The sequence below is a fragment of the Pararge aegeria genome, chromosome 11 (assembly GCF_905163445.1).
Source record: "Pararge aegeria chromosome 11, ilParAegt1.1, whole genome shotgun sequence".
NCBI lineage: Eukaryota > Metazoa > Arthropoda > Insecta > Lepidoptera > Nymphalidae > Pararge > Pararge aegeria.
The window spans coordinates 12377200-12494136 of record NC_053190.1 but is presented as its reverse complement, the minus strand read 5'-3'; the positions used below and the strand labels follow the sequence as shown (position 1 = coordinate 12494136).

Here is a 116937-nt window from a genome sequence, read left to right as displayed (position 1 = left end):
TGCACCGATGTTTTTTTTATTTTTTTTATTTGACTTTAAAGAAGATCTGATGAATATTGTCGGAGATCAAGGACATAATTCTTCACAGATAACAGCAAGTCGCAAGGCATATGGGACAAAGATCGAATGCATGCGTACCATCCTACTATTATTATAAATGCGAAAGTTTGTAAGAATAGATGTATGGATGGATGGATATATGTATGGATGGATAGGTGGATATATGTTTGTTACGCTTCAACGCCACAACGAATGAACCGATTTGGCTAAAATTTGGTAGGGGTACCTATAATATAGTCTGGAAAAGCAAACAGCTTCTACAAGATAGCATCGCTATTTTTTCCGCATTTGTCTTTCAAAATCTGAGCAACGGAATTTTAGATTGACGTGGTTTTTTGGATAGGCATAATTGTAATATTTTAAAGCATTTGGTTTTGTTGATAGCACTAATCTCAGAAAATGCTGTGTTCTTTTTTCGGATTTGTAGTAACAATTATGGCTATAAATATCCTGTTTGAGAGATTCTGATGCGATGCGTGAACAGTAAACGTTACGCCAAACGACGGAAGTATGTAGTAAGTATATCGGAATCGTCGGAATTGTCAATTTTTTTAAGTCGATTCTTTCGCGGACGAAGTCGCGCAGGTCCGCTAGTCATTTTATAAATTCACTAAATACATAATTATAACGACGTCGTTCTATCGTTGGCACTACAATGTGACATTATTGAAAGTAATGTTTTTTAAGAACCAAGCTTCCGGCAAAGTATCTATATCTATAAATATATCTTAACTATGTGCCCTATCAGTAACGCAACTCGTTGAGCTTTGTCCATAGCTCTGAATCAGCTAATCTCTGTATATAATATATTTATGACATTGAGACTCTGAATCACCCGCTGGCGAACTCTTCTCAAAGATTTTGTCTTCAAGCAATGTAGGATTTTGAATGAAAATATGTCACAATGTTTAGTTCATGCTACCAAACTTGAAATCAGTAGGAAAAAAGAAATAATTTTAAAATAGTTATCTCATAAGAATTTAAAATTTCGGCGACGCCATTTAAAAATATACTAAAATACTACTATACTATACTTAAAAATATATCTGGAGAAAGCGTCAGTTTTTACCCCCGACTCAAAAAACGATAGGGTGTTATAAGTTGTTGCCTGTAATACAGGTTTTTACCTAAATCAGGGACAGTAGATTTTAAATTGCACCATTACATACATTTATTACAAACACAAAAATATAAGATGTGAGAAATAAATATTTTGGTAGTACTAAGTAGAATAAGGGAAATGTAATTTATAAGATTGTTGATAAAGGCTATTATTAAGTTTGACGTGTTTGTGTATGTGTGTCTGTCTGTGGCATCATAGCTCGCGAACCGACGATCCAATTTTGATTTAGTTTTCTTTTTTTTGTTTAAAAGGTGTATTAGTTGGGAATGCTCTTAGCTAAGTTTGATGAAAGTCTATTAAATTTAACCCTTGACTTGATTAGACTAGTAGAATAAAGTACACTATTTAAATTTATCACTATTTAATATCTGATAAATGAAAACAGATGGCGTGACTGTAAAGTTAATAGTCTTGGCTCGAATTTTCGAAGCTCGTGTCATCTATAAACCCCTTATCTCTTTTATACAGCTCGTTAACATTTTTATTACAATAATGACCTATTTTATCTATAGCCTAAAACTCGTGCTGCACGATATTTTGATCGTATATAATATTGCAGTTCTAGTATAAAAGAAAGAAAATGTTATTTTTAAATTGAAGTCACCTGAGGACGGTTACAACAATGGGTTCTAGATTTTTTATTTTAAGCATTTTGATGGCATTTTTCGTTGTCATTGGAAGCTGCAGCTTGTGTAAGTATTTTATGTTATTAAATAATAATTAATTAGATTATACCTACAACTCGATCTATTTTTGGCGAAGCAACGTTGATCTCAGTCGGTTGCTGGTTCGGCCAGCTACAGATTTGGATCATCTTTGCTAAATCAATGGTGGTCTGAATTATTTTTAGTCAAAACACTCCAAACTAACAATCCCACTCATTAGTTTATACCATAATCTTTGTTCTGTACAAAAAATAATAAATATTGACCAAATTTATACAACATATTATTATTATTTAATGGATGTAAAAAGTATTAAATTAAGTGCCTGCAGTGTGCAAATAAATAATTTGAATGAATGAATCTTAATTTAAATTTGATGTTTCAAATAAGAAAACGTAATTAAAACTGAAATATTTTATTTTGCTAGATTTAAGAAATAATGGTATTTTTCTCAATCTTTTTTTCAGTCAGTCCATATCCACTTTATCCTGATAACGATGAACCTACGATTAATGGTACGGATTTAGTAAATTTTACCTTTATTATTTTACAATAAATAATTTACTGGTACATAATACAGTATATATCATGAGAATAATAAAGTTCTTTAGTATACACCAAAAAGAACAACTTATAAAAGAACTTTCGATTTAATTGCGCCCTTATCACTGAACTCTTCCAGACAACCACAAAAAGAAAAATAGGATTTGTTTTATACTACCTCGTTGGTCTAGTTGTTACCATGTGCAACTACAGATCACAAGGGCCTGGGTTCGATTCCCGTGCCTGGCCTAAAGTGTGAGGTTTTACTGTCACAAATTTTCCAATTTCAAAGTAAGCACCGGAGTTAAATGGCGATGTGCATCTCCGTGTTCCGGAGAGCATGTAGCTATCGATCCCGGTTATTATAATCAACATGTGTTATCTTTAAAACCTAAGAGTTAGAAGTTAGCTCTTAATTCTTCTTCCAGATTAATGAAAAAAAAAATGTCCATCAAAAATGCCTTCGATAACTAATAGTAATACAAGTTGTGATAGCCTAGTGGAGAACAATTCAGCTTCCCTTTCGGGGAGCTGAATTGGAAAATATTCAAATATTAACTTAGTACCCATAACACAAGCTACGCTTACTTTGGGACTAGATGGCGGTGTGTGTACTATCGTAGTATAATTATATATTTAATATTTATTTATTTATTTACATTCTGAAAGGAGACCCATGCCCTGTAGTAGGCCAGTAATCGGTTGATAATTAAAATGATGCTGATACGCAACCTTTTTAAAAAAAAATAGTTAAGAGTTCGAGATAAGAGGCTGAAGCCTTGTGCGACATTAAAAAGTTAAGGATGATGATAGTATCTTGTATTATACAGTAAACCCGGTGAACAATGCTGAATCTGAGAGTAATTCATCACCATTTACATCGCAAACTGCCCACTTGCACGATGGAGACGGATATACCGGCTGGTAGTAGGTATGTTTTGTTTTTTTTTATACCTACAGATGGTTTCTTCAATTTATGTCAGGTATAATTTTCCCTAAAAACCTCTTACAGGTATTTGATTTAGAATTGTTAATCTTGTACATTACTATGAGTTTTTTCTTTTATAAAATAGTAACTATGTCGGCGTTTATTTTGAGTTTAGTTATTCCCATGCAAAATTTCACCAAGATTAGTTGACAGGTTGATATGCAAAAGTAGAAAAACAGTTCTTTTTTTAATCCTGCAGGTACATTTGCCGGGATAAATACTATTCTATGTCCACCTCCGGGGTAGCAAGCTACTTTTGTGCTAAATTTCTTCAAGATCGGTTCAACGGCTGAGATGAAATAAACAATATTACGATATGGAATCCACAATTAACTATGAAAAATACGTCGAAATAAAAACAATCCTGAGCACGGCTATTATTTATTAAATTTATTAACTCATTACACATAATATACATCACAGGTCTTAATTTAAAGGTGTAAGCATAAAAATTAGATTATTTTTATTCTTGAGAGGCAAAGGGTTCCTGTGAGGTTTAGAAAAAAACCCCAACAAACGCGTACGAAGTCGCGGGCAACGCAATCATTAATTTGTCTATTCATACAATTTGGTTTAAATAATGTTAATGGAACTTTTATATTACAGAACTTAATAGAAGCTTCAAAATTGATGTCTTCAAGCACAGAATAATTTTCAAGAAATAAAAAAAGAAATAAACGATTTTCATTAACAGTTTATTTTTTATTAATGTTACGTGTATTAAATAAGAAATTAAGATAATTAGTCTAGCAATTTATTATCGGGTCATTTTCCGTTTAAGAATTAACCACGGAACAACAAAGATATGTTCGATACATTAATATCTTTTTAAGAAGAGAATTTTTTCTTATTCAGTTAATGCCAAAATCTTTGCCGATTTAACCCCTATGCCCTTAGATTCATGTGCTAGCAAATGTAGAGTCATTGCGAGTGAATAACCCTTTTGTATACTTCTTCTGTCTGTGTTTTCTTTTATTCTTTTTCTGTATTTTTATTTGTGTGCAAATAAAGAGTATAAATAAAATAAAATAAATAAAAAACACTCCAACGTCAAAGTTTACTTATCAACCTTGAACAAGAGTTCAAACAAACTAACATCATCAAATTCCTCTCCCAACGGGAGGGTTTGCCCATAATCACCAAGCGGGCAGAGTGATTAGTGATCGCAAAAGATCATAGTAATTCTCTGTTATATTCCTTTAGTCGCTACGCGCACGACACACCAGGAAAAGGTGGGCGGGGGGGGGGGGGGGGGGGGGGGGGGCGACCTCTGTATTCTGATCAGGCGTCATAATACGTAAAATAATAATAATAGATATTTATTTGTAGGGCCAACTGGCGCAGTGGGCGGCGTCCCTGCTTTCTGAGTACAAGGCCGTGGGTTCGATTCCCACAACTGGAAAATGCTTGTGTGATGAACATGAATGTTTTTCAGTGTCTGGGTGTCTATCTGTATATTTTAAGTATTTATGTGTATTATATTCATAAAAATATTCTTCAGTCATCTTAGTACTCATAACACAAGTTACGCTTACTTTGGGGCTAGATGGCGATGTGTGTATTGTCGTTGTTCATATATATATATATATATATATATATATATATATATATATCTATATCTTATTCACATATTTTACACAACTCCTTTTAAATATGAATATCAAATCAAACGACTTGATTAGTAGAATACTATACATTATGACAAATTTCAAATAAAACATGGCCGCCACGACAAAATGGCCAAATACGTTTTTTTTGTTTTACAACTCCATCAATCGATCCAAAGATCTGTTTGGTGTGGTGTATTTGTCTGGTGTAATTATAAATTACACCAGACAAATTCTCCTGTTTGTCGCGGAGTATAGCAAATTAAGCTTCATTTTAAGAATATATCATCCGCAAGGTAACGCCTGCTTCTATCCAATATGGGTATCAAATAAAAACGCTTGACTAGTAGAATAATGTACACTATATTTATTATTAATTTTTAATTCATATATTATTATTTATAGAACAATAAACGTAGTAATATATAGAACATAATAAGGTATTTATTATAGATCGCACCTTTTTTCCTAAAAGCGGTAGGAATAGATTACTATATTTGCCATAGCCATCCCAGATTGCAATAAAGGGGTTTTGTAGAGGAATAAAAAGGCTACGAATTATCGCATAGATCCGGTTGGGATTATAAATAGAAAAAATGCATGCAATTCATATGGGATAGAGTTAAAGCGCAAAATGTTCATAAGCTTTAAAAGCTTTGTGCATTATCACAGATAAGTTAGAAAATGCTTACTTCTCAATAGCACACTGTTAATTTTACTTCTAACGACATAACACAGATAGAACTGATTTTTTTCCTTCAATGTCGATCAACTAACTGACATAGACATAAAATTGGTTGTATGAACTTAGTTTAGACATTCTAACAATATCATATTTTGTTTGTTCATATAGGTACTTACCTTTTTGTATAACGTAACTATTTATTTCTTACGAACAAGCGTTAGCAATACCAAAAGAAGTTTCCAGCTATACACTGTTATAGTAATTTATGCTGGTGGGATTTTTAAATACCGAAAAAAAGATTCAATACTGAAAAATAACGCAGGCAACAGGTAGCTTGCTATAATTAACATTATAAGATTGTTTTTTTACCTAGATCTATCATTATCGTTATTTATACTAACTCTATGATATCCTAACGGTTTGGGCTTTTGCTCACTTTCGGGGAGACCGAAAACGATCCCTAGCACGCACCTCTAACGTTTTAGAGTTGTTTACGTTTTTCATTTAAGCAAATAAAATATCATATTCCTTAAACGGTGAATGGAAAACATCGTGAGCAAACCTGATGTTTTCGATGTGAGAGTTCTTAAACGCGTGCGACGTCTACTAATCACTAGGCCAGAATGATGTACCGTGGCCAAAACCCTTCTCATTCAGTGAGGACACCCGTGCCCTGTAGTGGGCCGGCAGGGTGATTACGTATCTCGCGACAGCAATGCGACAGGCGTAATTCTTGCATCACTGCTGTCAAACTTTTCCATACAATAAAAAAATAAAAGTGACGTTTGACAGCAGCTGTCGCAAGATACGTAATCACCCTGCCGTACTAGTTTGACAATGATAGTGACTAGTTATAAAGTGGTTCTAGACGTGCCAAAACTAAGTATTCATTTAATTTTTATGTTTTGTGATTTTCATTTGCAAGGAAACAAACATTGACTATATGTATTATAACAACATGTAACGCGAAAAGCTATCAGCTAAACTGTTACCATGTGCATAGCAATTGTAACTTTTACATAGGTATAGGTGATAGTTTGCTGCACTTTTTCTGCGAGGTTCAGATTTTGTTTTATATTCCTCTACACGTTAGCCCTTGGCTGCAATCTCACCTGGTGGTTAGTGATGATGCAGTGTAAGATAGTAGCAGGCAGACAGCAGGGTGACATAGGGTAGTAACTAGCCAAGGCGAAAGCCTCCCACCAGACCAGAAAATTATCTGAAATTATAAAATAATTTGTCTGTTAAAACCTGTATAACTAGCTTTAAGTTAATCAATTTATAAACTGCTTTGTATTATCGTTGTGAGACCCACTGAGGGTCTCATAAGAGGGCTCAAAGCGAGCGATGGATAGAGCTATGTTAGGAGTAACTCTAGGGGATTAAGTCAGGAATTTTGAGATCCGTAGAAAAACCATAGTTACGGACATAGCTCGACGAGTCGCGGAACTGAAATGACAATGGGCGGTGCACATAGCCTTGAGAATCCATGAACGTGGGTCCCAAGGTGCTGGAATAGCGATCTCGCAACGGTAAACGCAGCATTGGTAGACCCTCGACGAGGACTGGACCCTTTGGAACTCCTTACACCTTTTTATATATACTGCTGGACCTATATCCAGCAGTGGACGTTAATCGGTTGATATGATGATGCTGGTTGTAATTTTGGAAAATTGTAAATGAGTGTTAAATGTATTATTATTATTAAGATTATTTTATTGGATAACTAACAGGTTTTATAATTTTTATTAGTGTTTTTACCTACACTTGGAGAAAATATCAATTTTATAAATTTAAAAAGCATATAAAAAGTTCCGGAACCGACAGGATTTGAACCTGCTACTCTCTGGCAATCGCGGCCTGAGCGCTTTTTCCAATTAAGCTACGCCTCTGCTACAATCAAAATTCAAAATTTAAAATTCATTTGTTTCAGGTAGGCCCAATATAAGCACTTTTGAAACGTCAAGTCTGTCCGTTTGTAGTGACTCTACATCGATGCCGAAATTTGTACATGCCTTTTTACATCAGTCTTATAGCGCCTCTAGCGTCATCTAGTAGGAAACGTTTCCGCATCGATGGTAGGAGAGTCGAAGCTTAATTGGAAAAAGCGCTCAGGCCGCGATTGCCAGACAGTCGCAGGTTCAAATCCTGTCGGTTCCAAAAATTTTATATGCTTTTTAAATTTATAAAAACTAACAGGTTTTTCAATAAAATAATTTTAATTTTAGTTTTATGAAGAGTGCATTTTATTTGAGTATAAAGACGTGGTCACGATCGTTTTAATTACTTAATGTGTATAAATATTGCAAGTAATTATGTCTCAGTAAATATTCCTTCAAAAATCATTCTCTATAATGGCTGCCAAATTGTGTATGGTAGCTATCGTGATTGCGTATTTCATTTTATCGGGAACTTGCACATTCTGTAAGTAATTTAATTAACTACCATACGTGCCGGTACGGTGAAATAAAGGTATCTTATAATAGTTTGGGGATCTTTATATTAAAGTACATATTTGGTAAGAATAGAATAGAATAGAGTAAATTTTATTTCTGTAAATGTGTTAATTTTTTTGGTGTTGTAAGTGGGAATAGTTCCAACAGTTGCCACTTTCTGGCGTGCAATTTTCTTATATATTTAGAGTTTACTTTACATATGACTATTATCTTGCACTAAAATTTTAAACTTTAGACACTAATTAAGAACTGTCACAAAACTATTCCTTAATATTATAATTTAACTAACCAAACTTATTAACCAAATTCTTAACCTATTTTTAAAAATATTTCCATCAAAGTTTTTACCATGAGTTGTAAATGGTTAATTTTTTTTTGTACCAAAGCATAAGTACTTTTCGCAAGTCAGAGGGCGTAAAAATTTTTGTAACAAACCAAACACAAATGTATTCAGATTAAGGGCGACTGGCATTGTGAATTTTTAATCACTAAAATCATCTAGGAAAAATTAACTAGACTATGACTCTTTTTCCGATACAATATATAATTCAATATTTCGATTATTTATTAAAAAATTAGTTTCTTTATTATTTTTCTCTATTAGTTTTTAAAATAGATGACACCTACGAATGCCGTAGGCGAGGAAACCTTCGTCAAGTAGTAAAAGGCCGGCCCTGTGTAAAGTCGTTGTGTTACAGTAAATTTTACAAATGTATTCTAAATTAATTCTTTACTTCGAAAATTAAGGGGATTTCAATAGGGCTACCCCCTGTTGCTATTTTTGAATGATTTTTTTGTACCGGCTTCTGAAATCTGTAACTATTATTATATTATGATTATTTGAGACATACCACGTATTTAAAAAAGTCATGTGTCCAAAATTTTAAACTCTGACGGGATTTTCATAGACCAGTTGGAAAACTTTCCAAGGAGCTAGGCTACTCTTCTCCATGGGAAATACTCAACTACCGCGGTTACTACAAGATTGCTTTAATAATAGTTATGACATTTATTTTAGTACCAATTTGTGGAAGTTCCGTACCCAGAAGACCCTCCGGAAATGGTCAGGGTCCAACAATAAATGGTATGTAACAACATTATAAATGTATAAATTGTCATTTACTAGTAACGAAGCTCTGGTCTCGATTCCCAAAAAAGGCCCAGAATTATAAGATATTGGGTTTTCTTGTTAAAAATTCTCAGTATCAGCCCTGTTGTGGGGTCCGCTCCTGCACTTTGGAGAGCTCTCTGAGCAGTCGGTCTCGATAAATATCTCATCTTATATCCTTATTTATATATTGTATGCTAAAGTATGTTTATTTGTGTTTGTACTTCCAATACTGACCAATGACCCTGACCAATCAAAACCAAACCAAAAGTAGGAGGTCCCGGGTTTGATTCCCAGCAGGGGCAATTTAAGAATTTGTTCTGAATTTATTTAAATTGAATTTTCTCTGGTCAAGTCTGGTGGGAGGTGTTAGCCGTGGGTAGTTACCACTCTACCCACAAAGACGTGCCGCTAAGCGATTTAGTGTTCCGGTGCGATCTCACGTAGACACTGATTAGGGGTATGACTGCCATACTCCCTAACAGGTTAGCCCGCTACCATCTTAGACTGCATCATTACTTACCACAATCATCGTCAAAGTCCGCAAAACGTCATTAGGCGGCATGGTCGGGCTTTGCTTAAAAATCGTCTCCTTTAAGAGAAGAAGGAAGTGTGGGACAAATGATGATGACTATATTCCGATTATTTATTTAAAAAAAAATTAAATGAAATACACTTTACGACTAGATTGTTATCATCATCACCATCATATAAACTTATTATAGGCCCACTATAGAGCACGGGTCTCCTCCAACGATGAGAAAGGATTAATATCGTAGTCCACCACGCTCGTCCAGTGCGGATTAGTGGACTCCAGACACCTTTGAGAACATTATGTACATCTCTCAGGCATGCAGGTTTCCTCACGATGTTTTCCTACACCGATGAAAGTTAGAGGTACGCACCTCTAACTTTCATCGGTGGCTGGGATTCGAACTCGGTCTCCAAAAAGTGAAGTCGAGCTCCTACCCAATGTGCTACCACTGCTTTATATTTTCATACCTATTATTTATTATTTAGCATTAATTATTATTTCTCTTTTACGTATCTCGCAGTTAATCCAGTGAACAACGCTAAGTCGTCGAGCTCATCAAATCCGTCAACAATACAGGATGCAAGACAGGATACAGGGTCACCAGGTTATGGTATACCACCATACCAGGTTTGGTGATACGGGTAATGCCTATAAGAGTTTTAGTTTTCTGTAAAACTGTAACAATTCTAATACGTGGCTAAGTTTGTTGTGGGCTCTTCTTAGACCAGGGCGCGTTTGGAACCCTCCTAGCTTTAGTTTTAAGTGAACGAATGCAGTTATCACCATCACTAACATTAGTGTAACATGTTAAATGTATGAACTCTACTTGAATGAAACATTTTTGAATTTGAGTTTAATATAAATAATAAACAGCATTAGTAAAATTTATTCTAATTGCCAACAATCATTCTAGAAGCTATCATTCTGGAATCTTAAATATTGGAGACAGCTCTGAAAATTACCGGGATCTTTTGCAAACTGCTTACGCTGGCTTTCAGCCAGCACGTTATTCTCCTTACCCCAAAGCTTTTGATATGACCCCCATTACAACAAACATTTTTACATATACTGCTTCATTAGTTGAATCGGAATTCTACTAGTATTATCACTTTTGCTCTTTTGCTACGTTATGCGGTCTCATCAAATCGACTAACTTGTAATTTAAGCTTTTAAGGATAAAAGGATTGCAAATCAAGCAATGAAAGAAGCAATCAACGAATAAAAACGCTAAACTACACATTTATTAATACTGATTAAACAATTATTTATTGATTTTTATTTTTCCAGGTAAACAGCCCTTCAAATAGTCAAAAAAGATTATGAATAAATAAGTTGACATTATTATATTTATTTTTTTCTTGTCGTCCATAAGGACACCTGTAATCCTTAAAAATAAGATATTGCATGTTACAATGTTAACGTACCCACAAAAGTAATTATTATTAGGAAATCGATAACTTTTATCCGTGTATATCGTTTGATATGTTCTCGTATTAAGTGTGTATCGTGCCCACACTCCACAGCTCTCTCAACCTCTTTCATTTATTGCAAATAACAAGAATCACCCTTGACAGAGAGTAAGAAAAAGTATGATATGTTCTCGTATTAAGTGTGTATCGTGCCCACACTCCACAGCTCTCTCAAACTCTTTCCTTTATTGCAAATAACAATCACCCTTGACAGAGAGTAAGAAAGAGTCTTAGATGGTACGCACTTGTAGAGAAGATACCTCTTGTATTAATGGTATCTGAATTCACAGACCTTGGAAGCGTGTTATAGCCATGCGTACAAGAAAAGTAGACGCTGCTCGCTTTAAGTTGGTTTTGGATTATTAACTGCTTAAGGAGGCTGAGAAATATGGTACATAATGATCCTACATGACTTATGTAGAAACACTCGCAGTATATCTGGATGTCATTACCACAATTTTTTTGCGGGCCTTCGTTAACTGGACTGGGAATGGAACATGTTCTATCTTGGCACTCTAGGGCAGGGGTTCCCAGCCTTATTAATCCAGCGGCGGACTAACAAGTCAAGAAATCGGTCATCAAGATTTAGTTAGGCAGATAGGTGCAAACAATAAAACATTGTCATAATGAAAATAATAAAATTCAACAAAGAATTAAGAAGCTCGCTACTTAGCGATAAGGCCGCCTTTTGTTTCTATTCTACTTCTGTCTTTATATTTCTATTTATTTACCTAACTTCAAAGTGGTGTACAAGTAAGAGTTAAATAATAATAATAAATGAAAATTAAGCTTCATTTGCTATACTCCGCGTACAGCAGGAGATACTGGTTAAGTGAACAATTATTCGTTGTGAAGTCAACATCTCCTGAGGTTGCTCCAGTTTCGGAGCGAAACGTGCGTAGAGGATACATTGCCGAGGATCTGTTTGGTGCGGAGTATACGGATTGAAGAAATTATAAATTACTCCATACAGATTCTCCTGCTGTTCGCGGAGTATAGCAAATTAAGCTTCATTTTCATAATATATTATGGATTTCTGCAAAGTAACGCCTGCTTCTATCCAATATTTAATAATAATAAAAATAATAGTACCCCAACAATGGGATGTCTGAGCCTGGTGACCTAGACCCAAGTTGTCAAAGTGCGGGACAGTCCGTGACACCGCTACACGAAGACTATCGATAAATTATAATGTTGATTTTTTGAACTACAGAAGTTGGAACAACACCCAGGTTGAAAAGCCCTGCTCTGGGGTATTCACTGTCTTCTTATGTTATCAGTGGACTTTCCTTATACAAATACACAAAATTATTGTCCTTATTTAGAGCAGAACATTTAATATTATGTTATCTCTGCAACTAATATTAAAGTGTTAATAGTGATTCATATTTTAGTTCCTTAGACATTCGTATTACATCTTCACAACTTGCGGCGCCAAATTCTCATCCCACCCAGATCTGTACTTCTTGACTTCACCCAGACTTATGTTTTGAATATGATTATATATACACAATAATATATTGTGTGTATAATACCAACGATTTCATTGATTAACAAATATAATCTATTTTAATTCCGTCCGCGTCTGTATGTCCATCTGAATGCGATTAACTCAAAATCTACCGCACGGATATTCATTAAGTTTTTACTTATGGAGGGAGTGATCATAGTTTAATTTTTTATTACACTACAATCTCACCTGACGGCAAGTGTTGATGCAGTCTAAGATGGTAGCGGACTAACATGTTAATGTATGGTAGTTATGAACCATACCACTATATCATAGCTTTGTTGGTAGGTTGGTGGCAGAGCAGACCAGAGAAAATACAGAAATGATAAATTCTCAAATTGCTCCTGGCAGGAATCGAACCCCGGACCCTCTAACAAAAAGCCACAGCGCTCTCCCCTGCGCCATCGTCGTCAGGTAAATGGACTATAAGTTATTGATGATACACAAAAATAGTAGGTACGTTACCTACTTAATTTACATTGTAGTTACTCATTATTATATTAACAAAAAAGTCCGTAAGATTCATAACTATTATAAAATTACAACAAACGCTTAATGTTCAATTAATCAATCAAAATAGGGGCCTATAGAAAAATTATAACATATACCCTGCACAACGTAGCCTGCTGATCTATGCTAAATCAATAAAAAAAAAACAGATTAATACAATTTTAGTGGATAGGGATGACGCATATATATTTAATTTCTAACAATGAAATAGCATTTATTTATTAGCAACGTGATGATAGAGGTTATTGCCACGAAAATGTCATAAAATAATACCATACAGTATTAAAACTGAAATTCGTGGACGAAATAAAATTTAAATAATACATAAGTTGTTTTATGGGAATTTTTTTATTTTATTTATTTAATCATGTGTTGTTTATCTATCCAGCAAACTAAATAATGTCCATATAATATGTACGTAATGAGTAAATATTGACGATTAAGTATAAAACAATAGTTTCACAACTAAGAAAACGTAAACTTAAGTAATTTGTTGAAAAAACCAAAAGACCACCAACCGAATAAGGCGTACATTTTTCGATAGGCAGTATTATATTTATAAATAATATATATATATATATATATAATACTGCCTATCGAAAAATTAAAGCATCCATATCATAATATTATAGGCTGAATAGGTCTGTACATCGCGTAGCCTGCTGATCAAGATTGATATAATTTTAGTTGATAGGGCTGACGCATACATATTTAATTTCTATCAACGATATAGCATTTATTTATTAGCAATATTATGACAGAGGTTATTGCCACGAAAATGTCATAAAATGATACAGTATTAAAACTGAAATTCGTGGAATAAATAAAATTTAAATAATATAGCGGTTAATAAAAAGTTATTTTATGAGTATATGTTACATTTATTTTATTTAATCATGTGTTGTTTATCAATCCAGCAAACTAAATAATGTCTATATAATATGTACGTAATGAGTAAATATTGACGATTAAGTATAAACCAATAGTTTCACAACCAAGAAAACTTAAGTAATTTGTTGAAAAATCCAAAAGAAAAAGGCGTACGGTACCTTTTTTTTATACAAGGTTTTAAACCTTGTATAAAAAAGTATAGTTTACTACCTATAGTTTACTATAGGGAAAAGACCAATACCAGTATGTTTTTAGATTACCCACCATAAGCGACCTTCCGAGTGATATTTCGTTGGGTTCACCAATAGGATCAACCTATAGTTCGGATCCTGGTGAATGCATTAAATATCATACATTTTGATAAAATCAATAAATTAATAAACACAAAATAATAAGAAAGGTTTGATTAAATGTATGAATACACTTTTATCGTGGTACCACATAAAAATAGAGAAACAAGAAAAATAAAATGAGAAATATTATTTTTCCCCAAAAATAAATACAATAAAAATTAACGGCTAAGTGTTCCGTATCAGTGCATTATGAAAAGTCTGGCAATAATGACAATACTCTGCAGCATTTTTTGTTTTGCTAATATGTATTAAGTTCGAGTAAAAACACCAGAAAAACACTAATTGTTAAAGACTAGTGAGCAACCCTGCTTTCTGAGCCCAGGGCCGTGGGTTCGATTCCCACAACTGGAAAATGTTTGTGTGATGAGCATGAATGTTTGTCAGTGTCTGGGTGTTTATATGTATATTCTAAGTATTTATGTATATTATTCATAAAAATATTCATCAGTCGTTTTAGTACCCATAACACAAGCTACGCTTACTTTGGGGCTAGATGGCGGTGTGTGTATTGTCGTAGGATATTTATTTATTTATTTATTACTATTAAACATTTCGCGCAGCATGGTTTCGCTCTAAAACACTCCTGAGGCTAACGTGCAACAGCGACATATTGACGATGATGATGACATTGATAGCTCAGTCGTGTTTTAGCAGATTACGTGAATATTTTGTTTTTGAGGTAAGGAACAATTCAAAGAGTGCTCCCGAATAGGTCCTCTATGGACACATATTCTTTAAATACTTTTAATTTTAACTAAATATGGTGACTAAATTGTTTTTGTTTTGTTTTCGTTATTTTTACTACCTAGCTAGTTTGCGCAAAGAGCTGGTTATTTGCGCTATTCAGCGTACAAATGAAGCTTTGTATAAGTTATGTTTAGAGTTATTTATAAATGTTATTGTAATATTTTTCATAAAAGATTAAAAAATATTGTTAGTTATCTACCTAGTTAAATTATTGTATATAGCAATTAATAATATTGTTGCACGAAAAATCAATATCAATTTTAACGAGCTTTAAAAACCAAGTTGCAGTTGGTATAAATATATAGATATTCAACACTACTATTTACAAATTTGTCTAAAGTAACTTACAAGAATGGGCAAAGCAATTAAAGTTCGCATTTTTATTTGTGTGTTATATTTATTTAGCAATTTGTTAACAGGCAAGTGTTGTTATGCTATTTTGTGCTTAACACAATAATTATTCAAATGATATAAAAATTTTAAAATTTAAGATTATTAATATGATATTTCAGTCACACCATATGCGCTGTCGAGTCCACCATGTACGACAGGTAAATTATATATTACTAGCTGTTGCTCGCGACTTTGTCTGCGTTTATTTTGGTTTCCTAAAGTCTCGCAGGAACCCTATATTTTCCCGTTAAAAAATGTTTCCTGTGGCCCGTCTAAACAAACTATAAATTTAATATTTTTTATAAAATTTAAGCAAGATAATTTAAGCGGCCACGCCATGTATAGGTTACAAAAACTACTCTGTAATCCCTGGGCATCTTTTATTAGCAGCTTTTCCGGGATAAAAAATATTCTATGTCTATCTCCAGGAGGCAAGCTACATGAGTCCCGGAAAAGCACATGATTAAAGTTACCACTTTTAAGATTAGTCTTTATTTCCTATGTATGGCATCACAGTTAACCCAATGTTAAACGTTGCAATGAGATATTTTGCATACGAGAATCAACATTCCCCGGGGTTTTCAAAAACCTTTTTATTTTTTTGATGTGGTAGAAAAGCTTTATGGCTACATCCGTCCTTTTGGTCTGGACAGAGGTTATGTGGGAGTCGTTTACCCGAACAAATTACTACCACGGCATGTTCATCTCGTTGGCTTTACTAGACGCTCAAGAAACCCGTTGTATACTTCGGTGATTTTACAGTTATATCTATATCGAAGGATCCATTACTAAACTATTGTGTATTTTTTAGACACCTGTGAAATGACTCCAGTAGTTGGAGTGGTTCCTGAGGCGGTTCCAATAGGTAACTAGCCATAAGTACTTAATCCTACTAGCGGTGATAGTCTAGTGGTTAGGACTTCGATTTCTCTAATGGGGGGACTGAGTTCGATCCCCGGAACGCATCTCTAGTTTTGTCGGAATTATGTAAAGCAATTCAATAAAACCTGAACTCCTGAGAATTCTCATAGAGCCAGGATGGTAGACAACGTTCTAAACCTTTCTTATTCTGAGTGGAGACCCGCACAGATATAGCTCACATCATGCCGTGTGGGGAAGGCAGATCAAAATACAGTGGTCACTACCCTGTACTCTTCCCGCAGGTATCGTACGAGGCGACTAAGGGAGTATATTGATAAATGGGCAGCTGCCTCCGCTGTGCTAATTTTACCATCTTCTGCAACGATCACCAACCCGTCTCCCCAGAGTGTTGATAACGGGCAAAACCTCTGTTTGTAAGAGATCTTTACTGCAGCGGTGGACTGTTATAGATTGCTGAAGATGGCTTACATCTTGCAGAAAAAATACAGTATTCATTCATTGTATTGTATGACATGCATTGCTTTTTCACAGACCCCATCGGCGCTGCAATACAAAATGCAGTTTCCACTATGTGCAGTTTTATGGTTAGTATTATTTTTATCTGTGAAACGTTAAAAGCGAGGCGTTCCACCTAGTTCACTGTGACGTACGAGTTTGCGTCTTGTGTGCAACCAATCACAATGCGCGTCCGTTTGAGCAAGCCTTCTAATTGGTCGCACGCAGGAACCTAACTTTAACCATGTGCGAAGACCAATTGGTAAGATCTTCACTTAACTATGAAGAAACAATAAAACTTTATTTTATATAACACTCGTCTAGCAAATATGTATGTCATAAAATAATACAGTCAGTGGCGTGCTTAGAGGGTATGCACAGGGTATGCAGATGACATAAAATGAAGAAAATCTCCAGTACAAGTTATAAAAGACTTGAGGATAGTCATTGTAAGAGTTATAAAAAGCTACCCTTAAGTATTTATAACTCGTACTGGAGATTTTCTTTACTTTATATCATCTGCATACCCTGTGCATACCCTCTATGCACGCCACTGAATACAGTTAAATACAATAATTTACTATTCATTTTGCAGGGATGTTAAAGCAAGTAAGTGCCTTTTTTCCACACTTACTGATTGATATATTTTTTTTAATAATTTAGCTTAAATTACTAATTATTGGTATTAAAATTAAAACTTTTGTAAAACATCACTAAGTCACATTAAATCAATGACACAAAATATCTTTAGCTCTTACAATTTATTTATTAACAATTTATTTATATTTAATAAAATATTATAAACCATTTACTTTTTTCAGTGTACGCTTGAGAACCGAGCTCCGAAAATTATTTTTCAAAAGAAATAATAAACTGACTATAATAAAAATAAAAATTTTGCATTTTTATTCAACCCTGAAAATAAAAGAAAATATTCTTTGGTGTTTGAAATCTAAAAGTTACATTCGATTTATTAAAGAAAATATTTATACCAGGCCGTGAGATGCCGTAGATTCATATTTAAAAAAAATACTACCAGTCCAGAGATAGGCACCTGGTATTACCCAAGCACTTACCTCGAAGAACAGCCCAGATTATTGTCACTAAAAATTAAAAGTAATAGTAATCGTTAAAACCCGCTAACCTGCATTGGACCAGCGTGGCAGATCTTTGCTACAAACAGAGGAAGCCTGTGCAATGGTGGACAATGATATATAAAATATTATACACGCACAAAAACGTACCAGTACGTTATGTAGAGGTACACAGGAGATAAATCGGGTACAGACAACACTATATTTGGTGTTTCTCATATCTTGTATTATAACACGAAAGAATAACTAAGTAAGTACAAATAACACTAAAACGTATTATAAGCCCCATTAGTGAGCAGACCTATATTATTACTACTGAGCAAGTTATTGTCACTTGGTTTATGTTACCAATTGATTGACGACATTTAGGCGCTGAAATCTGTAGAACGAGTGTCCGCGGCACAAAAATTCGATTTACTAAAACCACTGTAATATTAGTTCCATGGACACTCGTACGTCACATTTGGCGCTACAAATGGGCAAAAATGTAAGCTGTTAATTAGAAACGGGCATAGACGTCAGTGGCAGTTCAGAGAAAAAAAAAACATTGTGTACGTTATACACCAGCCACGAATATGACGTCTAGTCTTGTAGTTTCATTCGAATTTTAAATTGAAATCCGAAGAGTACGGCATAGTACTATTAGTTAATAATGCGTAGAAACAATAATAATCTACGAGTATTAATTAGGACATCGGCTTCACTTTCAGGGCGACCGAGTTTGATCCTAGGCACACCTCTAACTTTTCAAATTAAGCACGTTTAAAGCAATTAAATAAGTACAAGTAGTACCTATTTAATTCCTTAACAATGAATAAAACATTGCGAGAAAACTTGCATGCCTGAAGCATAATATTCTCAAAACAGAATAAAATTTATTTAAAGAAAAATCTTTATACCATGACCTGTGATTCCATAGAATTCATATTAATAGGAAATAGGAAAATATTTATTTTATAACGTTTTAAGTTGGTTTCGTACGAATCTGTTCTCAAAATGGATTATTATGAAGTCTTACAGGTACGGTTAAAGTATTTCTCACTCTTGCCCTATGCCCTATCGTGGAGCTATATTTCGCAGAGGATGCTCAAGAAGTATTGTTTTCATTTTTCCCCTTAGCTATTTACAATCTTCTTCCCAATTCGATAATTACTATCGTAAGGATCTGCAAACTGAAGTCGTTAGTATTCCATGGGCACGTAAAAGCGGTGATAGCCTGGTGATTATTGTTTTGGCCGCCCTTTCGGGAGAATGGAATTAGATCCTCGGCATGCGCCTCTAACTTTTCGGACTTATGTGCGTTTTGAATTTAAGCAATTGATAGTTACTTGCATGCGTTGAACGCTATGGTAAAACATCGTGAAGAAACCGGCATGCCTGAGAGTTCTCCATAATGTTCTCAAAGTGTGAAGTCTACCAATCTGTACTTCGCCAGCGTACGGACTACGGCCTTAGCCCTGCTCAATCTAAGAGGAGACCCATGCCATCTTGTAGGCCGGTAAACGGGTTCAATGATGATGAATTTTAACAAGAAACATGAAATGCGTTAAAATAAAATTATATTTCTGAATCGAGTTAAAGGTTCAATCTACTTTTTACAGGTGTTTTCAAAATTACCATTTTGTATGTGATAAGGAAAAATAAGGCACGACTTCACAGAATAACGTGATGTATTAACACTTTACTGCCAGATTATTCTAATTTAATGTACGAACTCTTGCAGTTATATCATAATTACTCCCGTATACTAATACATTCTGATTTAAACTTAATACGAAATGCAAGCTAATATTATATTTCTTGGAATTATGGCTTTCCTTTTGACAACAAATTACTATGGTAATATTTTTTTTAATTCTCGGTTCAGATTTTTTGTATATAAAAGTAATAAAAAATGGTTAAAAGCGATGTCTTAAAGTGTCGATAATCGATGTCTATTGGAACATGATAGAAAAAGCTTGGTGTGGAAATCTTAAAAATGTTTTAAGCCATATTGATTTTCAACTCTACCGGAAATGGCAAAAAATAATACTATTTCTATGATAGTTTTTTTTTTACATAATTTATATTGAAAATTCTAAAATTAAATAGGCTTTAATTTTTTTTTAAGAATATGGCATAAAATAATGTTTATTTCGATACCTACCTTCTTATTAAGCAAGGTGTCATGCTTAAAAGCTGCTGTATAATTCATAATTACTTTTTGCAGTAAATCCTGCGCCCGTTCTCACCTCAGTAACTGGTAATGTATTTTTATTTAAATATAATATGTGATATATACCGACGTATAAACATTTTTTTAATCATTAGATTAACAATTTTAGTTATTTTTAGTTCATTAGAACTAAAAAATATTTACGGTCAAACTCTCGGATTTTTATTATAAGAGTTCCAAAAAAATATATATTCTAGGTTCCTTTATTTCCTTTCTTTGTTTTAGCGGACCCTACCAATAACGCTTCAGCGAAATCGTCACAAACGACTAACATCATAGTTAATGTGGAAAATCCGCAGGCAGAACCTGTACGTACTTAATATAATATGTAAAAAAAATATTTATATAAATAAAGTAATAATATGATAATGAAGCTAGGCTATTGCCTGCAATATAGGAGTGACTGGCCTCATCAATGATTGATATTCAATATTCACTTATTTAGTTACAGTACGCCTTATTATAACTCAAACTTTTTTTTTTCTTGTATGTTTGTTGTATTGTTTCAAAGTAATCAACCGACAAGAAGCCATCAACAAACTCAGCAGTTGCTCTTTTCCGAAATCGACATTTTATAATATTTAACTAACATTATTTTTTATCTTATTGGAGATGGAAATGGAGCTGGCTGCTGCTAAGCAACCTTGTCTTCAAAAAAATACTGACACGTCTCTAAGAATTCTATGATTCTAAGTTAACGGGAAGTATCCCACAAGATTTGATTCCTTTGGGAGTATCAAAATATGCGGCATGAATGGCCGTGTATTTTGGTAACGTTTATGTACTTAAAACTTTGATTTTTTCACAGCTCCAGGGGCAGCAGACCTGTGTTGTTCATACTAATAGACTGGCAGACATACTGACGGAAAGGTCACTAACCGCCGAAAATTGCTCATCTTTGGACTCGTCCAAATTTTCGGAGAATCCAATACCCACGTAAAATCTACGGCCCGTGACCCGTTGTTGACAAAGATCTTATGTAACTCGCTCGTTGGTCGTAGTTTTTACACTAACGAGGCAGTTATAAGATCAAATATGTCATAGGTTGTTTGTGATAGAAATATTATAGGATAGATACTCGTTTTTAAAAAGTGTGTTCGGTTGCAGGAACGAAAAGTGGAAAGGCATCACAGAAGACGACATCACGGCATCAAAAGACGAGGTGTTATAATTGAATGAAAAAAAAAAGTTAATATTTTTAAATTATAATTTTAAAACTATTATTTTACTACTTTATTTTCGCATTATACGTAAAGTATGACACAAAGATGATTTCAGAATCCAAAAATAGAGCGTTTTAAAGCGTCACTAACCGACTTCAAAAAGGAGTATGTTCTGAATTTGCCTAAATCTTTTTTTTTATTAGAAATAAATTCTAAAAATATTTTGTATTTATTATTTCTCCTGTACTATTTCCATATTTACCAATGCATAAGGTAGACTGTTTTAGTACCTCCTTAATGCTTTCAACCGAAACTAATTCTTCGCAAAATGCCATTCAACCGCGAGACGAAAAAAAATAACCGTATTTTCATATATTATGTGGGATCATCTACCAAATATCCACACATCCATAAACGTTCAGTCATCCGAACATTCGACAATTGATGTCCGCATGTTGATGTTAGCCTTACGCACGTACTCGTAAGTCATAATATATCATAGTTCCAGGTTTGTTTTAAGGAATCCAATAGTGACATTGTAGTTCAACGAACGTGTTTGAAAGCATTTTCAACGGCGATGAAATACACCTTTATTAACTTAAAATCATATTAAACTCTGTGGGTTTTTAACAATTATGACTTCAATTTTTAACTGTATTTAAGCTATAGTGAGTGAATTTATATTAATTCTGTATTAATTGTAACTATCAATAACCAGATAACAGATATTTTTGATTCTTCGGGTGTTCGTTTGAGATGTTCATGTCTTTTTTTGTAAACAAACTTTGTATAATAAAAATATAACAGATCGATCTAGCTATTTCCGAGGTTTTGCGAGAGACGCACGCACGAAGTTCTATATTAAGCTTAGAAAATAGTACTAGAGCTTCTCGTGATAGAGTTCATTCGTTCCTACTACCATCATGTTTAGATATTTCTGCAGCACTGCTGAGTTCCGGTCTGAAGGACATAGTTGCCGGTTTATTATGCCGATTACAGGTGCATGACGCCTAACACCTTCACCTCAAGTTGAATGACACAGGGTAGCACTTTTCAGGACGTGTTCCCTACATGCTGTGCGTAGTGTTGCTTTGTATACCTATATACTGGTTTTCCACTTAGTTTTTTTGTTTATACGGGATAAACTTGCGCTTGACAACTATCATGCCTGATCTAAAGCAATGATGCGGTCTAAGTTGGGGCGCGCTGACCTAGAAGATTCACTCTTGCCTTGAAAGCATTCGAGTTGTATGAATCAGGAAACACCGATGCCCGAAGAGCGTTCCAAACCTTAGCAGTCCGTATCAGAAACGTAGTTGAAAAGCGCTTCGTGCGTGTTGCCTGTGTATCAACCACATAAGGATGCAGCCGTTCAAGGCGTCTCGCCGTTCTGTGGAAGAATGGCGCCGGAAGAACAAGATTACGAAGTTCCTGAGCACTCCTACGCTCTGTCATTTGAATTGTGCTGACTGGTAAAGTATGACAAAACTCTGTATAACTATTCTGACGCTATGCCACAATTATATGTGTGGCGGTCTCCACATTACATTACTAGATGGCGCTACTAAAATCCTGCATCGCGCTAGCGAAGTGTTCACGAAGAATGCCTATATATACAACTTCCAAAAATGAATGTTTGGACCTCGGTCCCCGAGCATGATCACCCGCTCGGAGGAAGATCTTCCTATTGTTACGGTCGAGCGTATCACCATAGCTCCCGTACATATGTATATTTCTTAGTCATCATCATCAACATCGTCACTTCAACCTATTGAGATCCACTGGTGGAAATAGGTCTTGTGTAGGGAGTTCCGAAATTCGCGGTCTTGGGCCGGTTGTTTCCAGCGGCTCCCAGCGACTCATTTGGTGTCGTCGCTCCACCTCGTTGGTGGCCGACCAACGCTGCGTTTACCAGTGCGGGGTCGCCATTGCAGCACCTTGGGACTCCAACGTACATCTCATCATTTTATTATTATTATTATTATCTCTCAAGTTCTCATCGCTCAGGTTCTCCGAGCTATGCCCTGCCCATTGCCAATTCAGCTTCGCGACTCTGATATATCGCTTACTCTTGTTCTTTAACGGATCTACTTATTTCTGATTTCTTAGGAATCAATAATATAATACGGAATTACTTATTTTCATGCTGCTAGTTTTATAACATGCCTACGACATGTGAAATCCTAATCTACCTTTTAGCTTTTATGGCAACGCTAATCTGAACTTTTACAACCTTTTCATGATCTTTTTATTGCACTTTACTGTAATATCAATGTTATTTTCCTACCATCGTAAGACGCAATAGCTTGTGTACAATTTTTTTTCCGGCTTTTATTGTTCTACATATAAATATAAATTTTTATTTCACTATTGCTTAGAGGGAAATAATGATCACTCCTATGTTACTATAATAGTTAGAACTTAACACTATGAAGTTAAGATTTTTACTCACACTATTGATTGTATTTTACTTAACTTCTGGGAGGTGCTCACGTAAGTTAATCTGTTTAAGTATTTGAATTTTTTGCACAGATATGTAGCATAATCATTTTGCGTATTTCTTTAATTTCAGGCTCCTATAATTCCGTTCAAGGTACGTGAACATTAATATTGCCTTAATCGTGGTCGTGGATATAGGCAGGTATAAATTATAACTGTGTTATTAACACAGTTATAATTTATACCTGCCTATACTAAAATAATGGTGATCGTTGGTTGGAGCGTCACTTAAGAATGGCTAAACACACTTGGATTTTTTTAATGGTCGTAATAATCCGGATAAGATCATCAGAGAAAGACAATTGGAAATATTGTAGTAGGTACAACTAGAAATTATGTCAATTCAGACCATAAACCAATTTAAAAACGTCTACTGTGGCAATGCACCAAAGTAGATACCTACATACGAACGTAACTTATTTATAGTTTGTTAATTAAATATTCTCCTGGCCTGTACCTACCTTCGTGTATATGGCTTACTATATGTTTTTTAGGATATTATAATTATAAGTATAGCTTTACGATCAAGAATGTAATAAGTCCCTACTACAAAATCTGGCTGAAAAAGTGTCCGGTTTCTGTTTTTGTCGATGGTTATCTCTTGAGTGTTTAAAAATACTGATTAAACAAGTAATTTGTATGTTCTGTCTTTAAATATTCTGTGACTTTTATTGGCGTTTTCGGCGTGAAGTACGAAAACATTAACTTAGCTAACTATTAGAACTAAAATATTTACCCCACCGTGGGTGACCAAAAACTTTTTGACAGTGGTGTGTATATTGCTAATCAAAGGGTATGCGATTATAAATTAAACAGGCGATTTTATTTTTGCACATTTTTACTAGGCATTGGTATGTTTTGGTAATTAATACAAACGAAAATTCTTAAAAATAAATAGTTTTAATTTTTCAGTTACTGCTGTTAGCACAGCATCTTCTACTCCGAATGGTGCCTTTTCGGGTTCATTTCAAAGTATAAGCACTGGTGCACCCCGAAATCCTACATTCAATATGTTTCCACCATGTTTTCCTGTGAGTCTTAAAATAATTAGTTATTAACATTCATCCTTAACATTCATACTTAAAAACGCTCAACAAATATACAGGTTTATCACCATCATCATAAAAACCCATTACCGCCTACTACAGGGCACGGGTAGGAGACACCCGCCTCACATTAAGAAGGGTTTAGGTCGTAGTCCAGCACTGGACGGCCCAGTGCAGATTGGGGGACTCCACACGCCTTTGAGAACATTATGGAAAACTCTCAGGCATGCAGGTTTCCTCACGATATTTTCCTTCACTGTTGAAGCAAGTGATATTTTAATTGTTTAAAACGAACCTAGTTTAGAAATGTTAGAGCTGCGGGCTGGGATTCAGACCTACTAGGCTATGACCGCTTGAATATAGGTTATCAATTAATTATACATTTTCATTGCATCTATATTTATTTTATTAAGTATCATTCAGATATTTACTGTTTCAAATTACGCTATCTTTTATTTTCTATATTAAAATTTCATTACTATTTTTTTTTATTTTTTGCGGTTGGCCTCATTATTAATCTAGGTTTGTTCCCAGGGTAAAAACTAAGGCTTTGCAAAGTTTCATTAAATCGGTGCAGAAAGAAATATTCATTTATTTTAAACTTGAACAATCCCTATATTTTTTCTTGGATAAAAAATATCCCAGGTGAGTTTCCAAGATGGCACAAATTGTTCTTGGTTTCAAATTTAGTTAAACAAACATCTGAACCGAACATAGATAGCAAATAAATAAATAAACAGACACGCCATGTCATGTGTTGGTATGCATTTCATTATTTATGATATTGTTGATTTCAGTTTTGCAATGAAGACTAATTAACCGTAAGTAATATCCTGTCATGATAAAACTGGGTAGCAGTACCAGTAAGTTATATTAATATAATATAATAAGACACCTCACATCACTGTTCTGTTTCGTCCAGATACAGCGCCAGCACCACAGAGTACTTATTAGGTATAGGTAGTCTTTTACTTGGGCTGTATGCCTACTATGGTTTCCATAAGCTACACTGAACGACATTTTTGAAAAATGTCAACAAACAACCTTAACCTCAAAGCATTCAAGCTTTCACGTAAGGTAGTTATTCGAATTGTGACTAAAATGGTTTCTTTTTTACAATACTTTTGTAATAAATAAAATATGTAAATTAAAAATAATTTTTTACTTTTTATCATAATATAAGATTGCTCCTATGGAATAAACCCCTCCCTGGTCCAATTGTAAGATCACGGATTAACCAGGTCTGTCCAGGGTGGACCTAAAAAATTTTGGTGTAGGAATATTCGGACAACCAATTCTCTATGGTACTAATTCTGACATAGACAAGAATGTAGGGTGTCCGTTCGAAAACACCTAACATTGTCACAACAGAGACCAAATTTTGTTTTTTTTTAATAACTGTCTTTAAGTTTACATTATTAGTATTAATTTAACATTTTCCACTGTAAGGTGTGTAATAAAGAGCGCCTTCGACACCTGACTGTTTATACCATGCAATATATTTAAAAAGTAAATTGCTAAGTTATATATTTTTATTGTAGCTAGCAGTAATAAATGATAGCTCATATATTCTAGGCGCACAAACGAACTTTTCAGACACAGACTGTCTGTAATTATATACCAAGAGTCTTTAACAAATAATAAGGTTAAAAAAATTACAAATAGTAGTTTAATATTATTATTAGTTATACAGATACAGAGACTAATTTTGTTGGTTATAAATCTTTCTGCTTAACTAAATTCACAAGACCTTATCCTTTTTTACGGCAAATATTCTGAGAAGACCTTTAATTTTAGACCTGTCAAATTAGTTTAGTTTGGAGATGTATGTACAACAGAATAGACGCTATTGTTTATTTCGCTTAGCATAAACTTAAAATGTATGATATGAGTCAGTGGTTATAACTTTTAATATTGCTAGCTTGGTGAGTTCACACTTCATTTTAAAATTGCTTATTGTGACATTTGCATTTTGTAAGCTTCCATTTCTCAAACAAAAAAATTTAATCCAGTATATATGCCATTCGCTTATAAGACTGGTACAATGCATATTTAAATTACAGCATCAGTGGGCAGCAATATGACCGTGGCTTTGTTGTCAGATATGCGGGTTCAAATAGAAGCGTTTTTAAACTTATGATACGTATCTTAAAAACAAAACTTGATATTTCCAGTAAGAGTAGTTAAAACAAACACTTTAAATAAAAAAACATTTTTATAGATCTGCTTTATAATGAAAGATATAAAGAAGAGTTAAAAGAAGAAGCGTTATAGTACATAAGTAAGTTATAGTGAGAGTTATATAACTATGCTATCAGGAAAATCACAGCACCCCCGTTCAATAAAAATACACCGAGCTTAGAACAGGTTCTTAAGGTGTACCTACTTTGAGGTGGTCTATATTAAAGTTTGGTCATCTCTATTTAGATTTGCTCAAAAGTAACACAGTTGACTTATTTCGAATATACAAATTTTCATTATGTTTTAGAGCGGTTTTAGGTTTCAAGCATGCACAAAGCAAGTTAATTCTTGGGTGAGTTAAACTGCGATATTTTATCATCATCAATAAGTTCCATTATCAAATTAAAAATCGTACGATGATGTGCCATCTTCTTGAGTTCCGACTAGGTATAGGTTCGTTCACTGTCTCCCAAGTGCTCTTTTTCCGGTAATTTTGCGTAAAAGGATCAACCTTGAAAACTCGTACTTCTCTGTAGGTGACCGAAAAAGGTCATTGGTTTTCGTTGTCATTTGGCACTCTACTTGAGCATTTGAGATGAAGTTTCTCCATGATAGTTTAAAAAATTTCAAACGCTTGCAACCGTCTACCACTTTACTTCTTTAAAATCTTCGTTTCGCATCCATACAATAGAGTAAACCAGACACAGCACTTGATAATACCTCATAGGAAATTGAATTTTAGGGTCACACAAAACTTTGAACATTCTGTAAAGTTCTATAATATAATAAATTTACTAGGACAATACAAACATCGCCATCTTGCCCCATTGGAAGCGTTGCTTGTGTAATGGGTACTAAGATGACTGATGAATATTCTTACGAATAATATACATAAATACATATAAAATACAGATATAAACTAAGACACTAAAATCCATTAATGTTCATCAAACTAACATTTTCCAGTAGTGGGAATCGAACCAACGGAATTGGAATCAGAAAGCAGGCATAATACATACATTTTATACAACAGAGAAAGCCACAGTGCGAATCTACCAGCAGTTTTACTCACTGAAGAATCTATCATATTTAAAATGCCTTCGCATTTGTAAATAACTAGATAAGTTTTAACACGTACATACTTAGATGTTATATTATTACATTTATACTTAGTTTAATATTATTTACTCTAATTATCACGTATTGGTAATAATTTATAGTTATACATTTAATAACAGTGAAATAAATTTTACATTTCTTTTATGATTTACGATAGAATGTAATATATTATTGCTTTTATTTACGATCGTGGTCATGACTAGTAACTTACATCTGCGGCTGCGCATATTCGCTTTTTTTCTATTGATATAATTCCGTTAAAGAAATAAAAAAAGATGTATAACCTATATGACCGAAACTTTTTTTTTTCTTTTTTTACAACTTTTTTTTATAAGTTTTACCTACCTACACCTTCACCTTTGATTTTTGAAATCCAACGGATGTCCCATTATTGCCATGTTCTTATTTTGAAATTACTCTTTAATTGTGATATAATATTAGTTCAGTCTTTAATAATATCATTGAAAAAAATCTAACTTGTATCTTAACTACTTTCTTTGGGGCATCCAACGAAAAAGCAATATATGATGCATGGCGCTACAAAGTAATCATTATGTAAGCATCTCGGAACCTACAATATCACACCTAATTACCTTTTTTTATTGCACGATATATAAGTTCTACTCCCTTCATTTATAATAAGTTTTCAGAAATTATACAATTTTTTTGACTAGTTACTATTCCCCATTATCTATAGAATATTTACTTAAGCTGTCCACAATAAGGCATACAACGCAGTAGCGTTAAAATTTGCGTCCTGGTTGCAACCAATGACAAGACCCTTTCTAATTGTGGCTGCGTTGTGATTGGTCGCATGTCGCAAATTTGTACGCTACCATGCCACCGTGCTACCGTTTGGCTTTGCAATAAGCGATACGACTCTTAAAAAAAAAAAACTACCGTTCTAGCTTATATTGACCACAATTGATGTTCCAGCTAACTAAGGGAACCCAAAAATCCTTGTGAATAAAGACAATTATTTAGTCCCACGCACTTTTCAATATCAACAACATCCATTAATCAAGGGACAAGTGTCATTTTAAATTTCGTATTAGCATGGCAACTCTTCACGTTTTTCCGATTAAATAATCTTCTTCATTCATACCAGCTAAGTTTTCGCCAAGGATTGTATATATAGCCGCGGTTAAAGTGAATGCTACGGATCCAGTCGAGGTAAGCCAGGAGCTTTCGTTGTTCTAATATTCCTTCGCCGTGTAACCTCACGTAGGCTGGCTTTGCGTTGTACACTACACATGATCTGCATCGGGAACTCTTATGTAAACCTAGAATAAAAAATATATAAATTGGTTATCTTGATATATCATGGTCGAAGAGTTTGCTTATGTGCGTTCTCACTCTATATTCATGTTCCAAAAATCATATCGCTATCGCATAACAATAAATACACCTCCTGGTAGTCCCGTGCTTCTAGCTGGCCTATTACCTTGAATCATTTAACAATGAACCTGCTTTGCGCATAATCTGGGTGAAGCAAAAACCTTGATCAAAATTAACTTAGTAGTTTCAGGGATTCCGATGATATCATAAAAGTTATCGGTGTGAACGCTGAAAAGTGTTTGGACTTTCACTTCGCAGGGAATTCATTGTAGTGTGTATAAAAACTTATGTGAAAGAGCCACTTCATACTAAAGTTATAACTAGTATTATAAATTTATTTTGTGCTCAACCAACATACCTGTAAAATATGCAACCACGTGATATCCATCCGCCTCCACCGCAGTTTGACCATAAAACCAGATGTCTTACAATTGTGAGATCGTGCTGTCAGATTAATGATCTATTCATACATATCAGGGTTAGAACTATCTGACCTGTATAACTAAAAATCCGTCAGCGGCCAGTGTTGATAAAAATCAGGAAAATTAGCATCAGTGTTTAAAATTGTGATTCGGCAGTTTAAACAAAGCTGAACAAATGCAAACAGAAGTAATTTAGCGTGCATTCTTCAAAACAATGATTCCCATATGAATAAGAGTGTAAAACCAGTGCGTGCAAGTATATATGCACATGTTTGTCCATTCCTGACGGGGGACTAAACCTGATTTGTTTGAGTAGATCAGTATACAAACTAGAGCTCATACACGTATAGTAAAGCATGCACTTGATTTTATGCTGATCGAAATTCGATACACATTATGATCTTCGATGTTTTTGTATAGTTTAAATACGAAATTCATAAATCGATTAGATGTAGTATAAATATAGGCATTATATTAATGTTAATTTATATTAGGCCTACTTTTCGCGTTATTTTAAAGCATTATAAGTACTGTTTTTTAATTATTAATATGTATGTATATTCTTAGAGCTTTGCGCACCGCTATAAGGATTCATATGTGAGCCAATTCCTAATAATGGTTGCCTGGAAGAAATCACTATAAGTGATAAGGCCGCCTTAGTCACACAAATTTAAATGACTTGTTCCTTTGTTCTCTTTTATTTTTTCTTGTGTGCAATAAAGTATTTTTGATTAAATGATTGATTGAAAGCATTAAACCTCAAATTTAATTATTGTTTGTATTGACTATACCACTGGTTTAAAAGGCAAGTTGAGCCAAAATCTCAGAAATTTTCCATTCCGAATATTAGTAATTAATTTATTGCAGATGAGAGCAGGGCTAATCATTGTTGCCATTTAGTAATGGTGCTGATTTTTTTTACTCAAATCTTTAAATTCAACTAAATTCGCTGGTACAGACCGAATTTAGTCAATCATTTTCATACTGTATCACCTTGAAAAGGGTAGCGCTATTTTTAAACACATAAAAATAAAATTAACTAAACTATATTAATTTAGTTAATTTTATTTTAGTGATTTATTTACAAAAGAATAAGCACTATAATATAGTACTAATCTTGTAAATTTATTGTTTTAAGTTATGTATTTACGGGTCATAATTTAAGGTAAACCTTCGGGATAGTGTGACCTTCGGGAAAAAAGCATTTTTAATTATACTCTTAATACCAGCTAAATATCGATTTTATAGATATATCTTTTTATAGGCATAAACGTCTTGTTTGACCATGGGACAATTTCCGTAATGCCTTTCTCTTAAAATACCCAATATCTATATTCATAACATTATATCCGTCTATTATACTATTATTATTATGTAATACTTAAGACAGCTAAACTAATTGTATAAAAGTTACATCAAGCACCTGCTAAAACAATTGCAGCTTTAATATCCAACAATGTGTCTTTATAAAAATAAAGAGATAGTTAAGGGAAAATTGTTAAGGTCCTATTTAAATGAACTGATACTAAGTATTTTTATTTAAAAAATAAAAACCCAATTTTGCTTTAATCTTCTTCAGGTGATACCCAATGGATATCAGCTATTTGAATATCAAAAGAATTTTGTCTCCAAAATTTCATCTCTTATTTTCCAACGGCAGCATTTTCTCTTTGAAGGTATCCCGAGGTTTAGGTTTTTTATCGAGTCGGTGGCGGTGACGGATTCCTGCATAATGGCCGTATCGAATACAAAGCAGAAGGCATTACCCGAAAAAGAATCTAATTTAAAAATAAATAGCCTCTCTTAGATAGTGAAACGCAATATATTATTATGCTGATACAATCTTCTTATGCCTTGTTTATAAAAATACCCAATATTTTGAGCTTTCATATAAGGTACTTTTTTTTCTTTGTGTTATAAAGCTTCGATTAGACTTCATATTATCTGATTACTAAAGCTGAAACGAACTCAATATAAAATAATAAATTATTTTATTTTAAAAATACGCAATTTTTTCTCCCATGATAAAAAAAAGCTAACAGATATTATTTAAAGGTAGCTTCCTTCCATAATAAATACTAGCAGAAAACTCGCAATATTAAGCATGAATAGTAAAAGAATTATTTGCATCACCTGTTATTACGATAATCAATAGAATTACGATCAAAATCTTAATAATTATTCTTATGTGACATAGGTAAGCAGCCAATGTAACATCACCTACTTTTTTACGTATTAATATTTTTTTGAACAACAAAGAGGTAAATAATCGTTTATTTATATTACTATTCACGAAAATCGTATTTAAACAAAAGTTAAATCAAAATGAAACCGTTGACAGCAATAGTAAAACGTAGCAAATTTTGTACAAAATAAACGCCATTATAAGTATGTAAGGAAATAAAAATGTTAAAATAACTTTATAATAGGTATTTATTATTTACATAATATCATCAGAAACTGTTAACGCAATCGTACAAATAATTTACCTTCCAATACACACTTTTTTAATTAAACTATTAGTTTTATAAATGAATATGAATAAAATGTTATTAATATCTATAAAAATAAGTACTTCATCGCTTGCACACACTTTATCACAGTTTTTACACATTATTTACAAGTTAGAATTTGTACTATAGTACGTATCTGTACATGTATGAAGTTTACTTTTTATACAACAATCATTATTTTTTATGGAAAAGGTACACGTGGAATAATTTAAATTCTATTATTATTAAGTATAAGTGAATATTTTATCTTCTTCCGTAGAACCCTCTGTAGAAATATCTTGGTACTACTGGGCCTGAAATGAAGAGAAATGCTGTTAATGTAAGGGCTAGTTGAAACGTAAGATAACACTTGAGTATAAACACGCTTTAAAGCGCCACGAAACAATTTAGATATAACGTTTATCATTATCATCACCGAGCTTTATCCCACAGAACTAAGAACATACAGAAACCGCGTACAGGACTAATATTAAAGCTTCAAAAACTACTCTACTTTAGTGTCTCTTAAACTGGCGCTTAGTCACTTCACATCATTTAACAGTTGGCAATAATTATTTTTACCTCTAATGTACTTAACGTTTTCCATAAAATAGGCTCATTATCTCGTTCAGTAACGACAAGTATTATTATTTATTTATCTATTTAAACTCATATTTAAGTATTTATGGTATGTTAAAATATGTATTAGTATATTTATTTTTATATTTATCAATAGTATTGTTGTATTTTTGTAGTCAGGTTTATGTATTAGTACGTAGATATTTGTATGTATGTAAGTACTAAATAGTGTACCCCACCGATTCGTTTTTCTTTTTAGTTTTCCTAATCCTAAGGTTGCCTGGCAAAGATCGCTACTTAGCGATAAGGCCGCCTTTTGTATCCTGCTTCATTCTTCATGTGTTTGTTATTTTTTTTTGTCTCGTTTTTTTGAGTGGTGTACAAATAAAGAGTATAAATAAATAAAATGAGAAAAGCTTGTGAGCTAGCACCCGCGAGTGTGAAGTGAACGGGGCGGTTTCCACCGTATTTCGACACAATGCACAGAAAGCATTAATGGCTGAATGAGGGTTCTGCATGTTGTTAATTCTGTTTAATTGAAGTATACTCTCATAACTACGTTTTGCCTAGTTATTCTGGCCTAGATAGTCGATCAAATTGGATGGTTTTTATGCCATCTGATTTTTAATGACATCCACACAGCTAAGCCGATTTTGATGGAACTTTGTATGCGAAGAAAACAAACAGTTCCTGCGAAGTTTATTTTAATCGAAAAATATGCTGGTAACTGGTAAGTATTAAATAATTAGTATTTCTCATTTGCAACAACTTAAGTTTTCTTAACAATTGATTTGTAATTCATCCGTCATAAATTTTGTCTGGTTGGCTAGTTACCACCCTACTGACAGAGACGGACAGCTAAGCGATTCAGCGTTCTGGTACGACGTCGCGTAGAAACCAATTTCGAGTATGGGCTTAACATAACTGTCATACTCCGTAACCCATTATCGCACGACAATTTTAGACTACATCATCACTTATCATTAGGTGACAATGTAGATAAGGCCTAACTTGTGCTGGTATAAAAAAACCCAACTTTTTGTTAACAAATTTAAGTGCAAGAAAATAAAGACATCCTTTAGGGGAAGTCTGGTTAAGTTAACAATAACTAAAAACATCTATCTATAAAGTATTCCTTTTGTCGATAACTTAAGCTATTATGCATAAACATGGATTTCGCATTTCGTAACATAGGTATTATTAAGGTTTTAAAATCCCAAGTTTGTTGGCAATGAGGGTACTTAGTCTAGCTGTAAGAAAATAAAGAATTAGGGTGAGTCGTGTAAAGCTACCGAAAACAATCCACGTCGATCTAGCTTATGTTGCAGATGTAGAAAGTAGTCCTTCTGAGATGTACAGATTCAAATGCCGTTGATAACTTCCAGTTTTCGAAGAGTAAATCCGCTTCGCAATTCCACATTTTAGTATTCATCCTTTCTCCTTCGTTCTTTTTTACCTGGAAATCAGCATTTACACTGCAATATAAAGAAAATGAGGTCACCATATGTCCTTATAAAAAAACCAACTCGATAAGTGAAGTATTTCACTCGTTATCGTGACCACAAGATACGGTATCCGCAGTTTTGTTGTCAAAATTGTGTTTTTTCTCAACATTTGTCTATTTATTTTCACTTATAAAAGCAATAAAGAATTTAAAAAAAGTGACATTTTAAGTTGGAGAGTCACTCGGTGTGCGTGAACTGACAGTAATACCACCTCAATGCTTCGCTTATGAGGCGTGCAATAGGTACATTACTGTTGTCGAAATTGTAACACAATTTCATGAACTAAATAGTCCATAGCATATTATCTTCAACCCTTCCGTTCACGGGTCTATAGCAATCTCATGCTAAGTGACTTCAAATAAATTGGTACAAATCATCTTAGCTCTTTAATCCTGAGTGAAGCTTAACCTTCAGAAGCAGTCAGAAGTGGTTTTGTATTCTCCATCTTCACCTTCTCTTCACTGCATTGACAAACAGTCACAACAACAACATCAACAGTTCCCCGATCTTTTGCTTTACCATCCATATACTCTGGATACGTCTTTTGTCGTCCAGGCTTTGCATAAAGTACACTAACTTATTTCGAATTAAATACGATGATTATTTATTTATATTGGGGTGTATTATTATTACGTACAAACTTACTTAATAATCCAGATTACACCCATAAAATAATAATAATAAATATAAAAAAAATATATACTAATATCACTACTAAGCGATAAGGCCGCCTTTTGTATTCTGCTTAAATTTTTTATGACTTTTTTTATTTACAATTTTTATACTTCATAATATATACTATTACATATTATAAATACTTATGAGTATGAGTTATGAGAGTGAATATATGAGTATGTCAGTTTGTGATTGTATTCAATTTAGACAAGTTGACTCTGAGTAGGTGGTGGTCGAAGCAGTCTACATGAAGGTTTTCTCACCAATTAAGTATGGGAGTTTAAAAACTTATAACCAAGCCACTGCAAAGGCTACATTACATAGTCCATGAAATGAATGATATTTACTCCGTAAGGTCGCAGTTCCTTAAGTACCTCGCGGTTATTGAACCGCAAAAAATTAAAGCGAGGGAAGAACTAAAACACGCACTCAAATAGTTCTTGAGCACAATCTCAAAATAGCTTGTAGAATACCGCAAAACAAGAAACCTTGCGACAATGCTCAAAACTCTGAACATTCGATTATATTGTAGAGTTTCATATAAGAAAACTTGTAAATAAAATAAGCGTGTCACAAAGTGTCCAAACACCAAAATATCAACGCGACTGAGGACGTATCAAAAGTGGCGCGCGGAAGTAGCGTCTCGACGATGCGGCGCCACGTGGCTGGCTGAAGGGTTGCACCGTCACAAATCAACTTATAGGCCAAGAGCTTGTGGAAAATGTACAGATACTTGTAAATTACTCTATTTTAAATTGCACCACTACATATATTTATTACATACACACCAATATAAGTTGTGAGGTACGCATTTGTTTGGACAATTATTATATTTCTTTACGTTACTTTACTTGTACATGTACAACCTACCTATGATAAATAAATAAATCTACACTGCTTATGGAAAACTTACTGCCTCATTAGTCTAGTGGTTAGCATTTGAATGCAGATCACGAGGTCATTGTTTCGATCCCCGTGTCGGGCCAATGAACACTTTATTATCTATAAATTCTTAGAACAAGTTGAAATTGGCGGAGCTTAATCCCGTGCCTCGAAGAGCACGTTTTGCTGTCGGACCTGCGTGTTGAAGGTATATATAGTTGTTCCATTGGACTTATAGTCTAATAGAACGGTAGCTTCAGGCAGGGAGTGAATGATTTGAGAGTGCACCTGCATTTGTGCACACACATGTGCTCCATAATATATCCCGCGTAGATGTAAAAGCTGTAGAGATTAACCACCGTGGCCGAAATCGTTCGGGGACACTATATTTATATATATATATATAAGGCAAAGGTGACTGACTGATCTATCAACGCACAGCTAACCACTTGACGGACCAGGCTTAAATTTTGATACAGATAGTTATTACAATGAAGGCTAAGAAAGTATTTTTGGAAATTATAACCCTAAGAGGGTTAAATGGGGTATGAAAGCTTATATAAAATCCTTCATTTATCAATTTATTTTTTAAGGTTACATGAAACTTTGATTTTAGGTTTTCGATTAAAAATAAAGAAAGACATTTATAGTTAATAGTTACCAAATCAAAAATTGAACTTAACTCCAACACACGTAACACGTACGAGTATTTTAACGAAAAAAGTACTCTAAGTATTCAAGTCTCTATCGTCTGCATATTTATAATAGAGCTTTGAGAAAGAATCATATTTACTTGAAATCTTAATTAATAAGAAAATATTATTATAATGCATTCAGCTCTTATCAAGTACCTCGCCAAACTTTGACGCCAGCTCTGCGTTATCACAAGAACACCACAAAAGGAAACTTTGTGCATTTCCGTTCCGACAAGCGTGAAATTCGACGTGGGACAAGCAATTGTACCCCCTAAATGCGTTTAAACAAACATTGTAAGCGGGTATTGTACAAACGTGAATTAATTAAAACTGAGATTTATGAAATTCTAGTCCGTTACAGGAGTGCTTTGGTATAAAATAGCTTTATCATAACTCATATCCGGAAAAATGGCGTTCTGTGTCTATACTGCGGTGAGAAAAAAACTACAATTCTGTCACGAGCGTGGTAAAGTTATTCATAATAAGAATAGCTGGAACAATATACTGCACTATATTATATGATACATTTTTTAAAATAAAATACTTATATTAAAGTAAAAATGTAATACAGCATCGTAATTTATCATTACTTAAATGAAAAACTGCAATCTAGTGACTTAAAAAAAGGTACTATGGTACTTTCCTGACTCCTTATATAGTATAAAACAAAGCCGCTTTTGCTATATCTGAAAGATAGGCCTACGAAACTGGTTTTAATGCAGTTTTCAGTATACATTCATATGCGTTGCATTTGGGTGTGCAACTATATTGAGTCAGACCCTAAATGTTTCGTTAATTTTATTCACAAATGTGTGACAGTAAAAAATGTGACAATATTTTGTCTTTCTTTCATCCCATCATAAAGAACGAAAATCTTACTTCCGCAAGTTATAGAAGGAGTATGGTATTTAATATTATTTATTTAATAATGGTATTTTATGGGTATATTTATATATGCACCACCTAACTATTTTACCGGTTTTTTATCTTCGCCATAGGTTGCCTGGAAGAAATCGCTATGAGGCCGCAAAATGTGATACGTTGTTTTGTTATAATTTTCTTTTTTTTATGTACTTTTTGTGGTGAGCAATAAAGGTATATTCATTAATTCATTCATTCATTCATTCATTCAGTCATTCATTCAAAGAACTCTATGTACGGGCATCCTAAAGCTTAGCAGGTCTTCATATAATCATGTATTTAGGTTTATATGGAGACCTGCTTTGTAATTCGTGAATTCTAAGCTTAACCACAATGTAAATTTCGCTTGCAACATTAATAAATAATAACCGAATTAAAATAGAACCAATTATAAAAAAGCACTGTTAGGACAAAGTTGTAATTATAGCTTTTCGAACTGGTATCAATTATATTATAGTGATTTAACTATAAAATACCACTTGTTTTCATTACAAAATACTATAACAGGTACTTAGAATATCTACATAATTAATGCGAAATGTATCTTGATATAATGGAAATTTTTCTTTAGATATAGATAGACGACATATGGAATAAAATTTGCGGGTTTCGTTTATAAAAACTCACCATCACTCATTTCAGTGAATGATGATATTTATCGTCATTAACAATAATGCTCCACCGTACTAACAAGATGAAAAGTATAGGTAGCTTGGGCTCTTTTTTAAAATTTTAATAGTATTATTTACCTACACTTGGAGGAAATATCAATTTTAAAATGCATATAAACATTTTCGGAACCAACAGAATTTGAATCAGCAACTCTCTGGCAATCGCGGCCTGATATAAATGCATATATTAATTTCGGCATCGGCAGAAGGAAAGCCGTAGCTTAGTGGTGAAAGCTCTCAGGCCGCAATTGCCAGAGAGTCGCAGGTTCAAATCCTGTCGGTTCCGAAAACTTTTATATGCATTTTGAATTTATAAAATTAGCTTAGGCTTATCATGCTAAAGAAATGAGATTTGTTCTTAAGGTAACGATTCCTATCAGTTAGTTATAATAACTGGGTACTGGACTTAAATACTTTTCGCGGAGTGGAGGAAATGAAAGGTTAACATTCGAACTTCTTGGCTCAGTCAGTACGGTCCTGGCCCTACTTAGGTGAAAGTTGCTTAGCCAGCGTAATAAAGTTTAGTCTAGTGGCCGTGACTACTAACCACCCTACAATCAAATAACTAGGTACAATCGATCAGGAATATGGGTTTAGCCACAGAATTAAGAACATACAGAAACCGTGTACACGACTAATATTGAAGCATCAAAAACCACTCTACTTTAGAGTGGTTTCTCGAACAAACGGTTAGTCATTTCATACCATTTAGCAGTTGAAAGTAATTATTTTACCGCTTGTATCCTAAACGTTTACAATAAAACGGAAAAATTACAAAAAGTTTGTGAGCTAGGTGTAAAGTGAGACGTGGGCAGGCGTTTTCAGTGTTTTTGGACACAATGTACTGCTTACAATAATGGCTGTTTGAGGATTCTGTAACTTCTTAATTTTGTGGATTTAACATTACTGCCATATCATCGGGTTAGCTACCATCAAAGACTGGTGAAATTCTACCAGGTGAAGTTGCAGTCAAGAGCAAACTTCTAGGGGGTAAAAATGAACTTTATTTCCTCTGGATAAGTATCTAGGCTGCACCGTCGAGCAAAAATAATAATATGCAAGAATTCGTTTAAAATTTTCAATTGGTCCCAAAATACATTATTCATTAGTCTAAAAGGTTAGGTACGTACTTTAAAGTCATAAGTACTGAGATATTTGCCGTCGACCTTAGACCACGGTGGGATTAAAATAAATTTGCCATTTGTTTCGCCAACACTGGCCTTACGGCTAAAGTGGTAATCCTCGTAAAACTGGAAAATTTTAATAAATAGCTGCTTGGTACACGAAATAATCTTTTAGTATTTTCCATCAAATCATTTGGAACTGCCTCCAATTGCATAAAGCTGGCATGTAGTTTTTCAGTAACAAAAATTTTCTGTACCAACCCCGGCGTTCTTAAATTAGCACTATAAGGGGGCGGCCCCTTGCCTTGCCTGAAAGTACGTTAGCCGTCAAGCGTCACGATTATTACCATCATCATCATCATTCCCCATTACTGCCCACTGGAGGGTACAGATCTCTTCTCAGAATGAGAATAATTGTTTGGCATCAAAGAGAACTCTCAGGCATGTAGGTTTTCTCACGACAATTTCCTTCATTCACCATTAAAGTATATTATATTATGTTTAATGTCTTTAAACACACATAACTCCGAAAAGTTAGAAAAATGCCCCAGAAACGTTACGGTCCCTCCGTAAGGAAGGCTGATATCTCATCCATTTAATTAACACCAAATGTGTAAATATTTTCGAGATAATTATTGTAAGATTTTATGATTCAGCGTACTTTGAATGCCACGCTGCAGGCCTCCATATTTTATAGAAGAGAGGAATTTACAGGTTTGACCCAACGCTACTCCAATGCGAGTTGGCGAGCTACAACGATTTTTTAAGTGAAAACTTCTTTTGGGTTGAGCGCTTTTTGGGTGTTCAAAAATAATGGAACTCGTGTCATCGTCACCGCACGCTTTCTATGAGCGAATTGTATACTATGTACATTCCTAGATAGATTTTAGTTTTTTACTTCTATCGGCAGTTCCCAAAGACATAATTTATAATTATATTAATGATTAATAATTCATAATTAAATTCATGTTAGTCAATTATTTCAATAATCGGGACCGAAGGACTATTACTGAGACTTTCTTCGCAGAAGCACCCCCATATCTAACGACCAGTTGTGTAACCCGAGAGTAAAACTTAAAATTCATTTATTTGAAGTACCTAGGCCACTTTTGAAACGTCAAGCATGTCTGTTTGCAGTGACAACCACCGGTTCGGAAAGCAGATTCTAACAAGAAGAACCGGCAAGAAATTCAGTAATTGCCCTTTTCCAACATCAACATGTACAATCATTTTTCTATCTTGCGGGAGATGAGAACGGAGCTACCTCATCATCAATCAGAAATTCATAAATTGTATAGTTACTATACAATTTATGAATTTCTGATATCTCCATGTAATAAATGTGTTAAAACACATTGTTTTAATGTATGCATTGGTAGGTTTGGTTACCATAGGAATCATGTTATAAAAGCGGAATAAAATCCGGGATCTGATGATCTGTAGTCAAACGTGTTCACCAATAGACCAAAGAGGCAGTAACTACTGTGTTTTAGTGAATTGTATTGTTCCGAAGTGTCACAATATTTATAAGATTCATGAACCAATTAAATCGATAAGAATGTAAAGTAATTGCTTTTGTAATACGTAACGGCCTTACATGCAATTTATAAGTGTTTGATTGACCTAAGATTACATACTTTTACGTTTTTAAATTAGGCCTACGCTGCGATCTTTTTATTTTAATCAACCGATGTCAAAATATATAATCGATTTTATTTCTGTGAGGGTTTATAATATAAGCACAAACAGCAAAAGATTTCTCAAAGGAAAAACTAATAATAATCGGTTTGTACATAATAGTACTAGATAGCTTAATTGTTCGAACTTATAATTTTTGGGCCAAGCAATAATCGCACCTGATTTCAAGTGGAAAACTATCGTAGTACTTCACAGGGTGTTCAAGGAACACGTCTCAACCTGAGGCGTCGGTGTTGAGCCTCATTTGCCTGTACCAGCAACCACGCCCTCCAGATCGGACACGCAGCATTGCAACATTGCTGCTTAGCAGCAGCATAAGAATTATGGTAGTACTTTCCCAGATGAGCAGATAGTACTTTCACAAAGAGCTCTGCTCCTAGCTAATGATTACCTGTTAGCCATTGATTAGCCCATGGGTTAACTTGTAGTGGAAAAGATAGAATTATGTTGCGTTGTTTAAAATTTCGTTATTCATAAATGTATGTACAATATATTTTTTATGGTCGAAAACACACGCTTTCACCGATACGAATTAATTTAAAAGGCACACATGGGACCCTGCGTTTTGAAGGCAAACATATAAATATGCATTGGACAAATATCAAAAAGGTCCGACCAAAAATGGCCGAGGCGGGATTTTGGGTATTTCAATTAATTTTATAAGTCCAAACTCTTTTATTAAATCATAGAATGTGTGCGTCAATGATTCTACGCTTGCAATGCGTTAGCGACGATCGCGACTTGACCTCAACTGTGTGTTTCTTTGTCAACTGCATTTAAAGGGTTAGGGAGAAGAAACATGATAGCCTTTGCCTTTTCACTTACCTAACCGAACTTCACCAGGCAATTCATCTAACCTAACTTCTCTATGATTCTTGCCACAAGTTGTCGTATTTTATCGGCTTATTTAGTAGTCGTATAGATTTCAGATTATTAAAAAAACTGAATTTATATTTTTTTTTTCATTTGTTAAGTGTCAGTATACGAATTCCACAAACATTTCGCACCGCCACCGTCGAATAATTTATGAATTGGTGATTATTTTTTTTTAGTCTAGGCATCTCCTTAATCATTAGGCTTCCAATTTAAGCGGTACCTAGGTTTAGTTAAAACGGCCATTCATCAGAGAGTTTAGAAATGTTGTATTCAGATGTTTTAAAATTCGACTATGACCTGTATTTTAAAGTTCCATCTTTTTTCAACACCACTCGTTTCGGTAGGCTGTTTTCCATAGACGTGAAAATAACCGGATGGTGCACTAAACTCAAACTGCGAAAAATACCGACTTCTTTATTCTTCAGCTTTTTTTAGTAGGCAGTTTTGGTCCTAGACTCAGACCTGTAAAGCTGAGTAGTAAAAAAACTTACTATGCCTTTCTCATTGATTACCGTCTACAACCCAGGTATAATTGTTAGCTGTAAAGTTTTATTTTACGAAGTTGCAAATTGAAGATAATGATCGTGGTGGATTTTGACTCGATAACAGCGTCGCGGGTTAAAAGATGCAAATCCTTTATTCTATGTTGCTGATCTGTTCTGTGAATTGTGATAAACGTTTAGAGGCATTTAAATTATCTGTCATATTGTGCCACACGATAGCAGCGAGGCTGTGCTTAACATCACTTTAATCATTTTTTACACCGCTAAAATTATTGCTGTATTTTTGAATAAATAAGCATATATAATTCTAAATAAAACATGTAAGATTATATTGCACATTTTTACCCTGTTTATTTAGTAAACTTCCGCTCAATATTGGTTTTGACCAAATAAGATTGCACATTTAAATGTGGACCACCAATTCTGCCTCTTGTCTCATTAATTGGTTCTAATAATTACATTTTATTATTTTCATCTGACAACTGTTCATCCTTGAATCAGTAGCCAACTTCTTGGTCGAAAACATGAATGTATTAAATATAAATGCACCAATACTTTTTTGTCGCCTATCAGAATAGGGCCTAACGTTGTGATATGTCAATTTCATAATTAAAATGCGTTTGACCGTGTTACGAAGGGTCTGAAGAGATTAAGAGGGCCCAAATTGAATGTTTGGGCGTACGAGTTAACACTGGCTTGTATGAAGATGAACACAATTAAAAAGAGCTGACATTAATTATTGATACCCAATCCTCAGTTTTAATTAAATACGTTTCTAATGAATATAATGTTTTTTGGCTTAAGATAAAACCTCTGTCGACATGCTTATGTTAATAATTAAATAAGTCAGAAATTTTTGGACTAAATACGAATTCCAAAGTTAATACATTTGAACGACACATTCCCTTACTTTGGAGAGCACGTTAAGCTGTCAGTCCCGATTATAAATAAATCACTCACACCGCATTGGAGAATCGTAGAGGGGCTAAGCTCTATGAAAGGCGAGGCCTGTGCGGAGCAGTGGGACATTATTAAACAAAGACTTGATGCTTATGAACCATAAATTATTACATTGCACGTCATCAGGCGAAAAATATACAAAAAGCAGTTCGATGCGCAGTCAATATTGCTATGCCCCAGAAACTCAATCCAAGATATCAAAACAGCTGACTATGAAAAAAGTTACAGGTAATAAACATAAAAGGAAACAAGTTTAATAATGCGTTGATCCGGCATTGCGAAGGTCAGACTATCGTTTGTTCGATGCCGGAACGCTACTGTCAGTAGATTAGGCTATAATTTGACCGCAACCCAGTGATTCATGAGGAAATTATCACTACCACATAGCTTTATAGTGAATTCCAACCAGATTCCGTAGTTCCCACCTTGTTCCGGCCTAAATTTATAACATAATCAATAGCAATTGCATCACGTAAGCCTTCAATTTGTGGAAATTATCGCTACCTAATAGAATTTATGCAAATTCCAACCAAATTCTGTCGTTCCAGCTTCAGTCGCGTGTAATTTTATATATTAAGATAAATGTCATTAACTATCTCTGTAACTCAGGTAGTTAGTCTTAGGTCCTTTATAAAAATCTTCATCTAATTTTATAACAAAAAACAGTCAAAGACCCTCTTTTTTGTACTTTTTATGTAAATCTAATGAAATAATTTTGTTTATTTATCGCCATGATCATTTATCAAATTAGATAGAACGCAAGAATCCCAGGAATTATGGAGATTTTTTTTCAAAATACAAAACTCTTATAACAACACAGCATATAACATACTCGTATATACAGGTATGTTTTTTAAACATATTATTCATAAGTCACTTTTTTATATTCACAAGTTTCAAAGAACATTAATAACTTTGAAAATAATTAGGTTGACAGTGCTTTGTGAACGCTATAGTGTAAACATTTACCAATAAAAATTCATGCGTTTTGGTGCAATCTTAAAAAGAGGATATCTAATGAAACAGGTACCATTTCTTATATTTTATTGTAAGTAATAAATAATATATTTACAATTATTTGATTTACAGCTGTACAACAAACAATAAAACTTAAATACTATTTAACATTAAAAATCGTGAGCAAAAGTTCCCATTACAAACCGTATATTTTCCATTATGTTCAAAACCGATAAAATTTTTTTTTTAATTATTTTTATTTACACAAAACAAACGAAACAGAGATAAGTTCTGATTAAGAGAAATAAAGTGCAAATTAACAAACCATGCATTTAACTAGTTAAGCGTTCATACCTTATATTATATAAAATTTACTAGAAAAATAAATTAAAGGAAACATGCTATTCAATAACCAGTCCCCGGTGAGGGTCAAGTTAAAAATGCTATTACCAACAAACTGGGTAGGGATTAAAACGACCTCTATGAGACAATTAGAAAACCAAAGAGCGACATTAGATCAACAAAACCAAACGATCAACAAAGTTATCAAAATAACCATACACGTGAGACGTATCTAAATGCGATGTTATATGTACGAGATAATAGTAGTAGTTAAAATATACATAAGAGGATTAAGGATACGTTAGAACAAGGATAAGAAAAATGAAACAATAGTAGGGAAGAATATACAAGTGACTTCTACCAGATGTGCATAATTAGAATTTTTACAGAGAGAGATGAATTGAATGTATTCAATCTTCTATTTTAGTTATTATTTGTAAATAATAACTAAAATAGAAGTTGGTTCTATCTTCAAAAAATCACAATATAGAAGAAGAAGAATGTGATCCCAGAAATCACCAAGAGTAAACGCTCTCGTATAGCTAGTAGTTCGCACTACAGCTCTTAAAATATTTTAACACAGCGTGGTAATTCTAGAAGAAAATAAAAGTTATGTGAGAGTAGAAGATAAATATTTCTAGTTGTCTCATGTGGTTGTTTTATTAGTTCTAACTACAATTTGCTAAGTCATTAGATTGTATTATCGCCCGTAATTACCTTGCGAGCGTGGAGGCTGGAAGCCGTATCCTGAGCCGCCAATGAGAACACCGCTAGACTGGTCAGAGCCTGCTGATGGCGAAGGGGGGAACAAAACTGGTCCTGGAACAAACAGATATAATTGAGTATTGGATAGTAAAGCATAAAAATGCTCAGCGTCACTCAGCAGGCGATGGAGAGAGCTATGCAGAAATAAGGAGATCTGTACATGATATGTGTTACCGGCATAGCTTAATGAGTCGCGAAGCTGTAGTAGCAAAGCTCGGAAAACTAGTGGACGGTAACAGATAAAATCAAATAAGTCGCAAGGAGCCCCTGGATGCAAGTGGCACAAGGCCGTAGAATTCGGAACTCCTTAAAAAACCTATGTCCTCCAGCACAGCTAGCATGGGTAGGACACAATTATCTGCCCAGGGAAAGGATAAAAATGTATCGTCTTCCACAGATTTATCAACTCTAACAGCACCAGCGCATAAGTGTAAATAATATCTAAATAATATAATAGATTTGTGTAATAATAAACGGGGGTAAACGTCTCCTAATTTTTGTCTCCTGCCCTGCAGTGGACATAATAATGATAAAATTCTGTTTTTGTAAATGTTTCTTTTCTCAAGTCGTTAAACTGCTTTAATCCGCGATTAATGGTTAAAGCCCGCGAAACTGTTTTCTTGCAAGTTCCAATTCCATGGTGCTAAATTTGGATAATACACAAAAAATCATCATGGTGGGTTTTGGCTTTAAATACCCACAATTCAACAAGACCTGTGCCAAGGCAATTGAAGCGCTGAGAACCACGACGATACAAAAGTCTCAATTTGAGAACGAAGTTTAACTAAGTTTTATACGCCATTTTAACCTTTATTATATTAATAGCATTCTACAAATCATTTGTACGTACGTAGTGGGCAAGGTTTAGCTACCTCGGTAGACCCAGAGATTTGAAATTTAGATAACGTATTATTTAAAGGGTGTTTGGGGGAACCTAGAAAGGAGCTTTCAAAGATACATCACTAAGCGAGTAATAATATTAAGTCATTAAAGTTTTAATATATTCTACACTTACACTATTGAAGATTGAAGCCTTGAAATTAGGTTTAGGTTTTTTTATAATACTACCCTCGGTTATTGTTTATCAACCGACACAGGTAGTGTTGATATATTAGCTATTTTCGTCGTCAGTTTCTTCGAAACTTTATTTTGGGTAGTGCCAGGTACTTTTATACTGTTGGTTCAATTGTTACATTTTTTATTTATTATACATGAATAGAGGTTGACTCAGCAATGCAACTAGACTATCAGAGGGCTCGAAATAGTTTATTTTACAACGAATAACTTCAAGTTAAGCGAATAAAGGTAACAAGATATTGTAAAGCTATTTTAAACAGTTTAAGGAATAAAAACAAACTTATATTAGACTTTTGTTTGAATAACACATAACATACATAAACTGGCTAAGCAAAGACATTTCCCCTACCTAACCTACAAATAGAAGCATTGATCGAGAACTTACAGAAAAATCCTATAGTAGAGTAAAGGACTTAAACGATATAAAAGCCTGGGTGTGCAATGTTCCAACTTCATAGCTTTAATTTACTGTTGCTGTTGTTGTGGGCCGTATTAGACCAGGAGGCGTTTGGAACCCTCGTAGCTTTAGGTTTATGTTCGCAAACGAAGTTATCATCATCCCATTACAATTATGTAAGCATATATTTATAAAGTGCCTGTCATAGGCCTACATTAATATAGATATTTTGAATTTGAATTTAATACCGTGACTCGACAAAGATATTATATACTTCAATTAACACATTTCAAATCAACAGATGTTTCCAATCCAACAAAACTTATGTTTGTATAAATTACTTGACGGTTCTTTTTAATTAATCCGTTACAACTCTCTACATTGATAACGTGATTACCGATTAATTAGCTCGTAAACATAAGTTACATGAAAATGTGCCAAAAACTTTCTCGTTACATAAAGTTTTCGAAACCGGATGACAAAGTTTGCATATGCGCGGTACATCTCTGATTATGTCATTAAGATTATAACTAGGCCTTTTGTACTCTACGTGTTCTGATGGCCTACTAAAGCTTAACAAATACTTGCTTGAATTTTCATTTAAACATGATGTATCTTCTGTAACATCTCTCAAATAATTCTAATATTTTAATGTTTTTACAGCGTCATCATCAGCCTTTATTATTAACTAGTTGAACGCTTACTTCGTCCGCGTTCATTTCGGTTTATCTTAATTTATTTTTTTATAATAAGGTGGACCGTTTGGTTTCGATGTCCTTTCAACGAACTGTTTACCGAAAATCAAGTTGATTGTTTGTTTCATTAGGGCGAAAGGATAGACAAACAAACAAATAAACAAATACACTTTCGCATTTCTCATCTGTATATTGTAAGTATTTATGTGTATCATTTATAAAAATATTCATCAGTCATCTTAGTACCCATAACACAAGCTATGCTTATTTTGGAACTAGATGGTGATGTGTGGTATTGTCGTTGTATATATTTTAATAGTAAGGAAGTTAAGATTTATGTTTTTACGGCACAGCTTTTTCTCTCACTACAAAAGGTGGATACGCTTATTAGGTCTTGAGGTAAGACCAAAACAAAGTGGCAAGCCACTGTGACGTTAAATTTTACGACGTGCTAGTGGTCGTTCATTTCACACCAATTTAACATCAAATCTTGTGATTATGTACAAGTATGGCGCTTTGAGCGTCAACCCAAACACCAGCTTGTCTTGTATTGGTGAGAGTTAGTTTTATGCTGTCTAAATGAAGGGTTTTACAAGCTCTAAACTCTCATTAAAAGTGAACATCATAGATCATAAAAATGCATCATCATGAAAACTAAGCTCTTACCTACTGGGAAAAATCGAAATGGCCATATCGTAGAGTTCATCTACAATTAAAAATATAATCGACAAAAACTTCTTATGATGTCATTATTTAGACGTGTTTACATAATTTATTGTTAACACTTTTTATCGACTGTAAAAAGTGCTTCACAGTGTTGGTCCGTGATTGACTCTATTACTTCTACAAAACGATCGCAGCCAAATTGATTAAGTTTTTCTTAAATGAAGACGGTTTTTTCCTCTTTACTTGTCTTACAAATGCATTAGGTTTTCTACCTACATGTAAAAGTCACTGGTCAATGGCATTTCAAAGATGGTTCAAGTTTTATTTTTTCTAAAACTGTAAAATACTAAAATTTTTGAATGTTTTCAAAATTTTTCTAAAACTTTAGAATGTTTTTAAAATGCCTAGCCAAAGAAACACTAATTAAAAGTTGCGGTATCTTCTTAAACAAGTTATTGTTAAAAGCAGTATTTTTTTTAGTACAGTTTATATGCCAGAACTTTTTTAACCAAGCTTATTATTGTAAAACAATATTGAAATAACAATGTAAAGCCATAATATAGATATGGGAATAATAGAATAACGACAATACAGACACATGTTCCAATCACGTTATGACATTGTAATCCGTGAGACATCCGGAAGATTTTCTACACTTCGAAAACATTGAACTGTATCTTATGTATCTCTATTATGATGATTACGATGTTAAAACCTTTATCAATACTTTTGACAACAAAATATTTATTATCTTTTTATTACTTACAACTTACAACCGTAACAGTTAGATACATTTTCCAATCATTTTATTTATTGATTCTCATTTATTATATTATTCCCTTTGAGTCACAGCTCAGTAAACTTGGTAAAATATAGGAGATCAAACCTCCATCTGGTTCGACCACTTTTTATAAGATCCGTTTCAGTTTCCTAAAACCGTTTACTGTTTCTAGTATCTCGACCAGACGGTTTGAGAGTGATTTTTTTTTTGACCCAAGAAAATTTTGTGTATTTATTTGGATTTATTTATCTTAATGAGTGATGTATGTTACCTAACCTAAAATTATTTTTTAAATATTTTTAAATATAAATAATATTTAGACAGTAAGAGCTAGTCAAGACTAGAGTCACCGCCTGTCAAATTCTCAGTGAAACCGCAGTTCACACGAAAGCCTAACTTTTTAATAAAAGTAGCTCAATTACTCCTTATAATATAAGCTCGCTACCTGCCTATAAAAAACCTCGCAAAGTAGGTCCCGTATTAGACATATAATACGACAAAAATAAAATCAAAATGTTCTAAGTAGGTACCAAACTTATATTTGAATACGCTAGTTATATATTTTTTCAATACAAATGGATACTTCAATTTTATTCATTTGTATAAATGCAAAAGGATATTTAACAACTTGATCTATGTATAATTTATGAAGCAGTTCGCATAGCAACTAGTGTAATTATAATCCTATTAATAAACAACTTTGTTTCCTTTTACTTCTCGAGGCTCATGTGACTAGCTATTGAATTAAATTTTATTGTATACATTACGTAATGTTCATTAAAACGTTTAAATATACTACTGACCACTTGTTTAATACACCTTTTGTTTAATAATAAAAGAATATAAAGACAACGATATTTAATTCTGTATGAAAAATAACATATTCATAATATTATTAACTAACAATTAACATAATGTATATGACAAATTTAGATACTTGACCATGAATGTAAGAAAGGTCATTGCTCTACTTAACTTCCTAAGTCTTAAGTCATATGTTTTGTGTAGCATATATAATATTACGTACCTACGTAGTACTAAAATATCGATCTAGTAATTTACGCTTTAATATAACCGCGTATTAGTCATTGTTATAATCTGGTAATGACCGCTTTATTCGTCTCGGTTTCGTTACATTTCCAGTTATCCTGTTCGAAAGTACCCGTAATGTGACTAAGACCATTGTTCTCGCCGACACTGTTTAGAAAGGCTATCAATAAAAAGACACCCTTGTGCTTATTTCGTCAGGTAGTTTATTTGCAAGGTCAATTTCCCCGTGCAAGTAGAAGTAGACTGGAGTGTTTAATTGGCGTTAATATTGCACAGATTTTTTTTAGAACTTATAAATTCCCAAATTGCCGCTCTCGGAATCAAACCCGTGACCTCCAAACCCGGGATTTCCAACTCAACAGCAACAACTCAAAATACATCGCTTGACTTTATGCCGTTGATCATCTATTAGATTATCTTGTTCGAAAACACGTCACTGGAGTAAACATAAGATTGTAATATTACATAGGTAGTTACGCAAAATAATTATTTTCAAAAAAAAGATTCCAAAAATCACTACAAAGTAGGTAAAATCAAAATACCGATTTCAGGATAAATGTATGTTCACAAAATAAGAATTATCTATTCACAGATGGGGTCTAAAGGTGCTGGAATGGCGACCCCGCACCGGTAAACGCAGTGTAGGTGGGCCCCCAACGAGATGGACAGATGGCATCAGGCGAGTAGCTGGGAGCCGCTGGAGGCAAGCGGCCCAGGACCGTGTATTGTGGAACTCCCTACAAAAGACCTTTGTCCAGCAGTGGACGTCGATTGGTTGAAATGATGATGATTCACAGAACTCAAACTTTTTCCGTCAAATAAAAATAAACAGACATCTATAGAAAAATCGGTCGCTTCTCTATAAGACGATGACGACGACGCAATAGAATGAACTTTTAGAATGAAATGCTTAGGTAATGTCAATGTTTTTGTTTCACATATAGTTACTACAAAATATTAAAACCTTGAAGCCATGCTATAATATTACCTACAATATAATGATAATTAAACGCACGCAAATTGTAACAGTTATCTTGAAAATATTTTGTAATAATTAATTGTTTTAGACTGGATGTTGCTTAACTTAACAAGCTGCAGTGTGTTACTTTACAATCTTCACCATCTCAAGAGGTAATTTGATACACCAGACATGCTAAGAGAAAACATACTGTATGCGCAATCGAACAACTAACATGCCAACTTAGGAAAATGGAAAACTTTAATACACCGCTTTAATACAAGTAAACGTTTTTTATAAGATAGTTATATTTAATTTTCTATGTCTTTTCACAGTATCTGATATTTTGTTTCGTCAATTAAGTTTTAAGTAACCGATTAACTTCGATATCAAAATATATTTGACTTGCTACCATTCCTTCAACGACTTATATATCGACTATCAATCAAAATGGATAACGACTAACACGTGTCCCCTGTTTTATGTTTCCAGAAAAAAAAATCTAAGGCGTTATTAGGGTAATTAGGGTAAAAAGGTATACAGAAAAAGATAGGCAGCGTTTGAGAAGATTCGCGCATTTTTCTGCTAGAAATCCAGTCAGCTAGTGATGGCTTTTGGCTCCGAAACTTGTTTGCTAGCTACGGGTCTTAGTTTACTGTCCATGCACAAATATACCTCTAAAATAAATAAACAACACTATGAAGTAAATGTTCTTTGAATTTCCAAAAGTTCACGCTCACGCGACGTTTCATTTCCTCGTCACGGCCACAACAATTAACTCTGATTGAGGGATGCAGGCCGTGTGCAAAACACTCGTGCAGCGTCCTCGACGGTTTTTGCTCGGCCGAGCATGATTCTGTCATTAAACAGGACCGGACCCTTCTAACAATAACTGACTTTGTACACGGACCGTTGCATTAATTTTTGGAGTGACATTCTGCAAATGCCAGAGTCAAAGCTTACAAAATGTCAAGAATCAGATGTCTCATTAAATATGGAGTGGATCTTCACAACCGCTGGTCTTATCAGGCATAAGAATATTACGGTTTATTTTCGAATGTTACGATTTTAATCTAAATGTTAGCGCTAGAAGTTTCTACAATGAAAACTTTAATTGTACTTGTTCGAGATTTTGAATAGATGTTTTTGAGTAATTCAATTTACATAATTAACAATTTATATTTATTTATGAATAATAAATACTATGGGAATATATTTGCAGTCCATATTACGCATAAATATAATTGCTTGGACTACATAATATAGTAGACGTATTGTAATACTGAAACTTGGTGTTATAAAAGCCGACGAAAAAGATCAAAATATGGCTCCTAATTAGAAACTTTAAAAAGTAATAAAGTATGATATATTAATTGTAAGTGTTAATCCTATCAAAGATAATAATCAATTTCATTATAGTTTTGTTATCGAAGCATTTTAATTAAAACGGACTGTTAATGTGGTAAGTTAGGAAATATTTTGTAGTAACGAAATGTTTCAACAAAGAGTTAGTAGCATAGCTCGATTCTTTAGAATTGTAGTTTGACCCATTTCCTATGCTACTTTATTGGAGCAATTTACAGTTGTTAGCGAAAAGTGCATGATATATAAAACGACGTACGAGCGATAAAAAACTGCACATGATTTAATCGAATTCCTGTAACGATTGGTTCACGGTTTTATATCAAACAGCAGTTTGAAAATATATAGTATACAAATTTAACATATTGATGCATTCATTACATATGTCCATATATATATATATTCATTTATTTACTTGTATTTATATATATATATATATATATATATATATATATATATATATATATACATTTATACATATTTCAATTTTTTGTGTAACAAAGAGAAAATAATAAAATAAATAAAGACGCAATTTTGTAATTAATTAGTCACAAAAGGGAACCAAATACGATCACTTGTAATGAATTTCTTGGATCAAAATTGTTGAGGGAAATAACTTATCACAAGTGCGTTATAAGAGTTTAGTTTGCAGTAGTTGGGGCCTTGAAAAAGTTGGTCATAGCGGCAAAAATTGCAATACTAAAATAAATGCATATTGGTTTTCGTTTTTTGCCATACAGGATAGGTGCAATGTCCTTCTGCGATTTGATATTGAACTTGACAAACCAACTTAATTATAACTTAAGTAAATACTTTAAATATATTAAAGGTTCAAATAAATAAATATAAAAGTTGCATTGGCTACTATTGGCGTTGCGTTGCATATAAAATGGAAAAAAATATGCGTGATAAAAATATTGCTGCTACATTTTGTAATAATATAATCTATCTTCTTTATATATATATAATGAAAATGGTCTTCCTTTGAGGCTCAATCACGCCTAAACCACTGATCGTATCGACATGAAACTACCACCGTTCGATGCGAAATTTTTCCTAGATGGTTTATGGCTATCTATTTTTTGAATTCCAACATTTCTTCATTTTTTTATTGCTGTTTTACTTTTATGAACATTTATCCCGCTAATAAAAACAAAAGATAAGCATTTTCTCTTGATTCTTTTGTTTTCATGGATTTCAACAGAGTGTATTAAACGGATTATGGTTTTTTACATTTAGCTAAGAATCTACTCACGGTAGTGGAGAACGGCTGGACCAATTGGGCTTTTTTTTTATCTTCAGAATTGTCAGGAGAAAGTTTTGTATGTAAGAAAATTTTAAAAAAGCCCGATAAAAAGTTAAAAATTTCGATGATAATCGAAGAATTCCCATCTATATAGTCACTCACCACGAAATCTCGGGAACCATAAGACTTAGAAACGTGAAACTTGGTAGGAATATTACTTTTGCTATGTAGAGGTCAGCTATGAATAGATTTTAAGAAATTCATTCCCCAAAGGGGATTGCGGGGGCGTTAACAATGAACAATTCCCGTTTTTAAACTATAGCTCCTATAGACTTCAAATTTGGTAGGAATCTTCTGTAAGAGGTGTAGAAATAGGCTATGAACGAATTTTACGATAGCTCACCCCACAGGGGGTTGCGGGGGTGGGTATTAACAATTAATATTTTTAATTTTCCAGCTAAAGCTTCTACAAGCTCCAAATTTTGTAGGAATTTTCTATAAGTGATGTAAAAATGATTTATGAACAAATTTTACGATATCCCACCCCAAAGAAGATTGCGGGGGCGTTAACAATGAAAATTTTCAATTTCCAAGCGATAGCTCCTATAGACTCCAAATTTAGTGAGAGTATTCTATATGTAATATAAAAATGATCTTCGAGCGGATATTATTATGAATCACCTCCAATAAGGTTCGCGGGGGTGGGTGTTAACAATAAAAAATTTCAATTTCGAAATATAGCTTCTAAAAATTCTAAATATGGTAGGAATCTTTTATTATTCACATAAAGAACATCTCAAAATGGATTTCAATAAAGTCTACTTCCGACAGGAATTGCGGGGGTGGGTGTTAAAATCTAAAATTTTTATTTCTAACCTGTAACTTCTACAGACTCCAAATTTGGTGGGGATCTTCGTGTATGTAGGGATATTCGTGTATTTCCTTACAACAATCGTCTTTTTGGCAGCGAAGAAAAAGTCATTGAGAGGTTTCAAAAACTTAACTTTACATGTAGCTATCCAATCAACAGACTAAGAATTTTACATTCATTTTACTTTTGCAGACTACATAACCGACGAATTATTTTATTGCGGGATCGCGGAAATGTAACCGATTAAAATGAATGCATTTTCCAAGCACATGAGATGTGGAAAAGAAATTTAGTTACTTATTCCAATAGAATTCATAAAAAACATGCTCAATTAATTTTCTATAAAAATTTGATGTCACGGAGAAAATTTTAGTTAACAGAAAATTCGTCGCACTTGAACCTAGACAGATTTCAACTTCACATATGAGACTTGCAATGACTTTAACTTAAACTTTATTATTATTATTAATTTTTGGAAGAAAGGCACGGAAATGTTATAATGATTGCACATTGAAAGTTACAATGAAAATTAGTGAGAAAAATCACCTGGATGAAAGATACAGGCTAAATCGATGGAATTTGGAATTTGAGTAAGTCTAAACAATATCGATGCTTACAGTTCTATCCGCGGGGCCTATTTATGTTCATACAAAAATAAAAAAAAGGAGAATAATAAAAATATGAAAAAAATAAATAAAAATGAAACATAAAATGTAATTTATTTCCTTTTTCAATTCGCCCAGCGAAGCAGGCGGGAAACGGCTAGTTAAAGTATATATAATTTATGCAATTTAGAATAAATTGGATAACAGGTACTGCCTCGTGGGTTTAAAGACCACGAAGTACTGAATTCGATTTTCGGATAGAGCCATAGAATGTTTAAGTATTGAACTTTTTTGTCAACAAATTACCCCAAACCTCAAGTTAGGAAATAGGTGTCGTGTAACCCCCTTACTTTGAATAACCATTGAGACTTCGATAATGATAGAATTGCGCTTTTATTGTTGTTATTGTTTTAGTGAGGAAGTAAGAAATGTGTGTTGGATTTTTAATAAAAATCCATACTACCATACAAATAATATAAACGCGAAATTGTGTCTGATTGTTTATTTGATTGTTAGAAATGTATGTTCGGCTTAACTGTCTCGAAGAAATTATGTCTTGATGAAATTTGGCACATGATGTGGGTATAAGATACGTTTTATCCCGCAAAAATAGTTTACAGTAATTTAGGAAGCCGGGTTGAACGCAGACTATTATATTTTTTTTTATGATTGTGTGTAGCTGATTAACCCTAATGATTTTAACAACGCAGGTTTGTTAACCCTAGGGCTCGAAGAAGCGAAAGGATCGTAGGCCTGAGGGCGCCTCATGTGAGTCCGAACCTCGGCTCAGGCGACGATTGGAGTGAAAGGGTTACGGACGGTGATTAGTCCGCACGCTTCCGAGAACGTGGTCCGGATGACGTTAGAAGTCGGGACCCCGTCTTTGCCGGCGAAGACGCTGTGCAGAGGTTGATTACGTGTTCTGAGGAGCATTGTCAGTAGTAATCTGATCGTCAGGGTCGTAAAGGATATGTTTAGGCCTCCTTTTGTTGAGAGTGACGCTAAGGTTGGGTGAGTAAAAAGAAGCCGCAACTATGAGAGGGTTGGGATGTCGGATAGAAAACGCGGACTAAGACGCAGGCAACAGCTAGCATAATATAGTAAGTTGCTCGCACAAAGCATAAATTCCTAATACCGAAACAGTACGGACAACCGCAGACCGATGTCGAAAGTATTTGCCTGCAATGTTTGCTGTCGTAATGACGAGAACACATGTCGTTACCAACAATTAGTGGAGTGCTTTTGTTTTTACTGCCCGTGGTTGCTTACAACGAAACATGAGTGGCTACCACACCCCGGGACATTTCCTAATATACAACGTTTAGAATGGACCATCTACAAGTTAGCCCTTAACTGCAATCTCTAACCTAACCTGTTTGGGGAATAGCAGCCATATTAAACCCATAACCATAGCCATATAACTTTATTTAATTGAAATAGTAGCCGTCTTCTTTTCCATAATTACTAAAAGTTAGCTATTATTATTGCTGACATGTTCACAACAATTAATCGACCGATTGCATTTATTATCTAATTTATGATAAGGTTAAACTTTACGCAATTATCCAATTAGAATAATCATAGATAATCATAAAACTTTATTGTTCTCCAACCTCAATACATTACGGCTTTGTTCACAACGTTTAAATGGCAATTAAAACATTGTTAAAACGTCTCGGATCTATCATCAAAATAATTAAATAGATTTATATTCAAATCAAAGAGTTTAATTAATTTGAATATATTTAAGTTATAGTTAAAAAGCCGCTACGTACGAGTATCATTGTGACCGACTGAAAAGGAAGCCTAATCGATCTTGGCGTTTTTTTATATTAAGGTGATCCAATTAGCATTATTCAATGATATTCCCTGAGTTATCAGCAATATAAATCTGAAAAAATTTACTCTGAAATCAGTGCATTCAGTGCAACCATTTTAGTATATGTAGTATATAACAAGGAAAAAATAATTCATAAAATAGAATTTTGCAGTAGGTTTTCTCTTAGGTATATATTTTAATTTTAGGATAAAATGAAAATTACTTTATACGTATAAAGTACTCAAATTTAAATTAAAACTCACGCTTGAATAACACTTTGTCATGACATATGCATCAAAAATCGAATCCCACCTAAACGCATCGACTTTCGTAATCGGACCTTGACACAAGAAACGAAATAAAAAATCATTAAGCTCTTCAATAAAACAATTCGCTAACAAATGGGGTTAATATTAATGTAAGCTAATTAAAACTAGATCGTCCGGTGAAGTGATGTAAACACCTACTTCATAGAGTTTAAAACATTAGGCAAATAATTTATACCAATTAGATAAAAACATCGTAATTGTTTTGTCGGGAAATATTAGAATAATCCTATACGAGTATATACATTATACATAAATTAAAGTATTTGTATATTTTAATTAAAAATTTATTGCAGCAATTAACTTGTTAGGCTGAATTATATTTTGAGGTCAATACATGAATTCTGCTATCTAATTAACTCTACATATTAGATGATAGCATAGACTAGAGCTCTCATAGACTGGTGGTTAGGGCTTCGGCTTCACTTCGGACCGCGTCTGAACCCCGGCACGCGACTCTTAACTTTTCGGAATTATGTGCGCTTTAAGATATGATAACCAGAGTAATAGTTTTGAAATGTAAACATTTAAGAATCCAAACGATTGCCTGAGGCGTTGGCCATACTTAAAAAATTTAGAGGTCAAAAAAAGGACGGTCCCAACTTCATTTAAAAAATCGAATCGTTCTTCAAGCTGTCTAATCACATCCATATCAAGCGGTAATGAAAACTAGTTTGAGGATTCTCAGCCATATTCTCAGTTTATGTGAATTCAAACATACAATTGATATTTATGTAACTGCAACTTATCTTTTTAAGTTAAGAGCAGACAATTAATCTGAATAGTCCTCTGCAATTGTATTTGTGTGTGTGTGTGTGTGTGTGTGTGTGTGTGTGTGTGTGTGTGTATGTGTGTGTGTGTTGTGAAGTTGACTTCACAGGAACAGGAATCACACAGTTAGTTTTTGTTGCCTGCTTGTTGGCTGTTGGACAATAAAACATTACTCTAACCCCCTTATTAATAAATGTGGGTTTGCGTAGCCGTTGTTTTGAAACGTTCTGGCTGTGACAAACCACTGCATAACTATTCTGACGTTATGCCACGTTTAGTAAGTTAATATGTTCATATCGGCAAAATGGAACGGGATAACTAAAATAGACTGTTCTAATGCCCTTTTTTACTGAACAAAACACACCTACATTTTCAGAGACATCGTCCCAATGTATTAATGTTGCAATTTGAATTGATTAGACCAGTCGCAGATAAGTGTCAAGTGTATGTATTTACCAACTTACAAGTTGAAGAATTAATTACCTGTATTAGCCCTAGGATCCCTGGAGGCGGCGGCTGACAAACCGCCTAAGCCCGGGGCGCCAAAGTTGGTCGCGAGGTAGTTGTCGTAACCGAAACCGACGTTGTTATACTGAGCCGCCGCGAGCAGGACACACCCACTTAATACTAAAGCCTGCGAACAATACAGAAGAGGAGTAAAATAACTGTAGAAGTACATAAAAAATAACCATCCCAATTTTCATCATGGACTCATATACCCGTCGGAGATGAAAATAAAGTATTTATACAACAATTGCTGTTGTTTTCGGTAAGCAACAATATACACACCAGAAATATTTACCAAAACCATACTTTATCCACCTTGGGTTGGATATTTGTCATAAAAAAAATCTATAATATTCCTTGTACAATCCACTACCTGCCCGAGAAAGTCCCGTAAAATCCGGTCCAGCCGTTGCTAAAAGTATAATAATTTCTATCAAGCTGGACCAGACAAGCTCGCAAACAATAATTACCAAAACTTGTTTTTATACTATGATTGTTCATATTATTAGCTGAATACTTTGTCGAAATCAGAAATAGTAAGGTTCTTATTTATTAGTTTAGATGCTCAGAATACAAAATTTGTATTCTGAGTAAGTAAAGTTAAAAAACCACGAAATAAAGATTTAATGTCATGCTGAAATGAAATTAATCGAGGATAATAAATACTCATAGGCTTTAAATTATTCCTTCGTTTGATTTTTTAGTAAAAACGCAAGGTCACATATTATGAATGCAATTTAAGTAATCATAACTTTATTTAATCTTTGGTAACTAATTAGTAAAATTAAAAATGTAATTAATTTAAATTTTGATAAAGTGATTAATGTAAAGAGAAAGTACATACATGTTAAATTTATGTATTTTTTGAAGGATCTAAAATATTGTAATACTTACAATAAATATTGTAATATTTTGAGTTTTTTTTAATATTATTTCAAACATTGCAAATATTGAGCGAGACGAAGGCTGCACTGACCACTGCGTAAGTTTGGTCGTTAAAATAGACATACGTTTTGATTAAGTAAATATTATTTGAAAGCAGGAAGACCTTGCATTATATAAATATACACCTGTGTATTCAATAGTTCCTTGAGTCTATGGCTTTACCTGTCAAAATTGATATACAAACTGACATATCAATCTTAACCATGACAACACCCAGTCACCTCTTCCGCGACCTTACAAAATAAACAAATTCGTTCGCTTTCAATTTAATTGCAGTCGATACATTCACTTTATTTATGTTCTGCCTTTGTTATTGGTCTCATTACAGCAAACATTTGTTAACTTGAGCGATAAATTATTTCCCTTTTGTGTGTGCCATTTGATAACATTTCATTTATTATTTGGCTTTACTGACATTTGTGTGGAAACAGTGTGGAAACTATGAACCGACTCTTAATTATTATTATAAATTAAATTTTATTTTTTATTTAATATTACAAAGAAAAAGGTGAAAGCAGTTTATCTTTTCTTTAAATTTGACACCTCGGTATGCTGTCCAAAATCGGGTTTTTAAAACAAGGTTTTAGAAAGATTGAATTAAACGAAGAAAAAAGGTTTTGAAAAGCTTGAATTATAAGAGAAATTACAATTTAACTGTTTCAAAACCTCAACGTTTTGCGAATATAATACTCAACAACATTTCAAATGAAAAAGCTCGAAACAATACAACTGTTATAGTGGCTAAGAATCTGTCTGTCATGGAAAAACAAACAATGATTCCCAGAAATAGAATAGCTTTCTATTCTTATTGGAAGTTTGTTACTCCAATCCTTGCATAATGATAGCTTGATTATAATGCTTTTCAATTCAATAATTAAATTATTGAATCACGAGTGTTGAATTCACGACAGACAAACAAAAATAAGCAAAGTTTGTAGTCAGTACAAAACACTTTCATTTAAAGCAATGTTCTTATTAAAAAGTTATCTAAATCAAAATCTTAGATTTCAATGAAATGCATGCATTCAAGATGTATAATAAAAATTCACTTTCTTTGTCGATATATTCTAGATTCAGATTTAATTAGATCTTTCTAGTTCCATCTTAAAGATATACTGCAGTATGTAGTACCTGTTATTATAATAATAATTAATAATTAAAACATATTTAATCTTGAAGTTAAAAGAGGATTAAAAAACAAGTGTAAAAATTATAAGAAGTAGGTAAGCGTGGCGTCACAAAAAGCGCTACTAATACCAGATATTGTTATTTAATAATAACGTTGCCAGTTAATATGGACACCCTAAGCTCATCAATGTCCTACTTCTGGCCTTCTCTCTCTTGGGAAAGAGGAATTTAATTATCATGATCGCAATTTAATTATATTAGGTTTACGACGCCATCAGTAATATTTGGTTCGACCAAAGAACCCAACACCTTTGTGATCTGTAGTCGAAAGTGCTAACAAGGGAGTTAATGTAAATATCGTTAAAACTAAACAAAGCAACACCACGCAATATCCACCAAAAATCCTCCGCATCGAAGCCGATTTTGCAAGCTCTTAGCCAATAGTGAACGGGAAACCACGGAAGTGGTTACGTAAGAGCTGCACACATGCAACTGGTTTGTGTATGAACTTGATATGTGACCTCAGTGGAGGTTTACTGAAGGCGGCCCACTCGTGAACTCTCGTGGGTCAACTATTAGTCATCTACGTTTGAAATTGGAATTCCACATATACGGGGCGTGGATATGTAAACATTGCAGTTCATTCGTTTAGGGCGCTATGGAATTATGGTTAGTTCTTTTATACATAAGTATTATTTACATAGAAAGTAATACATATTTGAAAGATTTGATGGACATCACTTTAAAGGTCGAGCTCTTAATCGATGAATAAAATTACAATTTAGAAGATGAACTGAGAACTGGATCGTACCTATCTTTAATTTTTTTTATTAAGTGCCGGTTTTTCAATCACCGAACAGTTTTTATTTGAAGCCAAAATTTGCTAAATTCAATTGTAAATTAATATAACAGATAATTTGCCCTCAGAATAGTCCTAAGTAAAGCGTATAAAATCAAATAAATTATCTATAGTAAGTAAGAAGAAGAGATCAAAACAGATTTACCTATTCTTTCACCTTTAAAAAATTCCACAAAACTAAAAATCATAGATACATAAAGTTGAATACTAGCGAAATGCAGTTATAACAGTACCAATTTGCAGCGTTAAACAACTCTAAATCTGTAGAGCATAGAATTTTAGTAATGCCAGATTTCAATACACCCACTATAAAATTGGTACCTTATGACCGCTAAGCTTTACCCTGTAATTGTAAAAGGTATTTCTCAACTTTTAAATCTTAAAATGTACTAAACACAGTAATAGTAAACTACTAATAATTGATATATAATAACTGAGTAAATAGACAGTACCTACTCAGAAACTATAACGGAGTCAAGGATTAAAGAGTCTTAATAATCAATTAGGCACTGCTATTGGAAATCTGTAACTATTTCTATTGATGCTTCTGAAAAAGTAATTGAGAAAAGAAATCCTTTAAGCACAGACTATAAGGAATCCAATTTATTTTTAAAGCTCGTCCATTAATTTGTAACTGTATCTAAGAAAACAGAATGAATAGATAAAGTTCGAGTTGGATAAAGTTAACTGACAAGAAGAAAACTATAGATAGCCCGAAATATATAAATATCTACTAAAACTAGTAGAAGTCAAAATAATCCCTGTCATCTTATAATCGAATGTGGTGTAACTTTTAAGTGACGTTGAATTTATGAAAAAAAAATTGTGTTTATATCCGCTGTCATCATTATATCAACTTGTAATTTCTGAGTGAACTCGACGCGTGGTTCTTATGTTCCGTTGAGATATGCTAATTACTATACAAACGAGGCAGTTAAATGAGGTACTATAAGATAGCACAAATAATGCCTACAATCTACCTACACGCAATAGTAGATGTGCCAATCTAAACTATGTAGGCGAATACGATCCATAATTATTTTAATATAATTGGCCATAAATATTAAACTGTTATAAATAATTAACGATCAGTCTAATTCAATAAAGTAGGTTTTAATTCCTAAGCAAGGATTCAATATCTCAAACATGAACTAAAGCTTAGTCAATGGTAATCCACTAATGGATTTATTAAAAAAAAAAAGTGAAATAGACACCTTTAAAACCTTACTACTTTTATTTAATATAATAAGGCAAACACCTGCTTGTAGGAATCGGGAGTTTAAATCTTTATTTTGTTTTTATACCTATTACTATTAAAATAGAATACCATTCTAACTTTTTTAAGTTTTAACATAAACAACGCTCTAATATCTAGCCTTAGCGTAATAGAGATCGTATCTCAACGCAAGAGAGCCTGCTTTACAACTGAAGAGATTTTATCAATACTAACTGAAACTTCCTAGACTGCATTTAAGCGCAAACTAGCCGAGAGTTTCCAAGTAAGCCAGTTTGAATATTATGCGAGATAACAGCCTTTATATTGCTTTCGAAACATATTAGTTTCATAGATACTTAATCGTGTTATACTTGTTAAGTATATCAGAAGATAGGAAAAAAGCTTTTTTATGATAGACAATAATCAGCTGAAACAATACTTCTTCCATGCTCAAAAGATCTAAAACATCTTTAAAGACAGTCTGTTTAAGTTATACTAGTAATCTTCCTTTCGCATTCTACCTAGTATTAATTTCATTTTTACATTATCATCATCAGTCTATTATCGTCCCATTGCTGGTGCATGGCTTCAGGATTCTAGAGTATAGATCCAAAATAAAATCCCCCAGAAAGAGGTTAGTACGCTCGCAATCGTAAAGCCGTTTTCGAGTAACAAAACGCAAAACCGACAAGAGTAAACTGAAACTTATTTTTATAGGTTTAATAGCTAATATAGCATACTATACATTTATAGATTTCATAGCTAAAGCTCAGAACGTTTGTATAAAAAAAATCCAACTCAATATTACAAGTGGCATCAGTTATCATCATCATCATCATCACATCAACCTTTTACCGGCCCACTACAGAGCACAGGTCTCCTTCCACAATGGGCATGAGTTATAACCGAAGTCCACTACGCTAGCCCGGACGCTAGCACGGATTAGTGGACACACACCTTTGAGAACACTCTCAGGCATGCAGGCTTCCTCAGAATGTTGTCCGCAAGTGATATTTTAATTACTTAAAACGTACATCACTTTAAAAAGGTAGAGGTGCGTGCTGGGATTCGAACTCGGCCTCTCCGAAAGGGAAGTCGAGCTCCTGTACTAACCAATGCGTTATCACCGCTTCGGCATCGGATATGCCGTTATTGTTCTCGTTTGCGAGCTGCCAATCTTATCTATACTAAGGGTAAAGGTTCTTCTTCTTAGTCGTGCACTCTTGACAGAGTGGTCGTGGATGCTGTGATGAACTTCATGGCGTTAGGCATCATTAGATTGCACGGCTTCCCGCGCGAGTCTCTCCTGTTTTGGCGGTTGGTAGCGTGTCGAAAGCATTCCACCACAGTTGTTTGGGGTTTTTCAACGATTTCACCGTATCCGTCCAACGAGTATGTGACCGCCCTCTTGCCCTTTTTCCTTCAACCTGTTCTTGCACCAATCGTTCAATCGACCCCCTATTCCTTGACATGTGGCCAAAAAGCTTGAATATTTGTAACTGCAGCGTCGACGAAAGTCGTTCCTTGATATTCAGTTCTTTTAAAATGGAATTGTTGGTTTAAAATGGAATGCAGTCCAAGGTATTTTTAAAAGGCGTCTCCAGCACCACGTCTCTAGGGCATCGAACGAAGGCTAAAGGTATTATTTTACAATACTATTATAATAATTATTTGAAGGGTAAACAAATTGCCAACATTAACCAACACTACTATCATATTATGTTGATTCAAAATGCCTAGTAAAATCCCAAATAAGGGTTCAACTGCGGTAAACAATGAAGATAGTGGTCTAGTTCCTCGCAATACTGGAGCAAGGTTTTATTACCTAATAATTCCCATAAATTCTTCAATCTAGACACAATCTCTAGCTCTACATCCTTACAAGGACGGTTACGTTGCGAGTACGTGCAGCGCCTACCTATTATCTACGTCATGTTCTCGTTTAACTGGTTAAACGTTTAATTTAAATAACTTATTCTTTAAATGTAAGCGAAATAGGAATTTATACATAGATACAATTAAAACAATACACAGTTGTTATGTCACGCAACCGAACGGTGAGAGTGCTATCCGTACATTTGTCTGCAAGCGAGCTGTATCTCTTTAACCACACTTGATCTTCCCAGTTACTTTTATCAAAGTGATTGGTTGTAAAATGCTCCGCTTTAAAAGAATAAAAATATTGAATCGAATTTGTTCGATATTTATATATGCATATAATAGCTAATAAAAACGATGTTTTAAGTAACACCTTACAGCAAGTGCAACCATTGAGGCGCATAGCGGCATAGATTCCGTTAATATATATAGTTAGTCCCTTTAATGATTCTAGGGATAGGTATTAAATTTTCATAAAAAATTTAACCACAAAAAAAACAATATTGGTACTTTAGTTCAAAAGTATAAAGATTCTGCAATTATCATGATTATGCTTAGGTGCGAAAAAAATACACACACTACATACAATACACTTGTTTATTTGTATATTATAAGTATTTATGTGTATTACATTCATAAAAATATTCATAATTTATTTATATAGATATTTATGTTATATATTTTATTTGTATTTATATATAATATATTTATATATATATTATAGTTATATTTATATATATATATATATATATATTTTTTATTTATATTTATATATTTGTATAATTTTTAAATCTTATTTATTGCACCACCTACCTCTTTTCTACGTTTTTTCCTTTTACGCCATTGGTTGCCTGGAAGAAATCGCTATGTAGCGATAAGGCCACCAAATTGTACTCTCTTGATTGTATTTATATCTTTGTAACTACTTTTTGTTTCTTTGGTGTACAATAAAAGTGTATTCATTCATTCATTCATTCATAAGCTATCCCATAGTACCCATAACACAAGCTACGCTAACTTTGGGGCTAGATGGCGATGTGTGTATTGTCGTAGTATATTCATATTTATATAAAACCTCTAAATCACAGTTACTTTTAATAAACATCAAGTTATCTCAATCTTTACGAATCTCTCACGCATACCTGTTACAAGTACAATTCGCGTAGCCCTTAAGAAACTTTAATGGGCTACTTTAACTTGTAACGGCAATACATCGTGACTTAATGCGCTTATTTCTGTCGCACGATAGCGATACGATGGCGTTTTTAAGTTGTTTTCCCGCTTATTGTGAAATAACGTCACTAAATTAAGTTTATATGACGCTTTGTCAATGCTATGTGCACTTGTCATTGACGTGCATATCAGTCCATGTGTTCGTGTGTGTCCTATGTTTAAAAAACGTGTAATATGCATGTTGTTAGTGCTCTTAAATAAATAAATAAATAAATAAATAATAATGACTACACCCCGTAGTTTATTTTTTTTATATATAATCGTCACTATTGTGAGAAAATCATACTGTTTAATAGTCATTGATGACTAACATCTGTTATGTTTAAAAGAGAAAAATCCTATTATAATATTAAGGATTACTTAAACGATAAAAAAGCTTGGATGTGAATTGCTCTAGCTTCATAGCTTAATATAAATAAACTGTGAGATGGTGATAAGAAAAAAAAAAATACATGGCAAGTTTGTTTTGGGCTCTTCTTAGACCAGGGTGCGTTTGGAACTCTTGTAGCTTTAGGTTTAAGTTGGCGAACGAAGTTATCACCATCCCCTTACAATTATGTAAAAATATATGTGTGAACGCTTCATAAGTGCCTGTGATAGGCCTGCATGAATAAAGAAATTTTGAATTTTGAATTTTAGACGAACTTTCTTTCTAAAAATCTCTGTTGGTACACTTTTTGTTTACCAACTTCAATAAAGGAGCAGGTTGTTTTAACGTAAAAAACACAAAAATGTTTCCTGTTACCAGAATCATGATATTGTGAAAATAAGCCAAGAATACTGAAATTACGTTATACCAACTTCCATTAAACTCATTATTTTAAATAATTACGTTTAAAAAGTACTCGGATAAAATTAAAAAATAGCGCGATTTCTATTTTTTTTTTTTTAATAAATTATACTTTATAATTTTATTATGTTGCATTCATTAGATATAGTTAGCTGCTTTTGAAAAAACAAAAACCACTTTTTCTACCTATTTAACTCTTTATTTAAATTACTTTTTATTCTGTTATTAACTGGTTAAACGAATCTTTGGTCTTGAAATAATGCACGGTATACTTATTATTATCGCAAAAATCTATTAATTTTTACGACGCGACGCAGTGGTGAGCGCTGTCGATTCAAGTTGGAGATCCCGGGTTCGAGCCCTGTAGGAAAATATGGGAGTTTATAATTTCTGAATTTTCTCTGGTCTGCTCTGGTGGGAGGCTTCTGCCGTGGCCAATTACCACCCTACCTTGTCGGACGTGCCGCTAAGCGATATAGTTTTTCGCGGATAAACCTACTAATATATAACCTACTATTATCTTTATATATATAATTCTTGTGTGCGTGTGTATGTCACTGAACTCCTCCTAAACGGCTGGACCGATTTGAATGAATTTTTTGGTATGCCTTTGGGTGGCACCCTGGATGGTTTAGATTCACAAATCAGCCCGACAGATGGCGCTGGGGTCCGCTTGTAAATAATAAAGCGATTTAGCATTCTTTTCGCAGACACCTTCGCATTCACAATATTGCGTGCTAGGCCTACTTACACTAAAAATCACAGCACATTCCCCTCTGTATATGAATATCGTATCGGATGTATATATTGGCATGCATTCCTGCGGTTGAAGACCAGGCATCCATGCGTACTGTGACCAAATGAAGTGTGAAAATTACACAATCTCCGTACAATGTACTCGTACTTCCAATGTAATCATAACTCATTCGTTAGGAACTTAATCTGCCTGCGACATCGACCGTACACTGTAAACCTTCTTCCTTCTAAAAATTATAAGCCTATGAAGCGGTCATAGCACGGTGGGTAGGAGCTGGACTTCACTTTCGGGGGTCCGAGTTCAAAACCTAGCACTCACGGTCGCACCTCTAACTTTTCGAAGTTTTTTGCGTTTTAAGTAATAAAAATATCACTTGCTTCAACGGCCGTACATGCATCCTCTTCCATAGAAGAGAGAGGGCAATAACAGATTCTCTTATATAACTCATCTATCCGATACGATTTTCTGGATAAAAGTATCCTATATCACTTTTCGGTCTATAAAATAGATCTACGCAAAACTCACGTCTTCTATTTCCCTGTTGTTGTGTTAAAGAAGAACAAACTAACAACAATACTTTCACATTGTTAATAGTATATTGAAGTAATTTATACTATTAAATATACATAATATACTATTAAATACCGTTCAAAGTTTTACACAGTTTAAAACTGTTTAATAAGCTCCTTGCTTGCCCGCGTTAACGAAAAACTTTATAGATAGATACAGTTCATTGCATACGAATTCGTTCTTAAATAGTTAATGTTACTTATAAAATAGACGCATAATATCGACTAAGAAATACAAAAGAAATCCATTATAAATAAATTGTTAAGACTAAAAGAGAGTCGTTTTGCAAGCAAACGCCTCATCGTTAACGCTCATCGTTGTTTCACAAGATGTACTGATCTTAATCAAACGAATGGCATTCATTAATAATTTATTAGAATAATCAGCTAACCACCAACATTGGCCAAACAATGACCAAACTAACTTCGGCGAAGAGATGTCGAAATATCATTTTGCTTCGTTTACGAGCCTACTTTAAATACAACTACGAACGCCAATTTACAGCCAATATTTTGTAGGACAACAAATTAAATCGGACCATAAAATATCCGTTGCAATATGCATAGAAAACAGTAGATGGTGCAACGATCTAGAGAAATGAGAGTGCCTACAATACATGCATTGCAATGCGTAAAAGGACGTGGCCGGAATAAGGGCTCAAGGAGATACTTATTGCGTATATTCAAAGTAGGTTAAAGTTAGGTATTTTACATTACATTATTTTATTACACTACAATTAAGATTATTATTAATATAATTTAATGTTTAAATTTTGCATGTTGATGTATCAGTAGAACATGTTGGAACTTTATATCCTTAACCCATAGTTAGGGATATAAATATTTCATTTCATTCCTTAAATATTTAATAGACACAATTACACCATGGTTTTTAAAGTAATTAGATAGAAGATTGACTAAGGCTTACGAGGTCTGAATTTTTCTGTCACGTAATTGTATACCTCGGCTCGGATAGTAATTAAGGCATATTGGCTCTGGTTATTACTAGTTACAACTTTCATGATAGTTGTTACCTTTAACCAAAGCAAAAGTGCCGCACTAAATTGTGTGCTTCTTGCCCTCTGAACACTGTCTATGTTTACCCCAAAAGTGACTTATACATAATATATGAATAGTGCACACTGTCCGTCACAACCTATCAGTTTAACTGTTACCCCTTTCTTCATAACCCTTGTAAAGCAGTTGCATTGTAACACTTTACCTATTTTATCTTCTTTTTACAAGTGTCAAATTAATGATGACAGAGAGAAACTATTGTTTAACTTTATAATCACCAGCTATAAAACGTTTATTAGTAAGGCGTAGTGTTAAGAGTTAAACTTAACTCATTAGGTATACTTTTCTAACCTTTTGCTTGGTTTTTCCAGTAACCTATGTTTGTAAAAAATCTTTATGTTGAAGTTTGTAATAAGCAGATATTGGTTTTCAAAAATAATATATTCAAGCTTTTGTTATTATAGATAAAAACAAAAGCTAGCCGTTCAATATTGTTAAGAGTCTAAGCTTAGAATCCCGGTGTCTTGAGAGACTAGAGAAAGACATTATAGTCATTAAACGCAAGCATAACTCAAAAAGAACTAGTAGGAATGTACCATTGTATATCTAACACTATCATGATGCGAAGATATTTAATTAAATACCACTTGATAAATAGTTTCGCTCATACATTCGCAACGGTTTGAAACGATTCTTCATTTTGGTTTTACTGGAGTGTAAATCCTCGATACAGTTTCGCACGCAACTCATTAATTCATTGGCTAACTGATTAGTAAATCATAATCGTGTAAGTATGTCAAGTTCGCGTAATTATTTTAATAATAAACGTCGATATTTGCAAACAATTTGCACAATGATTGAAGTATGATTATATGGTCATTGGGGACCGAAATGCCACTCAATTGTATTCGATGCTTTAGTCCTATATAGCTCTTATGTACAACTTGATAAGAACTATAATCCCGGTTTGAAATAGGTAAGAATTACACAGCAAAATGTATTTCTATCAGTTGTAAAACGACAATTTGTTTGAAGTTATTAAGTCATTTTCGAATGTCAGTGAGTATATATAGTGAAGTGGTTACCATACTCTTGAAGTGGTTTGTCAATATAACTTAAAAAATAAAAATTAACATATATTAACGAAATCATAGAATATATAAACAGTCAAATCGTCATGAAATCGTGTGTGAAACACAAAGTTTTTATATTAAACCTACTAAAACTAGCATGCCACAATCGTAATCAAGAAATTACGACTGTAAGTCCAAAAAAAAATGGAGTCGCCCAATACCTAATTAATGCACTGTTTTTTTTTTACTTTTTGGTAAATAAAACTTAAATGATTTGACGTTTATTTAGTTTATAATATGTACGTGAACTTTCACAACAACTAAATGCTATATGCTCAAATAATTTACATAGCAAAAGTATATAAATTATACGCCTATAATTAAGAATATAAAACGCCACTGAACCTTTTAGGTATACCTCAATGAAACTGTTCACTAGCACCGCGTCGAAATAACCTATAAATCGACATTGCCACGAGCTCTCAAACTATTACTTAGGTTATCGATTTAAGTCAGTACTTACGTGTGATGAAACGACAAAAGCATTGGTACATGATCAATCACGATCAATTAATGCATTAAACGCTAAGTACAAATATCCGAGATGAAAACTTATCAGCTATTTGCATAAGTCACTTGTTGTCTTTCAAACAAAAAAGGCTGCCTAAGTGGTTCGCGGTGCAATATTAAAATTTAAATGTCACTTACGCAAACACAATTTGAACACGCCTACATCAGATAATTTTAAGACAAAGTATTTTAAGGTAAGGTAAGGTAAAGTTATTTGGAATTAATAACTATTCTGTTAAATGTACTTAGGCTAAAAGTTAAACCACCTACTGAGGATGTACTTTCCTCCATTCTCTTAGCCCTTGACTGCAATCTCACCTGGTGGTAAGTGATGATGCAGTCTAAGATGGTAGCGGGCTCACCTGTTAGGCAGTATGTTAGTCACACCCCTTATAGGTTGCTACGCGACATCGTACCGGAACACTTAATCGCTTAGCGGCACGTTTTGGTCGGTAGGGTGGGTGGGTAACTAGCCACGACCAAAGCCAACCAGACCAGACCAAAGAAAATTCAGAAATTATAAATTCCCAAGTAGTTATTGTAGTTTAACTACTTTCCAAACTAAATTTATTGTTTCTTTTTGTCTTTAAGACATTTAAAGTTTTTAACAAAACTAAGTATCCTAAGATTTAAGCTTTTATTATCCTTGCTTCTAGTTATTTTTTTTTTTAAATTAATAATTGATGGTACAAGCAGTAGCAGCAGATAGTACCTGATGAGAAGTGGATAACTATCGCCTATAAACAGAGCAACACTTCACAGGCCATGCACGAAACACATCCTGCATAGTGTTGTCCATCAACCTTAGGCTTAGATTTAAAGTCTCATGTGCCATTGCCAGGAACACAGCATTGTGACAATGGCAGAAATAAGCATGGTGGTAGCACTTCCCCTGACGAGCTCTGCCACAAAAAGCTCTAATATCACTCAGTCTATTTGTTCTCACTGCACTGACTTATTTAATAGCAACAACTTTTTTTTTTTTAAATATATAGACAAGTGCTTGACTGCAATCACACCTGATTGTAAATGATGATGCAGCCTAAGATGAAGCGCGCTTGCCTAGAAGATGCCTATTCACTCTTGATTTGAAGGTACCCAGATTATAGATATCACGGAAGATAGAAGATTGGATGGCATTCCAGGCCTTTGCGGTGCGGATCAGAAAAGAAGAAACAAAACGCTTCGTACTTGTTTATGGTATTTCAACCACGTAACGGTTCAGATTCTTTCGGCGCCTCGCAGCTCGATGGTAGAAAGGAGATGGTTTGACCAAATCGAATAGCTCCTGAGCACAAAAATAATAGTTTCGCAACTATAAACTAATCTTTTACTCACTAGTGACTTTAAGCCATAGTTAAATGCTATGTTTTTTCGTTGAAAAATATATCACTTATGCCCGATTTAGATAGATTATTTTATAGTAAAAAAAAACTGATAACCGCATCACGCCATAGTCCATGTAATGAAAAAACAGCGAAAAATCGCATGATAAAACGGCATGGCAGCACCTCACAATTATCTCGATAAGGTCAAGATCATGATACATAAGTACGTTCATATTGTTCATTCAGTTAACGGTTAAGAGAATTACACAATACATGTTAACAATCAAAGTGTTAACCGCTTGCGTGCGACCTACAATTGTGTATGACCTTAAAAAAAATAAGTTTACCTACTCGACGGATAAACTTTTATCCGTGTGCATATTGATCTCTAAAGTGTCGCTCCTTAGAAATCCTGTCAAACTGAGCGGTGTTATTAGACTTTGCATAACGCCGGCATCGTTATAGGTTAGGTAGGTAGACATTTATTCTCAAAAGAAAAAGTTTTACTTAATGATGAATTAAATTAAAATTAACATAAAGAAGTAGTAATATATTTTCTAGTTAGTGGTATAAAACTTGCAGGTTAAAGTAATTAGTAGTAAAATGCAATAAAAGGTGGCATGTAGTATATTAGACATTTGAACAATGCTGATTCAGTTTATTTTGAAATGATTTAAACGATTTCTCACAAAAAATCTCTTTAGGTAGACTATTGCATAGTAGTCCTCCCTCAACCTGGAGTTATGAAGTGATTTTTTTTTAAATTATTGATGCGTTTTCGGAAGTGTTATAAAACATAATGTCATTATTTTATTTTGTTTTAACAACGCCCTACATTTAGATCTCTAGGAGAGATTGTAAAAATGTAAAATGAAAAAGAGGAATCTGCTGAGTTTCTTTCCAGCTCTTCTGATAGGAAGTCTAAATACTTAAATTGACCGCTCAAAAAATAGTGCTCTTCTTTTCAACGGTGGTGGCTGGTTACCAGCTTACCAACAAAGACGTGCCACAATGACATGTGATGTAGTGTTCCGCGTAGAAACCAATTAGGTTTCATATAACTGCTTTATAACAGGTTAGTCAGCCTACCATCTTAGACTGCATAATCGCTTACCACCAGGTAAGATTGCTGTCAAGGGATTACAGTGGGATACAAAAAAGGTTAGAGGTTTAGAGGTTTTGGATACAAAATACACATCAATATTAAAGATTTATACTCACTGGTTCTAATTAATACTATTTGTGTTTCACGCAGAACCCTTGAGCATGAACTATGAAATATGCTAAATGACAACTATTGTTATTCGGTACGCGTGACGCCTCTCGTGTCAGAGGTTGTAAATACAGCCTTCGACACGCCCCTTACTCTTCATAATGAGTCGCGATAATCAACAATCGATTGCCACGCTTTGCACTTTTCACAGCTTTTGTACAAGACTTGCTAAAAAATTTATATGTTTTAAGAGTTCACGGAGCGAAATTACATTTTATACCAGGGCTACCCAACCTGGTAGCCGCGGCGCCCCAGGGACGCTGTATAAAGTACAGAGATGCATTGCAAGGCGCTTCTTCTGTCCTTCAAAAAAGTGAAAAATAATATTTTTTTGATAGTCGTCCTGCAGCGGTGTCACGGGCTTGCCTTACACTTCGAAAAATTGTGTGGAGATTACAAAACTCAGCCATTTTATTTTTCTAAATTCGTTGTTAAAATTTATTACGGTTTCATAATGAGGATATTTTATTTTTGGCGCCTCTCTGCCTAAGTTACAACTATGAAGTACCTATCCATTTTAACTAGCTATATTAGAGCGCCGCTCCATGACAAATTTCTTAACTTGTAAGTATGCCGCTGGCTTAATAAGGTTGGGAACCCCTGCTTTATACACCATAACATTGATATCCTACTGGTAAGAGCGCACCTCTAACTTTTTGAAGTTATGTGTGTTTAGTTTAAGTTTAAAATATGCCTTCCTTTAACTGTGAAGGAAAAACCTGCATGTCAAAAAGTTCTCCATAAAGTTAAAAGAAGTCTTTCAATCTCCACTTGGCCGGCGTGGTGGACTACGGCCTACACCCTTCTCTTTCTGAGAGGAGACCGTTGCCCTTTAGTGGGCCGGTAATTAATGGATTGAAAATAATTTACACCATAGGTAGAGAAACAAGAAATATCAACGCGACAAAAAAAAATTACAGGAGAATTGTTATATAATCTGTTAAATTATTGAAATTTAACGTATTATGTTAAAAAAAAAATCTACTCTATGGCGCCATTTACGACCGTTAAACTTGGAACAGTGCTCGGCAATCGTGGTATTTGTTTCAGTTTATTATCAATTGATGGCTCTTACCTTACTTAGATTTAGGATTGACATAGTTGGTACAATAAATACTAGTTTTGAGTATCAGTCAGTTGTGATGTAGACCGTAGAATGATGATTACCAAAACGTTATATTATTTCCTCGGTGCCATTATTATCGTCCGTTATGCCACACCTCGCAAAGCTATTCAAAGTGCCAGCTATTACCGGTAAAGCAATATTGATCCAGTTTACAATCTATTATAAAATAGTTGGAACTTGTAAGTAAATGCGGTCGAAGGTCAGGCAGTGACCCCTAAGTCGGTAGCGTAAAAACCGCAGTTTTCTTATTCTTTAAGTGACAACATTGATTCATAGACGTAGACCAAACCTTTTGTTGTAAGATAAAAAATCTATTGTGACGGATCTGTATATAACTGCTTTGGTTATGAATACAATGGATTTAATTGTTATCTATGGAAATATATTAACAGATACAGTTTTTTGACGTTACAAAAACTCGTTCATAAACATATCTTCTAATTATTTAATAATAATAACTAAGCATGGACTTTTACACGGGCGTTCCTTTTATCACAATTTTATACATTTTTGCCGGCAGTGAAAGCTAACTTATAATTTTACTACCTCTCTGATTAGATATCCTATCATTCGCGATCTTGTTATCGTTTGGTGAGATCTGGTTCATATTATATCATACACCCGTGCGTTACTATTTACGCCTTTCCTTTTAACCCATGTTAGTAACTTATAGGTGCTTAAAAGTACTGCCTTACACAAAATGAATCCAAAATCCGTATATATAATTCGTTTTCCATATTGAATTTTAGCGTAATAAAAAATTAGAAATTCATTTATTTCAGGTAGGCCTGGTTTATAAAAACTTTTGTCAAGTCAGTCTGTTTATCTGTCTTAGTCTACCGCCAGTTCGGAATGCAGCTTCTACTCAGAAGACCTGGCAAGAAACTCAGATTGCTCTTTTTTGAAATCATTTTACAGTTAAAAAATCTTTCCTAGAGATCTAAAACTGTGCACTTTGCATGACAATGTACCTAAATATTTTCCATTAATTGTAATAATAAGTACATTAATGACCTGCTCTTATTTATGGTCCATCGATGCTCAGCTTTTTCGTTTCCCAATGCGTGGGTACAGGGATATTGGCTAAGATCCTCCGCGTTACTTAGTGGCGGTTTAAAAAGCATGCCTGTTTAAGCTATGCAGCGTCTTTCTTCAGTATTTCCCTTGGGAAACGTGTATACGTCACGCAAAGGACCAAATAAATTACCGTTATACACAAAAATTTACTTCAATCAGTTGCTCTGTTGCTACGCGAAGGAAGGACAAACCAACAAACATACTTTCTCCTATAAGTAAGGATTAATTAACGTATTAATAATAATCTTACATAATCCAGCAAATAATATATCACACGCCACATTTGCCGTCAATGGGCATCGACTTCATGTCGAGTCGCGTATGTTATCGGGAAACCTACCCGAGGCGAAACACTATGATATATTCGCAAACGTGAGACATTCATGCGACATTTTTGTCTACCATTTATTTATTTTTATACTGAACATAATATTGTTCCATTGGGTAAAAGCCTCATCTTTCATAGGAGGGAAATTGACTGCTAAGATTCTTCACGCTGCGTAAACGGCGGCGTCGTCAATAACCTACCTCGGAGCTGGTATTGAGACTTTTCTAAACTTAACAAAGTCACAAACCAAATAAGTTCTACATGTTCTATGTATTTAATTTAGGCCCAGATGTCAAATTTGTCATCCATCATGCAAATCATATGACAAAAGATGCAGTTATGCTGGTAAAGTTTGTTAGATGAGGAGGAGTTTTTGATTATTTCCCACAAAAAAACTGGCAAACTGGCTGATGAGATTTTAAACTAAGATTTTGATGGTTAAGAAATGTTGATTACATTTCTTAAATATAGTTCAACGGGTACATACCACGATACTATTTTTGGATTCTTCGATATTTCAACCCAGTTGCATGGATCCTCATCACGACGAAACTGCGTAGTTACGAGATGTCAAGTTTGATGTCACGGGCAGAATCTGACTACCCGCTTTCGTGTTCTTTTTGTCGGTATTTCACGAACTGTTTGACATACTACACTCTTTGGATTTGTCCAAAAATATTATCATGGTATGACCCGTTTATCTATATTTAAGGAATGACAGTTTAATATGACATACCTTGACGTGATTAAAATAAACAACAATATTCAGTAAATCAGTTCAGTAAATTAATGTGTACATCTGGCTCAAATGAACTGTCACATTTGTAGAGCGGCGTGTACCTTATTGGTCAACTTAAAACATTAACGAATTAAGACCCCCAGGCCACAAGTTATTATAAAATTGTTAGTCTGCAATGAGCAAACAAGCTCGGTCGCATATTAACTTACATACTCGTACACATTCACGGTGTGTCCGCAGACCGGTCTTATTAACTTCCGTCTTCCGCGATTAATACCAGTTATTTCTTATTTGATAATATTTCTTCTCGATTTTGTGCTCGAAATTAATATATTTTTGGTAATTTTTTTAAATACAGAAAAAGACGCGGTGAAATGCCGCCGCAATATTTTTTTTAATTGTAGACAAGGGTGGGATTTGGTTTATTACAGTATTCATGATTATGAAGCTTTTGTTAAACCACTTTTTCCTGGGATGGAGAAAAATTGCCTTGCTGTCTAGTGGTTAGAATGTTCATGATTACGAGGTCCTGGGTTCGAATCCCAGGTAAATATAAAGGAAAAATATGTACAGGTGAATCATCATCTTCATCATTATCACCCACTAGCGGCCTTCAAAAAGAGCACGGGTTTTCTCTCAGGATGAAACGTGTTTAAGCCGTAGTCCACCTCGCCTGACAAGTGCGAATCCGTAGGTTTCATACTACTTTGCGAACTTTAAAATATTTAGCTTTAGAATATTAGTATAGAGTTATTACTATAATAAGAGACATCTCACGCTATGAGCTGTCAATAAAAAAAACAATAATACACTGAAGTTACCATAAAACATTCTGTCAATCACTAATCGTTTGTTTATGTTAAGAAATCTATAATGATTCGTTTACATTACTTAAGTAAATGGAGCGAATAACATCAGGTACTTTATTTAACAAACGCCAATTACATTTTGTAGTTTAATTGAGCTTAGAATCGATTTGATAACCGTGTTTATTGAGTGGAGATAATATTAAATGTCAATGTGAGATACAGAGCTATCATATATTAAACTCTATGGCTTATATAGCGTAATTACTATAAGGAGAAGCTTCTTACGCTATGCCCTTTACTAGATGATTGAGTAAACTGTCAATAATAAAACAATAATACACTTAAGTTGTGAGTTAACATTAAATATTTCCACAAATACTAATGGTTTGTTTATGTTAAGAAATCTGTAACGATTCGTTTAAATTATTTAAGTAAATGGAGCGAATACATCAGGCACTCTATTTTACAATTGATTGTTTAATCGAGCTTAGAATCGATTTGATAACCGAGTTTATTGAATGGAGATAATATTAAATGTCAATGTTAGAAACATACAGGTATCATGCATTGTAGCAAATTATACGGTAATCAAGTTGTTTTGAAACTTTCCGACGCGATTTTCGATGGATAAATAAACGGTAATTGAGCTAGTTTTAAACTTAATGAGCAGATGTCAGTTTGGTAACTTGGTAAGCAGTAATCAGAATACGTTTACTTAAAATTTAGCCCATATCCGATCGATTACTAAATTATGCCTAATTGGGCTTGTTATAGTCAAAACAAACATCCGCTTCAGCGGTAACAAGACTTTTCTGAAGGTAAGTTTATATTTAGTTAGAATAAACTGGGCTATGTTAATGACATAGCTCAGTTTATTCTACCCAATGCATACAAGAGTCACCGGTTAAACCGCACAAGACCCTGGAGTGTATAAGTCCTCAAAACCTATTTCCAGCAGTGGACTTCTATCGGTTGCTAATGATGTTAATGATGTCTGTTTTACTCTGTTCTAGACTCTATTTATAACAATCGTAACCAACGGACGTCCACTGCTGGACAAAGAACTTTTGTAAAAATATCCAGAATCCACTTTCTTCGCTAGCACCAACGCATCATATTTCAGTTTTGTCATTCCTTTTTCATACATGTTTTATATATTTTAATCCGTATTTAGGTGTAGGTATATAGACCAATATTTATTAGTCAATTTTCTAGATCTTTGCTACAGATACTTTTAACCTCTTGCATGTATGTAAGCAGCAATCAGACTGTTATTTTTTCAACATATATATTATCTGTATAATTTATTTTTTGCGTGCACTAAAATTGTTCCTTCTTCAAAACATATCCACGAGATATGCTTTATGGCTTGGAGCTTGGACGGTTGTTCTTTCTCCTAAATATGTACTAAGCACCTGTTGAGAAGCCACCGATTACCCAATTATTAGCTATATCATTAGCCACCAAGACAGATGTGCCGCCAAGCGATTCTGGACCGATGCCGTGTAGATACCGATCGGGGGTATAACTGCCATACCACGAACAGTTCAGCCCGCTATTATCTTGGACTGCATCATTTCATTCATCTCTTAGAAAAAGTTAAATCTAGCGACAATTTGTAGTTGTATAAATAAAAAAAACACTGCTTTCCACTAGATAGAACCTGAGCTAATTCACTAATTGTAAAATCCAAAATTCGAAAGCCAGGGTACCGAGACCTACTTACAAGGTCACCTCACAGACTGCGGCGTCAAAAAGTGACAGTCTTCCGGAAAATGATACGTAAACAGCACGTAAACACACAAGGTCATTTTTGACATCATAACTTATTAAACTGTACACATTCATATTCACCTTGACTCCTATATTACGACCAAGGTTGTATATGAGAATTACGAAAAGGAAGTCAACGTGAAACAATGACAAAGTTGTGGTGTTAGGTGACTCTAGAAAAAAATTCAGTAAGGTTATTTGCTTATAAACGTTTTAACCTTATTTTTTTTCTCACTGTCGGATGCCTCTACTATGTGTATATCTTTTTAATAAAGTACCGTTTGACAATTTTGACATAATTAAGAAATTATCAATATTTTCTATTACATTTATAAATGTGAAGGGTATTACCGTCTTTAACCAATCACTAGTAAAAGGATTTGTTTTATTACAATATTTTTATTATAATAACTTTGTTATTACAACTTTCATAATTGTTTTTAAGTAAACAAGTATTATACCGGATTTAGTTATAAACGAACAATATATGATAATATATATATATATATGACTGCATAAGAATCCATACAGATATTTGTTTTATAGTTAGTTGAATACGTAGGAGTAATTACTATTTTTTTTTTTAAATTAAATGAAATCGTTAACTTTATTATCAATGCGAAAATAATTAAGACTAAAAATAAATTAATTATAACTATTACAAGAATAGCATAATTTCGCTTTTTACTTTTTTGTCTCATAAATAATTCTATACTTATAATCCATATAATATAATTAAATGCACTTTTATATTGAGAAAAGAAAATGCTACTTTAAAATTAACTAACGAAGTTTTACTGTAAATTTTATTATAATTAACGCCGGCCTATAAAGCTTAATAGAAACTTAACTAGAATTTAAAATATTATACATCCAGTAATGAGCACTTAGTGTAACAAACATCACACCTCAGTGCCCAGTTAATGCTAAACAGCCAGAAAGTGTATGTAAAATTGTGCACTAAAAGTCTAAAAACGCGGAAGCGAAATATTATGAGTGCTGCTTATCCATTGGTGTACTATAACAAGTATTAAATACCGCTTTCTACAAATGCGTTGGTAATCTTGAGTATTTTGTGAATGCGCTTTCGGTCTTGCACAACATTCTCTGCGCAAAAGCAGAGTCCACAAATACGTGCTAGTATAAGTTCAGTAATGTGAACAAAATCGAAAATCCACTAATATTACACAATATAATATATATTACCCCGGACTTCATTGGTTTTAGTCTTTACTCTATCAATAAATGAATGAATGGATATACTTTTATTGTTCACCACAAAAAGTAAATAAAACAGAAAAACTATCACAATGCAACGTTTACAATTTGGCGGCCTGATCGCTACGTAGCAATCTCTTCCAGGCAACCGATGGCGTGAAACATATAGGTAGGTGGTGCAGAACGTAAGAGCAGTACGGCAGCAGCGTACTCTGTGCTACTACTACCACTGCGATCACCAATCGGTCTACAGAGCATGGCGATTACGGGCATTCTGTTGGAAGAGTCTTTTAGTCCCGGAATGTTTTAGGCTATCGACGACTATGTCAAATAATCTTACAAAGGATTTTTTTTACAACAACTAACTAGCTTCTTAATTTAAAGACGATTTATATTATTCTGATACGACGGTTATTGGCTGGTCTATAAAATTATACTTTTAGTATGACTGATAAATATATCACGTTTAATTCGCCAGAACTGGACATCGATAAAAAGATTTAAGCGTAGTTTCGAGTTTTATATCAAACATACAATAATCATGAATCAGGGCCTAGTTTGCAAACATCTTAATTAGTTTTGCGGGTATCATATTTATCCCTTTGACAGTGATGGCATCCGGTACTCCTCACATTCTTTCATTTCACTTTCCCACGGATTTATGTGGAAAATATAAAACCTGCTAAGGCTTAAATATTTTCCGAGATTCCTCACTAGAACTGCTTGTACCATATACCTATTCATGTTACATTGATAATTTCAAAAGAAACAAAATTAATAAACATATCTACAAGTAAACTTTAAGGTTTCTTAACTTAATAAATTAGGTTTAGCTAGTGTGTTTAATTAGTACTTGATTTGCGACACGTTATTGACAAAATGAAACTGTATTGTACCTTTCACAAAATAACGAACTGAATAACACATAAATCTTTTTTTGCTATCTTGCTTATTAGTAGTCTTCGTTAGAACTAATAATGTTTGTTCAAATATGCAAATATCAGTTATTAACAATTCCATATACGAGCTAGAGGAGCAGATGGATCCGTTTTGGTGTTTACATACTGAAAGCTATAAGGAAAAAGTTCGGTCACCTTTCCATTTGTTTTGTAAAATAATCTCTCTGTGGGACTTTCTTTTTTTCAGTATATGTATTTATTAAAGAGAAAAAAAAATTATTGCACTCTTTTTTTATTTGCACTACGTAATTATTTTTGTATGGAAAGACTAGTCACAAACGCGTGTCGCTCAAGTCGCTTATCGCACAATGTAATATTATTTTGACCCGTAACATATTTGCACGTTTGTGTCAAGTCTTAAGGTCAATCTAGACATAGTAATATCTTTATGAAGTCGAAAATTGAGTGGATGTAGACACACACTGACAACTTTGACCGCGGGAAAATTCATAAAAAAATTATACCAACTGAAACTTCAAACATAGTGTGTGTGACATCTGGAACCACGTTGTTTAAGTGTTTCTGTGTGATTCGAGTACTAAAAAATTTTCTGATTCATCCTCGGTGTGTTATAATAAGTATGTATCCACCTTAAGCTAGCGTGTTTTGTCTGTCATCTGAATATCGTTTAGTACCATTATTTTGGTCCAAATTGCTCACTCCAAGGTTTGAGAGTAGCGTGCAACGCATAGTTACCAAATATCTCCATGACCGTTTTATATCTAACGCGATCTCAGATTAGGCCTTTTATTTATTTTTTATGTCATTTCAATTGTTAATGGACTTTTATGTAATAAAAAGAATGGTTAATAGAATAATATAATAAATCCAAAAAAAACTGTCGGCTCGATTGAAAGAAACAGCTATTTAGGCTAAATAGCTTTCAAATAAATGTGAAAGTGTGTTTGTTGCTTTGCCCTTTCACGCAACAACGGAGCAATGGATTGACGTTCTTTTTTAATAGAATTAAGAACTGACACTCGACGCTTACGAACTTGCTGGCAAAGCAATAACAAAGAAAACAAGATGTTTACCTTTAATGAATACCTGGTATTATAGAATGGGATTTTTTTACCGTAGCAATTAGTGTATCTATTATTTGAATAAAAACTTATAATGCCATAACTCATGTGGTTACAATACAAAATAGGTCGTTCACCTACAGTATGAAATGTTGAAGGTCGCTTTTTGCGTAATGTTATGTCAGACGCAGCATCATCATGCTCACAATATAATTATAAAATCGTGCTGATTCTAATAAACTCAACTCTCTACTGTAAATTTTGTTTGGCTGGGCGTCGGCTGAGGCTATTTACCACCATAGGGCTAATAAAACTACCATTACACCTAAAAAGGTAATCCCGCTACCAGTTGCGTGCACTACATACTACCGTACATGCACAAAAGCACAAAGCACTGCCTTCCCTAACATTGATGTATAATTCGAATAGGAGGAGAATTTGTGCCGTTTTTATGCAATTTTCCTGGTGTATGCATACCCTGCTAAGAAACCCAATGCACGCCATGGCCCACTACTATGTAAGACATACATAATCCCTTACGACTAGATTGCAAAAAAGTATTTACTCAACTTAGACCTTTGGTTCTGGTATATTTGGTTGAAAACTATCACGTAATCTTCATCTTAAGCTTATAAGAATGACTCAGGCCTCTTTTATCCGAAGAGAGGGTTTATTATATTAGCTCTGATTATAACGTCGTGTCCTGTAACCTGGTAATTGTTATAGAACACAATAATTACTAGATGAGTCAAAGACAGTCGCTATAAGACTGATGTGAAAGCCATATACTAATTTCGGCATCGACGGTAGGAGAGCCGTAGCTTAATTGGAGAAAGCGCTCAGGTCGCGATTGCCAGAGAGTCGCAGGTTCAAATCCCTGTCGGTTCCGCAAATATTTATATGCATTTTAAATTTATAAAATTGATAATTCCTCCAAGTGTAGGTGTTTCACCTAAACTAATAAAAATTATAAAAATTATGAGTCATCTCGGGCAATATAATTTATAAGTAACTAGCGTACCCAGCCCGCTTCGCCGGGCTAGATTTTGCTTTATTTTATTTAAACAATAAACTTACATCATTAAATTTTTAATTTAAGTCTCATAATATATTAAATGATTTATTTCTCTCCGTGTTCATTCTCTTCTATTCTCTTCTCGAGCGGTTGAAGATCATTATCTACACCCATGTACACCCAACAATAGAATATCATCATAGTAAATAAAAGCTGTATTTGACAGTTTGACAGTTAAAAATGGGAGTGCTCCGATCGTCACCAAACTTTACAAGATTACTCGCCAGGTCAATCCGGAGATTCCCTGAAAGTTTCATTGAAATCGGTCCAGCCGTTTCGGAGCCTATACGGAACATACCCACACACTTTCTCTTTTATATATATAGATGGATAAATAAACAGGCAGGCAAACGCTCTTTGTTTTTTAAGTAGATACATTAAACTATGTCTTTGTTGATGCAACTTCGAGATATGATTTAAAGTAAACTTGTCATAATTAATAGAAGTTGTTTTTATAAAAATAATTGAGCAATAACAGCACCACAAAATTGCATTTTAAAACGATAAACGTGTTTTGAATCAAAGTTTGTATCCACCTACCTTTATTATGTGACTATAAACCACAAGATTGTGTTAATCATGAGAGCCCAGTGGTCTTTGTCTTGTACACCAAACTGGACCTTGGCCGTAATAAATCATCTTTTGTTTGATAAATGTACATAACATTTGACCCACTTTTTCTCGTGTCCATTCAACATTAAATTAAGTTCTAATTGATTGTACGGCTACCTAAACGCCTAAACGTATCTTCTAGTTCGTATGATGCAAATGTTGCGAGATTACAAACATTGAAGGCAAGTGTGAGTTTTATAATCGCGATTTGTCGATTACGGCGCAGTGGTAACAAAACTTGATTCTCAATAAAGATATTATTGTCTATAGATCGATATCCGGCGAAGTTGGCACCGAACTTGTGATTATTAGGTATTTTAACATCATTGTTCTTTTTCACTAAATGTACAGTAATTGTAATTATTGTAAAATAAATGAAAAAGAACAATAACGATCAAGTGGTTCCCTGCTAAAATTAAAATTGTCTTCTGAAATCACATGAAACAACAAAGTCAGTAGTCTTTACGTTTTTTCATGTTACGGTTGACAAACACCGCTTCAGCTTAAAAAAAAATTTTTTTTTTAAATAAGTAAACCCTACACGGTTTACTAAATAGCTTTTTTCTAATGAGTGCGCTTTATTTTTAAAAGGGGTGTCAAAAATGGAACCTTGAGATATTTATTGGGAAACTAACGTTTTTCTGGGGTTTGTGTTTATAAATAAATAAATATATTAACACTCAACACACCTTTGAAAGTTTCCTTTATGTAAGTGCACTATATATTATCTCAATGATTGAATCAATGTTTGGGAAGGCACTGGCCCCTAAAATACGGGATTTCCTAGTTTAGGGGTCAGGATTCCAAAGATTTATTGTACTGAGTTTTTCTAATAAATATTTTCTATTTCTATTTCTATATATACTAGGTTCGCGTTTTAAGATGGCATTATGTGTTAAAATTTGGACACAGTCTTTTGTTACGAGTAGGGTACAATTTATTCATTTAATTGATCATCAGCTTATTAATGGAGGTCACCATTTCAGGACCTCTGGACACGGGCGTCCATCGGTTCTGTGATTCTTGTGCCCAACTGATTGCCATTTTAGCTTTGTAACTTATACCGGTAACTCTGTTTTCTAAGGATGTTCTTATTTCTGATTTTGTCATGCAGAGATATTTTGATCATAATTCTCTCCCATTGCCATCTTAGTGAAATTTCTTAATTTATATAATATTAAGTGACAACTTCTACGATGGGCACTTGTGTGTCTATAATACCTAGCGGCAGACTCGGGTCAAGGTTATCTATAATATATGTTTATATTATCATTCTTGTTCATTACTGCATGCCGTGCGAAACCCATTAGGGTCATGGTTTTTGTCAAGAACTATATTATAACCATCTTCACCCATGCAGCATCGCATATGCTTATCACCAGCATTTTATTTATAATATCACTTTCCATAATTAGCTGAGCGACTTATCCAAGTGTAAATACATATGCAAAACATCGAGTAAGTACGATTTTCGTGTGAAGGACACGCGAAAATGTGTTGAAAAGTATCATAGCGAGGTTTAGAACAATGTTTTGCTGAGATTAATAGGTGCCCCACGTCTGAGTCCGTGAAATGTCTAATCAATTATTTAAGATTAAAGTGTTGTAGTATAGGCGTAGTATTCATTATGATTCGTTTAACTCTATAAAAAAAAGTATTGGAAAATGCTTAAAATCATTTCAAACTTGTTGAATCGCTCAGATTAACAACTAAAAAATTTTGTGAATTTGACTCTGTTGTAAAAAATATTGTCTAGGTGCAAATAAAACTCAGTAAATCCAACAGCGTTAACTTCGAGTGACAGCACTTGTCGATGGTTATATAAGTGAACATAATGGCATTAGGTTCACAAAACACAATAATAATATTTGTTGTTTTTGTGAAAGGTGCCAAACGTATCTACTCACAAAATTTTGCCACATTTTCCACCCACTTGCAAATTAGGTGTCATTCTAAGTGAATGACTGTGTGTGTATTATACTCGGAGAAGATACAATAAGTAAATAACTAGCTGACGGGTGCTACTTCGTTGCACCAAATCGGTTATTACCGGAAAACACAAATAAAATGTCATTTTCTAAAAAATAATCCTAGCTAGATCGATTTATCGCCCCCGAAACCCCCTGTATACTAATTTCATGAAAATCGTTGGGAGTCGATTCCGAGATTCCAATTATGTATATACAAGAATTGCTCGTTTAAAGATATATATAAGATATAGAGTTAGGTACTAAGTTCGAAAGAATTATGATTGATCTTTACAAAATTAAATGTTAAAAGGTTAGAAATTGATTTCTTTTTAGACATCGCTGTCTGTTAAGGCCAACCTGTGGTATCCACTGATGTAATCAAAATGATTAACGCTTATTTTTTATGTAAATAAAAAAAAATTGTATAGTGTAGAAACTCTAACATTTCGTCACATACGATTTCCAACTACAAGTAAATCCAAAGGTTTTGTTTTAAACTTTTCACACTTTTTGCTACATACACTGGATAGCATCACAGGAAACCGTAGCTGAAATGCCCGGTCACAACTCGACAGTGGACACAGCTTTGGATCGCTGGACACAATTAGGTTAGACACTTAAGTACAACTAGAGAGAGCTTTTAATTCACTTTTTAGTACACCAATACTTCTTGACCTATGGTTGGTGCTACTAGTGTTAGCAATTACAATTATATTGCCTCTGTATGCGTGAAGTGTTCGAAATATAAAATAAAATATTCACTGCTTCTTCGGCGGTTTCTGTGTCCCGTAGCGATTACAAAAAGCGTCTACGTTAGCGCAACGATTTCTTTATCAAACCATTAGCAGATAACGAGATTTTTTTACTTACCTATAAAATAGATACCTATTGTGGTCACTTCTTAGCTTCTATTTTTAAAGAAATATAAATAAAAAAAACTTAGAACGCATACACGGAGTTTTAAAAAAAACTGTAAAATTAAATAAATATAGGCTAGACAATTCCCAGTACGATACGATAAATTTATCGACAACGTTAACTCTACTGTTTGACATAAGATCGATATTGATTAACCGAGCCTTACAACAAAACGTATCGATACAATCGTTTGGCCCTCGATAGTCGATTGACTTATCTACTCGTAAGATTAACGAAAGGGTACGTTCACCTATTTATTTATAACGGACACCTGTCTAGCCTAGTCAAAATAGGCGCTGGCTAAACTTAACTTGGACCATTTTTAAGACATTCTTTGTTGCAACAAAATTTCAAGGATATTAAAATTGAACATGTAATAAAGAATGAATTAGCTTAATGAGTTTTCCGCTAATGTGTTTGTATTCTCAGAATCTCTTTAATTGCTTCCTTGTCTTCCTTATCCTTTAATATATTTCCGATTTTTAAAAGGTGTCTTATTAAAACTGTGTGTGCACACTAAAACTACAAACTAAAATAGCCAAAACTGATATTAAATTTGCTGACTGATTGCGTGCAATCAGCTTGGAATCGGCAGGTCAGGCGACCGGAATTTTTTATAATTGAAATATATATCTATCTAAAATTCAATTACATCCAACATGACGATCTTGCTACTATTCTAAATCTATAATTGTATCTATTTATATTTTAACCCTTCATTAACTAATCTTCTATACCTTTATCAATTTTAGATGAATAATTATTATTCTTGTATGTCCGAATTACGAGAATAATAATTATTCATCTAAAATGAACTGGACGATTAATAAACATCCTTTCCTATCACCAGCTGTATAAGTATATTTAATACCTAGTTTTGTATCTGTGGTATAACTCTTATTTATTTTATATATTTTAATAAAATAGATATGATTATTAATTAATATAACTTCCGCACTTTAATAACGATTTCGCTATCTTGTCAATACGCTTGTACTTCCTTGTTAATGTGAGAGATAGAGAGATTAAGCGTTATTTATTTAGGATATGTTTATTAATTATTATATAATATATGTATATAGTATATACATATATTATTATTCACGCATAGAATTTAATGCATATGCAAGTGGTTTTTTGTAATACTTAAAATAAATTAAAATATCAATATTCCAAGTTGAATGCGTAAACGTGATAGAATTTAAACTTCTTTGGTTTATTATTCATAAACTCGTATGCTGTATTTTATTGTTGCCTCAAGGTTAGGAGGGGTTGGTACGGTCCGGTCCGGTTTCGGTGCGGGTTATTTCCGGTTGGCTAAGACTGGTAGACATGACATAAAACGTTGCAATTAACAAAGTAATTCTCTTCAAAAATGAAGTCACTATTGATTGCAAATATTCCCAGGCATTTCGCATGTAACAGAGGACAGTTGATACAGCGTTTGAATGCATTAGTTTATGCGGTGGAATTAAGAAATTTGCTCTAAATAACCAGTTGGAACACTAGTCACGAGCTTTGTACATTCGTCCGTACATTCGATCTATTATTTCCCTTTTACATATTTCACTGCACTTCGATAACAATGGTTAAATGAAGCTTAACTTAGTAGCGAACACGGTCTTAAATAGTAAACTTTACCTTTGGATTTACCATTGCATGACAAAGCCAAAGGTTATGTACCACATATGAGACTAATGTATTTAGTGGTACAATTTTTTTTGGTGCTTTATTAAGCTTAAAGGCTTGGCTTCTTGCGATTTAGAGCGGCATAAGTATAAGGCACCTTGTTCATAGACCCAGACACATTTGATAGTCATGTCATAAATATTGGGATAGATACTGTCATACTGTTACTGTCGTACTGTGGGATCATACTGTATATTATTACTTATGCGAAAATGTGTTTGTTTACTTGATGGTTGGTCACTTTTTTATTATTCCAAGATTAAAATTAACCTATGAAATTTCGCATGCAAATTTCATGTAAATATCATAAATGTCGAATCCCGTATAGCCGTTGCTCCGTTGCTGCGTGGATCAATGACACGATTACATATTATTTTACAATTATGATTCTTCGTTAAAAGGTTCGTCTCATTTTATAATAATTTGGTCTTCCATTAAAAAATAACAATATTGTATTTAATTTTATAGTTAACTAGCTGTCCTGGCGAACTTCGTACTGCGGATTTTTTTTTTTTAATACTTATTTTCCTATTCCGGTCTAAGAGGAATCTAAAAAATCAAATATCATAAAAGTTGGTCCAGCCATTCTTGAATTATAAATGGTGTAACTATCACAACTTTCTTTTAGATATATATATAGACATTATTAGTTAAAAGCTTTTTGTTTTAATATAACTAAAACTTTCGTGGATACGTTATTATTTGTTACGCGTGTGTTGAGTAATATGTGTGACACTCAAAAATGTGTTAGTCACGATTACGTTATTAGGTATATCTTCTTAGCTAGAATAATAATATTATTGTTTAGTGGTCCAAAAATGTAGGTACTCATTATGGACCAGAGAACAGAGATCGTGTTATATAGGTTCTCCAAGAACAGGTGTTAATTATTGTTAATTAAAAGTTTTTTTTTTGTAATTAAGGTAATATATCTGTTCAATTAATTTTATATTCTATTATTGTTAAAACTTTATAATGTTGGTTTTTCAAAAAATATTTTCAAAAAGATTAGCCTACATTAATATTTTAGAAAATAGTTTTCTGTTGTGGTCGTCCAATTCCAATTCGTTTGTTAAATGAAATTATTTTAAATATTTTCACTCAAAATCAAAAAGAATCTGGCTTCTTTTATGAAGGCATAATTTTGTTTTAGCTTTAAAAAGTTTACCGTTTTACTTATTCACAACTGATAAAACATTAAATGGTCGCGTTTATTAATTATAATATTCAATATAAGAATAGTAATATTCACTTACAACTGTGACGTATCTAGTCATGTTGAGGTTTGTTATCTCGTCACTGTCACAGAATAACCGGAGCGGGTGGTCGACCGGCGCACTCGCACTGTTGTCGAGTGTGTCCGAACTAACTGCTGGAAAATCACCGTTCTGCAAACCAAGTAGTGGTAGGTGTTACCGCACAATTCCGCGCACGAAACAAACGTGTCTAATATGAAAAACGGATCGTAGGGATGTGGAAATCGCTTCGCAAGTGACCTTGCAGATTCGATTGTAATTTTTTTTACGTACTGGCGTTGTTGGCCTGGGTGTTCACGGAGGCTTGGATGAGAGTACGCGCCGCTGAGGTGCGATCGAGTTATATAGGGCAGCGAGCGAGAAGCGACCTCCGACTTGCTGAAAAGACCACGTGTGAAACCCTCGTTGAAGATTACACGCCAAGAACACGAGCCCTTATCTAAGCTAATTAACTTTTAAGAAGAGTTTAAATTAATCAATTTAGTGCAAAATGTATCAATATAATTTGCAAATAAATTCTTAAAAGTGTCATAGCATTGAAATTTAAATGTTTCACTTATTTTATCGTAATAGCAATATTCTCCTTGAATTTCAAACGACAGATGTCTTTGGCAAATTAATTTGCACATGATTAAATAAACGAAATTACAATTTAATTACATGTAATTTACACAAATATATCATTACTTATCCATTAAACCATATTACCATGACATGCTTGTACCTATAGCATTTACTGGCGACATCAATTGTACATCAAGGATGTTTTTCCGGAAAAACACCCTTGGCGATATCACTATACGGTTATTTAATTATTTTCAATTAAAAAAATAGGTGAATCGTTGCTTCATGAAAGATTTTATTTTCTCTGAGATAAGATTGCCCTTGACGACAAACATGAGTGATAGAAAGTTGTTATGAGGTCTAGGTTAGGGCGCGCTTGAAGGTTCTCAAGTTATGTGACAGGAAACACAGACGCCGGAAGGGCCGGGTGTTCCAAACCTTAGCGACCGAACAGTAACTTGGCTAAAAATAATTTTATGCCACTATCACAGGTGCTTCCAAACATGGTATCTCTTAGTTTGAATAGATCTCCTATTTTATTTCATTATCAAAATACTTAAACCGATATATTTATATTTTTTAATAATTCACCAAAACGCTGATTTTCATGTATCTAACTTATAAAACATAATACTTCCGATATGCCCTACCTATTATTCCTTCCATATTACAAGTTTGTAAACTTAATAATTTTTACGGCAAAAACTTTCATACTCCATTTTAGTAAGTGTTTGAATAAGGGAAATTTTGACAATTATTCGAGTAAAATGTGACTTATTGCTGTTTACATATTTTGTTAAGTATTAATTTATATTGGCCACTATTGCATAGTTCCTTCTGACTGAACTGCCGTAAAAACAGGTCAAATAGCTGCAGTCAAAGATACTTCCTGGTCGACAAAACGGGACTACATTTGCGATGGGTGCAGAGGTGCACCAAAGATGCAGATCTTTTAGCATGGCTGCATAGAAATAGTATACGATGACGTCACCAGATATCCCTGACGTGTCCCAGATCAAACCCCTGAAAGCATTCTAAGGTATATAAGACGCTAGGAGATGAGCTCTTTTCCATTACACTACGGCAGTAAGTACACATTTTATTTTGTATTGAAGCACTTAACTTGTCTGGAGGAGATCGCTTCAGGCGATAAGGCCGCCTTTGTGCATATGTGTATTATCGTTTTTTTTTGTTACCCTGGCTCTCTACTTGTATGTGCAATAAAGACTTTTTCTTTTCCTTCTTCTTCTTCTTAAATATTACTTGTTTTAACGGTGTGGGAAAACCTGCATGCATGCTTGAGAGTTATCCATAATCTTCTCAAGGGAGTGTGAAGTCAACCAATCCGAACGTTCTTCCAAGCCTTTCTTATTCTGGCCAGTGCCATGTAGTGGGCCGTCAGTGATGATGGTGATCTACTATAGGCTATTTACACTGCGACCTTTAAAAGTAATACGAGCAAACGAAGTAATAAAAGGTGGGCGATGCGACGCGATTGGTCGCGGTAATGTATGACATAGCTAGTTAAAAGTTCGTAATGGTAACTTATCAGAAGTTGTAAGGTGAGGAAATCGTTGGAAACCGCTAGTATTAATACTAATAGAGTTGTATTTGTTTTACTTTACAAATCTTTATTTGAAGTAAGATACCACCCACCTAAAAACTCAGTTCTAACTATTTTGGAAATGTATACTTACAAAAACATTCAAACGCACAGGTGGTTTGCACCGATAACAATCCCATATAACCCAATCTTCTCTGGTTAGCCAGGGCAGGAGACAATTATCTCGCCACTCGCCAGGGAAAGGATAAAAATTTAATTGCTGCCACAGCTTTCTCAAATCTCAGAGCATTGCCGCACAAGTGGAAATAATATCAAAATATGATATGTTTAATAATAAACGGGGTAAACTTCTCCTATTCCATGTACCTGGCAGGTGGGCACGTTAATTATATCCCTTGTCAGGGTATGTAATCAGGGGATATAATTTTTGTCTCCTGCCTGTGCTAGACCTGCAGAGCTCGGGTATCTATGGAGAAGATTTCACCAAACAAAAAAAAGTTTTCCACCACGCCAGTTCTTAATGCAAATTCTACTGAACAGAAGCCTGCAAGTTACTAAGCGCTATTGCAGGTATTTCAAAACTTATTCAATATTATGCCCGGATGAAAGCAGAGCGTTCATGCGGCTTTTTTATCTTAAACTAATTCATCAGTTTCATAGCCACCACCCTCTATTTCGAACTATTGTATAAACTTATGTAATTGTAGATCTACCGTGTTCACATATCAATACCGATTCAGTGACATAATATTAGACATACGGGTTTAAAGTATGGACCATATAAAACAAGAAATCCCGGTTTAGACGACTAATTGAGTTAAGCGTTATTAATCATAGCTTTGCATATTTTGAGGCCTGAATCGAAGCCGGACCCCAGGGCGTGAAATACTACCGGCTAGCAAACATTCTGATGAAACCTGTCACTCTTAATCTATATCTACGAGTACTATAATTTAATATCTTTAGACAACATTGTTGGTGGCAGGATATTGCCATTTACTGCAATAGCTTTTACGTACTGTTGAAGTCCTTCTAGGTATATTATTGAATTTTACTGTAGTAGAATATAACTTTTTAGTAGTATTATTATATTTGTTTATTCCATCTGACCAGGTTTTTATCAGAAACATCCCTACTTCCCTATCCCTATCCCTACTAATATTATAAATGTCAATGTAAGTTTGTTTGTTACACTTTCACGCAAAAACTTCTTAACAAATCCTCCTGAAACTCTGTACACATTTTCTTGGAAGTGTTAGAAGTAATATAGGATACTTTTTATCCCGACATTAAGCTCGGTTGCTTTGGGAGAACGGATGAAAGTGTTTGACGATTTTGCACCATAACTCCGACAAATAATAACCGATTTATAAAATTATTATAATGCCCAAACTTTGTGTAGATCTGAATGTGGTTGGAGATAGAGGACAGAACTCCTCAGCGGACAGCAGCAAACCCCTCATTTAAGGCTTAGCGATACTAAATACTTTAATTTTTTTTAGAACTACAACTAAATTGAATACAACATTAAAAAAACGAAATCAAACGCAGACGAAGTCCCGGGCAACAGCTAGTCTGTCATACATTTATAACAGCTTCTATAGATTAGTATGGATATTCATTGTTCATCTAAGTATGGTGTGTAATTAATTTTCTTTCCATTGCATTGCATGATGATAAAGTAGCTAGATATATTTTAAGTCGAACCTGGTGACAGATGAATGATGAGGCAAATATTATGCTTCGGTGATTTTATGTGGGTGAAGATTGAAACCAAAGGTTACAGTTACGTAGGAAAAAGTTAATATATCAAACTTACAATTTCCTGGCTACCTTGTCAGTCATCTAAGCGTAATTTAACGAATTCATTGATTCTATTGCCTTGTTAATAAGCTACGTGTTTGTAAGATTAACCAGTTGCTTATTAAATCCTAAAGAAATATATTGTTTTTTCAGAGACGTTGGTAAATGTACGCTGAATGCTGATTGCATGTTTTAAACCCGTACCTAACTAAACGGCACAAACTGACTGTATAACTCCCACAGAAGTTCTCACTTCGAGAGGGTTTTCTTACATGTCGTGTATCTGTTTCCCGCCATTTCTTGATACATTTATTTATTTTATTTAAACATCTTTATTGCGTAATAAAGGAGAAATTACAAATATAGTTAAACAAAAAATTAAAAGCAACTACTCATAACTAATATTATAAATTATTAAAAGAGATAAATAAAATAAGATATATATATATATATATACAATAACAAATATTTATATACATTTATTCATTCATTTATTATATATTTGTATAATGTTAATACAATACAATACATATATTGATGTTTGTGTAGTTATTTGAATGTTACTTATGCATAGTTGAATAATATAAGTGTACTTCAAAGGTTTTTATAATGCATCGGATAGCGACATGCTCCGGCTACGTACGGAAATGTATGGAAATTTTGAGAGATAAATAAATATACAAATAAATATACTTCGACAATGCACACATCGCCATCTAGCCCTAAAGTAGGCGTAGCTTGTGTTAAGATGACTGATGAATATTTTTATGAATAATATACAGATAAACAAACACCCAGACACTGAAAAACATTCATGCTCATCACACAAACATTTTCCAGTTGTGGGAATCGAACCCACGGCCTTGGACTCAGGAAGCAGGGTCGCTGCCCACTGCGCCAGTCGGCCGTCGACTGGATTATATCATTTTAATCGATTATGATTATACTGAAGCGGTGATAGCGCATTGGGCTCGGCTTTTCTTTCGGTTGGCCGAGTTCGAATCCCAGCACCTCTAACTTTTAGTTATGTACGTTTTAAGTAATTAAAATAGCACTAGCTTCAACGGTGAAGAAAAACATCCTGAGGAAACCTGCATGCCTGACACTTTTACATAATGTTCTCAAAGGTGTGTGGAGTCCATCAATCCGCAATGAGCCAATGGGTGAACCAAAGTCAAAGTCAAAGTCAAAAATATCTTTATTCAAGTAGGCCCATAGGTGGCACTTTTGATGCGTACATAAGAATTACACGGTAGTGAGATGATGGCGATAACCACATTCGTAAACTTAAAACTAAAGCTACGAGTGTTCCAAAGGCGTCCTGGTCTAAGAAGAAGCCCATAACAAACTTAGCCGGGTGTGTTTTTTGTTATCACCATCTCACAATGTCATTTTAAATTATTAGAAGAGCAACCTGGTTAGAGCAATAATTTACACCCAAGCTTTTTATCGTTTACGTAGTCCTTTATACTATAATAGAACTTTTCTATAAGCTTACGTTTAATACAAACTTTGAACTTTTTAAAAGACATCTCCAAGATGTCAATTGGTAGTTTATTGTAGAATTGTATGCAATTTCCTTTAAACGAATTATGAATTTTATGTAACCTAGTATATTGCACTGTAAGTTTATTCTTACTTCTAATGTTTAAATTATTGCAGTCACATTTTTTCTTAAATTTAGAAATGTTTTTATGAACGTACATTAACTTTTCAAATATGTACTGACTATACACTGTCATTATTTTAAAATCTTTAAATGTATCTCTCAATGACTAATTCGGACCCATTTTGTAGATAGAACGAACAGCCCTCTTCTGCAGCACGAAAATAGTGCTAATATAAGCAGCATTACCCCAAAGTAAAAAAGTAAAATTCCATATGACATAATGCTGTACTGTACATAACCTCTTTTCATTGTGGGAGGAGACAAGTGCCTTGTAGAGAGCCGGTAATAGGTTGGTATGATGAAAATGATGAATAATAAATAATAAATAAATATATTACGACAATACACATCGCCATCTAGCCCCAAAGTAAGCGTAGCTTGTGTTATGGGTACTGAGATAGCTGATGAATGTTTTTATGAATAACATACATAAATACTTATAATGTACATATAAACACCCAGACACTGAAAAACATTCACACAAACATTTTCCAGTTGTGGGAATCGAACCCACGGCCTCTGACTCAGAAAGCAGGGTCGCTGCCCACTGCGCCAATCGGCCGTCAAAATAATAATAGATAATAGTAACCCTTATGAGAGACGTTGAGACGGACAGCTAGTGTAGACTTACTAATAGGATTCCGTTTCGCACCATTTGGATACGGAACCCTAAAAAACATTTGAAATTAAATTATATGCCAATTTATTTTTATAAACGTTATAAATTATACTTTCCTCTCTTTACTGCTCTTATTACTCTTCGCAGAAAACGGGAAAACCGCTCACTCAACGACAAAAATATTCATTCAAAACGGCTAGTAGGTACATTACTTGGTATTACCCAATATCAATAAGAATGATAATTTTTTACACAATCAAGTATTTCTCAGATCCAATATTTACACTTTAATAAGACGGTAAAATAATGAAATTCTTTGAAATCAATTAAGACTCGATCTAAAAGAAACTTCCAAAACTTAAAAGGCTGATCAATTCAATGGTTAAAAGTAATATAATTTTAACGTTTGTATTTTTACTTATAATTTTACTATATGTTTATGTGGTGTACAATAAAAGTGTATCCATTCATTCATTCATAATATGTCTACGCATACCTAAATACCTATTCGTTTTAGTCAAACATTACAATTTTGTAGGATTTCATAGTGCTATCATATCAATTGATGAATTTTTTAATCAATTGATGATTTTTTTAATGAATAGGTTGCTTGGAAGCATCCGGCTCCGCTTTCAGCTCTCACAAGATAGAAAAATTAATGTTAAAATGTAAAATGTAAATTGTTGATGTTGGAAAAGAGCAACTGCTGAGTTTCTTGCCGGCTTCTTCTCGGTAGAATCTGCCTTCCGAACCGGTGGTAGAATCACTACAAACAGACAGACTTGACGTTTCAAAAGTGCTTATATTAGGCCTACTTGAAATAAATGAATTTTGAATTTTGAATTTTGAATTTTATTTATCTGCAACGTTTGATGAGAGAGAAAATTGAAGAAATTATTTATATTTCGACTTAGTTTTGAAATTATCTCATTAAATGACCAGAACTTAATTAGTTATAAAACTTACAAAATTACTGCATCATATAAAATTAAAATCAAATATCCAGTGGACTTACTAAGCATTGAACGAGACATGTCCCTTATTATTGATTTATTAGATACGTATGAATGTATCTACATACGCATATACAGGAACCTGAGAGCCTAGAGGAGCTAACTACAATTTCAATATTTTTTACGCATTTGTTTCAGAATTATAACAATACTAGCGGACCCCAGCGCCATCTGTCGGGCTGATTTGTGAATCTAAACTATCCAGGGTGCCACCCTGGATAAATAAAAAATCATTCAAATCGGTCCAGCCGTTTAGGAGGAGTTCAGTGACCTACACACACAAGAAATATATATATAAAGATTTATTTTGTGGATGTCAATTTATGTCACATAATTTTAACATAATACAATACTGCTTAAAGCGATAGTAGTAAGCCAACAATCCAACCGGATTAATCTTTACGAGACGTATTTTAAAAAAATACTTTAATTAATTCAGATCATTTCAGAGAAATCAATTGAATTTATATGGACAAAAATTGCTTTAAATACAATATCTGTGGAGTGCGTTAGTATAATTTATTGCCTTCCTGCTTACCTTTTAACTATGTTATTATTTTCGTTTAATTATTCATTAAAAGAAAATAACATAAAGTGGAGTCATTAAGTAGTTTTATTCTGTACGTTAGCACTGATAATTCTGGTATGCCTGGTATATTTGTAGCGTAACACTACAGTCAACAGGTATCAGAGCCCAACTACCCGTCAATACACAAGCCTCTACGATCTGAGGGGGGGTTTAAGCTGTCCTGATCCCTTCCTCACTAGCGCGGGGGCTCTAACAATCGGTTGTGGTGGTTGGTAGACGTCTCGGAGGTATACAACGGGTTCCGCGGGTGTCTAACAAAACCAACAAGAGGGACATGACGTGGGGATTTTAGTTTTGGTATACCCCCTTTAGAGGGGGGAGCTCCACATAAACTCCGTTGTGCCCAAGTTTCGGTAGCAATAAAGCTTTTCCACGACGCCAAAAAAAAAAGTATCAGATCCCACCACGCTATTCTAGTAGATTACGGCCAGCAGCGTCCACTGTGCTATTAACATCTACTGCCATGCCATAACATCATAATCACCAACCCCAGCCAGCGAGCCCAGCGTGGTAATTATGGGAAGCCCCTCCTGTTAGTAGAGGCTTTTAGTTTACCAGAGGACAGTTATAAATTATCGCTGATTGCTGCTGATGATGATAAATTGACCAAGCAAAAAGTGGCGTGCATAGAGGGTATGCACAGGGTATGCAGATGATATAAAATGAAAAAAATCTCTAGTACGAGTTATAAAAAATTTAAGGATAGGCATTGTAAGAGTTTAAAAAAAGCCTACCCTTTAGATCTTATAACTCGTACTATAAATAAATAAAATATACTACGACAATACACACGCTGGGGTCTGGATGCTTTGGGTCTGGATGGCGATGGCTATACGATGGCTTGTGTTATGGATTAATATTCATAACACAAGCTACGCTTAAAACGCTTACGGTTAGAAAATATTCATCAGTCATCTTAATAGATACTGATGAATATTTTCTAATATTATACATTATATACTTATAATGTACAGATAAACACCCACTGAAAAACATTCATGTTCATCACACAAACATTTTCCATCTGTGGGAATCGAACCCACGGCCTAAGACTGAGAGAGCAGGGTCGCTGCCCACTGCGCCAGTCGGCCGTCCATACTGGAGATTTTCTTCACTTAATATCATCTGCATACCCTGTGCATACCCTTTATGCACGCAACTGCAAGCAGATGGTCAGACTGATGGTACCTACGTGGAAAACCAATAATATACCATAGCCAATAAACAGAGCAACATTTCGCAGAGCCAGCTAGGAACATGGTCTACGAAGTACTGCCCTGGGTTCATCAACCTGAAGCGTAACCAGCCAAGGCCGAAACCATCTCACAAACACCTAATTCCTCATTTATTTTAACATACTTTCAAAAACGATGTGTGGGTGTTATCATCATCATATCAACCCCTTACAGGGCACGAGTCTCCTTGCACAATGAGAATGAGTTAAAGCCGTAATCCACCACGCTGTCCCAAGGCGGATTGGTGGACTCCACACACCTTTGAGAACATTATGAAGAACTCTCAGGCACGCAGGTTTCCAAGATATTTTCCTTCACCTTTGAAGCATGTGATATTTGAATTACTTAAAACGCGAAATTAACTTAGAAAAGTTTGAGGTGCGCGCTGGGATTCGAACTCGGCCCTCCGAAAGTGAAGTCGAGCTCCTAACCCCTGGGCTCTCATCGCTTGTGTATAACTTGCAATATATGCATAAAATCCTCGCAAATACTTTGCAGTATACCCACACAGGGTGTACTGCAAATTATTTGCGTGCATTATCTATTCAATAAAAAAAGCAAAATTGTACCACAGTCACTCCTTAGTAAGAGTTCTTCCCACTATATTACCTAGAAAGCTATGTCCATTGTTTCATACCCGTTTTAGGAAAACCAATTAAGGAAGACAATCGACTGTCTGTTTCGTTTACACAACCACCTAACGTCTAAGATTGATAACGCTGATTATATATTGCGATTGCTAACTGCCTATCCAAAGCCTACAAAAAGTCGTCATCATCAGGTGATGATCAATCGATTTGCATCTACTGCTAGGGTAAGAGTGCTAAGGTATTTTGTAAGGTGTTCTCATATCTCCCAGAAGCCTTCTTATTCAGTAACTTTACTTACAGTTGCCAATCGGTTTGCTTAACAAAAGGTCACTACTTTTGTTTTTTCTTTTCTTTTCGTATGTGTAATAAAGTTATTCTATCTATATATCATCTCATTACAAAATATTTTGCGATTAGTTAGAAATTATGGCTATGAAATAATGTTTGTATGAAGAAGAGTTGACGACATATAGCTACTAAATCGGGAAGCTAGGCACTTGTTTCCAGCGGATCTCAGGGACTCGGTTGAAGTCGTCTGTCCACCTCGTTGGGGGTCGACAATCTTTATCGGGGCAAGGTCATCATTCGTGCACCATGGCACCCGAGGTTCTTTACGTGGCATCAAAATTTCATCACAATCGGTGCAGTGTATAAGCTGAACGTAGGTTACAAACAAAAAACAAATAAATAGACGGAAACACATTTACTCTTTTTTTAATTTGCTACAAGTTAGCATTTATTCCAATTTCACCTACTTATGATGTAGTCGATAGTTACGGGCTAACCTATGAGGGGCATACCCCTTATCGAGTTCTACGCGACATCGTACCGGAACGCTAATTCGCTTAGCAGCACGTCCTTGACCGGACCAGACCGGACCAGAAAAAAATCAGGAATCATGAATTCCCAAATTGTTCTTGCCGTAGATCAAACCCGGGGTACCACTTAAAACCAAAGCGCTCACCGCTGCGCCAGGGAGGTCGTCAAAATTTATAATAGTAGAAGAAGAACAAGAAGAAATACTTTATTGCACACAAAAATCAAAATATACATAAAATATAGAATAAGCAAAAGAACAAGAATTGTAGGCATGCAAAAGCGGCCTTATTGCTGCAAGCAATCTCTTACAGGCAACCTCTGTCAGAAGAAAAAGCTGCAAGAGAGCGGGATAGTGCAATTATATACACATAAATTCGAAAATAAATAGACATACATAAACATAGATATAAAATAAATATATATTTGAATACATATCTATTATATAAATATATATATAAATAATTATATAATGAAAGTAGTATCATTACCATATTTTTTTTATAAAGAGCCTAATCCGGAGCATCTTCAGATGTTGACTTTGCAATAGACTATATACTTACCTAATATCCGTCTGTAGGGAATTGACGTAATCCCTGATTTCATAATTTCCCTACGACATAATATAGACAAATCAACACGGAAATCCTTTATCAATGCGAGATATAATTATTTAATGTCGTACATTTACCCACGGCACAGAAATTAATGTACCTACCTACCTGAGGTTATAAAAGTTTTAAAGAATTGCTTTCTAATAAATAGTAGTATATGTATTAAGATATTAAAAGGCTAAGCACAATGCAGAATACTGTGGGTATTGCAACTAGTACACTATAGTGTTTCATAAATAGCAAGTACGTAATAAAATTATTTTTCAAATATCAAGTTTAATTTTAAATTTTATAATAAATTTTATTTTATAATTAAACATGAACAGCCATATTATGGCACTATTTATAAGTATAAATAATTAATTGCCTTATTCTAGGAGAGACGCTATATTAGAAGGCATATAATAGTAGTCGTAATGAGTTATAATTTTATTAGAGTTCGCATTTCGAGTCAGCGGAAATCTACGTGATTAAATCAAAAATTAAGAGATCTATAGAATAATTATAGTATTCGACATAGCTCAACGAGTTGCAAAGCTGAAGTGGCAATGAGCGGGGCACATAGCTTGGAGAACTTGGTCGTTGGGATTCCAAGGTGCTGGAATGGCAACCCCACGGCCCGCACAGATAAACGCAGCGTTGGTTGACGTGGACAAACGATATGAAAGAAGTAGCTTGGAACTGCTGGAAACAAGCGGCCGAGGACCGTGGATTGTGGAAATCCCTACTAAAGACCACGTCCAATGCACGTTAAGCGATTAAAGTGACGATGACGATAATGACAAGCTACCCTGTTGATACAGGTTGCTCTACTACCTTTATTTTCTGATATGGATTGGAGTGATAATTTATTAATTTCGGGCATACAATAAACTTATCTGGGTCGCTAGCCGAAATTGGAACTGTCACACCATATTAAAATTTCAATTGGCCTTCTATTCGATAACTAACGTGCGATTAAAGAAACGCTGTAACCGGCCCGGATAAGTTATTGAAACTGTTGTAATTTTAATTCTAGGACCCCAAAGTTCTTAGTCCACAAACATCAACTCGACATCATTAAAACATTACTTGCTGGAGAAAGCTTATTATAAATAAATAAATAAGTATACTACGGCAATACAGTAAAACTAAGATGACTGAAGAATATTTTTATGAATACATAATAATATACATAAATACTTATAATATATAGATAAACACCCAGACACTGAAAAACATTCATGTTCATCACACAACCATTTTCCAGTTGTGAGAATCGAATCCACGGCCTTGGACTCAGAAAGCAGGGTCGCTGCCCACTGCGCCAGCCGGCTGTCAAATAAAATTATAAAATAAGAAGTTAATTATAAAATAAGTTCCTAAATGAGAATATTTAATATTGAAAATAATGTCTCCGCCTCTCAATCTGGTTACAGCGCCCTCACCGGGTTCCATTTCAAATGTAAACATTAGATTGATATTCTTTTTTGAAAATATAGTATTTATGTAATCTGTATGACATGTCGGCCCTGTTTGGCTTATTATAATACAGCCTCTACAGAATCGCTTCGTCACAATGTAAGTAAACAATAAACCAGTCTTAACGAAGTTCTCCATAATAAAATATAACAGTCGAACGAAAAGTTTACAAACAAAAGTAAATTTTATCGCCTACTGTAAGTGAAGTAACTACCAAGTACCAACCAACGCTTCCGCGTGCCCACTAATCTAGCATCGAAGGTGAATGCCCGCAGGCCCTGGACAATGCCACTCAGCTGTTTACATCTTGATAAATATTATGAAATACTCTGTCCAGATGGACAATTGATTCCACAACATGTCTTCTATCGACAAATATGTGCCATTTAGCGTTCCGGTGCGATGTAACGTAGAATTCGATCAGGGGTATGGATTCAGGGGTATTTAATATACCTACCTTACCCCTAACTAGTATGCCCGTTACCATCTTAGACTGCATCATCACTTACCACTTGATAAGAATGCAGTAAAGGGCTAAACCTGGAGTGGAATATAAAAATCTTGTATGCTCTACATCCCTACGTGGTTGATATACCGCGGACTCGTACGAAGCGCTTCGCATCTTCGTTCATCAGCACCGCTAGGATCTGGAATGCCCTTCAAGCTTCCATTTTCCCCAGTGCCTTAATATATGCAATATGAGTACCTTAAAATCAAGAGTGAATAGGCATCTTCTAGGCAAGCGCGCTCCACCTTAGGCTGCATCATCGCTTACCATAAGATTGCAGTCAAGCGCTCGTCTAAGACCATAAAAAAAAATCTCTGAAACTTCAACATTATAATGAGTTTTTATATTCGAAGTCCTTTTTCGTGGATTTTTGTTATTTTTCAATAAATAAAAATGCAAAATCCGCCATGAAAGGTGAAACGCCGCATTTAAAATTATGACGTCACCATATTTTTTTATCGCTTGAACTTCGAAAATCGAATTATTTTGTGATTTCAAACTATCACTTGCTTGCTTTTTTGTTTTCAATATAAAAATCATAAATTTTATATTGAATCATAAATCATAATTTGCCTATGACGTCACGAGTGCGGCCATGCGACCATGGCAGCCGCAGAGCGTTTTGCAGGAAACAATTTTTTTCAATATAGTTTGCAATTTATGTCAACAAAACCTCTAATTTCTGGAAAATAGGATGAATAAGGTTTAAGAGCAAATAATCGGAAGTATCTACTATATATAAAAGGATATAGTAGAAACGTATCAATTACTTATGGAGATAGTATCTACTATATTAAATACCTACCCAGTTGACTAGTAAGGCTTTGATTTTATAAGCCTTTGCACGCTTTAATACCTAGGTTCCTTCTGTATTTTCTATTGTTTTTTTTTTAATTTTTAATTGTTGGTGCAATACGCAGTTCAAGCAAACAACAAAACCAAAGCATTTATATCCAAAGACAAAACTTGTTCTATGCAATATTATATTATCATTGGCAACGTGTCATTCAATACGTTAGTAGATACATCATGTGAAGGGGAAAGTGCTGCTGATATATACGTTATAATAGAGGTAGGTATTTGTATTTTATTTATTTATTTATTTATTCTCTATTTATTCGCTTCTTGCCTTTCTCATTGGAAAAACTCACTTTTACATTTATAGAGTTTTAAAAGAAAATAAAATAAAAACCCTGAAGTAAACTTACAGAGCTCCGCAATCCAATTAAATATGTGAAATACTTAATTGGATCGTAACATTGTAATAAAATAACCTGTAAGGTATTCAATAATCGGGCTTTCTAACAAAAACATACTTATAAAAATTTTACTTAACTTTCTATTCTCTATATATATATATATCATGGAATTGCGCAAAGTAACGCCTTCTTCTATCCAAAAAAAAAAATATTGATAGTTCTATAATTAAAACTTTCAAATACACAAACAAACTCTTTAACTTTATTTATTTATTTATTATTTTATTCGTAATCAACAGCGTTACAGTAAAAATATATTTATAAATACTTTTACTTAAATCTAAGGCCACAAAGATTACATAAACATAGCATTTAGAAATAGTCTCGGATTTAACATAAAAATAATTAAGTTTTTAATTATAAATATTTAAAAAAGTTAATAACATAAAAGTGTGAACACAAGACGTAAAGAAACAAAGAAAGCTATTAAGACTAATCTAATAAAAATGTATTCGTTGCAGCAATTGAAAAATCGTTTATTATACATAAATATAGATTTAGAGCATTTATGTTCGACGGCTGGTTGACGCAATGGGTAGTAGGCCGTGGATTCGTTTCCCACAAAAAATTAAAATGTTTGTATGATGAACATGAATGTTTTTCAGTTTATCTGTATATTATAAGTATATATTCATCAGCTATCTTAGTACTCATAACACAAGCTACACTTACTTTAAGGCTTAGATGGCGACGTGTGTATTGTCGTAGTATAATTCTTTATTTATTTATGTGCATGAATTTCACATAAGTGCATAGAGTTTCTGTATTCACGTTTCCGATAAAAGTGAGCGTTTCATAGGAATATTAATAAAGAGATAGATTTCCAGTCTTATTAAATTGATACTTGATTGATTTATGTATGACATGATTATAACTTACCTTGAACATTACATAATAATATGTTATAGTTACTCGTATCGGTACAATATGCTTTAAAAAATATCTTTGCATAAAATGTTCTTCGAGGCGACCTTTAAGTTTTTATTGAATCTTAAATTCATTGCGGTTCATACTTTGGGAAAAAAATCTTCCGGAGTAGTCTGAGATCGCTGGAATGATTTTATATACAAGGTAACTATTTTAAACCTCTATGTGTTACTATTCTGACTACTATCTTCGTTTAAAACAGTATTATTTTAAATAGAGTGTTATATGACATACCAACTGTTTCCCGCGTCTCCGTCTGCGTTGGTTTTAGTTTTAAAAGTATCCCATAGGAACCGTGAGAGATGTGTGGCAGTAGCAGTAGAAAAAATAGTAGATGCTACGGATAAGTAACCGTGCAATTAAGAGAGAAAACAATAAAATACGTATTCCGTAAAAAGTATTCAGTTTCTTGTTTTTTTTCTGTTCAAAGGTGTTAAAGTGGCAACCCCGCACCGGTAAGCGCAGCGTTGGTCGACCCACGACATCAAACGAGTCGCGGGGAGCCGCTGGATACAAGCAACCCAGAAGCCCTACAAAAGACCTATGTCCAGCAGTATGCGTCTGTCGGTTGATTTGATGGTGATGAATATAGCCAACCCACTTTTGTTCCAACCGGCGATCTAATAAAATTTGAATGACAAGTTGATATTGTGACTTAACTTTTAGATATACACCCTCGTGGACTTTTTGTAGGTAATAATGAGTGCTTTAATTAAGTAGTAAATATTTTCTATGCATCAGCAATAGTTTTCTCAGCGAACGTCAGGTAATTAATTTTAAAGGCAAAATTATCTTCTTTACGTTACATTATAGCAATTATTTTAAGGATTTTTTTTAACTAAATTATATGTTATAATATTACTTCCTGATAATTTTTCATTTGGCTAAAACAAACAAACTAACAAAAAAACCCCTAACTTTCCTCTTTATAATATTACTACAGATTACCTTGGCGTCTAAGAAATAAGGATTACAATTCTGAAATAAAACTTGAACTATAATGGAAATAATACTGTTCAGCGTAGTAAGTCCTCTACTCTTTATTTAGTTTGCCCATGACTTCTTGTAGTAGTAACTACTTTTTAGTACTAGTAGTTTTTAGTAATATTGGAGTAGTAGACTCCAGTGCTGCGTAATAAAGCAAACCGTTACAAATACCATTACTTAATTAAAAGTTTATACTTAGTCCCAGTAACAGATTCTGCCGCTTTGTCTATTTGACGTATATAAATGATCTATAAAATAGAATAAGTTATATATAACTAGCGCTTTTAATTCGGTTGCCCAGGGTATCTTTATGCAAAGTTACGTCAAGGTCACTTTATATTTTAAGCCGTATATAGGCAAAAAAAAAAATTTCAACCCAGCAAGAACTAACTGTTCCCGGATAAAAAGCCCTACTTACTCTAGAATACGAGCTGTCTCTGTGCTAAATTCCATCAAGGTCGGTTCAACGGTTTACTTTCGCATTGTTATTATATTACTTTGTTATCATGGAAACCTTTTTATCATTTTTATATTATTAATATTCATGATCTTGTTAATTTAACTCATAAAAAATAAAACATATCTACATTTTTAATAAATATAAAACATATTATAATTAGAATTCCAATAATATTAAAAATTAAATCTTAAAAATGCTGCTTTCCAAACCTAGTCAAGTTATTTACTGCGACCTAGAGTTTATGTTTCGGTAACAGCAGTAATCTGACCTCCGATGGCCATGAAATAATATTAACTGGAAAAATGTTGAAGTTAATCAGCTAAAAGTAAACGTACGGTCAAGTAGGCCTACTATTTAAGTACTTACTTATGATACGTTAAATTGACTTTTTGTTGGGAATCTATTACTACCAGTTTCTACCGAAAACAAGCTGGATAGCTTATTACCATTGCCGTTACATAATAGTATACGCAGTAGCACACTAAGTCTGTCCCTTCAGACAGAAAGGGCTCTAGTAAATTTCTTCACCTATCTTTCTCTATCCATATTCAGTCGGTGACTTTTGAACCTCAGTCTATCCAGAGCATTATTGGCTCCTTGGCTTTGAAGTCATGATCTTTTTTTCTTTGTTAAAGACCAACACGTCTCTTAATCGTTCCCGCAATTATGAGCCGGGGTAAGGACCCAAAGCCATGAGGACATAACTCCGACAGACGACAAGCGAAAATAATCTACAACATGTTTTATAACAGGATAGGTAATCTTAAAATAAAAAAACTAAAACAATGAAAACTTTATTTACCTGCTTCTTATTCTTCGCAAACTTTTTTTATAACCTTCGCGCAACATTGAACTTGAAAGAGCTTGGCATTGACCTAAAATTACGGTGTATGGTTCAACGATCGAAAACGCATCGCTGGTCAGATATATCAACCATAAAAATTCTTGTTCTTATTCTTACGTAACATCACAATAACGGTTTAAGGGAGCCCACTAACGTTAGACAAATAAACATTAGGGCACACTGCTGTCTGATACCTTGACTTTTTCGGATACAAAATCTACGTAGGTACTCTTAAAGTGCCCCAGTGTGCTTGTTTTTAAACAAACGTCACGCCAGAGCGAGTGTGTTATTGTACTGTAGCATGGTCCTCAATAATTTCGCCAATGTCAAAGCAGGTAGTCAATACAACGTCATGATTATTCAATTGGGCTTTTTCAATTGTATTATAAGCAGATTGTATTAGAAGCCGCTTTCTTCAGAATATTTTTATAGGTCTACTAGACTGCAGGAGAATACTAAAAATAGTTTATAAAGATTTGTCAAATCTGCGATTTCACAAATTATCAATTAAGACAATTTTATTTTAGAGATGCAGTTGGTCGAACCTGGATACAAAGAGACTTTTTTTGTTACTGTTTGGAAACTCAATAAGGTTCCTGATCCAATTCTTATTTTTAAAATATCAATATAAAATTTAGAACATAATACATAAGTATATACATAATTTTAACGTGCGCGGTAGACCCAGTAGTGTTTGTTATGGCGTCTACATCTGCATAAAATTGTAATAAAATTATTCAATAAAATATATTTATCTGGCCATCAATATTTATTTACCAAACAAAAACTCGAGTATAATGAATAATTAGTTTTAGATTCGCATTTTTGTTTTAATTATTGTAAGAAGTGCAACAGCGCATGTCAAAATAAAAAAAATATATAATTTTTTGTCACTTCGTTGTTGTCAATTTGTTTTCCCGGGATAAAAGTCGCGTCACTTCACGCTCTATAGAACTTAATCTTGGTAAGTATGATTTAAAGCTGCCAATCAATTCTAATTTAACAGAACTAAGGTGTAAAATAACTTGCATCCCTTCATCGTCACCATCTTCACATACAACCAACACCCGTGCCCACTACAGGCCACGGGTAATCCTCCCACAACGAGAAGGGGTTAAGGCCGTAGTCCACCACGCTGGCCCAGTGCGGATTGGTGGACTCCACACACCTAAGTAATTAAAATATCACTTGCTTCATCGGTGATGGAAAACATACCTGCCTGACTGTTCTCCATAATGTTCTCAACGGCGTGTGGGAACTAAAATTTCACTATGTTGTTACAGTACCTAGCTATGTGGGATATAAGATGGCTGGGATAAAAAAATTCGCAAGTGACACACATATACGAGTATATAGTAACTGCACACTTGACTGTGATATAGTCATCAGAATTCGTTGGCGTTATGTACATGGTATATGTACGAAATTCTCTGAGAGCAAATTTCAGCCCAGCCAAGTTAGAGTGTAGCGCTTTTTGTGACATAACATTTCCGGGGAGGTCCTACCGCCATGGTTATTCTAACCGCCACACATCATTGCAAACAAAACGTGCAATCTCAACAACCTTTGAATTACTATTAGTACTGACACGTACTCCCTACGAGTGCCCTCAAAGGGAAACTGCGGTCTATGATAAAGTTATGGGTAATATAATTACCTAACAGTAATGGGGTCAAGTGCAATGGGCTCGCTTGAGTTACCAAACTTATCACGATCTTTACGTTACGACATCACATTGCAACGGATATAATAATACGTAATGTCGAAATAACGCTATTAAAAGTATAATAATTCAAGACCCAGTTGATTCTGATTGAAAGGAATGTGACGTGATTATTTACTTTGGCTATACTATTATTTTGCAACGGTTTTGTTTGGTCCGCATTTCAATAACAGACACCACGGAAAGCCACAGAGATGGTGACAAGCTATCGATTCCCGTATAACGAGAGCTGTTTAAACAATCACTTCAAACTCATTTAATTCATCGAAATAATTTATGATAAGAATTCTAGTAAGCATTCCGCTCTTCTATCATCTCTCAAAATATGGAATACCTAATGATTGTTAAATTGTGAAATGTTAATATTGAAAAAAAACAACTGCTGAGTTTCTTGCTGGATTCTTATGAATACAATCTGAAAATATAACAATAATAGAGTCGCAACAGCTGACAGACAGATTTGATATCTGAAATGAGCTTAGTTATGGACAGCTGACATAAAACGATACGCTGGGAGTCGCTACATACAAGCAGCACAAAACTGTAGCGAGTAGAAATCCCTATAGAAGACCAAAATAGGTCTAGAAAGGTATAGGAGGTAAGGTAAGGTAAAGGTAAAGGTAAAGGTATAGGAGATGATGATATACAACAATCCCACTTAAAACCAATTAATTATCAATTATAAAATAAATACACTGTAAATATTTTAAATTGTGGATCCAACCATTGGTCCTCACGTCTGGTAAACCAAGAGCTGGCACTTATTTAGCCCAACGGCTAGGTCTAGCAATTCAAAGGGGCAATAACGCCAGCATTTAGGGTACCATGCCCAAAAGTTAACAGTTAGACGGCTTATATTTTTTGTAAATATTAATGTTAGTTTAAAATTATATTATGTGTTTTCTTATTGGAATTATATTTAGGTCTACCAAGGATAGAAATCAGGAAAAGTAGTTGATACCTACTCTTTTATTTTTGCCGGATGTCGGCAAAACACTTTTGTACCTCGCGCAACTGATGCGCAAAAGTAACTTACCCATGAATAATAATTCCTACAATCAAGGCAAAAAAAAATTACTTGTCAATAAAAATACTGTGCGGTTATTTTTGTTTACCACCGAAGGTCCGATTCAGATTAAAAACAAAGGTTAGTAGCTTAATGGCCTTTCGGAAATATATTCTGTGTGAACAAACTTATTTTTGGAAATTCTTAAAATACCATTTTTAAAAATAAAAACAGTTCCAAAATATCCACATGAATGAATTTTAACAAAAAAAAATAATTTCGAAACCATTTTTTTTTAAAGCAAATAAGTTGAAATTTAACGTTATCAAACACTCACCATATATTTGAATTGCTGAGTATTTACCTAATTAAGATAAACAGGCGAAAAACATCTGAAAGGCTGGCTCTTTTTTTGTACAAAGGATAAGCCAGGATTTTCAGCTTGCTACTTGTAATTAGTAATGGTTATACAATAATTAAGCGATAAGATTAATAGTAAAATTTACTATATAAAAGCTTTCATTACTAAAAAAAAAAAGATAAATTTTCATTAATGTTTTTCTCGGAGATCGGAAGAGTAAAAGATATTGAGTAAATAGTAACACTTATTAATACTATAATATGAATATTTATTATTTATAAAGCAGCATTACTATGTTCTGGGATTAAGGGCTTGGTTGCTGGTGTTATTGCTGGTGTACATGAGGCTTAACACCCACGCCTCAGGTTGTTGGACACAGGATGGTGCTTTGCCGACCCAGCGAAGAGTTGCTCTGTTTATAAGCGCTCATGTTCCACTTATCTGGTGCATCTGCTTGGTTCCATCAGTTATAACTACAAAATAATGCAAACAACTCTCCGTACACGGTATAAATACACACTATTAAATTAATTAACTCACATATCTGAAATCCTTAATGCAAACACGAGGAAACTATACAAATGGTTATTAAAATTACTGAGTTTCAAGAACGATAATGTACTTATTTGATTGCGAATGGGTCTCCCAAGGGTGATCCTTATTCAAATTTCAGGATTCGCTTATGCAATGCTATGATTTGTATATATATATATTGAAATTGACTACCAAAAAGAGTAGGGAAAATATCAAATTATTTTTTATTTCTTCTCACCTCCAGCAATGCTGTACCTCAAAGTAATCATTAAAAGCCCACCAACCAACTATTGAGCAGCTATTGATGATACCTACTTCCTCTTTTTTTTTTAAACATGACGTATGCATTTATTATTTTTTATATATCCTTAGTATATTAACAGCTAGCCAAAACGTATACTAAGTCAGTTACAGATGTACATTACAAAAATGATTGTTTATCTAATTTAAAAATTATCATTGAGCAAATTTTTACGAAATGCAGGCAACTTTAAATATTGAAGATTTCTTATAATATGGCAATATTGTTTATTTGCTATCATTTTTCTTTAGGTTATAATCCTTAGGTTTGAATATAGTAAATCTATTGATTCTCTTATTCTTCAGTCACAGATTAATGAATCACATTATAGGTAATATTTAACATAAAATCAGTATGCCAATCATGTTTAATTCAAAATTTTCAATAATATTTCCAATGGAGAATATATGAAAGTATTTGCTTTATCACCCCCGAAGACGTTTCAAATCGCGCTAAAACTTATACGATTCCTTCAAACATTGAGATTTGTATGTTCCGGGAAAAATGCAAATAATAATAATTAGTTCTTATTTGTTGACGCCACGGGCTCTAAACTGGCCAAGTTTAGAACAAACATTTTGGATAACTCTCAGGCATGCAGGTTGCCTCTCGAGGTTTTCCTTCACCGTTAGTGATATTTAATTTATGGCGGCCAAGTGGCGCAGTGTGCAGTGACCCTGCTTCTGTATCCAAGGCTGTGGGTTCGATTCCCACAGCTAAAATAATATTTGTGCGATGAAAATGACTGTTTTCAGTGTCTAGGTGTTTATCTGTTCATATAAGCGTAGTTTATACATTTATTATATAAACTACGCTTACTTTAGGGCTAGATGGCGATGTGCTTATTGTCGTAATAAATTTATTTATTATTTACTGAGTTACTTAAATTAACGCACACAACTCCGGAACTCGGTTTGGTCCCCCCCCAAAGGAAGCCGAATTTTTATTTTGGAGGACAGATAATGAGAATAATCTGACCTATCTGATTCCTTATATTAGTACAGTAGCAAAAGAGGGACAGACCAGAAATAAACTGTTCGATCTGTCCGCCTACTCCCGACGGGGGCACATCGCACAATTTATTCCTATCTATCAACCTGAGGGGACAGACAAGAAGGAAAAATATATAATAAGACGTTTGATTTCCCTTCTACGGGAGCAAGGGGACATATCAAACTAATCATTTCTGGTCTGCCCCTCTTCGCACATAACTCCAAAAATTTGTAGTTTCGTGCGGAGATCGAACTAGGTTCACCTGAACAGGAGGCTGTAATCCTAACCACGCCGATTGAATTGAAAATCTCCGTTTTTATTTAAATCGGTAAAAAAGAACTAACCAACATTCTACATTAAGCTACAGATCAATGCTCTTAAGTATTTCCTTCCGGACTACTAAAAAATACATGTTAATTAGAGCCATATTACAAGTTTTGCTCAGAATACATTAAAACGAGATAAAGTGCGGAAGGAAGGCCTCCGTTGACATAGACCTTGCTCCCACTTCCGACGTCTATAGGAACTAGAATATACCGGCCTTTGAAAATAAGTAATGACCGATATGATTGTATCTAGATGTGTAATTGTTGTGAAATATATGACATATAAACGATATGACTCAAAGATCTGTGATAGCTTAGTGGTTAATACTTCTGCTTTTCGGGAGGACTTTGTTCGACACCCAGCACGTCATCATCATCATCTATTTAATTACACTTGTTCTAAATTTGACGGCCGATTGGCGCAGTGAGCAGCGACCCTGCTTTCTGAGTCCTAGGCCGTGGGTTCGATTCCCGCAACTGGAAAATGTTTGTGTGATGAGCATGAATGTTTTTCAGTGTCTGGGTGTTTATATGTATATTCTAAGTATTTATGTATATCATTCATAAAAATATTCATCAGTCATCTTAGTACCCATAACACAAGCTACGCTTACTTTGGGGCTAGATGGCGGTGTGTGTATTGTCGTAATATATTTATAAATATAAAGGAAAACATTGTGGGAAAACCTGCATGCCTGAGAGTTCTCCATAACGTTCTCAAAGGCGAGTGTAATCTACCAATCCGCTCTTGGCCAGGGTAGTGAACTACAGGGTAAACCCTTCTGAGAGAGATACCCGTGCTCTGTAGAGAGCCGATAATGGTTAAGTAATGATATGCCACTTCATATAGGTAGTTAATATATTAAATAATAATAAATGATAGGTTAGGTTAGGGTACCAGCAGTGGCGTGCATAGAGGGTATGCACATGGTATGCAGATGATATAAAATTAAGAAAATCTAGAATACGAGTTATAAATAAATAAGGGTAGACTTTTTAAACATCTAACAATGCATATCCTTAAGTTTTTTATAACTCTTACTGGAGATTTTCTTCATTTTATATCATCTGCATACCCTGTGCATACCCTCTATGCACGCCACTGGGTACCAGCAACCGGTTTGTTTTGTCTATACTTTGCTCAAAAGAAGGTCAAGCAAATGTATCTACAAAAAAATACAGTTTAATACCTGCATATAATTTCCAAATATCTGCATGTTTTTGATAATGTTATTTCTGTTCTGGATATGATTATTATTTGATAGGATTTTTTTTATTCCACTGGCCCTTGACCGCAATCTCACCTGGTGGTCAGTGATGATGCAGACTAAGATGGAAACGGGTTAACCTGTTAGAGAGCATGGTAGTCATACCCCTAATTAGTTTCTACGCGACATCGCGTCGGAACACTAAATCGCTTAGCGGCACGTCTTTGTCGTTGGGTGGTAACTAGCCACGACCAAAGACAAAACTTACTGGCAGGTTGACTTTGCAAGGCATAGGTAAACTAGTGTTTAATTAGGTAAACAGGTAGGTATATACAAAAGGAACCCACGGAAATCGGGAAACATCCAAACCGGAACTGTCTGTGGAAAAGGTTTAATTTGGCATAAAGATAAAGTTACAAGTACCTCTTTAGACTACTTTATATATCGTGGGAATATTGAAAACAACCATTTTGTTGCGGATGAAATCACAGTTGACTGGTAGTAAGAAGTATTTTTTTTAAAGAACCATTCATCTCATTATGTAAATAAAATTACTGCCTTACATGATTTCCCCGCAATTTAAAGTGTGTTGCTTTTTAAAGCATATGCTTTAATAAATTAAATTATTTGATTGGTACCGAGGTAAGCACCTAAGTTAATTAATTGGTGTCAAAAATTAAAGCGATATCAAATGATATCTACATCTAAAGCTATAAATACTTCCTTTATAAAGATTTATTAATTGAATTCAAATTCAAATTCAAATTCATTTATTTCAAGTAGGCCTACTTTATAAGCACTTTTGAAACGTCAAGTATGCATGTTTGTGTGACTCTACCACCGGTTCGGAAAGCAGATTCTACCGAGAAGAGCCGGCAAGAAACTCAGTAGTTGCTCTTTTCCAACATCAACATTTACAATCATTTTGCTATCTTGCGGGAGATGAGAGCGAGGCTGGCTGCTTCCATTCTACCTTGTCATTGAGGAATTCATCAAATGTATAGTAACCTCGCTGTACTAGATGCGTTTTTACACATTTTTTAAATGTATGCATTGGTAGGTCAAGAATTTCCTTAGGAATCATGTTGTAAAAGCGTATACTCAACCCCACAAAGGAGTTCTGCACCTTTCGCAGACGATATGCAGATATCACTAATTTATGACCGTTTCTGGTAAGTCGATTGTTAATTTCAGCTTTTGATTTATAAAGAGTAATATTTTGCCTCACAAAGACTATATTACTATAAATGTATTGCGAAGCTACTGTAAGAATACCTATTTGTTTAAATTTTTCACGAAGCGATTCGCGTGATCCAAGTTTATATATTGATCGTACGGCTCTTTTCTGTAGTATAAATATACTTTCAATATCTGCAGCTTTTCCCCACAGCAAGATCCCATAGGACATAATACTGTGAAAGTATGCGAAATAAACAAGCCTAGCTGTTTCAACATCGGTAAGCTGTCTAATTTTCCTGATTGCATATGCAGCTGAGCTGAGTTTACTCGCTAGGCTTTCTATATGGGTACCCCACTGTAGCTTACAATCTAAGGTCACTCCTAGAAAAACAGTGGAGTTTTCTATTTTAAGTGTTTCTCCATTTATTATGATGTTTTTATCAATTTTTTTTACGTTAGGCAAAACAAATTCCAAACACTTGGTTTTTTTTGCATTTAAAAGTAAGTTATTAACAGTAAACCAGTCTGACACATGTGACAAAGCACGGTTTACGTCGTCAAAATTATCTTTGTTTCTATCAGTCTTAAAAATAAGAGATGTATCATCTGCGAACAGTACAATCTCACAAGTGCCCCTGACATGGTGTGGCAGATCATTTATATACACCAGAAACAATAAGGGACCCAAAATTGAGCCTTGTGGGACACCCATTAAGGCAGAAGATCTCTTAGACTTTATGTCTTTTACGCATACCCTTTGAACTCTATCACTTAGATAAGAGGCAATTAAATTGAGTGCAACGTTTTTGATGCCATAGTGGCTTAGTTTTAATAACAACGTTTTGTGTTCAACGCAATCGAATGCTTTGGACAGATCACAGAAAACACCAATGGCATTCTGCGAACGTTCCCAGGCATCGTAAATATGCTTTATGAGTCTTGCGCCTGCATCCGTTGTACTACGACCTTTAGTGAAGCCGTACTGCTCCGGATGAAGTAAGTTATTTACATTAAAATGATTTAAAAGTTGATAAAGTATAATTTTTTCAAAGACCTTTTTAATTATGATAGGTATAACTAATAAAGGTTATTTGAAATATAATATCGGTTAAACGTTTACGAATTAAACAATGTTTTGGAGAAAAAAATCATCGTGCATTAGGATACACACATTCATACAAACTTTTATCTTGTATCCGTAGGATCCGTGTAGTTTTATGTTTTTACTTTAAAACATAAAACTTTCATAAAATATTCCATCCTTCAATTCACCCTTTACCACAATCAAAAATCTACCCACTAAGGATAGCTATCTGAATCTGACTGAGGACCAACTGAACAAACTTGAGCGTCTCCAAAATCTTGCTATTCGGTTCATATTTAGCCTGCGCAAGTATGACCACGTATCTGAATTAGTGTTGCCCAAATGCAAGAACAAGACGAGACTTAACCAGTCTTGGTCTTGGTCTTGCGCCAATACACCTGGTCTTGGTCTTGGTCTTGGTCTTGCGCTCCCAGTCTTGGTCTTGGTCTTGGTCTTGCAGCAAGAGTCTTGCAAGTCTTGCAATTACCTATTAGTCTATTACTATTTATTAAAGTTTACTTTAAATCTTAGAAAAACGTATTAGAATTGGAACATTGTGAGCTTGAATTAACATAGCCATAGTAAAGATCAAGCAGATTAATAAATAACTGAAGATTTGA

General features: G+C 34.0%; 1 protein-coding gene and 4 long non-coding RNA genes across 5 annotated transcripts; 4 read left to right on the top strand and 1 right to left on the bottom strand.

Moving 5' to 3' along the window:
- Positions 1-1718: 1718 nt before the first annotated feature.
- Positions 1719-4072, top strand: LOC120627502. Its single transcript, XR_005658925.1, has 4 exons — positions 1719-1875; positions 2316-2363; positions 3222-3322; positions 3986-4072. It is a non-coding gene; the product is annotated as an uncharacterized LOC120627502 (long non-coding RNA).
- Positions 4073-7988: 3916 nt separating this feature from the next.
- LOC120627501 lies at positions 7989-11114 on the top strand. Its single transcript, XR_005658924.1, has 4 exons — positions 7989-8095; positions 9146-9211; positions 10291-10411; positions 11058-11114. It is a non-coding gene; the product is annotated as an uncharacterized LOC120627501 (long non-coding RNA).
- Positions 11115-15756: 4642 nt separating this feature from the next.
- LOC120627498 lies at positions 15757-17910 on the top strand. The gene is made up of 5 exons (XR_005658922.1): positions 15757-15801; positions 16455-16508; positions 17057-17109; positions 17616-17629; positions 17842-17910. It is a non-coding gene; the product is annotated as an uncharacterized LOC120627498 (long non-coding RNA).
- Positions 17911-23802: 5892 nt separating this feature from the next.
- On the top strand, positions 23803-26151 carry LOC120627552. Its single transcript, XR_005658933.1, has 4 exons — positions 23803-23985; positions 24065-24085; positions 24904-25022; positions 25835-26151. It is a non-coding gene; the product is annotated as an uncharacterized LOC120627552 (long non-coding RNA).
- Positions 26152-32639: 6488 nt separating this feature from the next.
- On the bottom strand, positions 32640-90383 carry LOC120627550. The gene is made up of 5 exons (XM_039895556.1): positions 90354-90383; positions 90081-90212; positions 58850-59000; positions 45695-45796; positions 32640-32903 (listed from the first exon to the last, which is right to left on the bottom strand). Exons 2-5 carry the CDS (start codon positions 90099-90101, stop codon positions 32854-32856), a joined length of 324 nt encoding a protein of 107 aa, XP_039751490.1. The 5' UTR covers positions 90102-90212; positions 90354-90383; the 3' UTR covers positions 32640-32853.
- Between the last annotated feature and the right edge of the window lie 26554 nt (positions 90384-116937).

Excerpts from the sequence above, each read along its gene's own strand:
- LOC120627550 (XM_039895556.1), bottom strand. The coding sequence starts at position 90,101 with ATGACTAGATACGTCACAGTT. Across the intron at positions 59,001-90,080 it reads TGACTAGATACGTCACAGTT|GCTTTAGTATTAAGTGGGTG; the intron begins GTAAGTGAATAT and ends TATTGTTCGCAG. Across the intron at positions 32,904-45,694 it reads CCAGCCTCCACGCTCGCAAG|GCCCAGTAGTACCAAGATAT; the intron begins GTAATTACGGGC and ends TCTTCATTTCAG.